The sequence below is a fragment of the Magnolia sinica genome, chromosome 1, assembly GCF_029962835.1.
Source record: "Magnolia sinica isolate HGM2019 chromosome 1, MsV1, whole genome shotgun sequence".
Lineage (NCBI taxonomy): Eukaryota > Viridiplantae > Streptophyta > Magnoliopsida > Magnoliales > Magnoliaceae > Magnolia > Magnolia sinica.
The window spans coordinates 45,943,695-46,087,873 of record NC_080573.1 but is presented as its reverse complement, the minus strand read 5'-3'; the positions used below and the strand labels follow the sequence as shown (position 1 = coordinate 46,087,873).

Sequence of the window (144,179 nt, the reverse complement as noted above, 5' to 3'; positions counted from 1 at the left end):
AACGATCAGATTTTTCTTCTAAAGTTTGTAGCTGAAAGATCTATTCTCAGATGCATTTTTTCAATTGTTTTGCAGTGCAGGTTTGATATTGCGCCATATCATATTGTCATGAGTTTCTACAGCAGATTTTTGTTGAGTTTGATCTTGTTCCACTAGTAAGTGCTTCCCTCGCAAAGGTTCATGTTGCTCACATGCATGATGGCAAAAAAGTTGTGGTAAAGGTAATTTTTTGGCGTTCTTCCATTTGCATAGGCAACTAGAGCTTCAAACTCCAGATTGGAAATCTCTATGGCATAAATTTGGAACTTTTTATATTAAAGGTTACATTCTCTATGGTGTTTTATTGCTTTGTTTCTTTGTTTTTTTTTTCTTTATTTATTTATTTATTTTTGCATTAGGTGTGAAGACGAAAGTTGATAAAGTAATAGTACTTGTGGGGAAAAGAGAGGAGAAAATGACCATAGACCTATGCCCCGCTCAATTTCATGTTTGCCACGTTTAATTTCCAGTTTGCCTTGCTCAATTTTATTTTTGCCCGGCTCAATTTTCCGTTTGCCGTACTCAATTTTTAGTTTGCCCCGCTCAATTTTCAGTTTGCCCCGCTCAATTTCTAGTTTGCCCCGCTTAATTTCATGTTTGCCCCGCTCAATTTTCAGTTTGCCCCACTCAATTTCTAGGTTGCCCTGCTCAATTTCATGTTTGCCCCGCTCAATTTTCATGTTCGCCCCGCTCAAAGGAGATCAAAGTTACATGGGCCCCACAGTTATGTATTTATTATATCCACAACGTTCATCCATATTTCGAGATCATTTGGGGGCATTATTTTTTTTAAAAAAAGAATCATATCCAAAGATCAATTGGACCACACCACAAAGAGCAGCAGGAAAATTGATTTTCACCGTTAAAAATTTTGTAGGGCCCACCATAACATATATTTTCCATCCAATCTATTCATAAGGTCACAAAGACCTGGATGAAGAGGAAAAACAAATTTCATAATGATCCAAAACTTATTTGACCCCTAAAAGGGTTTCAATAGTAGACGTTCAATCCTCCACTGCCTTTTACAGTGTGGTCCACTTGATAGCTAGCTTTCTTTTTTTTTTTCGTTGTAATTCCCGGTTCATGATTGGTTGAATTCCCCGAGTAATGACCTTAAAATTCGATGTTTGGCTAGTTCAATCGCATTTCAAGTTCATTGAAATTCATGTTAGGCTAGTTCAATTGCATTTCAATTATGTGTTAGGCTAGTTCAATTGTATTTCAAATTCATTGAAATTCATGTTACCCTCGCTGAATTTTCATTTTTTTTTAATATATATAAAACCGCTGAATTTCATGTTTACCCCACTCATTTTCCAGTTTGCCCCGTTGAATTTCATGTTTGCCTTGCTGATTTTACCCTTCCCATTTTTCAGTTCATGTTTGCCTCACTCAATTTCCAGTTTACCCCGCTCAATTTTTAGTTTGGCCTGCTGAGTAACAAGCGTAATCGGATTGCGTACTGAGTTAGTCAGTACGCTCCCATCATAGTGAGTAAACTCAGTTGGGCCCACATTGAATGTATGTAGTATATCCACGTCGTCCATCTGTTTTTCCATCTAATTTAAAGGGTTGAGCCCCAAATTGAAGCATATCAAAAGATCAAGTGGATCATACCACGGGAAACAGTAGGCATAATGATTTCCACCGTTGAAACCATATTAGGCCCAACAGTGATGTTTATTTATTATCAAACATGTTCATAAAATGATTCAAACGTTAAGTCCCTATTAAATTCAAGAGTAACTAATCAAATAACAAGCCTTTCTTGTTGCATGATAATATGGAGGAATGTTACTGAAAATTCAAAATAAGATTTATGGTGTAATATGCATACTAGGGCATGTCACATCTCAACTTGATAGGTATCATTTTTGCATTGATTAGTGGATAATGTTAATACTTCTTAACTTGATTCGGAATTTTTTAAAATAAATTTGCAATGGAATTGGATAGAATGTGTTGTTTGGAATTGGATTGAGTCCACTATTTAAATCAGTCCTATATGCATGCGTAATTTCATTTTGAAATTACATTAATTCACGAGGGGTAGTGGGTTTTTACTTTACATCGTATCCTACACTATTGCTACTGAAATGATGTCTGGTTTGTTGCAATTTTGAAAATAAATCGAGGGCTTTTTCTCTTTCATAGCAAGTAATAGGTCTTAGGTGGCCATGATTGTTGGTTATGAAAAAGATGGACTTTTTCGGAATCTCAAGAATTGCATTGTGTGATCGCCATATACAATCAAAACCACATGCCTGTATCTGTATCTATATGTGCATATGCATATCTATATATTTCTATAAGTATGTATGTTTATATATGTGTATGAATTTACAAATGCATCATCATCACCATTATTATCTTAGTCTTCTCCTAAGAAATTGGGTTGGCTTTTAGGAAGTACATGGCAGAGGTTTCTACATGGAGCACTCTTTATAACCAACTTCAACCATGTGAACTACCAAAGCAACCAGAGCAACATTCATCACATTGGGCATTTATTGAAGCCAGGCAGATGGAAGTTCGAAACTGAACCAGACTTCAGATTACATGAGTTATATTATAAAATATATTATATTGTAATTCAAATATTGGTCTAATTGCATTCTCATCACTGCACCATCCTATTCTAGAATAGGACAAGAATCTTGTTGATACTTCCTCCTTTCATAATTTGAGCCTTCTTGTGTTGTAGGAAGATGTTGCCCATGAAGCTCAGATGGGCAAAACATTGCCTTTTAAGATTACATTCTCTATGGTGTCCTAATGCTTTGTTTCTTTCTTTTTTTTTTCTTTTTTTTTTGTTTTGTTTTGTTTTGTTTTGCTTTATTTATTTATTTTTGCATCAGGTGTGAAGAAGAAAGTTGATAAAGTAATAGTACTTGTGGCGAAAAGAGAGGAGAAAATGACTATAGACCTCTATGGCTACGGATTATAACCGTAGCGATAGATTGTTGATAATATCGAAGATGAATGCCAAATTGTCCAGTAACAAAACTCGAAAAATGGATGAATTTTCGATATCATCGACATATGTTCGATAGCATAAGTCATCGATAATATCGAGATATGACCAATATTATCGATAACTAATATTGAGTAATGACCATAGACCTATGGCTACGAATTATAACCGTAGCAATAAGTACTGTAGCGAACCGCAATAGGGAATTTTTTTTTTATATAGATTTTTACGGTCAGTGGGATCCTATAGCTACGGATTTTAATCGTAGCGATAACCGTAGCTTCGATATATCGAAAGTCTTTCGATATTATCGTAAAAATCCAAAACTGTCCAGCGAGTTTGCCTGGAAAATCCTGCAACTTTTGATACACTATGGCTATGGATTATAACCGTAGCCATAAACGTAGCAGACTGCGCAGCCGTCTATGTTTTGTTTTTTTTTTTGGCTGTGTTGTTTTTGTGGGTCCCATAATGAGGTCTGTGTTATATCTAAACCATCCATCTATTTGGCGAGCTCATATTATGGATTGAGACGAAAAATAAGATAGATCTAACTATCAAGTGGACCACACTGTAAAAGGCAGTTGGGAATTGAACGTCTACCATTGAAACCCTTTTAGGGGTTACAGAAGTTTTGGATCATTATGAAATTTGTTTTTCCTCTTCATCCAGGTCTTTGTGACCCTATGAATGAACTTAGACGGGGAGGATTTCTCACAAACATCACAGTGGGCCCCTTAAAGGTTTCTAATGGTTGACGCTCATTCAAAACTGTTTCCTATAATGTGGTACACTTGAGATTTGGATATACCTCATTTTTCGTCTCATATCATAAAATGATGTGGAAAAATATATGGACGGCATGGATGAAAAGCATACATCATGGAGGGCCCACAGACCACCGACCATCCACCATTGGCCGGTGGCAGGGGGGTAACCAATCCGTTTCCGCGAAAGGAGGGGTATTTTCGTCCTCAAATTCGTTGTCTGTACGAGCAGGTCTATGTTGCAAACCAAAGTTTGTATTGTTTCGTAAAACCAGCGGGATAAAAGGTGGGGTCCACAGTCTCAAATTTCTCAAAAAAGACAAAACTGTCATCATTCAATGAGTTTTAGCTGTTTTCGAGGTATAACATCTTTTAGTCTTCTTTTTTTCCCCTAAATTTTACTATTTATTTATTATTATTAATATGGCACTTAAATCAAGAAAAGGATAATTGGGTTTTTTTTTTTTTTTTAAATTAGTGAATTTTGTGACAGGTAAGATTTGGGTGGTATTCTGTTGATAGATTTTGATTGAATCTTTTGTATTTTTTGGTGGGTTTTGTTGGTTCTTTTTTTTTTTTTTTTTGCTATCTCGAATTATTTTTACAACCCTAGATTTTGGTTGAAATGTTATGATTTTTTGTCCTTTTTTTGGTGATTTTTTTTTTTTTTTGTTGTGAATTCTTTTCAGGTTTTGGTTTTGGTGAATTGAGTTGTGTTTTAATGTCAAAGATTATGTCTCTGTTCTGATTTTTGGTAAATCAGCTGTTTTTTTTTTTTTAATGGTTTTATTATTTGAAGATTTTGTTTGGGGTGAATTATTAATTTTGGGTGTTCGGTGAATTTGGGTTCTTTTTTCATGTCTTAAATCATGTCATTATTATGACATTGGAAGATCACATGGTAGGTTTTTTGTCATTTTCCATGATTCTATTATCTATTTTGTGTTTTCTTTTGTAAATCTCTTACATTGGGGGAATCTGTATTTTGGTTTCATTTTGTAATGTTTGGTGAATTGGTTGTTTTTTTTTTTTTTTTTCATATCTGAAATCATGCTATTGTTCCGATTTTGGTAGATCACACGGTGGGTTGTTGGTCATTTTGCATGATTTTATTATTGTTTCTTGTGTGTGTCTGTGTTTATGTTTTTTTTTTTGGTAAATCTCTTATTTTGCTTTATTTTGTAATGTTTGGTGAATTGGGTTCTTTTTCCATGTCTTAAATCATGTCATTGTTCTGATTTTGGTAGATCACACAGTGGGTTGTTAGTCATTTTCGTGATATTATTATTATTTTAATATATCTTATATAGGGGGGATTTTGATTTTGGTTTAATTTTCTAGTGTCTGTTGAATTGGTGTATTCTGATTTGGTATGCCTTTTTTTTTTTTGGATTTCTAATAGTCTGATGATTAATTAGTTTATATATTTATTATTTATTTTTCACTTTCACATAACGGCATGTTTTGATTAGATCTTTGATGTTGAGATGACTTTGCTTTGAAATTTCTGTAAAAAGTAAGTTTTCATGTTTCTAACCTTTGAATTCTCATGGTTTGGATAGATCTTGCTGATTGATACTTTTCTTTCTTTTTTTTCTTTTTTTTCATTTTTTTTTTTTCTTTGTGTGTGTGTGTGTTTTGTTTTACAAGGAAAAGAGAAATAGCTGTTTGGATTATGAGATGTTTTCGTGCTTGTGCAAGAGTTCTCATAGCTGGAAGGAATTTGCAATGGGGAGGTTATATTCAAATCATTCCCCCTGAACTTATATTTGCCTGCATTAAATCTTTGAAATTTTAGATTTAGCTTAGATCCAAAGTTGATTTTGATGGATTGCAGAATCTATGTTTTGATTCTGTTGCTTTCCAAAGTTGATTTTGATGGATTGCAGAATCTATGTTTTGAATCAGTTGCTTTCTTACTCAGATCTTTTTCCCATATTCCGAATTACGACTGGAAAATTTTCATCATGTTCTAACACGAGTCCTTTCCAAGAAACGTTGAATGTCTGTAACTGTCTCAGACCTAGGAATTGGTCCATTTTTTGAGAAAATATGAATGCAAATTTCTTGCCAGTTATGTTACAATATAGGACCTCTCTACAAGGCAAACACACCAATTCATGTGTGTGGGACATCTTATCTTTGCAACCATCTCGGCCTCATTGTCAAGATGGCCGGACACAAAAATCATTTGTCTGCTCATCGGACAGGTCATGCATGTTATTGTGGACCGTTAGTAAGTTTTTATGAAGTATCCATATCATGTGGGTGGGCCCACCTGATGAGAGGACCAACCTTATTTGTGCACCAGATCATCTGCATGGTGAGGTCCACATCATGCAATGTCCAAATGGCCCACACATGTACCAAACTGGAGTGTATACTGTGTTTCAAGGTGCACATGGGGGCTAGTGAACCTTTGGGTATTTAGTAATGTCTATAGTTTGTACTCATTGAATTGTAGAGTTACTGCACTTTGATGTAAGCAATTCATATGCTAGTGAAAGGCAGGAGGTGTCAAAAGTCCTTATGATGTGGATTTGTTGATAGGAATGATGTATCTTTCCTATACTTTTTGTGAAAGACATACATAAATGATAGGGTTTTGTAGTCAATTCGCCAAGGAGAGTATGCGATACCAACCTACTCTTTGGAAAAGGGCGCAAATGGCTATTGTGCTCCTCAAGTTGAGGAGACTGCTCTGTTCGGAAAATGCAAAAAGCCATTCTTCATCAAGCAGAATGGAAAACGTCCATCAAACCAGCTCAAAATTTTCAGTTGAGCTCATTTCTCCTAATAGAAGAAATGATACAAGGCCAATCTTGTTTTCTATATATGCAATGATGCATCTTCTAGTTTGCTGAATTTATACAACCCTATGATCTAGATCCCTGAATTTCATCAAACCTAGTCATATCACCAAACCTATACATGTATATTTTTTCTTTTAGTAAAATAGAGGATTTCATTAGAGAGTGGAAATTCCATTAGGAGAAAATTCTTAATGGGCATATTCAGTTTAACAACATCAACTTCAGTAGAAGTGGCAAAGGTATTCTGTAATGGTAATCATGGCTGTAATGGCCACCATCGTTACAGCTACAATACGGTATTTAAAAATTTATAAAAAAAAAAAAAAAAAAAAAAAACCCTGTATCGGGCCTGTAACAGGCTGTTATTTTTCCATAACGGCCTTTACAATCTCGTAGTGCATAATGGTTGCCACCGTTACCGTTGTGTAACAACTGTTACAACACATTATGGAAGTGGCAAAAAACTAATAGCACACTCATATCCTGAATGATTGGAGTAACAATTTCGAGCTGGTTGAATGGAAAAGCAATAGCCCGCTCTGTTACACTGAAGGAGGACGATGGCAGATCAAGAAGCAAAGAACAAAATCAAAACAACATGGTACACAAAACTGCATATTTGCATGGTTCATCATAATGTATGATTCTACCCATGGGAAAAAGACGAGCAATGAGTTTTCGCCATGCAGAAATATGAAAGTACAATTACCTATAGCAAGATTTTATAGCAACCTAAACTACTTCCATTCAAATGCTGAGATGAATGGGGGAAAAGTACGGTGGTACTGTTTACAAGTACAAAGGAGACAGGTATTTTGGTTTGGTCCTCCTACAGTTTTTTGCGACACTCAGACAGGGATGGTCCGATGTGTTCATTGCCAATGTGTTGCACTATAAGGCTCCCCCGAAAGTTGCGACCTTCGGATAGACTACCCCCAAAGCCAATCAATGGTGTTACCAATGTGTGCGAGATGTGTATGGCAGATACTGAGACTGCATATCACCTCTTTATCCAATGCTCGTTTGCTAGGCAAATGTGTAGCTTTTTCAGGATCTTTGACATATGCTGGGTGATGCCAGAATCAATCGGGGAGTTATTTTTGCTTTGGCATGGGTGGGACTAGGGAGAAATGTAAAAGCTTTGGTAGATTTTTTTATAGGCTATTTGAGGGGAAAGAAAAGTGAGGTGCTTCCACAATGAGTCCCTAAAGGTAGAGTAGGTTTTCTTAAAAGCTCATCTTCATGTTGTGGAATAGGCTTATTGGATCAAATCATTAGAAGATTGTAAATTTTCTTTCTTTGTCTGTAGCCTTTGTGTCATCTTGGCACTTCTTTAATAGAATCATTGTTACTCTTATAAGAAAAAAGGAGACATACAAAGCCGCACTATCTTGGGATTAAACTTATGAGCCATACTATGAAATTTTGTGAGAGAGTGACTGAATAAAGACCAAGGCACGAGGCGAATGTATCAAAAAATTAGTTTGGTTTCATGGTCTTTATTGATTTAGAGAAAGCATACAATGGGGTTCCTTGAGAGTTAATCTTGCGGATGTTGGGAAAGGAAGGAGTCCATGGTGGAGATTTTTAATATCATGGTGGAGATACAAGTGAGATCCCAAGTACTATAGGCTTACACTAGCGGTCGATATTGAGCCCATGGTCTGTTGCTTCTGGGCCCCTGCAATTAGGGCGTCATGGATAAGTTGGTTCCTTGATCAGGTAAACATAATACAAAGAGACTTTCATTCGTGTATGCTCAATGCAGAATGCGCCTTCTATGTACTTACAAACACAATGCTCTCTTGAATGTATTCCACTAGAATTGTGGCAGTGAGCCTACTTCCAAATGCATGCTCAATGTTCCGAAATGTAGTCTCGTAGATTGGATGCATCAATGATCATATTCACACAAGTTCTATTGTAAAATACATCGATTGATAAATCCGGCAATATACTGTACAAAATTCACTATTCACTTTCTTGAAATCTTGACTGAGAATTGCTTGAACTTGTTTGTATAGATCTCAAATGTTTGGTATGCACGATATTCTGTACCTTTGGTGCCCATGGTCAAGTGATGCAAACTGCGACACAGATTAGGGATGCCTAAAAACTCTTCCAGATGGAAAATCCCGACCCTTCAATTTGGTGGCCTACAAACAGATGTTCAGAGAAAAGAACACCTATTTTCCACATTCAATGTAGAAAAGGAGAAATGTTAAAAGGTTTAGAATCTAGTGCTCTGGGAGATTTCTATGGCACCCCTAATTCAAAATGGGCCCCTCAGATCAACGGTTTGGAACACTAAACCATGTGCCCCGCATGTATGGAAACCTGCACATCAGATGACCCTTTAGTTCTGCTTCTTCTCTTGGCTTTCTTTTTTCTTGCAAATATTTAACAAACATGCATTGTGAAATATAAATATGATTTTTTAAATTTTTTTTTTAATTTTTTTTTATACAAGTGAACATTGATGGTGACAGAATGCATTCAGAATTGCTTCACGAAAGAATATCAAGAAATTTCAAGTTGCAGAAATTTCACATTAGATACACCTTTTAACATTGGAAGGATGCCCGACGATGCTGCATTAATTTCTCAAAATGAAGCAGAAGCTACAGTGGCTGAGCTGCAACAGATGCAAATGACTGCCGAGACCAGTGGTCGTGATGAAGTGAAGGTCATGCGGTGTCTATTATGGGATATTTGATAGTTGCTGCGATGAGGAGTCGGATCACGATCAGTCTGCTAAGGTTAAAGACAGAAGACAAAAGCAAGCGGAAGGTCAATCTCACAGATGTCATGAGACAAAGAATAGATGAGGTAAAGAAGAAATTGGAGATTCAGAGCAAGAAGAATGTGGAACTTGAGTTGCAAAACAAACCGTCGGAGCTCAAAAATCTTAGTGCTGATAGCTTACCTCTGCAAAGTCTCCAAGAAAATCTTAGCTTAATAGATAAGACCTTGGAGAAGGTTCATGAGCGGATCTCAACACTACCTAAGGTTGCTATAGGTTCAGTTCCTCAAGCATATGACACCCTATGCAGCTCATTGCCATCTTCAGATCCACAAAATATACAGTTGGACTACCCTCAATATTTCAACCCTCAATCATGCTTCTTTTAGCTCTTAGACATTCATTCCCTTTTCCCAAGAGAATACCCTCATAATCCTTTGAACTCGATGACTTCTACCCAAAACAGCTACATCAGTGACATTTCTAGCTTCTCATCCCCTGCTAGTCTTCCCAATTATGAGAGTGGTCTTCCCAGTTATGAGGTGGTCTTCCCAATTATGATGCACTCTCATCGGTTGTCCCTTCATCTGTTGTCCCAACGATACACGTATATATGTATTTGTAGCTCGCAATCGAGATGTTTTATTATTTCTTGTTCAAAGGGATTATTTACGTTCAAGTTATGTAAGAAAGACTGGCAAAAGTGGGGTTTTTAATGAAATCAAGTATTCTTTTTATTTGTAGCTTGTGTACTGTTCTTAGAATATAAAGAAGACTATTGGCACGATGGGATGAATGCAAGGCTTTTTTTATATTACAACGAGAAGAACTCGTTATGGAATATTGATTGTTCTTTACTTTTATTTATGGGTACTTGCTCTTCTTATCTAGCAATTGATTATGTCTGCATTTAGATGCGCAGCGGAACTTGATGGTTTCAATCAAGAGGAAATAATCTAGCTGTGGAGTTTCTTATATCGTAATGAGCAAGTAGCCCTCAGATACTTAATGGAGTTTCTTGATAAATCAACAATGACATTCCAAAAGCAGTTTAATGAACTGATAACTGCACTTCAATTGGGCTAATAAATTGTAACAGCTTTTCAATTTGATGCAGGTTTTGGTTAGTCGAGGGGTTTGGGCACCCATGGTGCATGGCCTTCGGGCATTGGTTTAGGATGTGAGGGTGGCGGTTCCTTCGCTAGGGTGTCATCTCAGTTTCTGTTTATTTTTTGGAAAACTGGTTCCATCTCTTCTGCTATTTAAGGCTCTGCAAGGCAGGTATCTCATTTGAGTGGAGTCTCTGAGAGTGGTCCTCTGCTTCATGGTCTGTTTGGGCTTTGGGTGCTTCAGTGCATTCAGTGCAAGGATTGGTGGAGCAGATGGTATGGTGGGCTGATTGGTGCATTCAGTGAAGGTCATTTTTCCTGTAGTGCTATATGATGAGATTGTACTTTGAGTATGTGATATGGTAGTGTGTAATATGATGAGGTTACACTTGAGAATATGAAACAGTTGATAGACAATGTGATGAGATTACATTTAAGAATATGATAAGAGTATGACAGTATAATGATGTTACACTTGAGAATGTGATACAACTGATGGACTATATGATGAAGTTATTATAAGACCCGAGGCCCCAAAATCTGGTTTGTACACTGGATAGCCGTTAGCTGTAAGTCCATTGGCCCCGAGAATGTTTTGACTTGATCATAATGTCATTCTGTTATCGATCCACAAGCCGTATTTCAACCCGATGTCCGAATTTTAAGATACGGACTTAAAATTAAACAATCTGAGAAATGACAATTATGTCCTTATTTTATTTGGTGGAGCCCCACCATCGAGTTTTCAAAATCTGTTAGGTCCGAGAGCCTAACCGTTGTGGACGTAGTCAAGTTATGGAGTTACTGGTGAAAATGGTATGTCAATAGGACACCCGGATTGTAAGTTACACATAGATATGCACATATATATTTTGAGAAAATATACTCAAATGACCTCGATGTTTTTAAACTCCTTGGAATAAGTTAGTTCAAATTGCTTAAATAACATTGTTATATTGTTACCATAAGCCTACACTTCTCAAAAACATCACAAAACACCTCCCAAACATAAATATAAACATAAAAACACTCTTTCAATATCCTATTTCCAGCACTCTAGTTAAAAAGAAGAAGAAAAGGAAATAGAAGCTGAGGTTGAGAACCAATCCTCTAATAGTTACAAGTGAGTGCATAGATTAGGAGCACGCATATGTGTACGTTGGGGTTTTCTTGAAAACCCTATTGCTGAATTTTCTAATTTCAGGATAGGTTATTGCTGAATTTTCTGTTTTAGGGTTAGGTTATTGCTGGATTTTCATTTAGGGTTAGGTGATTGCTGGATTTTTTGAAGATTCTTGCTGGATTTTCTAATTTAGTTAGTGAGATTATTAATGAAAGGTTGGATAATAGAGATGATTTAGTTTTGTTTAAATTCATATGTATTGCCATCGATTTCTCTCTGTCCCTTACAAAGTTCGCCCGCTACTTATTTGACAAAATGTTTGAAAGAATTATCCTTCCTCCTTTTGATGTAGTTAATTCTTGAGAAAAAGCATACTTGTGGCATGGAGTCTTATAGCGAAATGAATCCCGAATTGGAGTTAAATTGGCTAAGTCATATGCATATCACATGCATGGTTCATAGGTGTTGTATCATTGTATGATTTAGAGTGAATGATTCATATCATGGTATGGTGATCATAGTGGGTTGTGTTGCGATAGACGATATCTCTATGATTAGTATGTGAACCGTCTAGATACATGATGCATTACATGAGACCCCGATGAGACACTTAAACTTCATAAGGAGACCACATGAGGAAGATCAACCTTTTCTTGTCTTGAAAAAAAATATATTGTGATTGTGTATGGACTCATGCATATGGTGATTATAAATGCGATGAAACATACTTTGTTCTGACTTGAGTTGGACACCACACCGAAAATGTGAAATTCAATAGGACATAAATAGAGGGTCCGTGGGTGAAAATCCCTAAACCCCGATTGGTACCATTGGGAGTAACCAATGCCTAGACCGAGTGGAAGAACAGAGCGCTGGAATGCCAAAATACCAAAGTAGGCAGCCACTCCCACCGATGCGTGTTGATTGGTTGAGAAGTTTGACCTGACCTGCTTATGGGCAAGCAAAGATAGGTTATGTGTGACGAGCTTGTAAATTGTCTGCTATCGTTTTGTCAGGCGACTTATGACTTCTCATTGTTAGGCAGATAGTGAGGTTCAACACAAGTGGGTTAGACTAGTTCCGCCCGTAAACTATGTAGTCCCACCTCTGTAGTTGACTACGGTGGAAAAGTCTATACAAGTGGGTAGCAATCATATGCGAGTCCTACCTTTGTTTCAGACTTTGGTGATCCAATTGGAAAATGTGGAAGGTTGTGGAAACGTTGAGAGAGTATGTACGTTACAAGTGGGTAGAAGTTCCACCTCTATATATAAAAATGATTTGGAACATAAAAAGTGGCATAATCCATTGTATCTTTATTTTATTATTATCGGTCCAATAGGCCTGTGTATTATATGAGCATGACTTGAAACATACATTTTCACTGCACACACGCACTCACTAGGCTTAATAGCTCATGTAAGACCCATATCCTAGTCCGTACTATTTCGTAGGCTTCCGCGGTCCCCTCGGTCGAATTCCGGCAATCCTCGACTCATATCCGACGTTTGCGCGCGATCCTAAGCCGAGTCTTGCATACCAAAGTCAGCTCGAACCGAAACCTGTACCTTGGCGACCGCGCCGTTACCGCGATTCCAACGCCGCAACTCGCGCACTGATCCGATACCCAAGCTAGAAGATGTGGGCCCACGTTCATTTAGAGGAAAACGCCGCATGTTGCAAGTTTCGAGGGAATTTCTACAACATGTCCCATCAATCAATCAATCAATCAATCAAGTCAAGTACACACCTACCACAAGTACAAGCAACCCATCCCTTCCCATTCCCAAAGTCAACTCTCTCTCTCTCTCTCTCTCTCCATCTCTCTTGGATGGATGATAGTGTGGTTGTGTGTGACCCACCATGAAGTGTATATTTCATCGACGCCATTCACCTTCATGGGACCCACCTGACAGATGTATTGGGTCTACACTGTCCAGTCCCTTAGTGGGCCTGGATGGAAGGAAAAACACAAATATCATGTTGATCCAAACAGGTGGGCCACGTCCATGTGGGACCCACCATGATGCTTGTGTGGTTTCCACACCGTCCAGCATCCAGGGACGCTGGACATGGTATTACAGTGAAGTGTGAACTAGACAGTGTGGTGTTTGACGGCAAAGTAAAAATATTAGCTTTGCTTCAAGCTTTTGGGTGGACCACTCATGTAGGCCCCACCATGATGTACAAATCAAATCCACGCCGTCCATTCCATTACTCAGCCCATTTTAGGTGTTGAGCTGAAAAACGAAGTTAATCCGATTTTTATGGTGGGCCATAGCATAAAAACAGGAATTTCTACCGTTCAAATCACCTTGATGTTTCTACCTACCAAAATATACTGCATATTGGGCTCGTTTGGTCCGTCATGAGCCATGAACCCAACCAGTGGGTTAGAACCTCCTGATGCAGACCCCACTTGGGCAGAACCATAAAAAAAATTTGGTTTTCAAAAAAAAAAAAACATGCAACAGCGCAGGACGTTGCTGCTCGCTGCGCCGTAGACAGAAGAGGCAGGGACCCTGGGTCCCAACCGTGGGCCCCACCGTGCTGTGTGTAAACATCAACACCGTGCATTAGTAGGCCCTCTTTGGGTAGTGGACCACCCCAAAAATCAGCTGTAGGTGGAGCTCAGATGGCCCACGTTACAGGAAACAATAGGGATTGGACGTCTGCCATTGAAACCCTTTTTGTGTTTTTCACAGAAGTTTTAGTTCATTATGAAATTTGTTTTTCCTTTGCATCCAGGTCTGCGTGACCTTATTAATAGATTGGACGGCAGATAAACATTATGGTGGGCCCCACGTGGGACCCAATGATATATGTGTTCTATCCACACCGTCCACATCACTAGACAGTGGGACCCACCATGATGCATGTGTTGCATTCAAGCCATCCAACCACTTTGAAAGCTCATTTTAAGGCTTGAGTTCAAAAATGAGACAGATCCAGTATCAAGTGGACCACACAGCAAAATCAGTGGGGATTGAGTGTCTACCATTGAAACCTTTGTTGTCACAGAAGTTTTGGATCATTAGGAAATTTGTTTTTCCTCTTAATTCAAGTCTGTGTGACCTTATGATCAAATTGGGAAGAAAATAAATGTTATGGTGGACCTCGAGAGTTTTAAATGGTGAAAATCGTTCTCACCACTGTTATTTGGAGTGCGGTCCGGCTGATCTTTTGATAAGATTCATATACATATAAGGCCATATGATTAGGCCCGTCTTGATGTATTTGTGGCCATCCGTTGTGGCCCACCTTGATATTTATATATAAGGCCCATGTGATTAGGCCCATCTTGATATATTTGTGGCCCATTGTTGAGGCTCACATGATGCGGCCCATTTGATGTACCTGAGGCCCATGGGTCAAGGCCCAACGGGATGTACATAAGGCCCATTGCAATATGTGATTCCACCATGGTTATGTAATGATGTTCATGGCAGGTCGTGCCTTGGGAGTAATGATGGTTTGACGTCCACATTGTAAGAATAATGTTGGTTAAATGTCCGCATTATAGGGCCATTATTAGGCCCATACTTGTAGTGTAGGCCGTCTAAGCCCATCTTCATTATGAATGGAGTTCACCACAATATAACATGTTTAGTATAATCCATGATTCATGCTCATACGCATCATATGTATGCTTGATATGAGGAGTGACTGATCATAACATATGCCTTCGGGCAGATTGTTTATGGCTCCCTGATAAGCAGAGTTGCCCTACATGAGCACGCGGTATGCGCAAGATTGCTGCATGACTGGTAGTGTGATTCATGCACTTCGTATTTGTATGACATGATTACTGCACGCCCTAGCGACATTAGGGCTGTGGCCTCCACAGGCACATCGTGGATGGCAGGATCAGACACCGAAAATATTGTTTCTAGCATCGGAGGCCCATAGATTTCCCTGAGTGAAAATTCTTAAACCCGATGGTACCAGAGGATGACTCCAACGTCGAGACCGAGTGGATATATGAGCGCACGAGGGCCAAATACCAGGAGGCCGCATCTCCCATTGTGTCGTGGTCGGTTGAAAATGGGTGTGGCCTTACTCGCCCGAGGGTAGGGGGCATTATTAGGCTGAGTTTGACCAGCTCATGAATGGATCCGCTATCGATGTGCCGGATAGATATTGGCAAACTATTGGTCAGGCGAATAGTGAGATTTCTTACGCTCACTTGGATTGCGCGCCTGAGAAAGGGGCAGTGCCATTTGAAGTGTACTAAACCCCGGTGATTATCCAGAATGAGAGCTGTACTAATATTTTATGAGTTGTATGAGGATTTGGATGAGGTTTGACATGCTTGAGTTGCATCTCACATCGCATGGCCTTGTTATGGCCGATAGCATTCATATCTTGCACCGCATAGCCTTAGTACGGCTGATTGCATTCATGTACCCATCAGCATGATTCCACATTACTCTAGCATTGCATTCTAAGTACGTTCATACTATGCACAAACTTACACCACCCTCTAAGCTTTCTATAAGCTTATACACGATTGATGCGTGCAGGTAACGCCAGGACGCAGCCATAGTCTCGCCGCAGTTGGAGTGTGCAGTCAAGCTTCTAGAGTTTTTGTTATTTTCATTATCCTGTATTTCCCTTTCATTTACATTGTACTCAAAGTTTTTTATCATAATAGATTTTGTGATGGTGTTCTTGTGGTTATTGTTCGTGGGATATGCTTTTGGTTATGCTCATTACGAATCAAATCATGTTTGAAATCCTCCTTGTAGGATCCCAGGATCGGAACCTGGTAAATGGGTGCCGGGAGTCGAGAATAGGGTTCTACGGAAGCTGTTGGCGCCGGATTCTGCAATCGGGAATTTTGTGAGCCCGGTTTCAGAGTTTGGGGCGTGACAGCTCAAGCTTTCCTTTCTATTTTTTTACAGGTGAGAGTAGGGAGCTGCAAGAGTAGAGGATACAAACTCTAGTTGTCCCTTTTATTTTGTACATATCAGTGTATATATTTTTTTGTAATACCCTAAATATGTACATCAGGTATAGTAAATATAACATGGTTTATGTTTTGGTTTTGCCTTGATGTGCTCAGTTATACACAGTAACATATGTTGAATATGATGAAATTCTGAGAAATAATACGTGTTTGTCATCTTTACTTTCAAAAATCCTCCTTGTGGAGCCCTGCTTATGGGACTTAGTATGTGATAGTTGGAAGTCCCAAAATCGGAGTTCTATGGAGGCTGTCAACCAAAATTTGGGGTATAATAATCATGGATTACCAACACTAGATTTAGGGTCGTGATAGAAAATTGTATCAGAGCATGATCTGGGAAATATCTGCATAAATCATATAATGTATTTACTATATGTTGTCGTGTTAGAGTTGTTAGGTTCATGTTTTGCGAAGTAGAGGAGTTGTATGGTTATTTACTATTGTGTATATTATATAGGTTTACTTGTTCTTTTTAGACTAATTCGGTATTTTATTTATAGGATGCCGCCTAGAAAGAATCTTATTCAGACTCCTCCAGTGCAATCCAAGTCTAAGTCAAAATCTACTTCAAAATCTGTTCCAGATCCAGTTATACCTGTTCCTGCAACACAACTTCAACAACTGTTGCAGACTATGTTAACTATAATGGCTAATTAAAAGCAGTGATCTAGTCATACTCCTGAGACATCAGCGCAAGAGCGGGCCAGTGCTCTTTTTATAGAGTTTAGATGTCTAGATCCACCTTGTTTTTTTGGCAAGCCAAATCCTATGGCAGTCGAGTTATGGAAGTCAGAAATAGAGAAACTTTTTCAAGTTATGGGTTGTACTTCCAAGCAATGTGTTACCTTAGCGACTTATCAATTGCAATGAGAGACAGAACAATGATGGAAGTCAGTTGTTCGTTCAATAGATCTAAAATTTGTGTAGACATGGGAAGTATTTAAAGACCAGTTCGATCGTAAGTTTTTCCCGTAGCTATTCGTTGTCAGAAAGCACTCGAATTTGATTCTTTGGTTCAGGGTGAGATGTCTGTTGCTGACTATAAGGCTCATTTTATAAAATTATCTCGTTTTGCTCCACATTTATTAGCCAATGATGATTTGAAAGCGAGGAAATTTGAGGATGGTTTGCATCTTAGTTTACGATCTTGAGTTAGAGGGTTTGAGTTGTTGACTCTTGAGGGAGTAGTAGCGAAGGCACAGATTTGTTAGTCTGATTGGAACTAACAACAAAGTATGTATCCATCTACTTCTAATCAGCAAAGGAAGAGGAGATTTATTTCAGAGGGTGGTAGTAGTTTTCAGCCTTTTTCATCCTCAAAGAGGCCTACAGTTTGATATGATACTATAGCCAAACATGATGTAAGACCCCCAGTATCACCATCTGTTCCTCAACGATAGTTTTTAGCCAGACCTGATGTCAGATCCCCAGTATCACCGTCTGTTCCTTAGCGAAAGTTTTTCAGAGCCTGTTATAATTGTGGTGGTGTAGTTCACTGTAAAAAGGATTGTCCCAATCCGCAGAAACAGCAGCCATATCAACCACCTAGACATCAACAGCCCCAGCAGCAAAGGCCACCATATAGGACACAGTGTAGGCCCCAACAACAACAGTCTCAACAGCAATTACAGCAGTAGCAAGGTAGACAACCCTTACCCCTTCAGACACAACCTCGTGTTTATGCAATCCAGAAGAGAGATTCTGTAACGTCTCGGAAAAATCCGTACAAAGACATGAGTACCACCTCAGGCAGAAATCACTAAGGACCGAATCATTTATGGATTAGACAAAAATTAACTAAGTGCTAAACTAAATCATCTGTGGAATTAGCTTGGACTGCTTTCTATACAAACTGCAAGACTCAAAACTAATAGAATCGCTAACTCAACATTACATGAAAACCTATGATCAATCTCAAAACCCAGTTGCTCTGGGGAGCATCTTGAAACTCCATATCGGACCTAGACCGTGCGTTGAAAGTCTGATTAATGCGAAACTATACAGTTATGACTGCCTTACTGGGCTTGACAACCATTTCGGAAATCAAGTCCAAATGGTATCTAGAAATGCACAACTTGAGCCCGGAGCGAAGTGTGTGAGAAACGAGAATATCTTTAGAAAACAGACTTAAACTTAAGTGAATTGGGCCGCTCGCTTGCAGGCCAAATTTAAGGTTTCAGACTGTCAGATTCTGACCCAACTACACCATCGGATCAGGAAAATTTCCCTACGCATGTCAATGTACTTGTGGCCCTGATTGAGTAACGATAACCGTTGAACTAAAATTGGTCCTCCATGGTCGATCTGTAAATTCGATCGGACCGAAAACTTAACCTGACATAAATCCATTGTCAGGAAACTTTCTTTGGACCGTACTCAGGAAATGGATGTCACACCACGAACTCGAAAACCGGGCTCACAAAATTCCCGATCGCCGAATCCGGCACCGACAGCCTCCGTAGAACCCCATTCTCGGCTCTCGGCACCCATTTACCAGGTTCCGATCCTGGGATGCTACAAGGAGGATTTTTAATATCAATTTAATTCATAATGAGCATAACCATAAGCATAACCTACGAACAATAACCATAAGAACACCATCACAAAATCCACTATGATAAAAAACTTTTAAGTACAATACGTATGAAAGGGAAATACAATATAGTGAAAGTAACAAAACTCCAGAAGCTCCGCTGCACGCTCCAACTGTGGAGAGACTATGGCTGCGACTGTGTCCTGGTGTCACCTACACGCATCGATCGTGCATAAGCTTATAGAAAGCTTAGAGGGTGGTGTAAGTGTGTGCGCAATATAAGCGTGCTCAGAATGTAAGGTCAGATTAATGCAGAATCATGCTGATGAGTACATGAATGCAATCAGCCGTACCAAGCCTATGCGGTGCAGGATATGAATGTTATCGGCCATGACCTGACCATGCGATGCGAGATGCAACTCAAGCAGGCAATCCTCATACAACTCGTCAAGTTCTCATTCTGGATAATCACTCGGGTTTAGTACACTCCAAGTGGCACTGCCGCTCTCCTAACCGCACAGTCCAAGTGAGCGTAAGAAACCTCACTATCCGCCTGACCAATAGTCTGTCAATACCTATTCGGCATGTCGATAGCGGACCCATTCACGAGCTGGTCAAACTCAGCCTAGTATTGCCCCCTACCCTCAGGCGAGTAAGGCCACACCCCTTTTCAACTGACCACGACATAGTGGGAGATGCGGCCTCCTGCTATTCGGCCCTCGTACGCTCATATATCCACTAGCTCTCGATGTTAAAGTCATCCTCTGGTACCATCGGGTTTAGGAATTTTCACCCAGGGACATCTATGGTGCCACGATGCTTAGAAACAATATTTTCGGTATCCAATCCAACCACCCACGATGTGTCTGTGGAAGCTATGGCCCTGATGTCGCTATGGCATACAATAATCACAATCACACAAATGCAAGTCCATGAATCATACTTTCAGACATGCAACAATCCTGCCCGTACCGAGCGCTCATGTAGGGCAACTCTGCCTATCAGAGAGTCCATAAACAATCTACTCGAAGGCATGTGCAATGATCAGTTAATCCTCACATCAGGCATACATATGATGCGTATGATCATGAATCATGGATCTATACTAAGCATGTTATGTGGTGAGGGGCTCTAATCAAAACGAAGATGGGCCTAAACGGCCTACACATTACAGGTATGGGCTTATCAAAGGGCCCTAGGGAGAGTGACAATGCGGACATTTAACCAACATCATCCTTGCAATGTGGACATCAAACCATCATTGCTCCCAAAGCATAGCCCGCTATAAGGGTCGACACATATACCATGGTGGAATCACACTACAATGGGCCTTATGTACGTCCTATTGGGCCTCGACCCATGGGCCTCTAATACATCAAATGGCCTCATAACATGGGCCTTATATATATCTTAGTGGATGAGCCATAACTACATTAAGATGGGCTTAATCATATGGGCCTCATATACGGGCCATATGTACATTGCAATGGGCCATAACCCATGGGCCTTGCACACATCACAATGGGCCTTATACCAATCAAAGTGGGCCTCAATGAATGGCCCATAAATACTCCAAGATGGGCCTCATCGCATGGTCTTAAAATAATTTTCAAATTATTGGACCGGTTGGATGCAACACATGTATCATGGTGGGGCCCACACTAATGGAGGGTGTGGTTTACAATACATACATAAGTGGGTCCCATGTGGGGCCTACCATAATGTTTATTTTCCATCCAACCCATTGATAAGGTCACTCAGACCTGGGGCCCATAGTAATGTTTATTTGCCCCACAACTTGGGCCCACTGTAATGTTTACTTGCCTCCAATCTGTTTAAAGGGTCACGTGGACCAGGGGGCCCACTGTAATATTTATTTGCATCCAACCTGTTGATAGGGTCACGTGGACCAGGGGGCCCACTGTAATATTTATTTTCCATCCAACCCTTTGATAAGGTCACACGTGACCTGGGCCCACCGTGATATTTATCTGACATCCAACATATTTAAAAGGTTACGTGGACCTGGGAAAACCGGGGCCCACTGGAATGTTTATTGGCCACCCAAACTGTTCATAGGGTCACGATCAGGGGCCCACCGTAATGTGCTTCGCAAATCCAACCCACCCATTATGTGTGTCCCACTTGCTGAGGGTTCAAACCAAGTTTCAACTGCATTCAAATTTCAGGTAGGCCCCACCAAGTGATTTTATATGATTTAGGCATGTCATCACATGATTTTAGATGGTATGGCCCACCTGAGTTCTATATACGACTGATTTTTAGGATATCTCATAATTTAAAGGGGACTCAGCAAATGCACGGAGTTGATGTTCGAAACGCATCACGGTGGGGCTCACAACTGGGGCCGTGAGGCCCAGCCCGTCCGTCCGCCAGGCGCAGGCAGCGCCTGCGTGCGCTCTGACAGCAGCAGCGCTGCTGCTGCTTATTTTTTTTAAAACCAGTTTTCCTGTGGTTTTTAGTAGGTGGGGCCCGCATCAACAAGATCCACTCCAGCCATTGGTCCCTGTGGCTCGATACAAACCTATCGAGTCCAATATTGGATGGTTTTTGATGTACAGGAGCGTCAGGGAGTGTATCAATGGTAGGAACACTGTTTCCTATACCATGGCCCGCTAGGAAACCAGATTAAGTTCATTTTTTGGCTCAACGCCTAAAATGATATGAGGAAGAGGATGGACGGCTTGGATTAAGTACCTGCATCAAGGTGGGGCCTACATGTGCGGCCCACCTCAGAAGTAAATATTTTATTTTATTTTTTGTTAGTACACAGCCACGTCAGTATACACACTCCATGTTAGCCACGCCGGCATGGATAAACACATGCATTGTGGTGGGTCCCACATGGACGTGGCCCACCAACTATATATATATGTATATTTATATATTAGCATAATATAAATATAATATATTGTATGTATATATATATATATATATATATATATATATTTTGCAGGTGGGACTTCCCACTGGACAGTGGATTTTGCCTAAAATGTGGTGGGCCACACCATTGATGAATGGAGTGGATTTAACATGATTTGAGAGAGAGAGAGAGATACGGTGATAGAGAGGAGGGACCCCACCACTATGGGCCCTCCATTGATACATCACATACATTGAAATGGGTCCCACCAACAAGTGGGCCCTCAAATCATGAAATCAACGGTAGGAACTCAAAGATCACCCACCTCTAGGCCTCCTTTTTGCTCCCTTAGCCTTCTATGCTCCTTGCCTTCACTTTTGATGGTGGTTGATGGAATTTTGATGGTGTGGATGAGAGATGAGAGGGTGGGCCACACTTGTGGTTTGAGAGAGAGGGAGGTTAGACGTGGGATGGTGCTTCGGAGAGATTTTTGAGAAATGAGGGAGAGAGAGAAGTGATAAGATGATAAGGATGGGTGATGTGGTGGTTGTAAGAAAAAGGCGATGGGAGGTATGGTTGTGGTTCAAAATAGGGTAAAAGAGGGATGGTGAGGGGAGAGAGAGAGTTGACTTTTGAAAAGGGAGGGATGGGGCTTGTACTTAAGGTATGGTTGTACTTGACATTAATTGATTGATTGATGGGACATGACGTAAAGATTCTCTCGAAATTCGTAATGTGCGGCGTTTCTTGGAAACAAACGCTGGCCTATATCTCTTGGCCTGGGTATCGGTTCGGTGCGCGAGTCATGGCGTTGGAACCGCGGCGATGGTGCGATCGCTAAGATACAAGTTTCGGGTCGAGCCGTTTCGGTATGTAGGACTCGGCTTAGGATTGCTCGCAATTGTCAGATACGGTGTGAAGGTTGTCGAAATTCGACCGGAAGGACCGCGGAAGCCAACGGAACGGTACGGATTAGGACACGGGTCTTACAATGGACCTCCAGATTAGCTCCGTTGGCCCGAAACAACCACCCTTTGGCTATATCCTAAGTATACCATGGCCTTGGGGCCATTGGCATCAGTTTTGAGCCTATATAAGGGCCTTAACCCACCACTCTCTCATTCCATACGAATTCCCTAAACCCTAGGAGAGAGAAGAGAGAAAATAGAAGGAAAGAGTGAGGAGAAGTGAGAGAAAGTGAGGGATAGTTGCCAGGATTCGATCCCACCACTCCATGTGCCGAATCATCCCTTCTATATTGCTACACCGGCGATTCTGATTCCGTTTTTAGGTAAGAAATCTAAACCCTAATCTGTTTTAGGTATCTAAGTAGATGAATCGACGAAATAACTAACCTATTTCGTGATTCAGGTAGTCGTTGTGTCGTAGACGAAGGCATAATGTTCGAACTGAGTTCGATATGAGTTTATCAACGGAATGTGCGGACTATAAATGTTTAGGTTATGGTTTTCAAGGCTTTCAATGTCAATTAATGATTTATGATTGACTTGAATGCTATCACATGTGCTTAGATACGGATGTTTTTCGTGTATTACACATATATATATAAACTATGTTGATTTAATGCATTCCATGTGTTTGTTGAAATGTTTGAATGAATATAGAATTAGGATTTGTGCTTGCCAAGATTTTCGATGGAGAATACATGATTGTTGTACGTGTGGCGAATCCTTTGTGAAAGATTTGCTACAATACCTGTTATAACTACTTTATTACATGTATGTTGATACGTGTAGTCTAAGTGTTTGATAAAATGTCTGAATGGGAAAATGCTTGTTGAAATATATTTAATTAGGGTGTTGAGATATGATTCTCAATCTTCTTATCTATAGTTACAATTTCCTTCATATAACCCATCTTACTACTACATGCCTTATGGATAAAATACTTATGCATGACAACATGTGCATTATGTGTTTGTTAAAATGCTCAAATGAGATTTATATTTGAATTGGTTGTCAGATGCGGTTTGACTATCACATATGAATGCCTATGGTGTTTGAATATGATTGGGATTACTGCGTAGTCCAGGCAATTGGTAATGATTCCCAAATCACTGGCCGAGGTCGTTCCGCCACACAAGACATGTTCGATGAATCCGAGTCGTACGCTGTTTGTCGACAGTGGTTAAGCCACACGGAGTGCTTATGTGCTTCATGTCGATTAAGTCAACGTGCGCTCGTACCAGTCGAGCTTGTCAAGTAACCTGATTGACCTAATGTATATTTACCGTGTATGGATGCTACTGCTTGAATCTAAGGTACCACTTACCAGTGCAAAGCCTGTTTAACCTTGGTACCACGATCTGCTGAGACTCATGAACCGGGCATGGTGGTATGGGACACCGTGGTCGAGCTGTCGGCCTACGCTGGGGTGACGAGCCTCCCCGTAGTGACCAGTGAGTAAACCGAACTCGTGAGCCGAATACGGTGGTATGGGACACTGTATTCGAGTTGTCGGCTTACGATCAGGTGATGAGCCTCTCATAGTGACCTCAAGTATACACTAGGACTATGCTAAGGTGACGAGCCTTTTTGTAGTGACTTCGAGTATAAACTAGGCCTACGCTGAGGTGACGAGCCTCTCTGTAGCGACCTAGAACTGCCTATTGTATGTGATTAACTAGGATTGACGACCCTAAATGGATCATTGTTTGGGTCAATGATATAAAGGGAGGTACCTTAGCTTCCTAAATCTGCTATCTGAATAGGTCTAATTAAGAACCTGACTAATCACGTACATACACCGCATTGCATGTGCCTTTGGAGTTGGAGTTGAATACAGGGGGAGTGTTGCATGCGCGACCATGAGATGTTGTCGCATAGGGAGTATAGGCAAGGGCATACATCATTAATAAATATCATCCTTGCATTAACCAGAGTATTTAGGAATGCTTATTGTATTGCTTTATCATTACTGCTTGACTGAATTGATAACATGTTAACCTTTGCCTTATAGCTCCACTGAGTTGATCACTCACTCCCACTCTGGGACGGTGTTTTAAAACACCAACCAGACTCTGTTGTAGTTTCAGGTGATGTCGAGGCTTACGAGGCGGAGCCTGACTTCTATGACGATGAGGAGGAGTTCTCCTACTTGCAACTCTTTGGCGGGTCTATGTAGACCTAGAGTTGCGTCATCGGGGCTATAGGGATATGGATTAGATGACATTACATTTCATCATTTTGTATATTTTGGAATTAAACATGTAATTATTTAACCTGGTATCATGTTCATACTCTGGGGACTTACAATCACTTATATGCTCTATATATTTATCACAGTCTTCCGCTTGCGTAATTTAACTGTCTCTGGAGTATGATATGCTAATTTGGTATAATCCCACTCATATTTAATGCACTAATACAAACAACATTTAATCATCATTATTTATATTGCAGAAGTGATATGTTGGAACTCGGGAGTTGAGCTTTTGCTCGACCCTCGATTTTCAGGGCGTTACAGATTCTCAGACTAAGGGAGGAATTATAGAAGGTATACTTGTAGTATCATTCCTTTTTATAGGTGTCATTTTTTATTCTGGCATATCACATTCATTTATAGCAGATAGTTTTTATCAGTCGTTGGAATTGCCGAGAACATCGATGACCAAGGGATTAGAGCTCTTGACTCCTTTAGGGAAAAGAATGGTGTTGAGTTGTATATGTCAGGATTGTCCTGTTTATATAGCAGAGTATGCCCTTCCAATCGATTGTTATGTTTTGGAGTTGTTAGAGTATGATGTGATTTTGAGAATGAACTGGTTATCCAAGTACCATGCAGTGTTGGACTATACAGCTAAGACAGTCACCTTTTCTATACCTGACCAACTTCGATTTCAGTTTGTGGCTGATTCTAAAGATAAGTTTATAGAGACTTTGATGTCTTGTATTTATAACGACTCCAAAGGTGTATATATTGAACAGTTGCTGGTAGTACGTGATTTTTCAGATGTTTTTCAGGAAATTCCAGGTTTGTCACCCGTTAGACGTACAGAATTTCGAATAGATCTTATCCTTAGCACTGCCCCTATATCCAGAGCCCCTTATCGAATGACACCGTTAAAGTTGCACGAGTTACAAAGATAGATAGATGAATTACGTCGTTTGGAGTTTATTCGCTCGAAGAATTCACCTTGGGGAGCGCCTGTGCTTTTTGTAAAGAAGAAGGATGATTCTTTACGGTTGTGTGTCGATTATAGAGGACTTAATAAGGTTACGATTAGAAACAAGTATCCGCTCCCAAGAATAGATGATTTATTTGATTAGTTAAGTGGTGCACAGTATTTCTCGAAGATAGATTTACAGTCTGGGTATCATCAGATTCGGGTTCGGGAGGAAGATATCCCGAAGACATCTTTTGTAACTCGTTATAGACAATTTGAATTTCAAGTCATATCATTTGGTCTGACTAATGCACCTGCAGTATTTATGCAGTTGATGAATGAGGTATTCCGTCCTTATTTGGACCAGTTTATTGTTGTTTTTATTGATGATATTTTAATATATTTAAAGACAAGGGAAGATCATGAGTGTCACTTAAAGATGACGTTGCAAACCCTTCGTGCTCACCAGTTATATGCTAAACTGGAAAAATGTGAGTTTTGGTAGGAAGAAGTGAAATTTTTGGGGTACACGGTTTCGAAGAATGGAGTTTCAGTTGATCCAGCTAAGGTTGAAACAGTTTTACAATAGAAACGGCTGAAGAATGCATTTGAGATTCGAAGTTTCTTAGGTCTAGCAGGGTATTACAAACGTTTTGTTAAAGGATTTTCTCGTATAGCTGCTCCACTGACTCGAAAGGATGCAATGTTTGTTTGGAGTGGAGCCTGTGAGTGGGCATTCACAGAACTAAAAACTCGTCTTATGACGGCACCGATTCTCACTCTTCCATCTGGGAGTGAGGGATTCGTTGTTTATACAGATGCCTCGCTTATAGGTTTGGGGTGTGTCCTAATGCAACAAGGCAAGGTAGTAGCATATGCATCTCGTCAACTTAGGCCTCATGAGCAGAATTATCCTACACACGACATAGAGTTAGCAGCGATAGTTTTTGCCCTCAAAGTATGGAGGCATTACTTGTATGGGGTTAAATTCGAACTCTTTTCGGATCATAAGAGCCTGAAATACTTCTTTTTCCAAGCCGAGTTGAATATGAGGCAGAGACGTTGGATGGAATTGATGAAAGACTATGATTTTGATCTTCAGTACCATCCAGGAAAAGCTAATGTGGTGGCGGATGCTTTAAGTCGTCAGCCACAGGCCCAAGTGGCACAATTGATGATGCGAGAGTGCAAAATGGTAGAAGATATAACTGAATTTGATTTTAAGATGATTCTATAGTCCTCACTTGTACAATTAGCAAACTTGGCGATTCAACCCTCTTTGATATCCCAAGTAATAGAAGCCCAACAGTTTGATCAATGGGCGTTGTTTTGTAATAAAGATGTGATAATAAGGAAAAGTCAACCGGAGTGGCAGATAGGTTTGGATGGTAAACTTCAGTTTCAGGGCAGATTATATGTTCCAGATATCTCGGAATTGAAGAAGGCCCTTATGGATGAGGAACATCGCACTCAGTTTACTATCCACTCAGGATCTACGAAAATGTATAAGGACATGAAAATGCAATTTTGGTGGACTGGAATGAAATGTGAAGTTACTAGGCATGTGTCAGAGTGTGACGTTTGTAAACGAGTAAAGGTAGAGCACCAAAAGCCTGCAGGGGAATTGCAACCATTGGAGATACCAGTATGGAAGTGGGAACATGTAACTATGGATTTCATTGTGGGTTTACCAAAAACCTTACATCGACATGATGCTATATGGGTTATTGTAGATCGTTTGATAAAGATAGCCCACTTTCTTCCTATTTGTATTTCTTAGTCTAAAGATCGACTCGCAACGTTGTTTATAAACAAAATTGTTAGATTACATGGTGTGCCTATTTCGATTGTATCTAACTGAGATCTGAGGTTTACATCAAAGTTTTGGAAGAGTTTTCAAAAAGCAATGGGGACGACTTTAAGATTTAGCATAGCATATCATCCACAAACAGATGGGCAGTCCAAAAGAGTTAACCAGATTCTCAAGGACATGCTCAAATCATGTACCTTAGATTTCTCTGGTAGTTGGGACGACCACTTGCCGTTAGTAGAATTTGTGTATAATAATAGTTTTCAAGCTACTATTGGCATGGCACCTTATGAGGCATTATATGGTAGACCTTGTAGATCCCTAAGTTGTTGGACTGAAATTGGTGAGCGATGTCTTTTAGGTCCTGATGTTTTCCGACAGACGTCTAAAAAGATTGATCTTATTCGACAACGTATGCTTACAGCTCAAAGTCGGCAGAAGAATTTTGCAGATCGCCGGTGTAGACCCTTAGAGTTTGTCGAGGGAGATCGTGTATATCTCTGAGTTTCACCAGTGAAAAGTGTAGTATGATTTGGTGTTAAGAGAAAGTTAGCCCCAAGGTTTATAAGGTTCTTTAATATTGTTGAACGAGTTGGTACTGTAGCTTATCGTCTCACTTTGCCACCCCAAGTATCTGGAGTTCATAACGTTTTTCATGTCTCAATGCTCAGTAAATGTGATCCGAGGATAATAGCACCTGTTATTGACTGGCAATCCGTAGCAGTTCGGGAAGATGCATCCTATATCGAGCAGCCAATTTGTATCGTGGATAGAAAAGAACAAGTTCATCGTATTAAAGTCATTCTAGTTAAAGTCCAATGGGGCTATCATTCTGTAGAAGAAGCGATCTGGGAACGGGAAGAAGAGATATGCCACGCCCCAAACCCAGAAATCAGATTCACAGGAATCCCGATCACCAAATCTGGTGCCGACAGCCTCCGTAGTACCCCATTCCCGGCTCCTAACGTCCAGACGCCAGATTCCGATCCTGGGATCCTACGATGAGGATTTTTTTTTTCTTTTAAACGAACAATTAACTCGTAATAAGCATAATCACAAGATTACCCAATTCACAAAGGCAACATCATCATCACATATCCACTAATATAATCATTGAGTACAATGCTAAAAGGAAATACATAAATCGAAAATCAAGCTCCAGAAAATCACTGCACGCTCCAAGCTCAACACTGCTGCAACCTAATATCACCTGCACGCATCTATCGTGCATAAGCTTATAAAAAGCTTAGAGGGTGGTGTAAGTGTGTGCACAAGGTAAGTGCCAAGTATTCATTACAATGCCATCATCATACAAACCGAAAATACTGGTAATCCGTAAATCGTACAATATCAGAATAAGGAGAAATACTGACAAGAGCAGGAATTATTAGAGTAAACAGAAATACTAACAAGATCATAAATCATACAATAACAGAATAAGCGGAAATACTGAATAGTCCACGAGTCAAACAATATCAATGTACACAATACAAGTCAGCTATATAAATGAGTCAAATATCAGATGCCGATGATACAACGCAATCTACAATTCCTGATGAGTTCATGTATAGCGTCAGCCGTACCTAGACCATATAAATGCAGAAACACAGTAATCCAAAATACCATAAGCTGCGGATGTAATGCAATATGCGGTGCGAATGGAATGACCATGCTGAAGTGTGAAGTCAGGATGATAATACGTAGTATCGCAGGCTACGGGGTCCACCACAGGGGACTTCTATCCAAACTAGTCCCATACCTAAATTTGGATAGTCAGACTTAATGTGGTAAACTCCTGATCTTAGGTTAGTTGCGCGCCCCAACCGAAATCCTGGCCATTGTGAAGGCACACGTAACAAATAGTTGCGCACCACCAACCCGAGTGGATAGTGAATGAATGAATGCATGAATAAGTATGCAACTCCTGCTCACTAAATCCACATATCAGTACAGTTCATCTCTGGGATCATCACCGGGGTCTATTACACTCCAAACTAGATTGCCGCCCCATTGCGCATAATAAGGTAGTGGAAAAGACTTCACTATCCGCCTGCCAATATCTGGCCCAGCTCGTCGATAGCGGACCCATTCCTCGAGCTGGTCAGACTCAGCCTAGCATTGCTCCCTCCTCTGGGGCAGGTAAGGCCGCACCACCTTCCAACCGACCACGACACAGTGGGAGACGCGGCCTAATGGTATACGGCCCTCATGCGCTCATGCATCCACTCGGTCTAGACGTTGGAGCAACCTCTGGAACCAAGAGGGTTTAGGGACTTTCACCTAGGGATATCTATAGCACCCCATGTAGAACAGATTTTCGATGTCCCATCTGGCCATCCATGAAATACCTGTGGAGGCTACAACCCTGATGTCGCTAGGGCATACGGTGGTCATGTCACATAAATGCGAGATGCATGAGTCACACAGTCCAATCATGCATCAATCCTGCGCATACCGTGTGCTCAGGTGAGACAATCTCTGCCTATCAGGGAGTCATAACAACTTGCCCAATGACATATGCAATGGTCAATCACATCTCATAACAAACATGCAGATGATGCATATGGGCATGTATCATGATGCTATGCTGTCACATACTCATAATCAATATCAATTACTGACATCGACAATCAACCTCGATAATGTGGACATTTAACCAACATTGCCCCCAAGGAATGGCCCATATAGAGTCTAACGTATAGTGGACTCATGGCCTTACACAAGGGCCAAATATACAACATCATAGGTCTCACTCAAGAGCTTAATACACATCATAATGGGCCTTTCACATGAGCTTAACATACATCATAATGGGCTCCATCGCCTAGCCCTCAAATGCATCACAATGGGCCTCAACCCATAGGCCTCACATACATTACATGAGCCTCAAATACATCAGGTCGAGGCCGAATGCTCATCAGAATGGGCCTCAATAGTAGGAATCGGTGATCGAAATCAGCCTCAATGATTGACCTCGATAATCGGCCATAACAATCGAAATCGATCAATAATCGGCATCGATGATCGGAATCGGCAATCGGCCATAACAATCGGAATTGATCGATAATCAGAATCGGCAAATCGGTCACGAGAATCAGATTGATCGATAATCAGAGTTGGCAAATCGGTCACGAGAATAGGATCGATCGATAATCAGAGTCGGCAAATCAGTCACGAGAATCGGATCGATCAATAATCAGAGTCGGCAAATCGGTCACGAGAATCGGATCGATCAATAATCAGAGTCGGCAAATCGGTCACGAGAATCGGATCGATCGATAATCAGAGTCGGCAAATCGGTCACGAGAATCGGATCGATCGATAATCAGAGTCGGCAAATCGATCACGAGAATCAGATCAATCAATAATCAGAGTCGGCAAATCGGTCACGATAATCGGATCGATCAATAATCAGAGTCGGCAAATCGGTCACGATAATCAGATCGATCAATAATCAGAGTCGGCAAATCGGTCACGAGAATCGGATCGATCGATAATCAGAGTCGGCAAATCGGTCACGAGAATCGGATCGATCGATAATCAGAGTCGGCAAATCGGTCACAAGAATCGGATCGATCGATAATCAGAGTCGGCAAATCGGTCACGAGAATCGAATCGATCGATAATCAGAGTCGGCAAATCGGTCACGAGAATCGGATCGATCGATAATCAGAGTCGGCAAATCGGTCACGACAATCGGATCGATCGAAAATCAAAGTCGGCAAATTGGTCACGGCAATCGGCCTCAACAATCGGAGTCGGCCTATACAATCGACCTCGATAATCGGAATCGGCTTCGATACTTGGCCTCGATGAGAATGGGCCGAACAAGGCCTAAAGGAAAGTCACAATGTGGACGTTAAACCATCATTGCCCAATGATAACAATGTGGCCATTTAACCAACATTGCTCCCAAGGAGTGGCCCACATGGAGCTTAACATATAGTGGACCCATGGCCTCACACAATGGTCCAATATACACCACCATGGGCCTCTCAATGGCTTAACACACATCATGATGGGCCTCACATATGAACCGCACATACATCACTCTGGGCCTCACTCATGGGCCTCATATATACAACAGGTGGGCCCTGAACATGTGTCGAAAATACATCTCAATGGGCCTTACCAAATGGGCCGGAAATACATTACAATGGGCCTCATCATATGGGCTGAAAATATATCACAATGGGCCATAAATACATCAAGTCGGGCCTTATTCAAGGGCCAAAATATATGGTCTTCAAACACACAGCAGGTGGGCCCTGCACATGGGCCATAAATACATCACATTCGGCCCACACAAAGGCCTCACATACGTCCCATTGGGCCCACTCATGGTACTTGTTTACATTACTTTGGGCCTCAACCCATGGGCCTCATGCATTACATTGGGCCTCAATCCATGGGCCTCATACATCAAGTGGGCTGCATCAATGGGCCCATATACATCAAATGGGCAGCATCATGTGGGCCGCAATTGCAATCAAGGCGGGCCTTAATGGATGGGCCACCAATACATCAAGGTGGGCCTTATGGATAGGCCACAAATACATCCGGGTGGGCCTCATCACATGGGCCGTACCAAAATCATTGCAATAGTTGTAGGTGTAACATATGTATCACTGCACACATGGTCCACGAATGATGATCAGCACTGTCCAAACATTGTCCAGGTAAACCAGTACCGTCCAACATTATCCATGTAAGTCGGTGCCATCCAAACATTGTTTAGCACCATCCAATGCAATCTGGACGGTGTGGAATAAATACATCACGATGGATCCACGGTCCAGATGGACGGCGTGGATTATAAAACATCGATGGATCCACGGTCCAGATGGACGGCGTGGATTATAAAACATACACACGATGGGTATCCACGGAACTTGCTAACATCATAAGCAGCAGGTGGGTCCCACGGTTGCTGACGTGAGGGCAGCAGCCAGTCCAACAGATGGACAGTTAGGCTTTAACACATACATCAATGGCCCACACAACTCACTGCATCAGTGGGTGGGATCATGTAACACATACATCATAGAGGGGATTCACATCCCACCCACGTGGAAGGCCACACGTGTGGCTGTCCTCAGGCCAGCCCTGGACGGATGGGCAGACACATACATCACTTGGGTCCACTGTCCCTATCTGGGTAGTGGACCGCATGGATGAACACATGCATCAAGATAGGGCCCACCGTCCAGATCTGGTGGGCCACGTCAAAATGGATGGGCGAAGGGACATGGGACACAGGTATTAATGGTGGTGGGGTCCACGTCCTCAGCAGACGGACGGTTGGGATTTAACCCACACCTCGTAATGGACCACATATTGGAGGCGTTAATACAGCAGCTATTGCTGCTGTAACGTTAACGTACACCAGCCAATCTGCTTCCAACAGTGGGTCCCACATATATCAGGGCCCACCGAGCCATGGTTCACAAATCCAGCCCATCCATTTAGTGTGTCCCACTTGGTTAAGGGGTCAGACCGAGTTTCAGAAGCATCCAAATTTCAGATGGGCTCAGCAAGTGCTTTTATATGGCTTAGCAGGTCTTCACAGGATTGTAGATGATGTGGGCCACTTGAGTTCTGTTTACGGCTGATTTTTGAAGACACCACATAAATAAAAGGGACCCATCAAATGGACGGTGTGGATGATCCACATGCATCACGGTGGGGGCCTGAGGTGGGGCCAACTCTCCCTACCCATACGTACAAACAGCAGGACGCGGCTGCTGCCAGCGTCCTCTGGACGCTGCAGCAAGCAGCGTCAACTTCTCACTCTTTTTTTTATATCATTTTCTTAGGGGTTTTCCATAGATGGGGCCCTTATCAGGAGAATCTACTCCATTTGTTGGATTCCTAGACTCGGGACAAGTCTAACAAGCCCCATATCGTATATGTTTCGGTGCATAGAAACATCATAGCGAGCCCGAATAATTAATATCACTCAAAACCACTAGTTTCCACAATATAGCCTGCCAGAGATTCGGATTAACTCCATTTTTTGGCTCAACAGCTAAAATGAGCGGAAAAATTGAATGGACGGTGTGGATCAGATTCAAACATTAAGGTGGAGTCTACTTAATCAAACCTTCAGAGCTTGCTAACCTTGATGCATTGCTGTATCGTGGAGAAGCCAATCCGCTGCCTACCTCATATTGGATAAGATGATGTTTGTGTTTCCTTTCGTCCAGGGACACTGGGTATCCAGTGGATGGACGGTGCCTAGATGGGGCACACCATCAGGGTGGGTCCCGCGGTTAGATGGCATGGATATACCACACATACACACATTAGGTGGGCCACCAAAAAAATCGAGGAGAGGGAGAGAGAGAGAAGATGAGTGGGCTACACATACAAAGCATACATCAAGATGGGTCCCACCATGTTGGCCCTCGAATAAAAAAAATCAAGTCATAAAATCACCCATCTTTGATTTTCATGGACTCCTTCTGCCAACACGATCTAAAGTTCTAAGGGGACAACTTCGACGGTTGGGATGATGGTCCAAGGGTTGGATTGAGTGGTATGAAGGTGGGCCACACTTGGCTCCTCTCATGGAAGCCATGGACGTGAGTTGCTCCCATGGAGCTTGGGAGAAATGAGAGAGAGATGATGAGAGAGAAGTGATGGTGAGTGATGTAAGTAGGTACTTTCTTTTAAGAAAATGTTGACTTTTTGGGGAGGGTGGTTGTACTTGGGGATGGGTGTAAGTGATGGTGAGTGATGAGAGTGTACTTGACATTTGTTGTGATGGATTCTCTTGGGATTTGCAACACGCGGCGTTTTTCTCGAACTGAACGCGGGTCCACATCCCCTTGCCAAGGTACCGGATCGGTATGCAAGACGCGGCGTTGGAACCGCGGAGACGGTGCGGTCGTAATGGTACAAGTTTCGGTTCAAACCGACTTCAACATGTAAGTCCCGGTTAAAGATCGCGCGCAAACGTCGGATACGGGTTGAGGGTTGCCGGAATTTAACCGAAAGGACCGCGGAAGCCAACGGAACGGTACGGACTAGGACACGGATCTTACAGATACGCAATCGTTACCCTCATCTATTTGATTCCTAGGTACTTATAAGTATGATATGATTATTGTTGTTATAACCGGATATGTTTTGAAATTTCGAGGACGAAAATTTTTTTTTATAAAAGGGAAAAGTTGTAAGACCCGAGGCCCCGAAATATGGTTCGTACACTAGATAGCCTTTGGCTTTAAGTCCATTGGCCCCAAGAATGTTTTGACTTAATCATAATGTTGTTCTGTTATCCATCCGCAAGCCGTATTTCAACCTGATATCCGAATTTTATGATACGGACTTAAAATTAAACAATCTGTGAAATGACAATTATGTCCTTATTTTATCTAACGGAGCCGCACCATTGAGTTTTCAAAATCCTTTAGGTCCGAGAGCCTATCCATTGTGGATGTAGTCAAGTTACGGAGTTACTGGCGAAAATGGCATGTCAATAGGACACCCGGATTGTAAGTTATGCATAGATATACACATGTATATTTTGAGAAAATATACTCAAATAATCTCGATGTTTTTAAACTCCTTAGAATACGTTAGTTCAAATTACTTAAATAATATTGTTATATTGTTACCATAAGCCTACACTTCTCAAAAACATCACAAAACACCTCCCAAACACAAATATAAACATAAAAACATAAAAACACTCTTTCAATATCCCATTTCCAGCACTCTAGTTGAGAAGAAGAAGAAGAAGAAAAGGAAATAGAAACTGAGGTTAGAACCAATCCTCTGATAGTTACAGGTGAGTGCATAGATCAGGAGCATGCATATATGTACATTGGGGTTTCCTTGAAAACCCTATTGCTAAATTTTCTAATTTCGGGATAGGTTATTGCTAGATTTTCTGTTTTAGGGTTAGATTATTGCTGGATTTTCTGTTTAAGGGTTAGGTTATTACCGAATTTTCATTTAGGGTTAGGTGATTCCTAGATTTTCTGTTTTAGAGTTAGGTTAATGCTGAATTTTTCTGTTTTAGGGTTAGGTTATTGCTGGATTTTCATTTAGGGTTAGCTGATTGCTGGATTTTCTGTTTTTGGGTTAGATTATTGCTGGATTTTCTGTTTTTGGGTTAGCTTATTGCTGGATTTTCATTTAGGGTTAGGTGATTGCTGGATTTTCTGCTTAAAGGTTAGGTTATTGCTAGATTTTCTGATTTAGGGTTAAGTGATTACTGAATTTACTAATCGAGGGTTAGGTTATTGCCGGATTATCTGAAGGTTATTACCGGATTTTCTGATTTAGTTAGCAAGATTATTAATGGAAGGTTGGATAATAGAGATGATTTAGTTTTGTTTAAATTCATATGTATTGCCATCGATTTCTCTTTATCCCTTACAAAGTCCACCTGCTACCTGTTTGACAAAATGTTTAAAAGAATTATCCTTCCTCCTTTTGATGTAGTTAATTCTTGAGAAAAAACATGCTTGTGGCATGAAGTCTTATAGCGAAATGAATCCCAAATTGGAGTTAGATTGGCTAAGTCATGTGCATATCATATGCATGGTTCATAGGTGTTGTATCATTGTTGATTTAGAGTGAATGATTCATATCATGGTATGGTGATTATAGTAGGTTGTGTTGCGACAGACGATGTGTCTATGATTAGTATGTGAATCGTCTAGATACATGATGCATTACATGAGACCCCGATGAGACACTTAAACTTCGTAAGGAGACCACATGAGAAAGATCATCCTTTGCTTGTCTTGAAATACATACATATATATATATTGTGATTGTGTATGGACTCATGCATATAGTGATTGTAAATGTGATGAAACATACTTTCTTATGACTTGAGTTAGACACCACACCGAAAATGTGAAATTCAACAGGACATGATTAGAGGGTCCGTGGGTGAAAGTCTCTAAACCTCGATTGGTACCATTGGGAGCAAACAATACCTAAACCGGGTGGAAAAACAGAGCGCTGGAATGCCGAAATACCAAAGTAGGCAGCGACTCCCACCGACGCGTGTCAATTGGTTGAGAGGTTTAACCTGACCTGCTTATGGGCAAGCAAAGATAGGTTGTGTGTGACAAGCTCGTAAATTGTCCACTATCGTTTTGCTAAGCGACTTATGACTTCTCGCTGTTACGCAGATAGTGAGATTCAACACAAATGGGTTAGACTAGTTCGGCCCGGGAACTATGTAGTCACACCTTTGTTGTTGACTGCAGTGGAAAAGTCTATACAAGTGGGTAGCAATCAGATGCGAGTCTCACCTCTGTTTCGGACTTTAGTGATCCAATTAGAAAATGTGGAAAGTTGTAGAAACATTGAAAGAGTATGTACGTCACAAGTGGGTAGAAGTCCCACCTTTGTATATAAAAATGATTTGAAACATAAAAAGTGGCATAATGCATTGTATCTTTATTTTATTGTTATCGGTCTAGTAGGCCTGTGTATTAATGAGCATGACTTGAAACATACATTTTCACTACACACACGCACTCAATGGGCTTAATAGCTCAAGCTTTCCATTTTATGTTTTTTTTTACAGGTGAGAGTAGGGAGCTGCATGAGTAGAGGCTACTGACTCTAATTGTCCTTTTTGTTTTGTATATATCAATGTATATATTTTTTTTGTAATACCCTGAATATGTACATCAGGTATAGTAAATATGACATGGTTTATGTTTTGGTTTTGCCTTAATGTGCTCAGTTGTACACAGTAACATATGTTGATTATGATGAAATTCTAAGAAATGATATATGTTTGTCGTCTTTACTTTCACAAATCCTCTTTGTGGAGCCCCGCTTATGGGACTTAGTATGTGATAGTTGGAAGTCCCAAAATCGGAGTTCTACGAAGGCTATCAACCAAAATTTGGTGTATAGTAATCATGGATTACCAACAATAGATTTAGGGTCGTGACAGTTACACTTGAGGATATGATATGGTTGGGTGATAGTGTGATGTGGTTACACTTGAGAATATGATCTGATTGATGGATTATGTGATGCGGTTGTACTTAAGGATATGATATGGTTGTATGATAATGTGAGTATATCCACTTAAAAATGTAATATGGTTTATGAATTATGTGATGAGGTTGCATTTGAGGATATGATATAGTTGTGTAATAGTGTGATGAGGTATATCCACTCAAGAATGTGATACGGTTGATGAACTATGTGATGATATTGCATTTGAAAATATGATTGGTTGTATAATAGTGTGAAGTAGTTCCACTTGAGAATGTGATATGGTTGATGGACTACATGATAAGGTTGCACTTGAGGATGTGATATGGTAGTGTGATAGTACGATGAGGTTACACTTGAGAATGTGAAATATTTAATGGACTATGTGATGATGTTGCACTTGAGGATGTGATATGATTGTGTGACAGTGTGATATAGTTGTTCCACTTGAGAAGGTGATACGATTGATGGACTATGTGATAAGGTTGCACTTGAGGATGTGATATGCTTATGTGATACTATGATGTGGTTTCGGTTGAGAATGTAACAGATTTGTTTATTTTGGCAAAGATTATAATTTTATTTTATATATTCAATTTCCAATATCCATTCATTTAAATCTCTCAAAAGAAATAATTGAAAAGAAAAAAAAACCTTAAGTCTTAAAAAAAAAAGTAGCAGCTACCTAAATAGATTCAAGTGACAAATTTTAATTAAATGTAGGGTCATATCACTTGGTGAATAAAATGCCATATTTGGATGTTCAATTGAATTATAACAATACAATGTAATAAAGTAAATAACAAAAGTGGCACAATTGAATTATAACACCATGTTGGGATATTGACCTGAACATCTGACCAACGTTGAACTGAGACTCGACCGGGTTTTAAATGAATGAAGATTGAAATCTAGAAATAGAAAAATGAACTATAATTTTCGCCAAAATAAATAACCATATCACATTTCTAAGTGAAATTACTTCACACTCACACAACCATATCATATACTCAAGTGCAACCTCATCATATAGTCTATCAACCGTATCATATTCTCAAGTGGATCCACTACACTATACTGTCCCACAACCATATCACATCTTCAAGTGCAATCTCATCACACAGTCCATAAAGTGTTTCACATTCTCATGCGAAACCACTCACACTATCACACAACCATATCATATGCATCCTCAAGTATAACGTCATCATATAGTCCATCAACTGTATCATATTTTCAAGTGGAATCACATGACACTATCATCTCAATCATGTCATGCGCTCAAATGCAACCTAATCACATAGTCTATCAACCATATTATATCCTCAAGTGTAACCACATCACATTATCATACAACCATATCATATCCTCATGTGCAAACTCATCACGTTGTCCATCAATCATATCAAATTCTCAAGTGGATATATACCTCATCACACTATCACACTACCATACCACATCCTTAAGTACAACTCCATCACATTGTCCATCAACTGTATCATATTCTCAAATGGACACATCACACTCACACAACCACATGTCAACTACATATCATATCCTCAAGTGTAACCTTATCACATAGTCTATCAATTGTATCATATTTTCAAGTGTAACATGATCACACTGTCACACAACCTTAGATTATCCAACGTCATGACATAGTCCATCAACCGTATCACATTCCCAAGTGGAGATCATTTATCACACTCTCACACAATCATATCATATTCTCAAGCGCAAATAATTCATCAACTGTATCACATTCTTCAATCTAGAACCACTTCACACTGTCACACAATCATATCATATCCAAATATGCAACCTAATCATATGGTTTATCAACTATATCATATTCTTAAATGTAACCACATCATATTATTACACAACCATATCATATCTTCAAGTTGAACCACATCACACTGTCACATGACCATATCATATCCTCAAGCGCAACCTCATCATGTAGTCTTTCAACTATATCATATTCTCAAGTGGAACCACTTCACACTATCACACAACCACATCATATCCTTAAGGGTAACCTCATCACTTAGTCCATTAACTGTATCACATTGTCAAGTGTAACTCCATCATATTGGGACAATATTATATTAACACCTCAAGTATAATCTTATCACATAGTCCATCAACTGTATCACTTCCACAGATGCATGTACCTATTCTGATATAGATTCTACTCTCTTACATTTTGTTTGTCATTTCTTTCATTTATATTTGAAAAATTTTCAACCCTATAAAAAAAACACAAAATTATTTATCTTACCTGCATTGGAACGCCTTCTAATAATCCAAGTCATCAATCTCAACTAGTTATTAGTTACAAACTTTTACCGGCGGTTGTGTTGGACGCCCTTATAGGTAAGATTTACCAGCACTTTTATAAGCGCCAGTAACGGCTTGTGGAATAGCTGGTAAAGGCTTGTGTAACCGTCAGTAATGGCATGTGGAAGTGCCGGTAAAAGGTCTGTACATGTGGAGGCCAATGTTTATTATATTTGATTGAAACCTACATTTTCTTTTTTTACATATTTAAAATTTAGAAGATAATATTATATAAATTTCATTGTCAACTTTGTTGCCACACTCAAATCAACATTTTCGAGTGTGGCAACTTGAAGATGACATGGTTGAGACGAGTGTGATGTGATTCCACTTGAGAATATGATACAGTTGATGGACTATATGATGAGGTTACACTTGAGAATGCATATGATATGGTTGTGTGATAGTGTGATGTGGTTCGGCTTGAGAATGTGAAACACTTTATGGACTGTGTGATGAAGTTGCACTTGAGGATTTGATATGGTTGTGTAACGGTATGGTGTGGTGGATCCACTTGAGAATATGATACGATTGATAGACCATATGATGAGGTTACACTTGAGGATATGATATGGTTGTGTGAGTGTGAAGTGATTTAATTTAGAAATATAATATGGTTGTTTATTTTGGCGAAGATTATAGTTTATTTTTCTATTTCCAGTTTTCAATCTTCATTCATTTAAAACCCTCAAAAGAAATAACATAAATTTTTTTAGCAAAAAGTAAAAAAATAAAAATAAAAAATCTTAGATGATAAAACAAAAGTAATAGTTACCTAGATAGATTTAAGTTATAAATTTTAGTTAAATAAGAAGTCATGTCAGTTGGTAAATAAAAGGTCATGTTTGGATGTTGAATTGAATTATTTAGGATATTGTACATCCCAAAACAGCACCAGCCCCGACCTGTCGAATACTAATTAAGGCAGGAAGTATCAAACCCAACAATCAAGATGACTAAAATTGCAATTCAACACCTAAGCTTGGAGATGTGATATTCGTTATACAAGTATATTGTGTTTGTAAATCATCAAAAGTAAGCACCGACTCAATTGAAGAGCCTCAAGAGCCTCCAACAATCTTCAAACTTGTTACTTGCATGATTTCAACTTCCTTGATCGTTATCACATCTCAAAAATGAAATTTCATTATATAAACGGTATTCCATTACATCTATAAGTGGAATTTCAATATGTAATTTCATCATTTTTCAAAATTACTGTACATGAATTCTTGAAGACCCACAAAAAGAAACATACCTCACCTATTGCATGATGCATTTAAACAACACAAAATATACATTAATTCAAGTGGGCCCCACAAAAATGGAGTTCACCTTCCTCGCATATCGTATAATACACCTATAACTGCACAAAATGTACATGAACTAGGACAAGCCCTACAAAAAAAAAAGACCCCACCTGTCGTATAAGGCATGTATATAATACAAAATGTACATTTGTTTTATATATATATATATATATATATATATATATATATATATATATATATATATATATATATATATATATATATATATATATAATCATTAGAGAAAAGGGATGGTTAAAAGAAGAAAGGGAAATGAACAATGATCCTTGGCATAACTGAATTACCCTCCCGCAGCATATAATGAAGGAGTTGTTATTGCTCGAACTTCTTATCTGCATAAACCCATCCATAACTGAATTGTCCTCCTGTAGCATATAATTCAAAATGAAGTTCACCCTCATGAAAATCCCGTTCATAACAACACACCATTCCTAATTCAAAGCAATGCCTGAAAAAATGAATGAAAGCAATATATAATTACACATGTAATCCACATTTTGTATATTTGGGTTATATATTTGGAGATGTATATATTTACATTGTACATGAGAATGCGAAGAGGTTTGAAGACAAAGATGATATGGTTTTATTGATAGTGTGATTAGGTTACACTTGATCATATGATATGCATTTATGTAAATGTGATGCATTTACATTTAGGAGTGTAATGAAAATGAATGTGTGTGTGAGTTGGTTACACTTAAGAATGTGATGTGGTTGTAGTATATATCTAAGTTAGAATATGTGATGGGATTACCATTGAGAGTGCGATGTGGTTGATTGGGAGTATAACTTGGTTCCACTTTACGATGCGAATGGATTTTTAGTTAGAGTAGTCCCATTACACTTGACAATATCATATTGGTGATGAAGTGTGTGTTGAGGTTAAACTTGAGGATATGATATAGATAGTGGAGTGTGATTGGCTTACACTAGACAATCTGTTGTGCATTATAAGGAAGTGTAATATGATTACACATAAGGATGTGATAAGGATGGAGTATGTGATTATACTTAGGGCCTGAGATATTTTAGGAAAAATTTGAAAATGGTTTAAGAAAATATTAGATAAGATGAACCTTACCATATTCTATTTCGATAAAGGTCGTTGATCCTCTGTTCCAAATTTTGAATTACTGCTTCTTACCATGAACTGTTGGAATGCATCATATGTAACAGGATACTACACAGTCAACATTCCATAAATTTCGAGTTAATTTCATTAAAATATAATCAAATCAAAGTTTAAATTGAATAATAATTACTTTTTTAATTACTAAAATATCTAAGTTTACAAAATACATATGCATACTACACAATCTTCTAATATATCTTTCTTCCAAAGGTCAAATTGTTTTTTGAATCAATTAACTGTGGGGGAATTTTTACCCCCAACAATGTTGCATTCTATAATAGATACATAAACACGTCGTTCAAAAAACCACTTGATGCAAAATTAATTTGTGGTGTAGCCCAGGCTGCTCTAATGTTGTGCCTCTTATCCATTATCTTAAAGGATAGAGCCATTGTTTTGGTTTCTTAAAATTTTTAAAAATAAAAATAAAAATGATGTTAATGATAAAAAAAATATTGAAAAAAAAAAAGAAGAAAAACTCAAAAGCTTCTTTCAAGATATTCAAAATAACTTTGTATCATCATCACCTTCAAATTTTATTTTCTGCAATTGATGTATTGAAACAGTCACTTTGCAAAGCATGCTGCATCATACCATGACACGTGTATCTCCAACTAACAATACAAACTCTCATGATAAAAGGTCAAGAACTACAACTAACAATATATGGGGTTCAGGTACATCACAAACAAAAAAAGTCTTTACACAAACGGATAAAAGACTCACCTGGAATCATTTCTGAGGATTTCGTTAAGACCTGAACACATACATAACAACATAATGTTACCTTGAATTGTCAGAGGAAATTACCATTTACTTTCAAAATTACAAGTGTTGACAACATCAACTTTCTGCAACAAAATCAATGAACTAGAGCAGAACTGCATAAACTATTCCAATACGCAGATGCTATTCTTCTACAGAAAATCAATCAACACATGTTGCTACATGTTTAATCGATATAAAACGTTAACTTACAAACATGGGCTGCATTTGGATGTTCAATGAAACAGAAATGCAATGATTCAATTCAATAAAGTTGAAATGACGCCCACTTTCTACGCTGAATTGAATTGCTATAATTCAGTTCTAATTGGCACCAAAATGTACCCCATTGGTAATCAAATGAACCAAACACTATCTGAAATGAGTTCAGGCTCCTGTTTGCTGAGGAAAGGATATCTTATATTAATTCAAATCCCGCTAAAATGGTGCCAGACAAATAAACATACTTAGGCAACAGAAGTTTAGCATTCTGACTAATCAGACACTCCCATAGTGATCCTCTCACAACGAGGGCAAAGATGACTTAAGGAAAATCAAAGGCAATTAAGAACCTTTGGACCTAATATATCAATGCAATGAAATGGATGGCTGACCTCGGGGTGCAGCAGGGTTGTCAAACAAGTCGTAAAAACTCAAACAATGAGCTGTTGGATGGGCTGCCAAAAACGCGATGAACAAAATGCTCCCCAAAGTCCAAACTATCAGTACAGAAAATCAGCCTTTTAATACTTATGTAGTCATCGGCAGGTGCCCATGAAAGTATGGTTCAAAAGAAATCTATCTACAATTTTTGGACGAGAAAACACAGAGAGCTTGACGAGCAATGGGGAAAAAGGGGGGTCATGCTCATTTCATAGCTTTCTAGAGAATTTCATCACATCACAAGGCAGAAGCAGCCCTTATTTCCAACACAAGAAGATAGCGACTTATACCCTATCCTTGCAACTTTGGATTTCCCATCCCCTACTTCAAAACCTTCATTTACGTTGATTCAACCTATTTCTGTAACTGACAGTACCAAATGGTTGCCTAAGCATACCTCTGTAATCAGTCCATGCACTAGCTAGAGTTTCATCAACAAACATTAGTATTCTGCACTTATTTTGTAGTACCCTTCATCGATATCAATTTAGAATTTAAAAAACTTGAGAATTGCAATAAAGTGTTTATGCTTATTGCAATCAGGTAGCTTCCATGCAATCCCAGAGAGAATTCTATTCATCATCTAAGCGTTATCTCAATTTACTTGGGGTCCCAGAGAGATTTGCATTCCATTAGAATATTTCCAGAAGTGAAATTTTGAATTGGGTCACCCAAAAAGGAACCATTAACCAGGGGAAAAAAGAAAAAGATAAAGAAACCCATGTCTTCAAACCTCAAGCTTGACCTTCAACTACTGGTTTGAATCTAATAAGCATCTTTCAGGAGCATCACTATAATCAGTAAAAGCATCTTCCAGAACCATCACTATAATCAATAAAGCAACCATATCAAAACTGAATCAAGGAACAGTGGATCATGCCTGTGTTGGGTAACTAATGTACTTCAATGCTTCAATTCCCATTGCCGGACCAATCGTGTTTGTGATGCTGGCACTCCAATAACTCCACCATGGAGCACCACGGGTACTTCTGGACCATAGCTTTATCACTGTTCAACAATCCAAAGATAATTTTAAGTGTACAGTGTAGCTATTAAGGAAATACTCTACCCCAAAACTTTTTTTTTTTTAGAGGCACAAAAAATTGTTTCTTTAGTAGGAAACAGAAACACTGACTAAAAAACATCAAAAAATAAAAATAAATAAATAAATAAATAAACCCAAGCAACTTACTTATCAATGACCAAAGAAAACAAATGACATTTTGTACAAGGTTAAAAAATGACAGGTGTTCGAACCGCTTCCCATCTGGGCCAAATCGCTTGGTGGACCTGAAATCAAGATGAGGCTATGTTAGATCTTATTTCAACTAAGAAAAGATGACAAAAACCTGTCCCGCATATTTCAATAATCTAAGAAAAGTGTAATCCAGTTAAGATCAGACAGTTGGAACTACTCGAGGAGAGCATCATTTCACTGAAGCTGTTTCTGTGGAATTCAATTACTTTGACATTACAGAATTTGAGATTCAAGAACAGCATTTCACACAGAAGTAGTTTTGTGCAATCAGATGCACCAATGCGAAAACATTACCAAAAAAATGCAGTAAAATATACAAGCTGCACCTTACTCAGATGCAGTGGGTATGTAGGGCCCATCGTCGCTAAAGAACAGCACAAAATTACTCCCAAACCGAATAATCCAAACCATCTAGTTGATAGCGATTCAATGGGCAGTTAAAAATGGAATGATTGACTGTCCAAATTCCACGAGCAAAATCAGTGTGAATTTCGAGCTACAGTCAGTCGGAAATAGGGCAGATGATTTGGATAGCTCGGATCGGGCGCCACAACTTAAGAAATGGCAGTGAACTATCAAATACGCAATCGCCTTTCCCTCAAAATGATTTTGTGAAAATGCAAGTACAAAATACATTAACTTTATGCCCTTGATATTTCAAGAACGAAAAAGAAAATGAAAATCTCCCATCCAAATGCTCATTCGAGATCCGGGACTAAAGAAAATTCCCCATTTTCTCCATTCGTTCGAGCGCGATAAACAATTCACGAACAGAAGCGAGAAATCAAAGAATCGGGGAGAGAGAGAGAGAGAGAGAGAGAGAGAGAGAGAGATCTGAGTACTGACAGAGTTTCTTGAAGAATGCCGTGCGAGATATACGCCGACCAGATCCCAGCGACGTAAAAGGCCAACACCAGAACTCGGCCGATTCCGGTGGCGTTGCCTTCCATTGCGGCGAGAAGGCCGGAAAAATGAAATCCGGCGAGGTTTCCCGGCGAGGAAAAGAGGAGCGGAAGAAGTCATCCGATTCGGCGGAAGTAAGAATATGAGTCCGTCTTCCGAAGAAATCTATAAAGGGAGAGTCTGTTATAGCCGACGGAGGCTTTTTCTTTTCTTCTGTTATTTTTCCTTTTCTTTTCTATTTTCTTTTCTTCTTTTGTTTTTTTTCTTCTTTTTTTTTTATTTTGTTAAAAATTTCAGAACTTTTTTGCTTTATTTATTTTTTAAAACAACAGATGACGTGGACCAATGAGAAAGCCACAAGCAGAGGATCCCTGTTAAGCTATAACAGAGGATCCGGACTCAGTCTGAGTCTTTTTGCAATATTGTTTTTGTTTTGTCGAGAAAATGCCAACTCCCTATTTCCTGCGTTTGAGCATTTTCACCTGTTTGGGTATTTGTCTTGCCTTGGAGTGGAGATAGTCTATGTCAACTTGTACTCAATGCAAAATCATGCGTTTTTTGGCGAAACAAAACAAATTGCCTTTCATCTTCAAATTTAATGGTAGAAATCCGGTCTAATAATGAATTTGGACTGTCCATTTTGCTTATCTCACTTATATTACCTGTGCCTATGTCTTGAATTGCTTTGATCTGATCATTACAATGAAAATTGATGATATTGATTGTAGGAAATAGGAATGGGTTTAATCATCAATGACCGTCCATCTTGCACGTTCCATCTTTTATTGCATGTGTTTCTTGAGAATCGCATTGATTAAATCGTTCTAACCATCGTATTATTGACTGCTTGGAAAACTGAATGGCTCATACATACATTCGAATCACACAAATGAGTGCATGCGTCTGATCCATCACGTTCTCTCACAGTATCAAATAGCTACTACTCTCTTTTCCTCCTCCCGCAGCTCTTTCTAATTTTTCCTGCTTTCCCTCCTCCATCATCTCTCCTTGTCAACAGAAGGAGAAGAGGAAGCTGAACCTTCGGATCATCGACGGCTGCTGTGGCCATTCTCGTAGGTGAGTTAACCATCGATGTGGCCTCCTTTCCTTTGCAAACGAACCGCCAAGGATTCAATCCCAGACTCCATTTCCGCTATCTTGATTGTTGTTGTTTTCTTCATATCCGTTCGTTCTGATTTTCTGTTCCCGGAGTGATTCCTGAAATGCTACTTGCATTCTCAATGAGATCGAACTCTCTAGGTCGTGCCTCTGCTCTGGAGTCCACCAATAAATCAGCGTGGCCTAGAATTAGCCACTGATAGCCGGTTGGCGGGAATCTCGGCGCAGTTCCGAGATGGGATCCGGAGAGATCCCGTTTTGTATCTGCGTTGGGATTCCCGCCAGCTGCTCGCTGGAGTGAGTGGGATGTTGGGGGTAAGACTAATGGCTCTCTCTCTCTCTCTCTCTCTCTCAGTGAAATATCCCACTGTAAATCTGCATCGGGATTCCTACGGATTGGGGTGTGTTGTGTTCATTATGTACCCATGGGTAATACCCAATCTGCTCCCAATCGACCAGCATCAGTGGCGACGGCATTAACATATCTGGTTTCAAACAGTTCTAATTTCCATTTGCTTCAGGATCTCCACTCATCCCGGGTGATAGGAAATTGAGGGTACGCTGCGGTGTTAGCATATCTTGTTTCAAACAGTCCCAATTTCCACTTGCATCGGCATTCCTGCCCATCATTAGACGGGGGGAAATTGAGGGTATGCTGCAGTCTTAACATCTGTTTTTTTTAAATTTTTTTTTTTTTTAAGAGTCCCAATTTCCATTTGCATTGGGATTCCCATAAGTCAGGTGGTGGGAAACTGAATGCACGGTGCATTGTTAACATATCTCGTTTGAAACTATCTGAATTTCCATTTGCGTTGGGATTCCTGCGTGTCCTCACGGTGGCGGGAAATTGAGGCTACGCTGTTGTGTTTTCATATTTGGCTTTAAATATTCCCCAGTTACATTTACATCAGGATTCCTGCCTGTTATCAGGTGGCAGGAAATTGAGGGTCCACTGCAGTGTTAAGATATCTGGTTTTAAACAGTCCCAACTTCACCATTTGCATTGGAATTCCTGCCTGTTCTTAGGTGGTGGAATGGAAATTAGGGGTACTGGTGCTTGTGTTACACTGTTCCCTTTTACCCTAACGTTGATACTGGTAAATTTTAATAATGCCCCACTTGTCTCGAGTGACGATGGAGATACCGAAGGAACCGGGAGAGACGATGGTGATATCGAAGAAACCAGAGACTGAATATCCGGCGATACGAATTACTCTCATCAATAATCGAGCGACGGTAAATGGCAACAGATCAGAAAAAAGAAAAACGGGAAGTTGAAAGAGTTTTACAGAAAAGGGAGAGACATCGCAAGTTTCTCAACCCTATTTGTGAAAGGATTTCCAGAAGGTGGTTACCCATTAATTTCTAAAGAGTTTTCGGTCGAGCGGGTACAGTGATGGATGTATTTTGACTAAGGGATAGTGTAAGTGCTATGGTTGAAAGCCCTTTTATGTTGTCAAATTTGTGGTGCCAAAAGCACTGCTTGTACTTTGTGAAATTACATAAATGCAAATGTTCGAGACACAATATGGATGAAGCATGTATGGATAAAGCGAGTCTCAGTGTATAGATGTTGACTGCATTAGTGAAGCACAATGCTCAACTCAAGATATGTCAAGCCATGACATTGTCTCACAAGATCGACTTCGAAAGACAAGACATGTTTACAAGTCAAGACTCGAGAATGTTCAACTGAATTTACAAGTTACAAGTCAAGATTCAAGATTGCGTAATTGAAGCTTTTAAGGAAAAGCTACATCAAGATTTCAAGCTTCACTTTCTTTAAAGGTTACATATCTTAAGGGTTCAATATCCTTACTTCACTATTAAGGTATGTTTGACCTTAGGTTAACCTTTAGAGTAGGTCATTTCGAATATATAATGCAAATGTTTTATATTTGGGAATCTGGTCTGCTCTAAGACTAGTCCTGGATCTTTCTCGACTAGTCCTAGGACTGCTTCGACCTGTCTAAGATTTTTCTGGACCAGTCGTAAGTTTGTTGCAAAAATTTGAAATTTTTTGTTAAGCTTCGACCAGTCCTGGGGTCTGTTCACCAGTCATATGAACAGTATCGACTGTTCCTTCAACCAGTTGTGAACCTATGACTCAAACTATAGCGATGTATTTTGCTTGGCTTCGACTAGTCGTGATCAACCTAAGACTAGTCGAAGGTGTCCTTCGACCAGTCGTGAAACTGTCTTATCTTATCCCACTCAAATTTTCAAATATCCGTTGGTTCTAAGACCAGTCGTAGCAATCTCTGGACCAGTCGAAGATGCGATTTGCTCACCTATAAATAGAGCACGAATCTTTGAATATTGAGGACATCTAAGTAATTGTAATTCGGCCTTCTGAGAGATAAGTCTGTGCTCCATTTTAAGCTAAGTATGCATATTTAATATTTTCTTTCTTTAGCTTTTTAAATTGATTTTATTTCTTGTATTCCAATCTGATCTGAAAAGAGGAAGTGTTATTTTTCTTTTTCTGGAATCAAAATCAATTAAAGCTAGCCCATTCTGATTTAATTTAAAATCTTTTAGAACCTAGAACCATTATAAAGTGAGTATTGGACATTGAACTTTAACATTCGAACCTCTACTCCGACTTGGTTCTTCTGGGCTGTTACAAAGGAAAAATTCAGGTATTTTACATTATTGTAATTTACATTCTGTTTTTGGTTTCTTTTAAAATTAAGCCAGAAACATCTCGTTGTGTTTGTTTATTTGAGGAGAGCCAGAAAACTCAGAAAGTGTGGGTTTTTAGATTGTGTAAGCCCAAGTTAAAAAGACACAACTGTAAAGGTTTTAGGTGAACCTGTGAAACCTATTTTGATAGTGAACGCTAATATCCCCTGTGTGAGGATATTAGGAGTGGAGTAGCATTCTGTGTGGCTATTGTTTAACAGTTGGTGAACACACAAGCGAACCACTATAACTCCTTGTGTATTGTAGTTTGAATGTTTGCTTAATTTCCTATCTTTTATCATTCAAGTTGTGGAATGTATGTGTGAATGTGAATGTTGTAATATTTACATTTCAAGCACAGTGGGGAATGTTGTAATAATTTAGATTTAAATTCTTGCAAATTTTCAATTCTTTGCTATTTATTTATTCCTCTTTAGTTTGAGTTTTTGATACAAAGAACGTTCTAGAAATAAGGTTGTCCTGCCATAACCCTTGGTTTTTATGGTGTAAGGTTGTCCTTAGAACTACATTTGTTTCAATCTCTCAATACTTGATTATTGAGGCTGCTTTTTATTTTAAGCATTATGAATTGATTTATTTTATTTGGTTATCATTTTTCTGCTGTTATAGTCTAAATTTGACATAGTCCTATTCACCCCCCCTCTAGGACATATAGCTCATTTTTAATTCTTTATTCTTGGATTCATTTCCTGAGCTGACGATATAAGATACATATATAAGATGTCAAATTTTGATAGCCTTTTAGTCACTAGGCCTCCACCATTTGATGGCTCCAATTATGTTTATTGGAAAGCTAGGATGAGGATTTTCCTCAAATCAATAGATGAGAGTGTGTGGCAAGCCACAGTGACTGAATGGAACCCACCTACCACTGAAGTGACTAGGATCGATGGTTCAAAATCAATGAGAGTAACACCGTATTTCTCATGGAATACTCTTCAGAAAAATGAGAGTAGTGCCAATGCAAAAGCATTAAATGCAATCACTTGCGCTCTATAACCAGATGAGTTCAAAGGAATTATATCCTGTGATACTACAAAGCAAGCTTGGGATATTTTAGAAATGACACACAAGGATACTTCAATTGTCAAGAAATCTAAAGTCCAACTCCTCACAACCAAATTTGAAGAAATTCATATGGAGGAAAATGAAATGTTTATGGACTTTTATACAAAATTAAATGACATTGTAAACTCTATATGGGGTTTTGGCGATAAAATCCCAGAAAGTAAAGTGTGTGCAAAAATATTATGCTCACTTCCTGAACGGTTCAACTCTAAGATAACCGCAATCCAGAAACTTCGTGATACGGACAATATGAGGGTAAAAGAACTAGTTGGGTCTTTACAAACCTATGAATTAAATTTTAAAGCTCTTAAAGGCAAATCTATCGCTCTTAAATCTTCTAATGTATTACTCAAGAAAATTCTAAAGATGATATGGCGCTTTTAGCAAAAAAGTTTTACAAGATCTTCAAAAGTAAAAGGAGAGTTGATTTTCAAAAATCAAATGATAAGAAACGACTTAAATCTAAATCAAAAATTGAAAATCTTTGAAAGATAGTCAATGTTACAACTGCCAAGAATATGGGCATTTAGCAAACAAATGTCCTAAAAAGGAAAAACCCAAAAAGAAGGGAATGTTGGCTACTTGGGATGAATCGTCTGATTCTGAAGCCTCTTCTGAATCAGAAGATTCTGAAACCGAGTCGGGCAATGAAGTTAAAGCTCTTATGACTCTAGCCAAGTTCACTTTTTCAGATCATGATGATTCAACTAGTGAAGAAAATCTGAATAGTAAACATGAAAATGAAGAAGATCTTCAAGATGCTTACAATGCCCTATACAAGGAGAGTTGTAAAATTGTCGTAAAACTAAAACTTCAAAAAGAAAAGTTTTTAAAACGTAAAGAAAATTTTGAGTCTCTTGTTTTAGAAAAATCCCATATTTTAGACTGTTTTGAAAAGACTAAATGCGATTTAGAATTCAAAACCTCCCTGATTAATAATCTGAAATCTGAAAATGAGAAACTTAAAATAAAGTATCTTCTCTTCTGAGTTTGAAGGATACATGGAGGTATGCTCAATGTGATCCAAAGTTAGAAAAACTTCTATCCGGATCTAGAAAATATGGTGACAGATCCGGGTTGGGCTATGATAAGAATATACCTTCTAAACAGAAGAATACTCCTCCCAAGTTTGTAAGAGGAGAAACTTCAAACTCAAAAGGGAAAAGTACTAATCAAAGTTTTTCTAAAAATGTTAAATCTTTTCAAAAATCTAAAAGCAATTATGTCAACTATAAAAATCAGAACCGAAATCCTTTAGCTGAAAAGATAGTTGATTTGCTTAAGGAGCTCTTAAAATCTAACTCAGTGGGTCATTACAAATACAAGAAGACCAATTATACTTCTAAACCATAAACAGTTATGAAATGGGTTCTTAAGGTTACTTGCTTGGTTGTCCACACCGCTTTTAAAGCTACAAGTCATTCGAAGTGGTAACTTGATAGTGGATGCTCCAGGCATATGACAGGCGACAAGGCTTTATTCACCGATCTTAAAGATATGACTGATGGATCAGTCACATTTGGTGATGGTAACAACTGCAAGATTATTGGTCAAGGTACGGTTCAACTCTATAACCTCCCCTTATTTAAAAATGTTTTATATGTTGAGGGACTAAAACACAACCTGTTAAGCATATCTCAAATATGTGATAACAATCATAGTGTGAAATTTTCTAATAAAGGTTGTGAAATTTTAAACAAAAAGGGTTCTGTAATATTAACTGGTCGCGGGACTTCTGAAAAATGCTATATTGTAAGCGATGGTAGCTCATCTAAACAATTGTGTTACATGGTCCATACTGATGAGAATGAATTATGGCATAAACGCCTTGGACATGTACACTACCGTAATTTATACAGATTGAGCAAGAGAGAACTAATAAGAGGTCTACCAAAATTACAAAAAGTAGACAAAATATGTGGTGAATGCCAGTATGGCAAGCAAACAAGGAGCTCTCACAAAAAGGTGAACTCCAATGCCACATCAAGACCACTCGAGCTTCTCCATATGGACCTTATAGGACCTACCAGGACGGAGAGTCGAGGAGGCAAAAAATACATACTGGTAATCGTGGATGATTTTACCAGATTAACTTGGGTAGCCTTCTTAAGGGATAAATTAGAAACTCTTGATGAAGTAAAAAAGATTCTCAAACGGATCCAAACTGAAAAAGGCTCTCAAGTCTGTAAGATCCGTAGTGATCATGGATCTGAGTTCGAGAATAGCAGTTTTGAGAAACTCTGTAACGATCAGGGAATATTGCATGAATTCTCTGTGCCCAAAACACCACAACAAAATTTAATTGTGGAAAGGAAAAATAGAGTGCTTCAAGAAATGGGAAACGTAATGTTGAATAGTATGAAGCTCCCTAGAAATCTTTGGGCTGAAGCCATAAATACTGCATGCTATATTATCAACCGAGTGTATACATATAAGTCTGATAATAAAAGTGCTTATGAACTTTGGTTTGATAAGAAGCCTACTGTCAAATACTTTCAAGTTTTTGGCAGCAAGTGCTATATTTTACGTGACCGTGAAAGTCTGGAAAAGTTTGATACAAAGAGTGATGAAGGGATCTTCTTAGGATACTCTTTAAACAGTCAGGCATATCGTGTTCTGAACAACAGGACTGGTGTGATCCAAGAGTCTATCAGTGTAGTCATTAATGATCACTTGAATACACCTGCCCCAAGTTCAGATAATGATGAAGTTCTTTTGATTGACAAACCAGATACTTCATCAAATCAAGTTAATTCTGAACTAAGGACTATCAAAGATCATCCAACTAATCAGATACTTGGAAACCCTCTCACTGGTGTGTGCACTCATAGACAATTAGAAGACATATGTAACTACGTGTGTTTTACATCCCAGATTGAACCGATAAATGTAAAAGAAATGCTTTCTGATGAAAACTGGATAGTAGCTATGCAAGAAGAACTTAATCAATTTGTTCGAAATGATGTCCGGTATCTTGTTCCTAGACCAAAAGATAAACATATTATTGGATCAAAGTGGATTTTCAAAAATAAGTCTGACGAACTTGGTAATATTATTTGAAACAAGGCAAGACTGGTTGTTCAAGGGTACACTCAAATAGAAGGCACTGATTACGATGAAACTTTTGCCCCGGTTGCTCCCCTTGAATCAATCAGACTTTTCATATCCATTGCATGCTTTAAAAATTTTAAAATTTATCAAATGGATGTAAAGAGTGCCTTCTTGAATGGCAATTTACATGAAAAAGTATATGTTGAACAACCTGCAGGGTTTGAAGACCCTAAGCTTACTAATCATGTATACCGTCTTAAAAAGGCTTTATATGGTCTAAAACAAGCTCCCAGGGCATGGTACGAAAAATTGACCAAGTTTTTACTAAGTCATAATTTTCAAATGAGGAGTGTCGATAAGACGCTCTTTGTTAAGAAACATAACGATAATATCTTAATGGTTTAAATATATGTTGATGATATTATTTATGGATCAACATATACTAACATGACTATTGAGTTTGCAGATTTAATGAAATCTAAATTTGAAATGAGCATGGTTGGGGAATTAAATTATTTCCTAGGGTTGCAAGTAAAACAACAATCTGATGGTATTTTTATTTCTCAAACCAAGTATGCCTTGAACCTGATTAAAAGGTTCGGATTTGAGAATGGTAAGAATTTTAATACTCCTATGAATACAACTTTGAAACTCTCAAAAGATTCTGCAGGTAAAAATGTGGATCCGAAATTATATCAGAGTATGATTGGTAGTTTACTGTATTTAACTGCTAATAGACCTGATATCGCTCTAAGTGTTGGTATTTGCACTAGATATCAGTCTGATCCTAAAGAATCGCACTTGATTGCTGTCAAGCAAATTATGAGATATGTCGCTAGTACTGTTAATCTCGGTCTCTGGTATCCACTCGAGACTAGTGTTCAACTAGCTGGGTACTCGGATGCTGACTGGGCTGATAATCTTGATGATAGAAAATCAACCAATGGTGGTTGCTTTTATATCGGAAATTGTTTAGTTTCTTGGTTTAGCAAGAAACAAAGTTCTATATCACTTTCAACTGCTGAAGCTGAATATATCGCGGCTGGTAATGCATGTACACAGCTTGTTTGGATGAAACGTATGCTAAGTGATTATGGAATTAAACAGGATTCTATGTTATTATATTGTGATAATTCCAGTGCTATAAATATTTCGAAAACTTCAATTCAGCATTCTCGTACCAAGTACATTGACATTAGATTTCATTATATTCGTGAATTAGTAGAAGAAAAGGTTATATCTTTGGAATATATCCCTACCGAGAATCAATGTACTGACATTTTCACTAAACCGCTCGACAAAAGTAGGTTTAACAGCGAATGGAGATGGCGAGCGAGCGATGTGCGGCTTCGGGATCGGGGATTGGGCGACAAATGGCTTCGTGATAGGTGATCGAGCGACACGTGGTATCGGAAACAACGAACAGATATCACATGCTGTGGAAGTTAGCCTGCAAGAGAAACGTGGGAAGGACCCTAGTGATCGATACATGTGCGAGGAACCCTCGTGTACGGCTGAGATTCAGCCACGTCACCATAAGCAGGATGTTTTTTCAAGGGAGCTCACTCGCCAACAGCAATCCCAAGATAATGGGACGCGTGGTAGCCCAGGAGTAACAGAAGGCGACAATGCATCCCTTCGAACGAACGATATGCATCCTCGATTGCATAGAGATATTGAGAGAGTCTAATCGGCAGTTGTAGACCTATCAGAAAGGGACGCGTGTTAGGGTAGGACGTGAGTTTCATGGCTCGGGTTTGGATTGAGAAAATCGAGCTTCGTGGGAGGTTCGGGACCACTTAGACGAGTCGGATGAAGCCTTACGGGTTGTAGAGATAGCTTCGGTCCACCCAACCACTTCACCTTTTAATTTTAATCTCCCTTCAAGCACTGAGCCTTCATCCAAATGTAGCCTTTGGCCAATTAACAGGGGAGCGATATCTGAGATAGAGGAGGACGCAGAGGGTGCAGGAGACCGGTCTTCCCCGTCTCCAGCACGGATGATTTGGTTGATCCCTCCCCCATTTCTATTAGCCATAGACCTTGTTCTTAACTTCGGGGATGCTTGTATGGACAGGTCTCGGATTCCGAAGGAGGGGAGTGCATTCATCAGATTTTGACAATCTTTCTTCGAATGTAGATTATTAGGAATCACATTCCGATCCTCTATCTTCCCCCCTATCTTCTAAAAGTGCGATCTCCGAGCGGGCCCTAATCACCTTATTTCATGAAGAAGGTGGAGAAGATATAATTGAAGTAGAGCCATTGCAGACGTAGATGGGAAGAGATGCAGAAGAGACTGACGATATTCAGCTGACGAAGATCGTAACAGATATACAGAGGGCAAAGCTAATCGACACAATACAAAAGAAGAAATGGATTAGAGATGCAATCGGCCACGTAGGAAGATCTTTAGGATTATCGTTTGGAGACTGCTTAGAAGATTGTATAGATCTCTTCAGATGTGTAGAGAATCTGTCAGGTAACAGGTCTCCTAGTAGCCATCCTTCCAAATCAAACAGCAATAGGGAGCTTCAAAGTCTGTCATCAACTATCACCTTACCCACTGGTTAGTAGGCGGGAAAAAGAAAGGCAGTTAAACGAGGCAACTCAGTTTCTCTATAAAGATTCTCTCTTGGAACGTGAGGGGTGTAGGTTCTAAGCAGAAAAGGAGCCTTCTCAAAGATACCTGTGGGAGAAATAGTCCAGATATAATCAGTTTTCAAGAAACTAAGGTCCAACAGTTCTCTGATAATTTGATGGGATCATTATGGAAGGCGAAAGACACTAAGTGGGTAGTGCTAGATGTGAAGGGCAGTGTTGGAGGTATTCTCGTGGTATGGAAATCTTCTCTATGGTCTCTCGAGAACAGCTAGATAGGAGAATTCTCAGTCTCTATCATTATGAAAGAATTAGCGTCTGATTTTCGATGCCTCTTTACTGCAGTGTATGGTCCCAATATGGAAGCCAACAGAGCTGAATTTTGGAATGAGCTGAATAACTCAAGACTCAAATTCAAGGGCCCTTGGTGTGTAGGTGGAGATTTCAACATAACAAGATATGCCGAAGACAAATCCGGATCAGCAAGGTCTCCTCAGCAATGTGTTGTTTCTTCTCTTGGATAGAAGATCAGGAATTGGTGGACCTTCCTATGTTAGGGTCTCGATTCACTTGGTCTAATGGAAGGGCAAACCCGATTCTATCTAGGCTAGACAAATTTCTTGTCTCCCCTAAATGGATTGAGGCATTCCCTTTAGTTTTCTAGTTCGCTCTTCCTAAAACTACATCCGATCACTGCATGCTGCTTCTTCAAGCGGTTCAACAGAATTGAGGACCGAAACCGTTTAGATTTGAATCATTTTGGCTGAAAATTAAAGGTCTTCCACATCTGATAAAAGATTGGTGGAAGAGTTTCGTGGTGGAAGGATATGCAGGATACAGGCTGAGTTGTAAATTGCATTTGTTGAAAGATAAGCTAAAGCAGTGGAAAGATACCAATCTGCGTTTAAGGGAGAAGGAAACGGAAGCGATTCTGATTGAGATTCAGGCGATAGATGTGAAAGTGGAAGAAGGTTTTCTGTCAACGGATCAAGTATCCAGGAGGATCCAACTCATCCAAGATCTCTCAGCAAGGGTGGCAGAAGATGAAACTTTTTGGAAGTAAGAGAAGGCGATAAAAACTCAAAAAATTTTCATAGCATAGCTAGCGTGCAAGCCAAATGTAACGAAATTAACAACATGATTATCAATGGATCCACATTGAAGATAAAGTCCATATAGAGACAGAAGCAATATCTTTCTTCGACAACTTACTTAAGGGAGAAGACTAGAGTAGGCCTGGTTTGGATTTTCTTCATTTTGATAGGTTGGCGGATGAGGAAGCATCATATCTCGAGGCTCCTTTCTCGGTGGAAGATGAAGTTGGCGGTAAATGCTTTGGGTGGCGATAAGGCCCCTGGGCCTGATGGGTTTTCGATCAGTTTTTTCCAGACTTTCTGGGAGGTCATCCTGGGAGATGTTATGGATTTCTTTGATGAATTTCATGCTAGAGGTCATCTGTCGAAAGGACTGGGGGCTTCTTTTATAGCGTTAATTCCAAAGATCTCGGGGGCAGCATCTTTTAAAGATTATAGGGCGATTAGCTTAATTGGAGGGTCGTACAAGATCCTAGCAAAGGTTTTGGCATCACGTTTAAAGAATGTGATAGGGAAGATCATATCTGCTAATCAAAGCGCATTTATCTCGGGTAGACAAATCACTGATTGTGTGTTGATAGCGTATGAATGCCTTCATTCCTCGGTCAGATCTGGTTCAAAGGATATTCTATGCAATCTCGACATCGAAAAGGCATATGATCATGTGGACTGGAGATTCCTTTAGTATATGCTATCGCGCTTGGGTTTTGGTGAAAAATGGAAAGGATGGATTGGAGAGTATATCAGTTCCACTCATTTCTCAGTTCTTCTAAATGGATCTCTAAAGGGTTTCTTCAAAAGCTCTAGGGGACTTCGTTAAGGAGATCCCTTGTCTCCTTTTTCTCTTCCTTATTGTTGGGGAGGCTCTATCTAGAATGTTGTTTAAAGGTCAAGAAGAAGGTTTATTAGAAAGTTTCAGGATAAAGGGCCTCGACTTTCTGATGTCGCATATTCAGTTTGCGGATGATACGCTGCTCTCCAATGTTGCTAGTCAGCAGAAGGTGAGTAACCTGCGTAATACGATCCGCTGTTACGAGGCTGTCTCTAGGTTGAGAGTTAACATGTCAAAGTCCAAGATGTATGGGGTGAATTTAGAGAATGAAGATATCAGGATCTATGCCAATATATTTGATTGTTCTATTGGTCGTTTCCCAACTTCTTTTCTTGGCCTTCCTTTGTGTATTGGCAAGCCTCCGTTATCTTTATGGGATAAGGTCATAGACAGATTCGACAAGTACCTAGCTAGATGGAAATGCAGATACCTATCGCTTGGGGGAAGGTTAACTCTCATAAAGGCGGCCCTTTTGAATCTCCCATTATATTTCATGTCTCTGTTTAAGTGTCCGTCATCAGTGCTGGCTATTCTAGAGAAGTTAAGACGCAACTTCTTATGGCATGGAAAGGAAGAGAAAAAGAAATTTCACTTGGTCGAATGGAAGAAAGCGTGCAAGCATATTCAAGGAGGGATAGGGATTAGGGATCGAAGACTATGAATTGAGCTATGTTAGGGAAGTGGATTTGGAGATTAGGGTATGAAAGCGGGAGTCTTTGGAGTAAGTTGATCAAAGGTAAGTATGGTACTTCTAAGGGAGGGTGGTTGACAAAAGATTCTTCTTTCTATAGAGCTTCGGCTCTTTGGAGGGATGTTCAATCCATGAAAGGGGAGGTTCTCAAAGGCATTGGTTTTGTTATTGGTAGAGGAGATAAAATCCATTTTTGGGAAGATGTATGGGTGGGTGGTAGAGTTTTGAAAGAAGAATTTTCGTATATCTTTCGCATAGTTCAAAACCCAAATTCTTCGGTAGCCAGCTATTACACTCTTAGTGATGGAGAGGTGCTTTGGGATTTGAAATGCAGAAGGTATCTCCATGATTGGGAGATAGCAGAGTACATGGCCCTCCTTGATCGCATTTCTAGTACCAAGTTGGATCTCCTCAGCTCAGATTCGTTGGTTTGGAAGATAGATAAATCTAGCACTTTCTCAGTCAAGTCCTTCCATTCTTTGGGCAATGTCCCTCTCCCCATAGAAGAAGTCATGACTGATCATATTTGGAGCAACTTGGCTCCCCCAAAGATTGTTTCTTTTGTTTGGCTAGTTGGTTTAAGTAAGGTTCTTATGGTCGACAATTTGAGAAAAAGAAGGATGAATTTAGTAAACATGTGCTCTTGCTTTATGGCGGATGAAGAGACGGTAGATCACCTATTTGTTCACTGTACCTTCATCTACCCAATTTGGTCAGAAGTGTTGAGGATCTTTAATATCAAGTGGGCTTTCCTAGATTTAGCAGGCCGCCTCCTAAAGGCCTGGCACGGTGCCAGATGAGGTAAGCAAAAGACAAAATTGTGGAGAGTAGCCCTCCTCGCTGTTTGGTGGTCTGTTTGGGAAGAAAGGAATGGGAGAGTGTTCAGGGACATCTCCAATTCGGTGGAAGTTCTAGTGCGTAAGATAAAACGTTTGATTATAGAATGGGGCTCTAATGTAGATAGCCTTAAGGTTGTAATTTTATCTTTATTGGAGTTTAGGTGGTCCGCTTTCTCAGCGGCCCCTCTCCTTCTGTTTTCTTCTTTTTCTTCTTAATACAATGCAGTGATCTTTCAAAAAAATAATAATAATAATTCCCCACTTGGAGATTTTGACTGCTAATGTGGAATTTGGTAGAAGCAGCTTCCTATGCTTGTGATTTCTGCTGTGGGATTCGCGACTCTCTTCTTGGTTCACATGGCAATGTGGCTTGCATGTGATATGAGGTATTTAAATATAGTTCATTCCTTAGTTGGAGCTCGCAGTGAGAAGAGCCTTGCCAAAAAACTAGGCCAGTTTATTCATCAGATAAACTGTGAAGTGCATCCCTTTTGATGAGTGGACTGCTTATGTTTTAGCCAAGGCGTGCTCAAAGTGGTCTGGATTGCACAAGTGTGTTGATTTAGCATGTGTGCTGAGAAGATGTTGCCTACTCATGACATACAAATGAGGGGGAAGTGAAAGCAGATACAATTCAAAATGTCTTCTCCTATCTGATTTGCTTCATCACACAATAAGAATATCATCTCTCTTATTTCTGTTTCTTTCAGTGTACTGCTACACTTGCATGATCAAATCATAAAACTTGCATGAAGCACGAAAAGTTGAGAGTTTGGGAGCGTAGAAATACTTATGTGGAAATACACATCCCCACATAAATCAAATAGTTCGCTCATTCGTGAGTTTGTGGAAATGTCCCATCTCCATCAAAATTCATTTCTTTCCATTACCATTTTCAGGAAAAATCCTTGTTTAAAGTCCAGAATTTTCGTGAGAGGTATCATGAAAGATATCTTATCACTTGAGAGGTATTTCTGAAAATATTGCAAACATATTTAATAGATATAATGTTAGAAAAGTGAATAATGATGTCAATTTTTACTAGGAAATAGAAAAAGCTCTCTAACATCCCATTTCCATTTCCATTTCTAGTCAAGGTGTTCCATATCCGCTACGATATAACCATAAAGGCCAATACGAATAGGTAACGGGCATGACCATTATGCGATGCAAGGGTGAAACGAGGCGATTGGGTTTTTTTTGGACCGTATCGACCGTTACGGGGGCCGTAACTGCCATTACAGGGCACAGTGACCGTTACCCCTATAATAGTCGAAAAATGACCACCTTTTTTTTTTCAATTTAAATCTATTTTTCTCCTCATTTTTTTCACTTTTTTCATTCCAAAAACTTTTAAAGATATTCTACAATAAATTTTGACCACTCTTACTATAGTTTTTAGGATTAAAACCAACGTAGATTGAAGTGATTTGGGTGAATAGAAGCTCCGAGGGCTACTTTTTTTAAAAATTGAAAAAGTGGTATTTATGCATTTTTTCGATTTCTTGTTCTAATGCTTGATTGTGATGTGTAAATATTAGAGACACATAACCATGTTCATAAATTTTCCTGACAACTAGACACAACACTCTCACCAAAGATTGGATCATTACGCAACCATAAACATATTCAAAATAAAAATGAATACATATTTGGAATATTTACATTATTTTGAATTTTTTAAATATATATATATATATTTTTTAAAGAATATTTCGGACAAAAAACTTTCAACTGTTATGGCGGTTGTAATGGTCATTACACCCCATATCAACCATTATGGCCGATACCTGTATCAGTAATGGTGGTGACCGTTGCGACCACCATTATCGAAATGGAATACCTTGTTTCTAGTAGTTGTTAAAAAAGGTGTTCCAAGGGAACAAAAAATTTCCACAATAAGCCCTTTCAAAAGATAAAAATTTCCACACTTCAACTTTTCAGCTCTCTTCAACTGATTGTTAGAGGCTTAGAGTATATGCTCAATGCATGGCATTTTCTAGGATACCATACTTCTGATTTGCACTTCTATTTGCTAGAATCAGCTTCCTAAGAGAACTACCACCAACTTCAACTCAAGAGCATCGGAGCGTTGAGCTTTCTATCTTAATGACTATAGATTGAGCCCAATTGCTTTCAACACAATCCTCCAAAGAAATACTTGGGAAATCTTTTGTAAAATTTTGCTTGAGAGGTTACCATATCTAAGGAAGATACTTCCAAAGTTGATATGTATTTGATTTGAGTTTGTCCTCTTGTAAGTGTTGAGCTGAAAGTTATCTTGAAGGCGAGATTTGACCGAGTGAAGGTGTGGTCTTATTCTTTTCTAAACTTTGCATGGATTAGTTGGAGAAAACAACTGTTTCTTCAACCTCTTTGATGCAGGATGGGATGATCTAACCTAATATGATGCATTGAAACTAGATAGTGGATTAACTAAAGCAATCAAAAGACAAAATAAAGCTAAACTACCACAAGTTAAAGAAACTCAGATTTGTAACATGTTAAGATTCAAAACACCTGACAGTCCTGCAATGTGATTCTTATGAAGTATCAAGTAATTAGGATCATGTAGAAGATATGACTCCCACTTAGCATTAGTATTAAATCTGAACATACATGGAATCACTCGAGTTCTATGGGTTTTGCATAGGGTTGTTTCAAGGGTTAGGGAATGTAGGGAATAAGTTTAGAGTATTTAGCAAACTAGGAATTTAGGGCTTTAATATAGGGATTTAGGATTTTGGGGACAGGGATTTGAGGGTTTAGGGTTAATAAGTTGGGAAAAATTGGGGAAATTAGGTTTAGGGTTATAGGATTTTAGGGGAATTCGGATTAAGGTTCAGATTTGGGGATTAGGGTTTGGTTGTGGGTGAGGGTTCGATTCCCCTCCTTGGCTTTACCCGATACACGTGGTTATGGGTGATTGCATGTATCCGCAAGGATTAGTCTCACTTCAAAAATGAGGTGGGGACACCCTGTGTCTTCAAAAAAAAAAAAGATTAGGGTTTGGAAAGATTGGGGATTTTAGGAATCTTAGGGTTAGGGTTTGGGATTTATATTTAGGGTTTGGTAAACGAGATCAAAGTGAAGAGGGAAGTCAAAGATTCGAAGCAAGGGGGCCACAGATTGGGGCTGTCTGTACAGACATTGTTCACGCGATACTGTTCCCATGGTACTATTCATGGTTGGAGCTTGGGTTTAGTTGGGTGTATGTTAGGTCTAGGTTGGTTTAGAATCATAAAAAATAAGAAGAAATAGAAGAAGATGATGAAGAAAGAAAGATGAGAAGAGAAGTACCTTGTGAAAGAGAAAATAAGAGGATAACTAGGGGAATCACTCTCCAAATGGCTTCACACCATCAATCCAATCGTAGGATGAATTGCTAAATCACATAGTAAAGGAGAGGAAACTCTTTTCATTCACGGTTTATAATCATCAAACCCTAAAGGGGGTCCGAACCTTTTATTGTATTAGAAAGAGACTTTTACAAAAAACCTCTCTTAGGAAAGAATTTTTTAAAAAAATCCATATCTTAAGTAAAACATAGAATAGTCCAAAAATAATAAAATAAATGACAAAAAGTACTCAAAACAAATAATTCTAAACTATCCCAAACTATTCATGGCCAATGAGGTGGTCCTTGATCAAGATGGGCCATAACCAAGAGTGGTCCAAAGGTCTATCGTGCGCGATCCAACGGGCCGATCGATGTGCCCATGCAATCCAACGGTCCAAACGCTCCAAACAAGCAACCCAGGCACATCTACCTAGTGTGGGGTCTTCAATGATGGCTACGAATGCGACTTGGGTCTCGTGGGCCCACGTGATGATCGTCTAGCCATAATTGCTCGAATATCCTCATCACTTTTTTCTTTGAATTTTGTCATCTTGTGCTATCTATAAACTGATATCTTATTCTTCCATTGTTCAATTGATTCTAACTCGATCCAAGAAAGTATCCATGCAGTGATTTTTCATGCTTCCTCCAATATTTACTAGAAAATGCTATCTATTGTGAACATTATTTTGAAAAATGTACCCTTTTCAATTACGTTGAATATAAGATGTCTGCACTTGGCCCCACCTCCCAAGACTGTAGCAAGGCAAATTGGAATGGACATGATACTTTCTTAGTTAAAGGATTGATAGAGCAAACTAATATTGGGAAACACAATGCCTCGGTGTGGAATAAGGAAGCATGGAAGTCCATTAGAGACGCATTCAATCTTAGATTCGGGTTAGAATTTGATCATATCAAAAATTAAAAATTGCTACCACCTGCTCAAAAGGCTATATCACATTCTATAAACACTTGTTCAGCAAAGTGGGTTTGGTTGGGATGATCATTTCCATGCTCTTACTGTTAACACGGAAGTGTGGAATCAGTATCTCTTTGTAAGTTCATCAACTAGGATTTATTTTGATGGTTAGTTTGTGCATGATTTTCACTAATAAGAATCTATTTTCTTTTTATCATAGGCGCATACTAAAGCGAAGTTTTTTAGAAAGGCAAACTTCCCTATTTACAATCAGCTAGACATATTAATACAGGGTACTTGTTTTCTTTTCATTCTGTTGATATGTTAAAAGCTTTAGGGATTTTTTATATGATTTTTTTTTTTTTAATTTATAAGTTTTGGATTCAATATCAAAGCATGCATCCTTTTCATATTTGGTTTTCATTCAAATGTGAGAATACGAAGGATCTATATATTTGAATATCAGTATTGTATTGGCTGATATGGTCGTATCGTATTTGTATTGTCATGAGACGATACGTTATAGGGGGTTGTATTGGTATCAATACAGGTTGACGCAAGCTGATACACCCATGAAAGCCCACTTTTGAATGCTTTTTTAAAAAAAATTAAATTAAATTAAATTAATTTTTTTTTAATTTTAATTTTTAAATTTTTTTTTTTTTTTTAACTTTCACTCGTCTCCTTTGTTTTTCATTGAGACCAAAGAGGAAGCTTAAAAGCTCATTTTAAGCTAGATCTAGGCCTATTTTGGGATTAAAAAAATGATTTGAATGTGATTCGATAATGTGAAGTGAAGTGGACCATTATGGGAAAAATCAGAAAGAAGGGTAAGCTTTCACTTTCTTTTTGATATTTTCATCTTCTCTTTGTTGTATTTCAATGTGATGGATCTTAATTCACCAAATTAAGCTTGATTTGTGTTCAATTAGGGCGCATTTAGTTAACCTTCAACAAGTAAAACCAACGACAACATTCTCATCAAGGAATGGTTTGATACACCATCATATGTATGTCCATAATAAAAAGAAAAGGATAGAATTTTCAATATCTTATTTTTCTCTTTTATTTTTCCTGGTTTTTCCCTTACTTCTTTGGCTTTTTTTTTTCCGACCGATTCAGGCCGATATGGTCCAATAGTGTCCGATATCGATACGCGACGCCCATATCATATCGTTTTTTAGCTGGGGCTGATACACTCCCCGATATCGATATTCAAAACCATGAAACAATCTTTTTTATTTTTATTTTTTCTGTTCATTAATTTTCTGATAATTTTGAGATTGCGATGGAGATGAGAATCCTAACATCTTTCCTATCTAGAAGTGTGAATATCTCAATCTTTTTTAAGATTTTGTTAGTATACTTTTCTTGTAGTTATTCATCTATAATGAGGTAAAATGGCAAGATCCCATGGTATTGCAGTTTTCTTTTCTTTTGATATATGATATCAAATTCCGTGTCAAATATATGCAATTGTGAATTCATTGCATTCAGTGAATTAGAAGATTTTCAGAAATGTTCTGTTCTGTTATCATTTCTGCAAGTTTGATTGAAATTCTGAGTTTTCTGTTTCCTTGTATTCAATTCAATGCTTCATTGTGAATTGTCAAATATATGCAATTGTGAATTCATTGCATTCGGTGAATCGTAAGATTTTCAGAAAGGTTCTGCTCTGTTATCATTTCTGCAAGTTTGATTGAAATTATGAGTTTTCTGTTTCCTTGTATTCAATTCAATGCTTCATTTTGAATTGTGTTTGGAATTTTCTTTCCTTGGTCTACTGTGTGATTTTCAATTATTCCTACTATTATTTGTTTTCTACTATATACATCAATAAGATACATTCAAATCTTCACTTCTATGAGAAGAAATCAATTTTCTGGTACATGGATTTTAAAGGATTTTAGATGTGGAATGTTGCTACAGCTGGTGTTCTTTGCATTGTGGAAGTGGCACAAACATCACAACTGCAAGGAATGGAAATGAGCCTAAGAAAATAAGAAGGAAAATAATTCTATTGATCCTTTGGATCTTTGCTTCCAAAAGATGACTAGGAACATCAATTTCAAGAAGAAGAAGCAGAAGAAGAAGAAAAAGAAGAAGATGATGATGACTGGATGCCAAATCAGATCTGTTGGAGAAGAGAACCAAGTATTACTGATCTGTTGAAATGGGAAGATATTGGTTTGCAGACATCACTTTTTATCTAAATCAACCAAAACAAATCATATTCAGAGATCTGTGCATCTTTGCGTCTATATTTCAATTTGAATCCTCATATTTAGTTGATAACAGTATGGTCTAGTGACTGTTTTCCTTCCGAGATTAAACTGTAGCATGTGAATGCAGCATATTGTGTGTTAATTTGCACTCTACTTGAAGTTTTGATGCTTGGACCATTAGATTAAGTGGATTGGCAGACCCATGGCCCACCATTCTAACATGTTCTGAATTTGGGCTGTTTGTTGCAAAATTTGAGGTTAAATGTCAGTGATCATATTTGCCATTTGTGGATGATAGGGGGGCTGATGTGGAAGATATGATTGGAGATTTTGGGGTATTTAATAGATTTTCTTTTGTTATTTTAAGCCAAATCTTTGTTGGTGTGATTTTTGTTATTGTAAATAAATTATAGATTGATTTAAAATCAATGTAATAGTTTGTGTATTTTCATTGAAGATTCATAGGGATCGTCTTTAGGGTCTATAAAGGGGGAGGTGCTATAGGAGGTAGGCATTCCACATTTTTTTACATTTATGAGTTTTTGTGTAAGTCTTTGTAAGGAGAATTTTAATTTTCATTGAAGTTGCTTACTCCTCTCTACTCAAACATTCTTGGGGGCATACTCTTGTCCATTCTTGCGATCCAAGTATTGAAATCTCATTGACTCAATAACTGTGTTTGTACTATTTTGGAATCAAAGCAGGTGCTTGTTGGGGGGATTTTGACTCCACATCATTCCCTAATGGTTTCGAAGGGGTGACACAGGAAGAATTCGTATAAGTTATCCAATTGATCCATGTACTTATAGACTGTGTTTTAAATAGCAAATAGGGTGTAGTGTAGAATTCACCCCTCTGAAGTACAAGGTGTAAGCTACAAAGCATGTAGCATTAGCTACATGCTACTTCTAAATTTTTAATCAAGGTTGCGCTTAGTTGCACCAATTTCATGATATTTTGGACCAAATTAGACTGATTAATAATAAAATTTAACAATATTTCATGATATTTGGTGCAACTAAACTTAACCTAAAATAATATAGGGTAATGATTGAGTGTAAATGTAAAGAAAGCAATGAAACTGATTTAATGCTGTCACTTATATTATTTTTACTAAAAGCAGTGAAAAATTAACTAATTTTATTGAAAAAAAAAAATGTAACAAATCATTGAAAGCATCAATTGATTTTAATGTTGTAGTTAAAAAATTTGTAATGTGAGCTACATAACGTGTGGTGTAGTTATGTAGCATGTTGCACATGAAAATTATCGTGTAGCGTAGGCTACACATGACTTAAGCTATTTTCATGAGCTATGTGGCGTTAAGGCTAAGCTACGCTACATAACGTAAGCTACATGCTACACAACGTAGCTATTTAAAACATTGCTTACAGAGTGAGTAGATTAACTCATGCTATGGTAGCTAATCTCACTAATCAAGTGGGAGAGCTCCAGTGTAGAGGGATCTAGATACCGAAGTTGGAGCACGTGGGCACGTAGGGGAAGATTCCTACCAAGGTCCTAGCCAACAACAGTCAGCCCCAACTTGTGATGGTACTTGTTGATGCAAAAATCTGGTCCACCCTCACTGAGCTGTTGACCTTCCAACTACCTGCACAATTAGAAGATGGCAATGGAGACCCTGGTTTGAGCAGGGGACCCTCTGATGCCAAAGTCAAGCTAGGAATCTGGATCTGCTAGTGTAGAGGGGTTTTGGGTGAAAGATTTTGCGTACCTATTCTTGTGGATGAGTGCCTTATTCATAGTGTCCATGAGACGTGAGGGCCCGTCATCTTCAACGCGATCTCAGCCATTAGGCAAGCCATGCGCGAGTGGTGATGTCGTCGGTTACCCTATGATCGTGGGTAGGGTAGTCATTCCTGTTGTGCGTTACCGGAGTGGAATTAGCTTCGCTGGTTGGCCGAGGATCATCTGGGCCAAGCTTACCTGGTCAGCCGAGAATCATTCGGGCCGAGCTTATCTAGTTGGTCGAGAGTCATCCGGGCAGAGCCCGACCAAATTGAGCTTCAGTAATCTGCTAAGGACGACCCGATTCGAGCCGAGACTAGTATGGACTTTAGCTTGGGTGTGATTCTTTGTTTGGTCCGCTCGGTTCTGACAACCTTATAATTCTGATGAGCAACTTAGTGATGCAGGACAATTAACCACTTGCTCTAAAAGCTTGAACTGTTAGGTATGGTGAATTAATCCCTTTATCTCATAGCCTAGGCCCCACATATCATGGGTTAGGACCTCGGCCGAACCCCCCTCGTGGGCCCCAAATCACATGGGTACCGCCTCACATGGGCCGCCCACCCCAAGTGTATCCCCACATCACACAAGCTACCCCACTCGAGCTCGGTGTGAAATGCGCATTAATCACTCCCGATGAGGAGTCTCGAACACGAGACCTCCCCCTATGGGCCTCGCCTACCCCGAGTGTGTCCCTGCCTCCCACAGGTGACCCTACTCGAGCCCGGTGTGAAAATGCCCTTGCATTACTTGGCCTATGACAGGTGATTCCGAGCAGGAGCTCAGAGTAACTTACCATTTAGAACTATTATTTTGGGGTCAGATACTGGCTTTATGTTACTTCCTCTAGCCGTGATATTGCTGTGCTGGCCTAAAAGAGGTTAGACTACATTTCCCATAACAATACCAATGTAGAACTCTTTGATTGTTGCAATGTGAAAGAGAGTCTGAAATTAAGGTGAATTTAATTCCTACATTCCATAGTCGTTTGCATGCTGGTGACTTAATCAATTGGTTGAGCAATGTGGAAAAGGCCTCAATATAAAGAAATTGCAGACAATCTAAAGGTTAGGTTAGGTATGAAGTCCTTTGGTCACACGTTAGCATGTTGGAATGATTTCTAAGCCGAAAAAATCTGTTAGGATAAGGAAAAAGTAAATTCTTAGGAAAAGATGAGAAAAAAAGTTAAAAGAAAGATCCTAGCAACGACTTATGCCTATGTCCTTTATCAAAGATGCCACAATCTACGTCAAGGAAAGAAAGAAATAAATGAATATACTAAGGAGTTCCATACATTAACATTATGATTGTGTTTCTTGAGTATGAAGACCAAAAGATTTCAAGATATCTTAATAGTCTTAATTAGGACATTAGAAATAAATTGTTTGTCTACAAGGTATTTAATAACGGTAATGGTGGCCACAGCGGCCACCTTCATTACAATTACAATATGGGTCATTTCTGGTGTTACAAACTTTACAAAAAAAAAAAAAAAAACAGAAAAGAAGAGAAAAGAAAGATAAAAAGAAAAGAAAAAGAAAAAACTGTATTAGCCCCATAATGGATCATTAACGGCCTTTATGGGCCATTTTTTCCGTAATGGCCGTTACGGCCCCGTGATGCATAACAGTTCCCGCTGTCACATAATGACCATAATAACTATTACATAAACTATTTTTTAATACCTTGTTTTTTAAAAGATGTATTTAAAATGTCTGATTTATGTGTACTTGCAATGAGATAATTAATTGGGAACTTGGGAGACGATTTGGTGCCTCACAGGAACTTTCATTAACAATGGAAAACATGCTAACTTCTCACGTAGGGCAACCACTAAGCCTTCCATATGTTTAGGGATGATGGGCTAACATCCAACATTGAAGCCAAACACAAACCTGGTGGGAGCTGGTTATGGACAAGGGGTTAGTGCACCCAAGGCGGGGTAAAACAACACTCATTTCTAATGCTTTAAGTGTGAGCAACTAGGATGTATTTCTTTTCATTGTCCTGAACATCAATCCACAATGAAAGTAAATTTTGTTGAGGAAGGAGAATTGTTTATGACACTTTTGATTGAAAGAAGGCCAAGGATGGCACAAAAATATAAAGAACATGCATGTATATGAGGATGGGGCACATAGTGGGGAGAATGTAACAGATGTGTATGGTGATAGGGGTGAGTAGATGGTTATCCACTAGAGTGCTATTTATGCCTCGGGTGATTGATGAGGGATAATGGCTGTGACACAATACTTCTTGACCACTTGCACTTCTGGTGGGAAGATATGCACGATTTTGGTAGATGGGGAAGTAGTGAGAACATTTTCTCACATCACAAGATATGGGGGATAAATTAAAATTGAAAGAGCATAAGCATTTACATCCATGTCAAATTTGTTGGTTTGAAAACAAGGGTGAAGTCTCCGTTAACTCCCAAGTGCTTACTTTCCTTTTCTATTGAATCTAGGTGCAAAGATGATGTGTGGTATGATGTGGCCCCATGGATGCCTACCACATTTTGTTAGAGAAACTGTGGTTGTGAGATCGAGATATGGTGCATATAACTCGGGTTAACACTTATTCTTTTGTCAATGATGGCGTTAATATCACATTGCACCCAATAAAATAATTCCTAACACTCAAATCTGATAAAGAAAAGGGTCAACAATTTCCTAGTGTAAAGAAGTATGAAAAAGAAAGGACAGAGACTCAATCATTTGTCTTAGTGTTAAAGAAGAAAATGGTTGGATGTTCCACCTCTCATGTGAAAGCACCCTCGTGAACATCAAAACTTGGGTGCCTAAGGATCTCGCAGTTGGGCTTCCTCCCATGAACAATATTCAACATATTATTGACTTGGCACTAGGTTTGAACTTGCCGAATCTTGTGCATTACCAAAGCAGACAAGCCAAAAGTCGAACTCCTACCAATTGAATAGTCTAGCATAAAGAAGTTCAAAAGAAAGAAAGAAAAAAGAAGCAAAAGAAAAATATCAAAGAGAGTAGAGTCAAGTACTAAGAAGCTACAAATGAATATTATTGCAAGAAGATATATAAAGAAAGTGACTTAGTCATGGTTTATCTCCACAAAGAAAGATCTCCAAGGTGAACTTACACTAAGCTCAACTGTAAGAAGATTGGTCCATGCCAAATCAAGAGGATGTTAGGTGGAGTGTTTAAGTATCGAAGATATCGGCCGATATATCCCACGATATATCTTGTATCCCACCGCTGCGATACGAAACACACTAGTGGGATATATCCCACATGTTCAATTTAGTGAGCATTTTCGATTTTCGAACTTTTTTTTTTTCTAGAAATTATGTTAAATCAGTGTCAAATTGTTACAAATCTACGATTTTTCATGCAAATAGTTTCGATTTCAAGATTTGGGAGATGGGCTGAGTTGCAAAAAATTGAAAAAAAAAATCAAAATTTCCTAATTTCTCGCAAATCGGTTGCAATATTTTTTTCCAAACATAAAATCAAACATGTATGTAACCTGATCTAGTGATTCTTCTTTTGCTTTTGAATGTATTGCTTGTGTTTCCACACGTCTTCTTACATTTATAAATTGTATAAATAGACTTTGAATATACTTGCATCTATTTAGATAGACAACTCTTAGATTAGGACCTCATACAAAGAAAACCTTTTATGTCAACTTGTTTTTTGTTATGTTTTGATTTATAAGTGTGTATTGATGTCTTTTTTAACAATCACTGAAGTTTCATTGAAAAATTCAACCAATTTCTCAATGTTTCCCCATGTTTTCAACAACAATGATACATTATGCAATACAACCGATATATCCCATGCGATAACCGATACGTATCCGTATCCCAAGGGTGCGATACGTAACGCGATATTGATATTTCGAACACTGGTTGGGTGACAACACCCAAGAGATCAAATTTTCAGACATCTTGCCGACTTTCAATATGGTGGATTTGTTCGAGTACTATGTTGAGCTGTTCGACGTACAAGATGAAGTCATTATTGATATGGATAAATGTCTCCTAAAGAGAAAGAAGCAACAAGTATTGCCCATGAAGGCCACTAACACTCGACAGGGCCAACATAGCTATACTCGGTGAAATGGAAGAGCAAGACTGATTTTGTATGCACATCGATTATGGGTGATGAATTAAAAAGATTGGATTGAACCTCCACTATTTGTATGAAATGTCCAACTCGCCGGATTCAAGTTCTTTCCAATTCTGAGGCCCACCTTAGGGCCTAACATCTGTTGATTTTGGATTGTTTGTTGAAAATTTGGGGCCTAAATGCTAGAGACCGCATTTGCCATTTGTGGAAGATATGACTAAAGATTTTGGGTGTATTTAATGGATTTTTTTTTTTGGTTATCTTAAATAAATTATAGATTGATTTGAAATCAATCTAATAGTTGGGGGATTTCATTAAAGATTCAGAAGGATTGTCTTTAGGGTCTAACCTATAAAAGGGGAAGTGGTGTAGGAGAGGTAGGCATTCTATATTTTCCATGTTTATGAGCTTTTGTTCTTCTTTGCAAGGAGAAGTTTAATTTCCAAAAACTTTCTTATTCTTCTCTTCTCTGACATTCTTAGGGATGTATTCTTGTTCAGTCTTGCGAGTCGGGTATCAAAATCTCATTGATTCGATAACCCAACCTCCTCTTTTTTCTTTTTTTTTAAAAAATAAAAATAAAAATTATTTTATGGAAAAATATGAAATAGCTCATTGACGTTAACATCAACTCAGTTGTATACCTTTCCATTGTGATTTACAATGGGATTTGTGCTCAACGATCTATGGATATGGCTTGAAGGATATACACTTGATATTAATGTGTGATATGGTCATATGGGTGTCACACCTTATGTTCTTGACTCTCTGGGTATGGGCATCTATTTCAACAAAAGACCGATTGTGGTGGATCATTAAAATTCAAAATTCAAGATGTGTTGGTGAGGAATGGTTTCTACTGATGAGTATAATCATTCATCAGGTTAAAACATTCCCTTAGCAATATCATGTGTTGAATTTCTTGCTCAATTGGTGTGCTTCACTACGAAGCCAAAATAATTGATAATTTAGAGCTCAAAATCCCAACAAAATCTAGGTTTCAATTTTCAAGTGTTGGGAAAGGGAGATCCTTACTCTTGTCCAGCTATTCAAGTATCTGACTTGGGCACCCCAGTTTTTTGTTTCGAAGTATCAAAGTCATTGATCACTCCCATTTCCAAGTATTAACAATTCTAGTTGTCCCACCAGAATATATTGATTGCTAATGTGGAAGTGGCTATAGGCTGCTTCCTATAGTTTCAATGCTCCAAATTTCCTTGGTACTCTTGCAGAAAGCTTCTCCGTATGATTGTACTTCAAGTTCATGGTAATCCATGGACATGCACCTACTTGTGAGTCTCGTGACCTAGAAACAAGTTGAAGTAAACACGAAGGGCCCATTTGGATACCACCAAATAAATTACTTTTTCTACTTAACAGTAGTAGACAAGTAACTTATTTGAGATAACTAAGTTTGGTTTATGATCAATTATAAGTTTTTTTTTAAAAAAAAAAATTTGAAGTTACTTCACTTAAGTTTAATAAGTAGAAATCAAGATAAGCTACTCAAGGCATAAGAAGCTTAAGTAACTTATGATCCAAACGCCCCCTAAACATCTGGAAAGCTATGTATTTGTCACATTTGTTTTTTTTTTTATACGACTCATAGGGAATAAACTTTGAAACTTTATTAATCTCAAACTGACAAATCCTGAACTCACACTTTCACTTGGATAAAAAAGGGAAGACTATCCATTTTTATTTTATTTTTTTTATTTAAAATTCGTATAAGTATTCTTAAGTGACTTAACACCTATTGCATGAACCACTCCATTACACCTTGCATTGTTGACTTCTAAGTTCTAACATGCATATTCTGCCTGCTAGTCGAGGTTAAATCAATACATGCTTGTGATGTTATGAGAACATGAATAACAATATGGTCATTTTGTGTATTGAAGCTCTTTCTTTCTCAAAGAATAGTTTTCTAGTCTTTTAGGATTATGGGTTTCTATCCTCGTGAGTGTTCTTGATGCATCTTTTTGGCAATTGGTTTCTATCATTTCTTGTTGAACCAAAGGAAGATAATTATTACATTGATGTGTATCTAATTTTAACGTTCCTAGCTGCAGGTGTTGAGCCAAAAGTTACTATCTCACTGGAAAGCTTTGATCAAGTGCAGGTGTGGTTTTGTTAATTCTTTAACTCTGCTTGAAAGCAACTGATCTTATCTCTCTTCATGAATTCAAACAACGGAATCTTTTTGTTTCCTTCATGTTTTCCTTTAATCTACGAACTTTGCCATTTTGCATTCAGAATGCTTCTGATTTTGAACTTCCAGATTTGTTACAGATGCATCAGGCAATGTGATACCTGGAGTCTGTGGTGTTCATAATCGATGGCAGGTTAGGTTCTCATTGATAAACATTATATTGTAAAGTGGCATTCATGAACAAATGCACAATGATTGGCATTCTAAATTGATCAACTCGAACAAATTTCTGCGCTGATCCATAAAGATGGGAAACAAATTACGTAGTACCAGTTTTGAGCTCCTGGTAAATTCCAATCAGTTTGAAGGATCCCAAATAAATTCAGGTTCTAGAGTACCATAGCATTTTACCCACCACAAATTGAAATCACTTGTTTTGAAATATCTTATCCATTACTCAGTTTGCAGCATGCACGAGATGGGCAGTTTGTAACTGTTTCAATCTGATATGTTCAGTTAGTCTACAATTCAATACTGGCAGAATTTGCTGGCCATTGATTGGTGAGGAGACAGTTCCAACTGAACTGACAGTTCTGCATTTTGACACTTCACAGAGGGAGGGAGAGGGTTAAGGATTTCTTCAAACATGTTCAAGTCGCCACTGTTTGTCTTACTACTTTTCACCATGCCATTTGATTCATCAGCTGGTTAAGGATCTCTTCAAACAAGTTCAAGTCACTACCGTTTGTCTTACTACTTTTCACCGTGCCATTTGATTCATCAGTTGGTTAAGGTTCTCTTAAAGTTCAAGTGGCCACTGTTTTTTCTTACTACTTTTCACCATGCCATTTGATTCATCAGCTTGTTTTGAAAGGTTTTTGGGGGTCCATTTGGTATGGATCTGTTCAAATAAGCTTTGTTTTGTCTTACTTAATGGCTTGTTACTGCTTTTCACCATGCCATTTGGTTCATCACAGTTTTTAGTGTTTTCAGAATGCCCTGGGAAAGGAATTATGGTATTTGGCGCTATCATCCACATTTGTATAATCAAATGCTTATAAAAAACAACAGCACTAACACAGAGGAGTCTGTTTTTTTGCTGCTCTTCTATGGTGATTTGATGGATTCATGGATTTAAATTTGCTTGCATTTGATTCGATGATTAAGGATGCAGGGGCCTATAGTGGTCCTTTTGGTGGTCTTGAATTTTGAAGTTTATCACCTTTCAAAAAAATAAAATAAAGAAAGAAAGAAAGAAAAGAAAAGAAGAAGTAAAGTTTATAATATTATTTTGTGGGGTTTTTGGGGTTTTGTGGGCCTGATCTATGGCATCCCTAATGAAATGTTAAATAGAAGTGATTGACGAGGGAGAGAGATGTTAACAAAAACAAATGCAACAACTGAACATTACTGCAATAGCTACATCATTCAGAAGAAGATTTGAATGCAAACATTACTGCAATAGCTACATCATTAAGAAGAAGATTTGAATGCAAACATTACTGCAATAGCTACATCATTCAGAAGAAGATTTGAATGCAAACATAACTGCAATAGCTACTTCAGATTATGTTTTGTATTTTAAAGTTACCACTAACAAATAGCACAAACAAACTCTTCCATGTCCATCCTGCAAATCACTTTGGATTATTGCAAAGGCTGGTTCAATTGCAACCTTTGTGAAGCATAAACCAGCTAGTTATCGCAGTTTCAACAATCTTCATGCTGTAAGAAATGAGTTTCCTTTATCTTTGAATTTTGCTGTCTCTTTCCATAAATAGATTATTGTTAATAAACCATATGCATATGATCTTAACAAAATCCAATAACTAGCCACACTGAATTTTTTGTGCTTCTTCCATCCAATAGAGTATGCTATCCCTTCACATTGATGATTCTATTTATATTATTTTGAGAAATAGGGCATTCTCATTTAGGGGCTGTTTGGATCTTAAGTTGCTTAAGATAAGCTACTCATACCACAAGTAGCTTATCTTAGTTTCTACTTATTAAGAAGATAAGTATGTTTGGTAAACATACTTATCAGCCTCTCCTCTCTTTCATCTCTCTTGATGCCTCTCTTCAGCAACTCGTGAAAAGTAGAAAAGCTAAAAAATTAACGAAAGTGATCAAGTACTTTTAAGTAAAAAAGTTACTTATTAACTAATCATAAAACAAACTTATCTGAAATAAGTCACTTATCTACTGCTGTAAGTAGAAAAGTAACTTATTTGGTGGTATCCAAACGGCCTTTAATATAAGCTTTTGCACTTTGTCCCATCTCCCATAACTGTAGCAAAGTAGATTGGAATGAGCCTTCTTAATTGGAATATTGATAGAAAAACTAATATTGGGAAAAGGATCAGATACAGGGTGGACTAAAGAAGCTTGGAACTCTACAAGATATGCATTCAATCTTGGTTTTGTGGTTCAAAATGATTTGCAACAATTAAAGAGTCATTATAAACTGCTTAGCATGATCTCACTATACAAACTCCAGGACAGATGATTGTTGCATCAACTTTTAATGCAACCCAAGTTTACTAGTTGGTATGGTCCACTTGAGCATTGGATTTGCTTCATTTTTGGGCTCATACCTTAAAAATGAAGGCATGTTATGGTATAACCTCAAAAATTAGGGAAATCCAAGGCTCTAATGGACCACGCCAAAGATGACTCTTGCATTTAATGCAACCTAAGCTTACTATTTGGTGCGGTCCATTCGAGCATTGGATCTGAGAAAAGTGATTAATGGCATAGATAAACAGTTGCATCATGGTGGGCCCTTGTGGGCCCCCACACAGATTTGGCCTGTTCTTGTTACATCCAGGTCCTGCCCCACCTCACGCACGCATTAAATACTTAGGGGGCATTTGGCGTGGGGTATTAGATGGGATAGAATTGCATTAGGCCCCATGCGATTCTATCCCGCATCTGGAGAGGATGGGAAAGGTTGGGATTAGGTGGGATGGAATTACATTTAGTCCCGTGCTGGATTATAGTGTATTTTGAAATCCATTACACATGTGGGCCCCACATTGATGCATGCATTTATCCATGCCATCCATCCATATACACTGTTAACATGTGACATTCTGGATATATATGTGTACAAGTGAACACCATCCATTGTGAACTTGATCCATTGATTACAATTCCATGGTCCACCAAACATGAATTTTCTTAATCCCATGTTTTCCCTTTGCAAAATTTTTATACCAAACATGGGATTGGATGGCTACAATACCATTGTATTTCCATACATGCAATCATTGTGTAATAATGATGTTAATCCCATCCAATACAATTCAATACCATTCAATTCCATGGACTGCAATTCAATCAGCTCAATGAGGATTTCCGAAATCTATGAGATTTCCTCCTAAAAGCTTTTAGGTTGAAGTTCTTACGTTGGGAAAGGAGGTGGGGCCCACCTTGATATTTGCGAGGAATCCATCCGTTTTAAAAGATCATTTTAGGGCATGCGACAAAAAACGAGGTAAATTTAAAACTCAAGTGGGCCACACAAGAGAAAACAGTGGGGATTGAGTGACCACCATTGAAACATTCATATGGCCACAAAAGTTTTGTATCATGCTAAGGTTTTCTATGTTGTCACTTGTCAGTTCATCCCGGCGGGAATGACCTTATAAACGATTTGGATGACATTTAAACATCAAGGTGGAGCTCACGAAGGTTTCAACAGTAGGAAATTCTTTCCCCATTGTTTCCTCTCGTATGGCCCACTTGAGTTTTGGATCCGCTTGAATTTTGGTAGCATGTCCTAAAATGATCTCACAAAACAGATGAACGGGGTGGATTCCTCACAAACATCAAGATGGGCCCCGCCTTACTTCCCAGTGTAGTTTTCAAACATGGTTTTTGAGATTGTTGGTTGTTTTCCATGTACAACCAAACATTACATGAATCAAAACATGTATTTAAGTCATACATCCTATATGATCTAAACACCAAAGTGAATAGGCTCACTTCAATGGCATTAAGAGACAATCCACCTAAGAGTGCTTTTATTGGAAAAAAAGCAATTCCATCCCACTCAATACCATCTAATTCGTTGCACAAAACACCCCCTAAAATGGTCTAGAAAAATGGATGAATGGCATAGATAAAACCCATACATCATTGTGGGCCCCAAAAAGCCGGATTATTGTCCCAGTCAGGGCAAGATGCAATCCGGTACCCGCTGAAAACGCCAATTGGACTAACCATAGTAAATGCCATTTGTCAAATGATTATTTAATACGTTTACTTCAATCCATACCGTCTAAATTGTGGACACCATATGATGCATGTATGGCAGCCTAAAAATCACATGGTCGAATGATCTTAATTATCTGATATTTCTACCCTTTTGATTAGATTTTTTAATTAATAAATTCTTAGCATAAGTATTTTAATTATTAAAAAAAACAAAGTAAATAATAATTTACATAGTTCATCATTAATTTATGACATTGCAATTTGTGTAATCCAAACACCATATAGCGTAAACACAAAGGTCCACAATAATAGTAACAAAGTCACTACCAAACGCTATAAATAAGCATTATCATTATAAAATACCGGCATCAAGATTACTTCATACACAATGCTATAGTGCACACAAAACGAAGGCTAGGACACGTGGCACACTCAACAAGTACAACAATGCTATAGGGAATGGGCAAAACATACACGCACTGTGGTGACCACCATGTTGTGTGTGACATCCTCTCTGTCCATTGGCTGCGAAATATAATTTTCATCATCATCACTATCCTGATTGCAACCAATCAGTCAGAGACACCACCTCAGAATCTACATGTTTTCTCTTCTTCCCTTTGTTTTGGCTTTTGTTATCCAAATGCAATGGATGAATAACCTCTGAATATGTCTCCCTGTATTTGTCAACCCTGTGATGCACATCAACATAGTCACATCCACTGTATTCGATAGCTGCAATGGCATGTTCGCAAGGGTACCCACACTTTTTCCATGCAAGGCATGAGCATGTTCGCCGTTCAAGATCCACCTTCTTTGGATGTGCATTTGCTTTGTTCGCATAACGAACCTCAAACTCTGCTGCACCACCTGACACACAATAATATTTTGACTTCTCTCCATCAGAAATAGCTTCTTCAACTCTAGGAACGAATGTTGTGTTCCAGTTTGAACTTTCATTAAACCTTTTATCAAATATCTCTATCATATAATCGTGCAACTTTACCAACACTCCAGTGATAGACACCTCTCTCGATGCTTCTTTATATTTATCATGAATTTCATGCATGCAAGCATCCAATTGAGAACGACCCCCTGCATAAACTGCATTCTTAAAAAGTTGATCCAAATCCTGATCCTGACAGTTGGACTTCTCCCACACTTCTCCAATCAGCTCCATCTGAGAGTATCCATGAGATGCATATGGAAAGATACCACTATCAACTTCAAGAATCCCTTCCCGTCTATCTGATTTAAATGTTAGTTTAGGTATGCATTCCAGGACTTGAGCCAACTCAACACAGAACCATGTCCAACTCCCTAGGTTCTTTGATTCAACAAATGCATATGAGACTGGGAACACATCATCTTTTGCATCAATGGCCATGGCAAAGAGCCACACACCTTGGCATTTTCCTTCCATCTTCTTACAATCAAGCATCACAAGTGGTCGGCATGCTTGCTTGAAACCATAAATGGCAGCCTTATATGCAACAAAAAGTCTCAAGGAGTTGTCCGATGACCTACTAAGCTTTGCTGTGCTTCCTGGATTTGTTCTCTGTATTTCTTTACAAATCTCTTCACAAATCTCCATGACAGATGTAATGAAGTTCATGTCTTTTACTGCCAATTCTTTACCCCTCCAAGCTTTATCATAACTCACCTCGATCCCATATTCTCGACTAATCTCATCGACAATATCTTTGGGTGTACAACACAATTTTTTCTGGAGTCGGTCCTTCACCACATCAGCAATCCATTTCCTACTGGCTTGTTTATGCGTCCTTGTATTTGACTTTGTTGACTCGTTCACAACGTTACAAGTATGGTCTCCCTTCAAGGATTTTATCTTAAATGTAGGCTTGTCAGGATCCTGCTTACATGCATGTATGCGCCATGAGCAATTGTCTTCAATGCATTTCGCCTGATAACGGCCACCGCCCGACCTGGTGCGCTTGTATTCAAAATTTGAACGTATGGCGTACTCCCTTAAAGCCTTGTGAAAAGCATTTGTATCTTCAAATTCTTGGCCTTCTTTTAAAACTAACATAATTTTCGGCATGTCATTAACACAACTACCAACCACCTTGTCATGGAATTCTTGATTATCCATCAACAAGCAGTCCACTTTACGTAAATCATTTGATGCGCTTGGAACATCATTGTTATTGACATTAGTATTATGTGAGGAGGTTGCAAGTGTTCCATTACTTCCATTCAAATCCCGCAATGATGCTTGATCATTTTCATCGTCGGCATTCTGCATCAGAAAACTTAAGAAACAGAGAGAGTTAGAAACGAGAGAGAGAGAGAGAGAGAGAGAGAGAGAGAGAGAATCAATGAACTGCATAATTGCAAACACAAACAAATTGGTATTTCAGGTACCTGGGATTCACAGTGGGGATTGAAAGGTTTTGGCCACGAAAAATGAAGAGCTGAATAGGCTCGCTGCTTTGAGGAAATGCTTCCATCATATTGGATACGTCATCATCATTCTCAATCGACACAAGTGAATCCAAATCTAGACCAGGATATTTGTACTCGATGCTGCTAATGTCGGTAAACTTGCAAATCCCATGCACTTTAGATTCAAGATTGATATAATCAATCCCTCGATCGACATAAACAATGCGGTTTGTGCCTCCCTTGTAATAAACCTTATTTGATTCCCAAATGAAGTCGCCCCCGAATTTACAGAGCACCGGCATCTTGTTCGTAGACATCATTTGGATGTGTTGTAATGAACTGAAAATTTATAACAAGAGAAATGTTGTTATGCTTAAGAAGCTGAAGAACAATAACTTTCACATGCACATTTAGAAAAGAAAAGAGCCAAATTCTTGTCTACTTAATTGTTTACTTTTGACCTAAACTCAATTCTATAGTAATTATATCACAATTTCCCTTTGTATTTACTTGAACAAGCGAGGAGCATGATCTTGTTTTTGAGGAAAAGGATCTCATGGGCCTCATGGTGGATGAAACAAGCCTTAAAATTTGCCCAGATTAGAGAATCCTACCAATCCAACGTTTAGCTGTTTTCCTATTGAGTTGCGTGCTTTTTGCTATTCTTTCTTCCTTACCGTCTACTCACAGGCCACACATTGAAGAGTTAGAATTGGGATAGAATTGTCCCATGGTGAAAATATTTGAGGCATGGTCCAATCAGAGCTGGCCAAAATCACAAGTCTTAATCAATCACGAACCATGTTCCCGGCTTGTGCAATCAAAAAGCTCCAAGTTACCACACATCTTCTTGTCCCAAAACTCTCAAAATGCAAGTATCATATGATTTTCGATCAAGCAAAACATGCAGGTTTTGACCCACCTTTCACTAATATGGGGGGCCATCAAGGAGAAAGTTCTACTAGGACAATCACTTTTATTAAATGATTTTAATTGTTCAAGCTAGTAAACTCCAGATGCATAACTTTGCCAATGGTGCACACCAAGAAAAGTTTAACCAATCTCATGAAGAAGATGATTCAATGGGTGTGTGATAGGGTCCAATGGGGACCCATTTCAGGCTCAGGTACCATCTTTTGATGACACAGACCTGAATTTGATGAGGTTATCAAGTACCTATCACGTCTAAGGACCTTGGCTTAACCATCAGGACCACCAATCAAGGGGTCATGATCATCCAATTGAGACTTTAAAGCAACATCCATCCATGAGGCATTGTACAAATTGAACAAGCAAGGATACAATGTTACATGTCTTTAGAGAAAGGATATACAAGATAACAAACCACATGATTTAGATATAGAACGAGAGAAATCAGATCTCAGATGTCAATCAGAATGGCTTAGATCTAGTTCCAATTTTACAGAGACCCGTCAATACAGACAAAAACAGAGAAGGATTAAAAAACAGAAATTAAATGGGGAGAGGGGCCTTTGAAGGTCATAGCTGGGATGGCTTAAGATGATCCGTTATTGTTATTTGTTATTTTTATACTGCATTTCTATCATATAATTTGGCCCATGTCAGTATAAAAGAAGAACTCATCTGAAAATAAAGTAGGGGTAACCTGAAACAGTGGAAAGAAAGAAAGAAGGGAAAGAGGAGAAGAAACGTTCGTACCTTTGCCTGTGCAGATCGATTCCTTTGGGACGGTCCAAAGACGGTATTTAAGAGATAAAAATCTTGCGATTCAAAATCTTTATAACCTTAGCTCGAAAGATGAGATATTTGTTATGAGTTATCAGCCCAAGAATGGTGCAAACGCCGAAAGTCTCCGCGTAGATAAATAGTCAAGCAGGAGACGCGGTTTAGCTGGTGACCCGCACACCCGCCAGCTAGCCGGTGTCAAAGCACTGTGGGTCCCACCGTGATATATTTGTTTTTATCTACGCTGTCCATCCATTTTTCCAGCTCATTTTAGGGCATGGTCCCAAAAATGAGGCAGATCCAAAACTTAAGTGGACCACACCACAGGAAACGGTGGGGAGAATGATGTCTATCGTTGAAATCTTCCTTGCGCTTACTATGATATTTATTTGTGATCCAACCTGTTCGTAAGGTTACACGAACCTAGATGAAATGAAAACACAAATACGAGTTTGATCCAATACTTTTGTGGCCTCCAGGAAGCTTTCAACGGTAAACATTCAAATCCCAAGTTTTCCTGTGGTGTGGTCCACTTGAGATAATGACATAAATTGAGCTGAAAAAATAGATGGACGGCATGGATAGAACACATAAATAATGGTGGACCCACATAGCTTTGACACCAGCTAGCCGGCTGGTGATGGTGTCACAGAGATGCGAGAAAGGAGTACGCGGATTCCGTGGATCCTTACTTTGGGCCCGTCGGTGATGTATGTATGTGTCTTATATCAACTCTGTCCATCCGTTTCGGGAGCTCATTTGAGGGCATCAGCCCAAAAATTCAGCAGAACAAAATATCAGGCGGACCACACCCAGGAAACAGTGGTGATTGAAGCTTGACCATTAAAAAATTCTTGGGGTCAATGGAATGTTTATTTGCCATCCAATCTGTTGATAAGTTAGTATAAAACTGGATGAATGGACCACAGAAATATCAGCTCGACACAAAACTTTAAAAAAATAAATAAATAAATAAAATCTCAAACGAGTTTTTAATGGTGAATCACCACTATTTCATGTGGTGTGGTCCACCTGTGATTTGGATCCGTTGCATTTTTGGGTTATGGAAAAACAGATGGACAAAGTGGATATATGAAACATACATTACATGGGCCCACATAAACGGATCCACCGAAGTCACTTCTCACAAATAAGAGATTTTTCCCACAGTATACCCTACTTTTATCCTCATCTTTTTAGCTGTGCGTCGCAAATTTTACTTTCCCAAACTATTACCCATATGTACGGATGCTTTTTTACTGGACAAAAAAGCCCTGTGCATTGGAACCCAATTTTTAAAACCTTCTCTCCTTCAAGTGACAAAACTCTAGCAGTAGAAATCCCATTATCTAATTTCTAGGATGTGGCCTACCAGAGTTTTGGAATGAGCTAATTTTTGAGTTCTAGGATGAACACAAGGCCACACACTTGATTGACGAAGAGGATCTCATGTACGTTATCCCCACATGCTGTTCCTGTTACAAAAAAATATTGATTTTAATAAAAAATAATTTAATAATAAAATAATATATAATATAAAAAGTTGTTTTGAAAAAACATTTTTCTGCGGGTTTTTAGGAATAGTCTCACATGGAAAAGAGAAGAGAAAAACCTATGGTTTATATGAAGGATGTGGAGTATTATAATATTTACCTACCTAGTCCGTGGACGCTCACGCTCGGGCTCGGGCACGGGCACGGGCTCGGGCTCGGGCATGGGCTCGAACTCGGTCTCGGTCTCGGTATCAGTCTCTGTCACGGGCAAGGGCTCGGTGCGAGGGCGTGGGCATGTGAGGCAGTGTGGCTGTAGAGGCGCTAGTGGCGCACTTTGCACTTCTCACGTCTGCGACACGCGGTGCGACTAAGTGGCTATGGCGGGTGGCTGGTTAGCAGAGAGATTAAAGGACTGAGAGAGAAATCTCTCAGTATAAATAGAGGGACTGAAAAGAGTTGTTGTAGCAAAACTCTAACAGCTGAGCCATTAGTGCAGGGTCCAGCTGTAACTGCTGCATGGCTAGCCCAACAGCTAGAAAACGGCTAGTTGTTGTCTCACAACAATCAGCATGCAGCAGTTTAATGGTCCATGCACAATAGTCAGAAAACGGCCATAAAACGGCTAGTTTTCCAACAGCCAGAAATGGTTTAATGGAATTTAAGTCTCTTGACCATAACCCCCTAACCACCATAGCCTATAAAAGGAGGACCTGGATGGGTTTTCAAACCATCTCAACTCACTCCAGCAAACCCATACGAACTGAGATAGCCAGCCTCTCTCCACTCATATATTCTAGTGTTTCCAGTAACATAGCAAGGCTTAAACCTTAGCATGAAGAACAGACCAGCGGTGTGGTCTAGAACGGTTCAACTGAACCAGTGGCTGAAGATTTGAACTAACCTGTGTAGAAGTCAAAACTCTTTTTCTCTTCTTTTCTTCTTCTTTTGGAATTTTTTCCTTTATACTGTAATACTGCTAAAAAGTGTGTAATTGAGTTCCATTTGGTGGGCCTTCGTGTTTGCTTAACGCAGACCTATACCAGGCTCGTCGTATCCTAGAAGCTATTTGCCTGTAACCTACCAGCATACTCAATTCACTTGAGTAGGGGCAAATAACGCTTTAAGGACAGTGTTTCAGACGTGCTTCAGCCTGTCCTAATTTCTGATTATTTTGCACTTTTCGGTTTCCACATTATACAGAAATACATTAATCTGTATAAATCCAACAATCTTAAAGCGTTATTTTTCTGATAGAAGCCAACAGTGTTTTATCCATGAAGTTGATGAATCAGGACTTGATACGTCTTGATCGATTCGATGGAACCAATTTCACAAGATGGCATGACAAGCTGAAATTTCTCCTGACGGCGCTAAAGATCTATTACATATTAGATCCAAATTTGCAAGCACTACCTGAAGCATCTGACAACGACACACCAGAACAAGTCTGCCCGCACCAAAAGAGCCGAAGACGAACTCTTGTGTCGAGGACACATTCTGAACGCTCTCCCCGACCGCCTGTACGATCTGTACCAACAGACGTCATCAGTAAAAGAGATATGGACTGCTTTGGAATTCAAATATAAGGCTGAAGAAGAAGGTACCAACAAGTTTCTCATCGCTAGGTATTTTGACTTCAGCATGGTAGATAATAAACCGATACTGCCTCAAATCCAAGAACTGCAGCTAATAGTAAACAAAATCAAAGCGATAAAAATCGATCTTCCTGAATCATTCCAAGTCGGGGCTATAATCGCCAAATTGCCACTGATGTAGAAAGACTATAGAAAGAAGTTGCTGCATAAAACCGAGGACTACACACTGGAACAAATCCAGAAACACCTCAGGATTGAGGAAGAATCCCGTAACCGCGATAGAAAAAATGATAACGGGAATACCTCATCCAAGGTACATGCTGTAGAAAACACTAATAACAAATATCCCGAGAAGGACGATTCCCTGAAACCTAATAAAGAGAAATTCAAGAAGAACACCCAAAAGAAGAACGAAAAGTTCAAGGGCTCATACCATGTCTGTAGAAAAAGCGGGCACTATTGTCGAGTATGCCGCTATCGCAAATTTAAAAAAGGGGTAAGTGCAGTAGAAGAAGACGATATCGTGGCTATGATCACTGAGGTGAATACCATCTAAGGCAAAGTTCCAGGTTGGTGGTATGATACTGCCGCTACTGTACATGTGTGCTAGACAAATCAGCCTTCAAAACCTATGAGGAATTGACCGATGGTCAAGAAGTCCAAACGGGTAATGAAGTCCGATCGAAGGTCGTCGGCAAAGGGACTGTCGAACTGATATTCACCTCTAGAAAGAAAATGATTCTAACTAATGTACTGCACATCCCAGACATGAGGTGAAACTTAGTTTCTGGGGATCTTCTGGGAAAACCAGGCATACGAATGGTGTATGAGTCAGGTAAATTGATTCTGTCCAAAAATGAGAATTTTGTCGGAAAGGGATATGCTTGTAACGGAATGGTTAAGTTTTCTCTGAATGAAAGTAGCACTTCTATGTATATGGTTGAATCTGCTGGACTGTGGCATGATAAACTAGCCCATATAGGGTATAGTACCTTGAAGTTCATGGCTAAGAATAGTTTAATCTTATACACAGATAATGAAAGCGAAAAATGTGAAGTGTGCATAAGATCCAAAATGGCAAAGAAACTTTTTCCAAGTGTTAAAAGATCGTCTTAAATATTGGATCTTGTGCACAGTGATATCTGTGAGTTAAACGGCATTCTTACTCGTGGAGGTAAATGGTACGTCATAACCTTTATAGATGATTGCTCTAGGTATGTGTATGTGTACCTATTAAAGAGCAAAGATGAAGCATTAAACATGTTTAAAATATATAAAGCAGAAGTAAAGAATCAATCGAATAAGAAAATAAAAATTCTCTGTAGCGATAGAGGAGGAGAATACTTCTTCAATGAATTCGATAACTTCTGTGAAGAACATGGACTGATACATCAATGTACAGTACCATACACACCTCAACAAAATGGAATAGCTAAAAGGAAGAATAGATCATTAGTAGAAATGGTCAACTCAATGCTAATAAGAGCAAAGTTGCCACTAAGTCTATGGGGAGAGGCACTGCTTGCAGCATGCCATATAATAAACAGAATTCCGTCTAAAAAATATAAAATATCTCCATATGAAACATGAAGAAGTAGAAAACCTAACCTAGGATATCTAAAAGTGTGGGGGTGTCTTGCATATTGCAGAACCCTTGATCCAAAAAGAACTAAGTTAGGACCAAGAGCTATTAAGTGCGCCTTCGTAGGGTATACACAAAATAGTAAAACTTATAGACTTCTAGACATAGAGTCTAATACAATAATAAAATCAAGAGATGTTGAGTTCTTTGAAAACTCACTATCCTTGTAGTCAAAGGATAATGAAATCCAAACTCCTAATAGAGAATCAGATAGGTCAGCTCCACAGATGGTGGAAGTTCCTATTGAGCCTCGTAGAAGTCAAAGGACAAGAATAGAGAAGAGTCTAGGAGATGACTATATAGACTCACAACGTGTCATTTTTCATCTTGTAGAAGGAAATAGAGAAAATATTATAAGAAAAATACCTATAGTAATGACTATAGAAGATGATCCTAAAACATATAAAGAGGCCATATCCTCTACAGACTCAGCTTTCTGGAAAAAAGCTATAAATGATGAAATGGAATCTATACTATCAAATCAAACATGGGAACTAATTAACTTACCTCCAGGTTCTAGATCCATAGGTTGTAAGTGGGTATTTAGGAAGAAATATCATACTGATGGGACTATCCAAACCTTTAAAGCTCGACTAGTAGCTAAGGGTTTTAGACAAAAAGAGGAGATAGATTACTTTGACACATACTCTCCTATAGTTAGGATAACATCCATTAGGATATTATTTATGCTAGCTTCCATACATCATCTTCACATCCACCAAATGGATGTAAAGACTGCATTCCTGAATGGTGACCTCAACGAGGAGGTATATATGGAACAACCTGAAGGATTCATTCTACCAGGAAATGAAAACAAAGTATGTAGATTAGTCAAATCATTGTATAGATTAAAACAAGCACCAAAACAGTGACATGATAAGTTTTATTCTAAAATACTTTCTCATGGTTTCATACATAATGTAGCCGACAAATGCATATATTCTAAAGTAGATAGTCACTACATTGTGATAGTGATCTTTTATTAGAAATTTCTTTCTGTGTAAAGCCTATATCGGTTGTGTCACTACATTGTGATAGTGAAGCCATATTAGCTAGAGCCTATAGTGACACTTATAATGGTAAGTCTAGACATATTAGTCTTCGACATGATTATGTCAGACAATTGATTCGAGATGGAATCATTGTTATTTCTTATGTGAAATCAAGCAATAACCTGGCAGATCCTTTCACTAAACCTCTACCGAGTGAGATAGTAAAGGCTACATCTAGAGAGATGGGGTTGAAACTCTTCAACTAAAGTTCCACCAGTGATGGTAACGCAACCTAAAGTCAGAAAATCTCTAATTTTGGGTTTAATGGGTAAGAACAAGTCACTGATATGTGGAAAGTTTTCAGCACTAAAATTATAAAACTTCATCTATAATAGATAAGTGCTGAGCGTTACGATAGAGAGTTGAGTCTTAGAACTCTTAATGAAATCCAGTCTATAAAGACAAGTATCTTATTGTAACGGAGACACTGGAAGGATTTCACCTATATAAACGTAGAGATGGTGCCGTCTCTCATGAGAGTTAGGAGTGCTCTCTCGGGATCGTTCATGAATTAGGATAAGCACATGGCTATTAATTGTGCTGAGCAAAATTGTGGGAACTCTAACAAACACATAGCGAATATGTGTGTAGTATTTCCAATTCTGTATCTAGGAATAACTGGTTCAAAGCTGCGGCTACCAGTCATTTCGACAGAGTTTTGAAATACTTACACTAAGGAAAGATTAAAATCGAAAGATATCTTTCTTTATGTATATAAGCTGATTATTCTGGCAATATTGTTTAACCAAGAAAATAATTTTATAAAATCAAGTGGGGGATTGTTGCAAAAAATATTGATTTTAATAAAAAATATTTTAATAATAAAATAATATATAATATAAAAAATTATTTTGAAAAAATACTTTTCTGCGGGTTTTTGGGAATAGTCCCACATGGAAAAGAGAAGAGAAAAACATATGGTTTATATGAAGGATGTGGAGTATTATAATATTTACCTACCTAGTCTGTGGACTATGGATACGCACTGGAACACCCACGCGCGCGCTCGCGCTTGGGCTCGGGCACGGGCACGGGCTTGGTCTCGGTCTCGGACTCGGACTCGGTTGTGGTCTCAGTCTCGGTCTCGGTCACGGGCTCGGTGCGAGGGCGTGGGCATGTGAGGCAATGTGGCTGTAGAGGCGCTAGTGGCGCACACGGGTACGGGCACGGGCACGGGCTCGGTCTTGGTCTCGGTCTCGGACTCGGACTCGGTCTCGGTCATGGGCACTGGCACGGGCACGGGCTCGGTGCGAGGGCGTGGGCATGTGAGGCAGTGTGACTGTAGAGGCGCTAGTGACGCACTTTGCACTTCGCAAGTCCGCATCGTGTCGCAGAGGGTCGCTCATTCGCGACCTTGAGCGAACCGGAGCGAGACGTGTGCGAGTCGCGGTGCGACTAAGTGGCTATAGCGAGTGGCTGGTTAGCAGAGAGACTAAAGGACTAAGAGAGAAATCTCTCAGTATAAATAGAGGGACTAAAAAGAACTGTTGCAGCAGAAACTGTAACAGCTGATCCATTAGTGTAGGGTCCAGCTGTAACTGCTGCATGACTAGCCCAACAGCTAGAAAACGGTTAGCTATTGTCTCACAACAGTCAGCATGCAGCAGTTTAATGGTCCATGCACAACAGTCAGAAAACGGCCATAAAACGGCTAGTTTTCCAACAGCCAGAAATGGCTTAATGGAATTTAAGTCTCTTGACCATAACCCCCTAGCCACCATAGCCTATAAAAGGAGAACCTGGATGGGTTTTCAAACCATCTCAACTCACTCTAGCAAACTTATACGAACTGAGACAGCCAGCCCCTCTCCATTTATATATTCTAGTATTTCCAGCAATATAGCAAGGCTTAAACCTTAGCTTGAAGAACAGACTAGCGGTGTGGTCTAGAACAGTTCAACTGAACCAGTGGCTGAAGATTTGAACTGACCTGTGCAGAAGTCAAAACTCTTTTTCTCTTCTTTTCTTCTTCTTTTGGGATTTTTTCCTTTATACTGTAATAGTGCTAGAAAGTGTGTAATTGAGTTCCATTTGGTGGGCGTTTGTGTTTGTTGAATGCAGACCCATACCAGGCTCATCGTATCCTAGAAGCTATTTGCCTGTAACCTACCAGCATACTCAATTCACTTGAGTATGGGCAAATAACGCTTTAAGGACAGCGTTTCAGACGTGCTTCAGTCTGTCCTGATTTCTGATTATTTTGCACTTTTCGATTTCCACATTATACAGAAATACATTAATCTGTATAAATCCAACAGTTCCTTTGGTAACAGGCTCGCTCCTGCCATACGGTGAGGCTAATACGGTTCTTTTGAAAGACTACCCTCCTTGCAGCCATGAACTTCTTGTTTGAAATTACAAGAAATTTTGCAAACGAAAGCCTACTTGCAGCAAGACATGTCATTCACTTGTTGGCAGCATTAGACCCTCTTGCTTTTTTCTTTTTTTTTTGGCAATTCTTGTTGTTGAGGATGTGAGACCAAGAAATTTACTACAGATTGCACCTTTTTAGGGTGTTGTGATGACCATTGACTGAACACACGCATCCATGTCTGGCTACCATCTTCAGAGTGGGCCACTGAGGAGGGTGCGTAGCATAAAATCATATTTTGATCAAACAATCCTAACCATCCAATAAAGTAGACCAATACTTCATCGATGGTCAGGGGTTTAAATTCATCCACAACCTAAATGGTTTGGATGATGCTTCAGGCTCTACCCCATTTATGGTTCATGAAACTACAATTTGTATGGCCTCGATTGCGTGCAATGGATGAGGAGGTGATCCAGTGGTACTGGGTAGAAGTGGGGCATACGTGGTGTATGTATCACCTCCAAACCGTGATATATCTCCTTAGGTTACCGCCCAGGCTTGAAAATCAGCTTGATCCAAAACTCTGATGGACCACAGAACACGGAACAAGGTGGAAGGTCACTCTAACCCTGCGTTCTCATCAGGCCCACCTGAGCTACAGAGCAACCTGATTTTTGTCGTGACATTTCATCTAGGGCAGATGAAGGGTCTGGATGGTCTAAATGCCATATACACACACAAAATCAGGGATAGCCTTCTCCTCTAAACTTGTCCTTGTGTTGCGGCCCAATTGAGTTTCCTTTTTAGGCTGATTTGTGAACCCTGAGGGATAATCGAGGGAATAGGTCTGATGGACAGATTGGGTGTTGTGAATAAATTGACGTGGTCATCCATCTAAATGACTGGAACCAGAACATGATGCAGAGCCATCATTAGCGCGGACGCGGTTTAGATACTCATAGAATGAATAGCGAGACTCGCTTATGAAGTGAAGTCACCAAGTTCCGTGACCCCACTGCGATGTACGTGTTGTATCCACAACGTCCATCCATTTATAGATATCATTTTAAGGCATGACCCAAAGAATGAGGCAGATCCAAAGCTTTAGCGGACCCCACCACAGAAAACAGTCGGAAGATCGATGCCTACCATTGAAACCTTCCTAAGGCCCACCATAATGTTTTTCTGAAATCCAACCTGTTTAAAAGTTAACAAATACATTAAGCTTGTTTGATTTTTGAAGTAAATAGTAATTCCTTGGTAAATAAGTAATAATTACTTATCAGGAATTACCCCATCATTACTGCGCCTATGTTTACGGCTTAACTTTTTGGTGTTAAAATCAAGGATAGCTGCCAAATGAATATAGGGCCTACTGTGATGTACAAGATGTATCAACACCGTTCATCTTATACGTCAGCCTGATTTAGGCCATGAACCCAAAAATGAGGCAGATCCAAAGCTCCAGTGGACCACACCACAGGAAACAGTGGAAATTGAATGCTTGTTGTATAAAAATTTATAAGGCCCGTAGAAGTTTTGGCTGAAGCTGATATTTGTGTTTACCCCTTATCAATGTTTTTATGACCTCATGAACAGGTTAGACGACAAATAAACATTAATAGGGCCCAATAAACAAAATAACTGTTAATGGCAGACGTTTAAGGCCTTTGTTTCCTGTGATATGGGCCACTTGAGCATTGAATTTGTCTCAATTTTGGACTTAGGCCCTAAAATCTCCTGATAAAAAAGATGGACGGTGTGGATATGTCATGAACGTCACAGTGGGGTCCACAAATGCAAGTCAACTTTTTCGGACCAATTTTCGAGAAGAAAATGCATTTGAAATTTCAAACAGGGAAAAGGTAATAATGACCTTTTTCAAGGGTATTTCCCTATTCCGTCAAAATCAAACAGGCCCTAGAGAAGGGAAAACACAAATACCAGCTTCATTGAAAACTTTAGTGGCCTTTAAAAGTTTTTAACGGTGGTGTCACTCTCCCCACTGTTTTCTATGGTGGGGTCCACTGGAGCTTTATATTCGACTCATTCTTTGGATTTTACCCTAAAATGATCTCTCCAGGTGGACGGACAGTGTGGATAAAAAACATACATCATAGTGGGGCCCACAGAACTTGGTGACGTCACTTCAGTTGCAATAGCCCATCCACGTCCGGTTGTACCTCTCACCTTTTCTAGTTCTTCTTACAAATAAAGATAATTTTCGTGGTGGGTCTCATAGTGGATGAATTCTCTTTCATTCTTGTAAACGAGAAATAGATGTCAATGATGCAACAGAAAAGGAAGTTTCAGAGAAGCTTTGGAAAAGTGGATAGACACAAACTAAAAAATAAAATAAAATAGTTAGGTGTGTCCGGATAAATAAATGGACTCTCCGCTTTTTGCAATTCCCTTTTTATTTGTTATCCAAATGACCGACTTATCATTTCCCATGTCTTTTTTTTTTTTTTTTAAATAAAAAATCTTTCTGGGCATTTGTCTTGTCTTGAGGTCCGGCGACATCCTCTTCAGACCAATTGTTTTTACAAAACTAGGTATTCATTTAGTAAAGCCATGGTAAAACAAAATGTGACCCTTATGTCAAGGGCAACATCCTCTTTTGCTTTCCTTTTCAGTCTCCGCATTTGACGGACTGTAACACCTCGAAAAAATCCATACAAAGCCCCAAGTATCACCTCAGGCAAAAATTAGTAAGGATCGAATTATGCAGAAATTAGATGAAAATTAATTAAGTACTAAACTAAATGATCAGTGAAATTAGCTTGGACCACTATTTATACGAACTGCAAACCCAAAACCATTAAAATCGCTAACTCAACATTACCCAAAAACTTAGGAGAAATCCCAAAACCCAATTGCTCTTAGGAGCACATTGAAACTCCGTATCGGACCTAGACCGCGCGTCGAAAGTCCGATTACCACGAAACTATAATGTTATGACCGCCTTACTGGGCTTGACAAGCATTGTGGGAATCGAGCCCAAATAGTATCCAGAAACGCATAACTTGAGCCCAGAGCAAAGTGCGTGAGAAACGAGAATATCTTTAGGAAATGAACTCAACTTAAGTGAATTGGACTATTCGCTTGCGGGTCGAATTGAAGACTTCAGACTGTCAGATTCTAACCAAACTTTACCCTTGGATTAGGAAAATTTCCCTACACGTGTCAGTATACTTGTGGCCCTGATCGAGTGACAATGACCGTTGAACTGATGCAAGTCCTCCACGGTTGATCCACAAATCCGATCGGACCAAAACCTTAACCTGGCTTAGATCCATGATCAGGGAACTTAATCCACGACACAGGTGAGTAATGGGCCTCCAGATGAGTCCCGTTTGCCCGAAACAGACACTCTTTCGCTATAACCTAAGTATATCATGGCCTTGGGGCCATTGACATCAGTTTTGAGCCTATATAAGGCCCTTAAATTACCCCTCTCTCATTCCATACGAATTCTCTAACCTTAGGAGAAAGAGGAGAGAAAAGAAGAGGAAAGAGTGAGGAGAAGAGAGAGAGAGAGAGAGAGAGAGAGAGAGAGATCGTTGTTGGGATTTACTCCCACCACTCCACGTACTGAATCACCTCCCCACCATCGCTATACCATTAATTTTAGATACGATTTGGGTAAGAAATCTTAACCCTAATATCGTTTTAGGATTCCAAATAGAGGAATCAACGTAATAGCTAACATATTTCATGATTTAGGTAGTCGTTGTGCTGTAGATGGGGACGTAGTGTAGGAACCGAGTTCGTAACGGGCGAACCAACAAAACGTGCGGACTATAAACGTTTAGGTTATCGTTTTCAAGGCTTTCAATGTCAGCAATGATTTATGTCTTACTTGATTGCTGCAATATGAGCTTAGTTGCGATATATTCGATACACTATACATGTGTGTGAACTATGTGAATATATAATGCCTTCCATGTGTTTGTTGAAATGTTTAAATGAAAGTGAAATTCTGATTTATGCGTGCCATGACTATTAACCTAGAATGCATATTTGTTGTACGTATGACAACTCCTTTGCGAAAGGATTTGCCATAATATATGTTATAACTGATCTAGTTTGTGTATGAAGTATTATGTAGTCTAAGTGTTTGATAAAATGTCTGAATGAGTAATTGTTTGGTAAATCGCTTTTATTAAGGGTGTTGAGATGAGATTCTCAACTACCATATCCATATTGGTAGTTTCCTTTATATAACGTAAATTGTTGTTATATGATTTATAGATGAAATGCATATGTATGTCAACATGCTCAAGGTGTTTGATAAAATGCTCAAATGAGAATTATGTTTGCATTGTTCGTTAAATGCTGTTATGAGTAATATATGTGATCTCCTATGGCATTTGAGGATGTTTGGGACTACCACCTAGTCCAGGCAATCGGTAATGGATCCTAATTAAGTGGACGAACTAGTTTCGCCACATTAGATACGTTCGATGAATCTGAGCCATACGCTGATTGTCGACAGTGGTTAGGCCACACGGAGTGCTTACGCGCTTTATGTCGATTAATTCAACGTGCGCTCATACCAATTGCACTTGTCAAATAACTCGATTAGCCTATTGTGTGTTTACCATGTATGGACGCTACTGTTTGAATCTAAGGTACCACTTACCAATGTAAAGCCCGTTTCAACCATGGTACCAAGATCTGCTAAGACTCATGAGCCAGGCATGGTGGTATGGGATACCGTTGTCGAGCTGTCAGCCAACGTTGGGTTAACGAGCCTCCCCGTAGTGACCAGTGAGTAACCCAAACTCATGAGCCGAATATGGAGGTATGGGATACTGTATTCGAGTTGTCGGCCTACGATGAGGTGACGAGCCTTCCCATAGTGACCTCGAGTATAAACTAGGCCTACGCTGAGGTGACGAGCCTCTCCGTAGTGACCTTGAGTGTAAACTCGTGAACTTACCTATCCACTGCTTTCATCAGTGGTGATGCCATACAACTTACCTATCGTATGTGATTAACTAGGATTGATGACCCTAGATGGATCATTGTTTGGGTAAGTGATATAAAGGGAGGTACCTTAGCTTCCCGAATCTGCTGTATGAATCAGCCTAAGAAATTACTTGGCTAACACGACTATGCACCGCATTGCATGTGCTTTGGCGAGGAAGCGCATGTTTAGGGAATTTGCCATGCGCGATCGTGAGATGATGTCGCTGAGGGAGTGCAGGTGAGGGCATGCATCATTACGTATATCATTCCTGCATTAACAAGAGTAATTAGAACATGATTGTTGTACTGCTTTATCATTATGTTTCACTGAATTGATAACATGTTAACCTTTGCCTTATAGTACCACTGAGTTGATCACTCACTCCCACTCTGGGATGGTATTTTAAAACACCAACCAGACTCTGTTTTAAATGTAGATTATGGCAAAGCTTATGTGACGGAGCCAGACTTCTTCGACGAGGAGGAGTTCTCCTATGTACAACTCTCAGGCGAGTCTATGTAGACCTAGAGTTGTGTCGCCGGGATTTCGAAACTATAGATTAGTTGAACCTTTACACTTGATATTTTGTAAATTTTGGAACCATATATATATATATATATATATTTATCCTGGTAACATACTCATACTCTGGGGATTGATAAACATTTACAGACTTTACATATTTATATTAGTCTTTCGCTTGCTCAATTTAAGTAACTCTTGAGTATAATATGCTGATTTTGTGTAATCTCACTCATGTTTAATACACTAATATAGACAACATTAATCATCATTATCTATGTTGCATAAGTGATGCATTGGAACTCGGGAGTTGAGCTTTGCTCGATCCCCGATTTTTGGGGTGTTACAAGTTGGTATCAGAGCATGATTTAGATTAAACTGGACCTGGGTTATAGTAACACAATACACACTGACGTACATTGACTTAGGTGGGGGCGATAAAACATAGAAATGATCATATGATCCCAAGTTTCACCGACGGGCGAAACTAACCCTTGAAATGTGACCCGTATGCATCTGTGATCATGTGAAATGATCCCAATTCCTTTCTCGACCGTCAATCGACAGGTTTGGACGATGATTCGATGAATACCACCCTCAAATGCGGAAAGCTTGAATACACACTCGTTGGGACCTGAAACCACTTCAAACGGACGAGGGGGCCCAAACCACGAAAATTGGTGAGAATCAGGGGGCCTCCCACACATTTCTGGCACCTCGACAGGGGGGGCCACCGCCCCCAGGGCGGAGCCACCGCCTGCTGTCCAGTGGACCGGGGTGCCACCGCGGCGCGCCGTGCTTATGTCTAGCGGGCCGCGGCGGGCCCGCGGGTTCGGTGGCTTGCCACCCTAACCCACTCATGTTGGGCCCTGTACACATGTGGGACCACCCTATTTGGGTCCCCTCGTGCTCCCTTTGTTCATTTCACCGCTCCTCTAGCTTTTAAAACTCTCCAAACCTCTACAAATCCTCATTTTTCCTCTCAAATCTTCATTCTGTACTCCATCTTCTTCTTCTTCTTCAATACACATACACCCACCACCATTTCCCTCAAAACCCATCTCCTACCACCTCCTATTTCCCTTATTTCCTCTCTTTTGAGCACACAAATCCACCTTTGTGTCTCATAAACCCCAAAACCCACCAACCCATCTCCTCCTTCAAACTTTCTTCACTTCCATGGCCCTTTTTGAGCTAGTGGCTACCATCTTTTCGCTCTCCATACTCCTTTCCCTCATGGGAAAGAGAAGAGTGTCCACAGATGAAGCCGGGCCTAGCCGCCCAACCCGATCGAGGAAGAAAGCGGGTGCCGAAGTAAGCATAAGCGTCGAGCGAGAGCGAATGACGAAGCGGGATCTCGATCCCCAGATTCCACTTGAAAGAGCTCTACCGGCGGACATCGGATATGGTAAGTTTCGTGGCCGTAAAGTTGTGTTTGAAGTGCATGTGGACGGAAGGCTATTTGGGTTATATCCGGTAATGGACCTCCTGTTGGAATCCGGGTGGGGTCCCATATTTGAAGGCAAGTCTCATGCGTGTGAAACCACCATACGAGCCTTCTATGCCCACATACAGGATCTACTACTGGAGCCTCTACAGTTTACTATTCCCATAGGAAGGCGGGAAGCAATAGTCAATGTAGATGTGATGGCCCGGATTATGAAAATTGCACGTGGTGAAGTGCATGCTAATGAATCTTGTCTCAAGAGTATGCGAGAAAGAGATCACCACACGCGGTTTCTTTGCGATCGACTGGTTCACTGGAAGTGAGGCAATTGCCTCTCATCGACCAAATTGACAAACGATTTTCGCCTGCTCCACAACATATTCACATATAATGTGTATCTTAGGTGGGGCAACCGTACCGAATGCACTCATTTAATGGTGGACTTCCTGTATAGAGCTAGGCAGGGAGATAAGCTGTATCTGCCTAGGTTCGCCCTACTACAGATAATCCAGACCGTATGCTCTGTTAGGAGAGATGTTTCACTCTCATTCGGCCGACTTATATGCAAGGTTACTCGAGAGTTCGGCTATTGACTTAACATGGATGAGCTTGCGCCAATCCACTTCATTAATGACACTACGGTTAACAATATGGGAATTGGCCCTCGACAACGTCAAGCCCGACTCGATGAGTATGGGGGCGAGACAGAGAGTGAAGAGGAAGAAAGTAATGAAATAGATGAAGAAAGTAATGAAGAAGAGGAAGAAAATGAAATAGAAGAAGGAAGTGAGGAAGAAGAGGAGGAAGCCCAAGACTCTGATGGGGGACCTCCTACTGCTACACCTGAGCACCGCCATGATCGGGCCGCCCTGGAAGCCCGCCTGGCTCAGATTAAAGAGAACTAGGCCGTCCTGAGACAAGAGGTCAAGGAGACCCAGGCTGAACTGAAGCAAAAGCTTGAAGAGAATCAGGCTTATGTGAAATAGAAATTTAAGAAGATATCTCGCACCTTAAAGGCTCTCATGTGTTGTATGTAGGACAAGGGTGCGCCTCCGCCTTCACCAAAGACGGACGACTAGTCATATGTTGTAGTTGTCTTTGGGGTTGTTTTATTCCTTGCTTTCTATGTGATAGCCCTTGTTGGCTTAGTTGGATATTAGTAGTTAGTTCTAAAGATTTTGTTAGGTTAGCTCACATGCATCTTCTATCATGATCCATGTAAGACTGCATCTCATGTATTGTGACAATTTTGGTTAAATGCATGAAGCTTCTTTTGATTTGGAATGTGTAGAATGCTTTGAAAAATTTGAATGTTGTCATTTAAAATCTTACACGGGTTGCACCCTATGTTGTATATAGGGAATGCCACCGAAGAGCACTCGGAGCACTGCACGTCTCGCACTTGGCGGATCGTTTGACGGGGCACCTCCGCTAAGCGATAGCCACATGGACCCTAGTTTGGGCCCTGATAGTGACACCATGCTAGATTCTCAGTCCGCCACTGGCCCCACAAATGGGCCAACACCTAGTGCACCACCGGTTCCAGAACAGAACCGTGCTTCTACCTCGACTCCACGCATGCATTAGGCAGCTCCTCCTCTTGATAGGTTGGAGCAGATGATGCTCCTAATGCAGCAACAATAGCAAGTTTGGACCACAATTGCGGGGGCCCTTGCCCAAAACATATGGTCCCGCCTGCATCACCTGTGCATCTGCTGAAAATATGAATGCCAGCAGTTTATTTGAGCACTTTTAGCGTTTCCGACTTCCTACCTTCACGGGCACTCACAGGCCCGAGGAAGCCGAATACTGGCTTGACCGCATTTCCAAGATGTTGAAGCCGCTGCACTGCACTGAGCCGGAGCAAGTTGAGCTGGTCACGTATATGTTCGAGAAGGAGACTAGTTTATTGTGGGATAGCATCCTATGAACAGTTCCTGAAGGACACATGTGAACATGGGATGCGTTTGAGACTCGCTTCCATGGGAAGTATTTCCCCCTCACTTATCATAAAAAGGAGGGTGAGTTCCTTCGCCTCTGATAGGGAGGAATGACCGTGTCAAAATATGAGAACAGGTTTACGGAGCTGGCCAGATACACTCCTTTGATCCTAGCAGACGAGCCGATGAGGATGCGACAATTTTCTGAGGGTCTGCGGCCTGAAATCCGCACGAAGATGTGTTACGCTAGCATTCTCAATTATGCTGAGCTAGTAAACATGTTCCTGCGAGCTGAGCAAGATAGGGACGGATTGTCCTGTACGCATGTGCCTATGGGCCCGAGGGCTCGACCGGACTTGCCAAATCGACCGTTCCTCGACAAGAGGCCACGTGCTGATTCGCCTCCTAGGCTTGTTGCTCCACCGACCCAGCCGATGCAATCAAATTTGTGGTGCACCTACTGTAAGAGGATGGGCCACATAGATACTTATTGCTTTACCAAGATGAGGGATAACGGCTTTACGCAGCCTCAGAAGATTAACCATCATTTGCCATAAGCAATTTCAGCTCCACCTCAACAATCAGCACCGCCAGCACAGCCTTTTTATGGACTGAATGTACCTCATAGTAGGCCACCTTAACAACCTATAGCAGCGCAACCAAATCCTCCTCAACAAGTGCGTGTGCATGCGCTTGCAGCTGAAGCATCTGAGTCAGTAGCTACAGTGCCTTTAGCCTTTGAAGTCACCGCCCACATCCAAGGTATACCAGTTTTTCTGTTGGTGAACACCGGGTCCACTATTTTGATGATATCATACTTTACGGTCAAGCATTTAGGGTTGAATACTACCCATATGGTTGGGGTGAGAGTCATTGCGGCAGAAGGAACCTTCATAGATGCCATTAAGCTTTGTAAGGGTTACTTGATAGACTTAGAAAACAGGGTGGTGTCCGTTGACCTGATCGTCACCGCAATATACCATTACGACATCATCCTCGGCATGGATTGACTTACTAAAATGAAGGTCGAGATCGACTATGAAACCTAATTGGTGACGGCACACGGGCTCGAAAACATGACCTTCACTTTCCCCGTTCAGGTTAGTTGCCCCTTCCGGGTTCTTTGTTATGCTTCTCTATTAAAAAATCATAATGGTCTGATACTTGGAAACACGGCTATGGTCCAAGACTTCTGGGAAGTGTTTAAGATGATCCCTAGATTACCTCCTTGGCGTGAGATCGACTTTACTATCGACCATGTGCCTGGTGCGACACCCATTTCCTTACCCACGTATCGCATGCCCCATGTGAAATGGAGGAATTAAGGAGATAGATTGATGATTTGTTGGATTCAGATTTCATACGACTGAGTGTATCTCCTTGCGGAGCACCTGTGTTGTTTGTGAAGAAGAAGAATGGATAACTGCGATTGTGTATTGATTATCGCAGGTTGAACCAAGTGATAGTCAAGAACAAGTATCCCTTGCCCAGGATAGATGATCTGTTTGCCCAGTCGAAAGGGGCACAATATTTCTTGAAGATCGACTTACAGTCCAGGTACCATCAGTTGAGCATCAGGGATGAAGACGTGCAGAAGACGACATTTAGAACTAGTTTTGGCCACTATGAATTCCTTGTAATGTCGTTTGGACTCACAAATGCACCGGCAGTGTTCATGGACCTCATGAACCGGGTGTTTTGGCCATACTTGTACCGGTTCGTCATTATATTTATAGATGACATTTTGATATACTCTAAGAGCCAAAAGGATCACGAAGAGCACCTATGAGCAGTCTTCGACACTCTCAGGAAGAATCAGTTATTTGCTCAATACATGAAATATAACTTTTGGAAGGAAGAAGTCAAGTTCCTGGGACATGTTGTGTCCAAGGAAGGTATCGCTGTGGACCTTGCCAAGGTGGCCGCAGTTCAGGACTGGGAGCAGCCCGGTTCGGTTACAGAAGTGAGGAGTTTTCTGGGACTTGCTGGATACTATCGCCGATTCATTAGAGATTTCTCCAAGATAGCCAAACCGTTGTTTCAGCTTACGCGAAAGGATCTTAAGTTTGCTTGGAATGAGAAGGCAGGAGCAGCCTTTCAGGAACTAAAGGACAACTTAACGTTCACACCCGTGCTACTATTGCTAGAGCAAGGGGTCAGATATACGATATACACCGACGCATCTCGTGTTGGTTTGGGTTGTGTTCTTATGCAGAAGGACAGAGTGATCGCCTATGCCTCGCGACAGTTGAGGAAGTACGAAAAAACTACCCTACACACGACCTGGAATTGGCAGCAGTTATCTTCGCATTAAAGCTCTAGAGACATTACCTCTACGGAGAGGAGTTCTAGTTCTTTTGCGACCACAAGAGCCTCAAGTACATATTCACGTAGAGGGATCTGAATATGAGGCAGCAGCGATGGATGGAAACCTTGAAAGACTTCAAGTTTGAGGTCTCCTACCATCCCGACAAGGCCAACCTTGTGACAGATGCAATGAGTCGCAAGAAGACGATAACATTTGTAGCTCCACTGATGATATAGGAATATAATATGGTCGAGTTTGTGCGAGACTTCGAATAAAAGATTACAGTAGAGGAACCGTTTGAGAGCGTCGCACACATCCATGTGCAGCTACTTATTGATGACTAAATCATTGTGGCTTAGAAAGAAGACGAACTGTTAGTGAAGATGAGAGAGCAAGCAACTGACGATGAAGACTCTAAATGGAGAGTTGGTTCGGAAGGGGGTTAATGTTATCGTGGCCGCCTATGCGTCTCGAATCTTCATGACTTGAGAAAGGAAGTTCTCAAAGTTGCTCACAATTCGAAGATGGCGATGCATCCTAGTAGTACAAAGATGTATCGAGATATGAAACGTTCGTACTGGTGGGACAACATAAAGGCCCACATTGTAAATTTTGTATCCTGTTGTCTCACGTTCTAGTAGGTCAAGACTGAGCATCGCCGACATCCTGGATTGCTTCAGCCCATGCCCATAGCTGAATGGAAGTGGGATTTCATATCTATGAATTTCATTACCGGGTTACCGAAGACAAGGAAGGGACATGACTCCATTTGGGTGATTGTGGACCGATTGATGAAATCAGCTCATTTCCTCCCAATTAGAGTTTCAAACTCCACAGATGATTTAGCCAAGCTATACATCAAGGAGATTGTATGGCTATATGGAGTGCCTATGGAGATTGTGTCGGATTGAGACACGCGATTCACGTCTATCTTCTGGACTCGAATTTAAGAAGCAATGGGGGTAAAACTAAAGTTCATTACCACGTTCCACCCACAGACTAATGGGCAGACGGAATGGGTAAATCAGGTATTAGAAGATATGTTGCGGGCATGTGTGCTCGATTTCAAGGATAGTTGGGATGATTATCTTCCCTATGCTGAGTTCGCTTATAACAACAGTTTCCAAGTGAGCATTGGCATGGCTCCCTACGAAGCATTGTATGGGCGTCCGTGTCAAGCACTGCATTATTGGGCAGAAGTTGGTGAGAAGAGTCTAATTGGCCCATATTTAGTATAGGCGACCTCAGAGAAGATCGACATTATCAGGCGTCGACTCTTGCAGCACAGAGCAGACAGAAGAGCTACACCGATACCAGATGACGTCAATTAGAATTCGAGGTTGGGGAACATGTGTTTCTTAAGGTTTTCCCCATGAATGGAGTCCTTCGATTTGACAAGAAAGAAAAGCTTACGCCATGGTTCATAGGCCCATTCCAGATTTTGGATCAAGTGGGTGTGGTAACATACCGTCTCGCCTTGCCCACACCTCTCACCGACGTGCACAACGTATTTCACGTATCAATGCTAAAGAAATATGTTCCTAATCCTACTCACAACATCAAGTGGGAGCAGGTGCAGCTAAGTGAAGATGCTACATACGTACTTCGACCAACACGTATCCTGGATAGGAAGGAACAGGTGTTGCGCAGCAAAGTTATCCCTCTCGTGAAGGTATTATGGACTCACCATACTGAGGAAGAGGCGACCTGGGAAACGGAAGCCGAAGTCCGTAAGAAGTACCCTCAGATTCTCGAGGAGTACGAAAATGTACTAATTTCGAGGATAAAATTTTTATTTAAGGGGGGTAAATTGTAATGCCTTAGAAAAATTCGTACAAAGCCCTGAGTATCACCTCAGGCAGAAATTACTAAGGATCGAATTCTGTAGAAATTAGATGAAAATTAATTAAGTGTTTGATAAAATGTCTGAATGAGTAATTAGGATTTACTCCCACAACTCTACGTACTGAATCACCTCCCTACCATCGCTACATTGTCGATATCAAATACGATTTGGGTAAGAAATCCTAACCCAAATCTCGTTTTAGGAATCCAAATAGAGGAATCAACGTAATAACTAACCTATTTCGTGATCTAGGTAGCCATTGTACTGTAGACGAGGATGTAGTGTACGAACTAAGTTCGTAACGGGCGAACCGACGAAAGGTGCGGACTATAAACGTTTAGGTTATGGTTTTTAAGGCTTTCAATGTCAGCAATGATTTATGTCTCACTTGATTGCTACAATATGAGCTTAGTTACGATATATTCGATACACTATATATGTGTGTGAACTATGTGAATATATAATGCCTTCCATGTGTTTGTTGAAATGTTTGAATGAAAGTGAAATTCTGATTTATCCTTGCCATGACTATTAACCTAGAATAAATGTTTGTTGTACATATGACAACTCTTTTGCGAAAGGATTTGCCATAATATATGTTATAACTGATCTAGTTTGTGTATGAAGTATTATGTAGTCTAAGTGTTTGATAAAATGTCTGAATGAGTAATTGTTTGGTAAATCGCTTTTATTAAGGGTGTTGAGATGGGATTCTCAACTACCGTATCCATATTGGTAATTTCCTTTATATAACTGAATTGATAACATGTTAACCTTTGCTTTATAGTACCACTGAGTTGATCACTCACTCTCACTCTAGGACGGTGTTTTAAAACACCAACTAGACTCTGTTTTACATGTAGATTATGGCGAGGCTTATGCGATGGAGCCGGACTTCTTCGACGAGGAGGAGGAGTTCTGCTATGTGCAACTCTCTGGCGGGTCTATGTAGACCTAGGGTTGCGTCGCCAGGATTTCGGGACTATGGATTAGTTGAACCTTTATACTTGATATTTTGTAAATTTTGGAACCATATATGTATTTATTTAGCCTGGTAACATACTCATACTCTGGAGATTGATAAACACTTACATACTTTACATATTCATCTCAGTCTTCCGCTTGCTCAATTTAAATAACTCTGGAGTATGATATGTTGATTTGGTATAATCTCACTCATGTTTAATGCACTAATATGGACAATATTTAATCATCATTATCTATATTGTATAAGTGATGCGTTGGAACTCGGGAGTTGAGCTTTGCTCGACCCTCGATTTTTGAGGCGTTACACCGACTCTCTCTACCGTGTTGATAATAGGCCAAAGAGGACAGGGCATTGAGTGTTATCATGTTGATCAGACCATCTTAAACTTTTTATAGGAAGAAAGCTATCAAATAGATGATTAGGGCTCCTAAATCAAAGAGGGAAAATAAAATGGTTATGATCATTAACTAACTAATGTGCTCTTTTAAGTTCTGCATGAGCCTACAATTTGCATTGTCTGGATTTCCATGCACTATATGGTAAAGCTACTCATCACCATGGGTGTATAGGATTATGTACCAGTCAAGATCATCCATCTAGTGACCCGTTCATGGTTAAAAAACAAGACCAAATTGGATGATTAGTTATACAACCATTTCCCTTCAAACTTAGACAAATAGCAAAAATAGTTTGATTCAGCCATCATAACCATTCACTCAATTGCTTTGAAAATGGAGAGACCATCATAAATGAACTCTCCGCATTTTATTGCATGTTTCATATAGGAAAAAGGTTCTAATAATCAATTTATACCTTATACTATGTGGGCTCCACTTTTTATTGCATGTGTCTTCGTCTAGAATTGTCTTCATCCAACCATCTTAACCAGATGATTATTACAAATAAAATTGGGAATCCAAATTGATTGTAGGAATGAGTCTAATCATTCTTTTAATGGAACATGTTACTCAAGATTTGCTTTTCTCGTTCCATCCTAATTAATCAATTTATAGAAAAATGGATGGTTCATACTATTAGTAGGAAAATGAATTTAATTACTTGTCTAAAAAGTCTATAATGTGAATAAATTGATTTAAATCATTGCTATGAGTATCTTCTCCTAATTAGAAGGGTAATGAAATACCATTTATTATTATCCAAATTTGAAACCAATAGCTAACAACTTAATTGAATTTGAAACAACTTTTTTGTAGTTCTCATAACCCTACAAGTCAAATGGGTTTTCTAGTTCTAAAGATGAACCCTTCAACTTGGTTGAATGTGAGTAACCGGTTTGGTTCACCATACATTCTTCCTTTATTAAAAAAGAAAGAAAAAGAAAAATACACAAAGAGAGAGAGAGAGAGAGAGAGAGAGAGAGAGAGGGAGTTGTACCTTGTTTCAATGCTGAGGTCTTGGTAATGATTCCCTAGTGGGGGCGGCTAACACTGAAGTATGTACTGATAGTGAGGTATGCACTAACAAGCTAATGAATAAATAAATAACCTCAGAGAGAGAGAGAGAGGGAGTTGGCCTGCTTTGTGCTTAAAAGACCTAAAATGTTGAGTGTTGAGGGCTAACATAATGTAACACTATCAATCTCACACACAGTGCCATAATTGCATGTGGCCACATCTTTACGGGTGGGGTTACACATGAATGCGGCAACCATGTTTCAATGTTCAACATGGAACAATCTAAACCCTTTAATAGGTGGCCTATAAATATATATTTAATGAGAACTTCAACAGAAAATTTTGCAAGCTTACATGGATTGGACTTCTCAATAAAGGCATTAGGTGCACCCAAGGTACACCTAAGTGACTCCACTGTTGGGGGCCTTGCACAAAACCTTAGGATCTAGCCTCCCAGAACAAACCAGATTTATGGGATAATAAAGCAATGAAATAAATCAAAGCACAAACCACACCACACAAGAGATTTTTACGTGGAAAACCCTCAAAGAGGTAAAAACCACGAGACCTCGTCTAGATCAACAATCCATTATGAAGTAGAACGTTACAACCTTCTTCACTTACGCAGGAGTGGATAAACAATAAGAGAATAAAAGGAAAAACGGAGAGCTCTAACCGATTACGAGGACGTAGAAGCGCTACGATATCAAGTGCACAGTAGATTACCTCTACGAGCAGAACCTCCCTTCAACAAGCTTCCTCTCTCTCATTCTCTCCATCTCTCACACCTTTGATAGCCCTAAACCCTTTAGCAAACCCTTGTAAAGCTTTAGGAAACCCTCTTGTATTACCTAGAACTACCCTAGGTATCCATATTTATAAATTTGAAAATCCCTTTCCGCACCTATGTGAAAACCGCCTCAAATTTACACAGTCCGCACAAAATCCGGAACGAATTTGCGTAAGCTCGACTGGTCGAGCAGAGTCCTCGACCGGTCGAGCACCTCCCTCGACTAGTCGAGCACCACGAAAGAAAATAACCTAAACTCGCTTGAGTTTGAGTCGAGCCAGTCCTCAACTAGTCGACCACCACCTTCGACTGTTCGAGTGAGGCTCTCGACCGGTTGAGCCTAGGGAGAAAAATCTCATCAAATCTCTCCCTTTTCGACTCAGGAGGGATTCACCTTCTTCAAGCCAGCCAGGTTTCTACAAACCTCAAACTTGCCCTTGAGTAAAGCCTTGGTCATCATGTTTGACCTATTATCGTCCATGTGGACCTTCTCAAGCTGTAACACCTTCTGTTCTAAGGTATCCTTGATCCAGCGATACCGAATCTCTATGTGTTTCGACTTGGAACGCTGACTTGGATTCTTGCTCAAGTGTATAGCACGTTGACTATCGCAATAAACCACGTGCTGCTCCTGCTTTAAGCTAAGTTCCTGTAGGAACCTCTTCATCCAAAGCATCTCTTTACATGCCTCTGTGACTACAATGTACTCGGCCTCTGTTGTCGACAATGTTACGACCTTCTGTAGTTTACTCTACTAGGAAACTGCTCTCCCTACAAACGTGAACATGAACCCCAATGTAGACTTCCTGGAGTTTGTCGCCTGCCATATCTGCATCTGTGTAGCTCTCTAACATAGGTTTTCCGTCACTATAGTATAAGCTCAACCTGGATGAGCCTCTTAAATACCGCAATATCCACTTCACCGCTGCCCAATGCTCATTGCCAGGATTGACAAGATATCGACTGACTACACTAACCGCCTATGCTATGTCTGGGCGTGTGCACACCATAACATACATCAAACTTCCTACAGCTAACGCGTAGTGTATCTTCTGCATTTCTTCCACCTCTGCCTTCGTCTTGGGATACTGTCTGTCGCTCAATCTGAAGTGACCATCCAGTGGAGTACTAACCGGTTTTGCTGCATTCATATTGAACCGCTCTAGGACTTTCTCAATATACCGCTCTTTTGATAGCTAAAGCTTTCTGCTACTTCTGTCACGGGTTATCTCCATTCATAAGATCTGTTTAGCCGGGCCCAAGTCTTTCATTGCAAACGACTTGTCCAACTCCTGTTTCAGCTGTCGATCTTCTTGATATCTTTTCCTATGATGAGCATGTCATTAACGTATAATAGTAGAACTAAGAAATCACCATCTGAGAACTTGTGCGTGAACACACAGTGGTCCGACTCCGTTCTGTCATACCCACGCTTTAACATAAACGAGTCGAACTTCTTGTACCATTGCCGTGGAGCTTGCTTCAGCCCATACAAGCTCTTTCTCAGCATACACACCATATGCTTTTTGCCATTGACTTCGGACCCCTCTGTTTGGTGCATGTAGATCTCTTCTTCCAGGTCACCATGGAGGAAGACAGTTTTAACATCTAACTACTCTAATGATGAAATTGTGTTTATTTGTCTAATTATGTGTTTTTATAAATGATGTATGACTTAGTATTGTCTACTTTACGACGTGGATTGTAGCCATGGCTGAGACCTTTTACCTACAAATTACTTTGATTCAACCTAATTATTGCGATGTGTAAGTAGCTAGTCTTGTAGGTGACTCTGTGTCCTTAACTACCCTCCTCTTGTGTATAGGAGGATGAGATTGAGTGTCACTACTTTAGTGTACCATGAAAAAATGTCCTTGATTAGCCAGACTCAGTTACGTTAGGAAAGCAGCTAGATTGATTTTAAATTATACATCTGCGTGTGGAAGATCCCGTGATAGCTACACCAAGTTTCTAGAACTATAAATACTCACTTGAAGACTTATCCACTGACAGTATCGAGTTTTTTATTAGACTTTTGCAAACGACATTCTTTCTTAAAAGTGCGCGCGCGCGCATGTATATATATATATATATATATATAAGTATTTCTTTAAATTGATTTTAGTCGAAGTTTGTAAAAAATAGGGTTTTCAGAATAACTCGATAAGTTTGATAAGTGCGTATGTTGGCCGAGTACTCCAGATCGAGAGTTAACTCCATTAGGTGTGGTGATGCGGAATATGATAGGCATTGCAAAGTTTGGGTTATTGAGTACTAGTTAGGTGGTCACTTAGTACTTAAATACCTGTGAGAAGATTACGGTGATCCAGCTGGTCCCACGCCTCTGATTCTTTTGATCACGATGTTTGGTTTTGATTGTTATTAAGCGAGTTAAATGGACTTTTTTTTGTATCTATCCCATAATGTGATTGAGTGGGAGATGTTGGATATAGGCTAGTGGGGCCCACTAGTGGGCAATCACTAATGGGTGGGTCCCATGAGTTTAAAATCAAATTAATATTTGTTTTTCCCTTCATCCAAGTCTTTATGAGCTAATGAGGTAGGACATCAAATAAACATTATAGTGCATACTGTGAAGTTTTTAATCATGAACACCTAAGATTGAGATTTGCCTCTGTTTTCTCGTTTTGGGATCAAGCTCTAAAATGATATGAAAAAAAATGATGAATAACATGGATAAAAAACAGGCAACATGGTAGGGCCTATAATACACCAACTGGTAATGATCTAGCTATTAGCTAACGTCGCTAGTCAAACTGGAGTGGATCCATCAAGGCATGTGGGATCCTAAATTTTGAAGCCCATTGTGATGTATTTTTCTCACATCTACATCGTTCATCCGTGTTGAAAGCTCGTTTTAGGACATCATCCAAAACATAAGAAGATATAAATCTTGAGTGGACCATAGCTCATTTTAGGACATCATCCAACACATAAGAAGATAGACCATGGTATAGGAAATAGTAGTAATTGACCATTGAAAACTTCTCCTTTACACAAGAGTTTTTGAATCAAGATGATATTTGTTTGGTATCTTCTCCCAAGGCTTTGTTACCTTATCAACGTAACTCTTTAAGGCTCACTATGATTTATGTATTGTATCTTCTCCGTTCATCCATTTAACCATATAGTTTTAAGTCTTGATCCTAAAAATGAAGAATATATAAAGATCAAATGGACCACACCATAGGCAACAATATGAATCAAACTTCTACCGTTAAAAAATTATTGGGGGCCACGTAAGTTTTGGATCAAGCTTATATTTGATTTTTCCCTTCATCCATGTTTGTATGATCTCATGATCAGGTTGGATGACAAATAAACATCACTGTGGGGCCTAACAAGGATTCAACCGTGGACTGTTTCGAGTGATATGATCCACTTGAGCTTTGGATTTGCTTCAATTTTGGTCTCAGTAATCGCTTAAATGAGCTGGAAAAACGGATGGACGGCTTGGATAAACCATATACATTCAGGGTGGGCCCAAATGAGTTTACTCAGTACGATGCGAGCGTACGCGATCCGATTTCATTATCAACGGCAAATAAATATTTCAGTGGACCCGTGATGTTTTTAATGGTAGGAAATTAGTTAAGATGGTTTCTTGTGGTGTGGCGCACTTAAAAATTTTATCAGCTTTATTTAATGGCTTATACCTAAAATGAGCTTTCAATACGGATGGACGGTGTGGATGTAAGGAAAGTACATCACTGTGGGCCCCGCAGTTAGGGATCCGAAACCGCCCCTGCCTAAATAGCGCCCGTTCCCCACTCACGCCAAAGGAAAAAAACAATGAAGGAGAGGAATAAAAAGGAAAAAACAGAAAAGAAAAAAGAAAAACAAAGGAGGTCAGGGCTTACCTTGCTAGAGCAGAGAGAGGGAAGGAGACGCTGAGAGAGAGAGAGAGAGAGAGGGAAGGAGACGCTGATAGAGAGAGAGGGAAGGAGACGCTGAGAGAGGGAGAAGGAGACGCTGAGAGAGAGAGGGAAGGAGACGCTGAGAGAGGGAGAAGGAGACGGTGGGTCAGAGCAGGTAGGTGCACTTTCAATGCAGCTGCGTTTCCACCTCCATCTCCAAAATTCGAAATTTCCTGTAACAAAGTAACCTATAACTTGAAAAACTCCTAATTCCTCTGTTACATTTATTGCAATATTACCTGATAGAAAGTTACAGGTTGAGACTTTGTTACCTGTAACATTTCTCCCCCAAACACAAACTGTAAGAAAGTCACCTGTAACTTTCTTACATTTTACAGAAGTTACAGGCATCCAAACGGCCCCTAATATAATTGTGATTCTGAGGAGGTACTGATAATTTCGGTATTTCCATTTTATCGAAATAATATTACAATGCTCTTTAGGTGTTTGTTCCATGCACTAAGAGGAATATGTTCAGTGGGGGGCCGTGGTTCAGTGCTTTGGATGGACCACGCCCCAAAAGTCTTCCATATTCCATATTGGAAGATTTTAGCCACCGGTTTCAGAGGGTCCTTTTTCAGTTGAAGGTGGACCTTTGCAGCATTTTATGTTCTTAATTGACTATTTTTAGTCTACAAATCGAAAGTATGGATTGTCCTGTCTAGGGGATTTTTTGGGGCTTTGTCCATTGTGAGCTGAACAGACCAATGGTCTGGATCAAGTGTAACATGGGCCCTGCTTGTACAGACTGAAAAACAATTATGATATGCTTATCCATGGTCGATGATCATATAATTCTGCATGCACTTGTAATTGCTGATTTATAGCGTATAGTTTTGCTCCGTAGATGGCGGTGGTTCAATAGATGGTTGTGGATTATCTGTTGCTGATCCTTTTGTTTGTAAAACTTCGGTGACATTAAGTAACTCCATATCTATTCAGGTAGTATTTTTTCAGCACATATTGACAGTTAGGATGGGGATGAATTGGGTTCAGATCGTGTTTGGGTCATCCCAAGCATGACCTGTTTACTAAATGGGCCAAGAATTCTGGTCTGAATCCAACCCACAACCCATTACCCTGGGGCCCAACCTGAACCACCTAAAGTTCATTGGGCCCAAACCTGACCCAAACCATTTAATTGTAATCGGGTCGAGCTCGACTGACCCAGCACGAGAACAGTCAGATTTAAGGATGGAATATGGGGCTGAAGGTATGCCTAACCCTGCATAAGTAATGGTACATACAAACATGCATACATATTGCTTCAATGTACGTATCTATACTCATCGTCTGTCAATTTGTTTCGGGTTTTGGGCCAGATCCCCCTTTAAGAGGATATATGGGCAGGATGGGTTGGGAAGGGTTCAAGTTGGGCCGGACCCATTTACTTAAATGGCCCTGTTTTCTAACCATTGCTTGAACCACTACCCATTAACTTGGCACAAACCCACCTCAAAACTAGGCTGGACAAGTTGACCTGCAGGCTGATGTGACCCATTGCCACCCCTCTCAACAGTACACTGCATAGTGCATCAAGCCAGATCATGCAAACCAGGGTTCTAATGGGGAAGGGGATGGGGATGGCCCAAAAATACATTGATCAGATGATCATAACCATTCAAATTTGCCTGTTGGAGAATGCTTTCCTCTTTTCAGCTACCATTCCTTGGCCAATGGTCGGATGGTTAGGATCTATGATACTTGAATCCTTCAAAAACTGGAGTGCCTGTATTAGATATGCACCAATAAGGTCAAGGATAAGGGATCTCCCTCCCTTATGACTTTTAACTCTGGCTCTATTATTGTTTAACTCTAGATGTACTAATTATTTAGAATTCTCCTGAATACCACCGATCGGGACATACCTAAATTACAACATTATTAGGCGAATTTTTTAGGGGCATTATTAGGGAAACTTTTTAACATGATCGTACTTGTGACTTGTAACGAGTACTTCAGCACATGTATCTAAGAATTTTGATTTAGAGGACCCTCTTTACCTGATCCTTACTTGATACGTGTACCCATAACGGGATTACACGGTATGATCATGGTGTACTTTTTTCTCCTTAATTCATAGTGAGGTCTGATTTGGCTTGACAACTTGACATACTTCTATGCTGAGAGGCTTGTGGATATCTACGTGAACATATGATCTACCTTACATTGCCAGACTATGGTAGAACTCCTCCTGGTGAAATGTGTTTCTGTTCTCTATTTAAATGATGGTTACATAGATCACAGGTCGCCTCGGCACATGGTATGGGAACAGTTATGCATTGCACTACCTCCAATACATGGTACGCTAGGGGTAGGATTATGTGCTTCATTCGAATGCATACACTGTGTATGCAGTATAGTTTTATATATGAACTCATATTGCAGCTTATATATGAAATGGTGCATGTTACTATTATAGACCTCACACACTTAGTGTTATATTATAACTAAATAAATAAACGTATATGTCTCTACATTGTAATAGAGATTTCATTAACTTAATAAATAGTAGGAGTAAAGATCCATAATTTTGGAATTTGCATTAACTTAATAAATAGGAGTAAAGATCCATAATTTTGGATCGCCAGAAATAGCAACCTGGATCGCAAATGGCCCACAATCTGGAATTTTCTATCTGGAAAGGAAAAAGTGGGCAGTTTCATGTTTTAGGTAACATTGATTTAGTGCTCTTCAGCTTACACATGCAAACTGAAATACCTTTGGGGTTTTGGTGATGAGCAAATTATATATAGCTTTTAGGAAGCTCGCTTACAATCTTTGTATGTTTTCATGCACAAGTTGCGTGGTACGTATACCTTTGACTCATGTTGTGTACTTGTACACAAATGCATGGCTTTGCACATGCTAGTAAATTTTTCACAAAAGAAGCCACTATTTATGCCTACCCCAACTAATTAAGGCACCCAACTCCACCCTACATAATATGATTGTCCAAGCTTGTGTTATTGTCCTGCCATAAGCAGAAAAGAAAGGGTGTTTTTACCAATCAGGATGGATACCTTGATATCAAGTGCTGTCAAATAAGGTGTTGCTAGTGGGAAGTGTTGGCAAATTTATTGAAAATAAGGATGTAATTGCACTTGTAGTTGTCTTCCAGTCATGTGCATTTGGTTTGTTTCTTTATCCAGAGTAGTAGTTTTGTATTGCCCTGGTTAAAGATTGCAGGCAAATGAGTATTCTTTTGTTGTTTCGCAGTTTAAAAGCATCCTTTTTCTTGTTGCAGGGGCTTACATTTTTTCTATTGGTTGTAAGAGATAGTAGTGATGGATGCACCAGCTTTAGATATGGATGCTCAGGTGCAGGGGAACGTACTGGAAACTGGAAATGCAGGATCTGGGTGGGCAGAAGACGGGGGTGTGGAAGTGGGAATGATTAGGCACCAGGTTGATGAAGTGACCACTAAGGTTGACGAGGTTAGATTAGAAAGCTCTTATTTCCTGTGACTCCATTGTTGAATTCTCTGTCCTTTTCATATATTGAGTTAGCGAAGTCCTTTGCATTGTAATTTCTCAATCACACAATTTGCTTTTTATGAGGTATTCAATGTTGTTCATTGCATAAATTTGTTTGAGAAACGATTTAGAAAAGAAATCGGTTGCAATAGACTTCCAACGCAATAGAATCTCAGTAAAGGTTCATGGAAATGCTACATCTATGAATATGAGACAACTCAAGGGATATCCATGAATGCTTTAAGCATGACACTTTTATGGCATATATCATAAGGGACTTAGCAGTTCATTCTTCCTCCATGTTAAACCTTCAACTCATCAGTTTTTCATAGTCTCGCATGATAAAGATATTTATCCGCATCACTTTGCTGTTCTCCTCAAAATCTTGGATAGAAAGCATTCTAAAAGGTCCCACAAGTTGCTCTCTTTTCTTACTGATATAGGTATCCGATCAGCTACTTCAATAGTATGAGATAACTGCTGGGACCCCATGAATATAATGAACTCACTAATGGATGAAATGAAACAATAAATCAACATCTTAAATGTTCAAGCATGCTATCCAATTGCTCTCTGATTGTGCTAGCTTGCCTACCACCTTCCAAATTTTGAGTTGATAAACAATGTTGGGCCATGTAGTATATGTATCAACCCCATTTGTTACTGGTAATTAAGCTTATGCAGATATGCTTAGTCTATTCACATTTGTAAACCTTTTTGTAGGATTTGTCGGTTTTCTTATACCTGGAACATTTTTACAGTGTTTATTAACCAAATTAAAATGAAATTCTTATCCACTTGATACAACTAATCAAAGAGAAATTTTGATAAAAGCAATTAAGGAACAGATTCGGATTGTGTGGTCTCTCTCTCTCTATACATAAAATTTTATTCAGTAGGTCTCAGAGGCCAATTGTTAGGATTCACCATCATCGTTGTCGTCTAACCCTTATGCCAATCAATTGGGGCCGGCTACATGAATCTTGTTCAGCCATTCCACTCTACCAAGGGCTAGATCTTCAGTTAGACCATAGGTCATCAAGACTTTTCTTACTACTTCCAACCATGTCCTTTCATGCCTTCCCCTTGCCCTTTTAAAGCTCACTCACTCCTAAACGCCACGATTCTTGATCTCAGTTGCACATGACCAAACCTTCTAAGTCTACTTACCCTATTGGTGCTACTTCTAGGTTCCCCGAATGCATTCATATCTAATTCAATCCTTCCTTGTCTTGCCACTCGTCCATCTCAATATCCTCATTTCAGCTATACTCATCCTATGAACATGTTGTTCCGTAACTACCTAACATTCTGTCCCATATAGCATGGCCAGTCTTATACCTATCCTATAAAATTTCCTTTCAGTTTGAGTGGCACATGACGATCTCATAAAACTCTAAAGGCACATCTAAATTTCTTCCAGCCAGTTTGAATTCTATGGGAAACAACCTTCTCAATCTTTCCACTCTCAAGAATTATTGACCTGAGGTAACAAAAGTGGTCATTTTGGGAAACTTCTTGGTCAGCAGCCTTAACTGTTCCTCGTTTTCACTCCTATTGTTTGTAAAATTGCACTCCATATACTCTGTTGCAGTCTCACTAATTCTAAATCCTTTAGATTCTAAAGCACCCCTCCATAAATCTAGCTTTGTGTTTACGTACTCCCTTGTCTTGTCAAACGGCCAATTGCTAGAATTATAGTTTTAAATTTATAAGTAGTTCTGTTTTCTTTTTTAGTTTGTCAGTGTCTAATGACTATTCTGCATGTATATACTATTCATAGATGTATGCATTTTACTGCTCACTGGTAAATGTCTCCATGGATGCCATTTCAGGATCATCTGTGACCATAGTGTGACATTTATAAAAAAATTCTGGTGTCCTTTTAACTTTATCAGGATTTGTGGACAATCAACTTCAACGATGTCTGCCTGGAGAGGATTGAGAATTCTCTTTGCAGCACAAGCATGGAAGATTTGGAACTTTCATCAGGTGGCCCTGCCATGAATATATCTGCCCCAAAATAGACAGGTCTTCTCATCAGATGTGCCACATTTGTTTGCTGACTGTGGACCACTGATCAAGTTATCCCAACTGTTGATTTTTATGTACATAAGTGATTCTCTTAACGAGACTGACTGATCTTTGGCCCAGGGCATGCATGCCTAGGACCTACCTAATCTCCTGGATCACAGACTCGTGTGTCCTTTTCGCACACAGAATGCAAAGAGGATTATGAATCCTCTTCATATAACATTCTTAGTAGTTCTCTTTTGAAATATCCAATGAATCAACTATCTCTATTAAATTGTTTAATTACATTTGCAGCTCGAGCAAAGAGTGATTGAGGTTGCTCAGTTTTACTCATCCTCAAGTAAAAAGCAGCTCGGTAGTTTTAAAGGTAGCTCGATTGTGAAAGATCGGGAAAAGGAGAAGCAGATCACAAGCAGTAAGAAGCATCTTGATCCAACTCGTAGAGAAGCTGCCAGTACAAAGAGAATGCAAGAGCTCATGCGTCAATTTTCCACAATATTGCGCCAGGTAACTTGGAACCTTTTTCCCTGCAAACAATCTTTGTCTAGTTTGACTTCAATATTATAAAGCTTAAAATATGTCTTTTGCTCTTGCTTGCTTCCTTCTAGGACATTTTTCCTGTGCTAATTTAAATGAAAGAGGAGCTTATCGTGTTGCATATGTGTTGGGGAGTCCCATGATACATGCCGAGACATCTCTAGTAGCACATGGTACTAGTGTTCAGTGATCAGGCCCATTGATTTTGTGGTACACCTTGTGAATGGGCCATGTGCTGAAAATGAAGGGGATTCACCATGGTTTCCATCCAGCCTATGCCCAGAACAACGGACAGTTGGCTCAAAAAATCAAAACAGAGCAAGGGTCCACATTTAACAGGCAGAATTTGCAACAAATGTAGAACTCACAACTAATGGTTGATCTGAGTTGTCCAGACATTGCGACTTTTGGCCTATAGCCCATCTACATGCTTCCTTTACTGCATAGAACTTATAGGATGCATGCATCTCAAAAGCATACCTTGCAAGTGAAAACATTGATTAGTTTTTTAACTTCTCCATTTTCGTTTCAGGCTGTGTTCCTATTAAAATAAATTTGTATTTTAGTGAGGTGTATTGATACAAATCGCTAATGCCTAGCAACACCCCACAGCTAACATTTCCATGTTTCCTTGATAATGCGATACAAGTCAACAAGTTCTTTTGTATTCGTGGATTTTAAGGAATTATTTGTTCACATGTACGAGTCATTTGTCTCTTGTAGGGTCCTACTAGTGGTAGACTGGTAGTTAATTGACACTTCCAAGGTGGTTTTCCAATCTTCCAATTTGTTTCTATTGCAAGATTTAGATTTTGCTGTCTTTTTTTCTTTTTTTCTTTTTGCTCTTCCAGATTGTTGAAGCCTAATTGGTACCTACATAAATCCTTTGGCCTTTTTCTTTCTACTAATGAAACTCAAAGTGGCTTCATAAGATTTTCTACTAAATGAGTATGGAAGGGGGTTTCCATTATGGACTCTTAGGCAGCAGGGTTGACAATGATGCAAATGTGGTAGGAATGCACACGTGTGTGTCAATCTCCCCCTGAGACTCATTAATGCCATTTTCGATAGAAGGTAATATTTCATGAGATGATTGCTTTCTTTTCATGCCGATTATATAACAACTGTTATCCTTGTGTTGGTTCTTTAATCCCATCTTGTGATAAAGGAGTCTCATTAGATGTCTGCTTTCCCATTTCAAATCCCATTTATCAATAACTAAATCCCTATTGGTAATTGTCAATCTTTGAATGCATATGAATATTTGACAAATGGTCTGTCTTTTGAATGCATATGTATATTTTACATGGATGTATATTAAGAATGAAGTACCAAGAAAAGTCAGGTTTTACTTGGACCTTTTTCTTTTTACTGGGAATTTTCATTACTCAAAAGGTCATGCCATTTCTTGTTGTATGTGCTACACTTTGTTTTTTGCTTTGTCAAACTAGAGTCCATTTAAACTGTAACTATTTCCCATGCAACCCTGTCATTTCAATGTATGAAGGTCAGGGATTACTTTGATGCTCCTAACTTAAGAGGCTGATTTGTTAATTAACAAAAAGTATTAGAGGTTGATTTCCCTTATGAAGCATGCCCTTTATTTTCCAGATCACACAACACAAGTGGGCTTGGCCCTTCATGCAGCCTGTAGATGTTGAGGGCCTTGGTTTACATGACTACTATGAGGTAATGCTTCTTGTTACTTACAGCCTTCTATGCATGCTTCATTTTCTAAGAAATGTTCCTTTACATTCCTAATTGTAACATCCAGGCATGTCGTATGTCACTTTGAACATGCTATGGTGCCTATGTAACTTGAACATCTGCTTGAGCCTTAGTTTCAGTCATGGACCTGATGTGTTGGACATGAGGACCCTGGAAAACCCAACATGTGCTGACAAATAGATAATGAGAAATAAAAATGTATGATGATAGAAGTTTTCTTCATACATACTTAACATATAGAAAACTGTAGCTATATAACTAGAGATACGCTAGGAATTTTGTAGGAGTATACAAGTACTCCTGAAAAATACAAAATGAAAATGTAAATTAGGTTGTTTCCTAATAGAATTGTTTATTTGCGTCAGACACAGACACACATGCGCGTGTGCATACTTGAGACAGGTATTGAACATAACAACTTTTAAGGAAATTTTATACATTCAAAAACAAAAAGGGAAAAAAATGGAAAAAAAGAAAAAAAGAAAACAAAAAAAGAAAAGAAAGAAATGGGGTGCCTTTATTACATAGTATGATGGTTGATATTAGCCTTGTCGCTTAGCCTCTTCCCAAGTTCTTCAACATGTCATTCTGTTTTTCCTTTATTTATTTATTTTTAGAATTTATGCCACTCCTGAATTCAGCCGGAAAGTTCACTTTATATTAGCTGGCCTCCAAGCCATTCAAAATTCGAATGTACCCTTATTAGTGTGAATTTCAACATAAATTCAAAAGCCGTTAAAGCACTCTTTTGACTTTGATAAGGAAGGTCATTTTGTGAAAGTCAAGATTCTACAAAATAAAAGAAAGGATCTATCAAGAATGAGGCTGGTTTTCCTTGGTGTAAAATTGATATTTTTGATTTCCCTTCTTGTTAGGGATTTTGTATTCATAAGCAATCCAAAAGCAGAATATGCATGCTGATCATAGACTTTCAGTTCCTGATTAAATTATTTGAGACTCATTACAGCTTTAACATGGCCATGATTCTAAACCATGTTGTTAGTTTAGTTACCACTAATTATCTTAGTAAAATTTCTATTGTCTTATGTATTTTGGAGTTCACCTACAGCTCAATTATGAAGCAACTTCAATTCAGACATTTTGAAAAAACTGTCACTTTGGCTTTTAATGGGAGGAACTTTAGGGTTCTTATTCCTTGGAAATATGAATAATGCTCCAATGCACCAGTTTGTGCCCTGTACATGCAGGGTCCATGGTTTGGTGATCCCAACTGTTTATGTCAAGGAACTGGCAGTGGATGGCTTACCTAAAACTCTCCCAGATTCAAGCTATTCAAAATCGGTTACGTAACAGCCGTAACGGCCGTTACGTAACACTAACGGTCATAACCGTTACGCATTACGGAGTCAAAACGGCCGTTATAGAAAAACAGGACGTAATGAATCCGTAACGGCCTTGTAACAGTTTTTTCAAAAAATAAAAAAACGGCCGTAACGGCCATTACGGTCCATATCATAACGGTAACGGTGGTGGCCGTTACGGCCTCCGTTACCATTTTTGAACACCTTGCCAGATTAGACAATTCCAACCCTTGGATCAGTGGCCCAGAAATAAACAGTCAAGGCAAGACAGTAAAGAATCCACAATAACAATCACGGAGCAGATGGATAGAATCATTTAATCTGGAAGTCTCATATGTCATTCTCCATCTATGTGGGGGCACATCAAATCAACAGTCTGGATCAAATGGACACATCAGGGCACTTAATTTGCTCTTATGCATAATTATTCGGGGTCTTTTCTTTTCTTCTTCGTCTTCTTCTTGGTTTTTTTTTTTGGAAGGATGACAACTTTATTAAAAGTGCCAAAAAATACAGAGAAAAAAGTAACAACTAAAAACAAGCAGATACAATACAGATATTACAAAGACATCACCCCATCCCACTCAACAACATTAGCAAGCGCTTTGAGGAAAACACCCCTTGCAATGCCACTCAAATTTCAGAAATGCATATTGTTTCTTTCAGCCCACGGAACCCATAGACCAGCCAAGAGAAATAGTCTCCACCTCCTCCTAGTACCTGCTACCAACCCACCATCATGACATTGGACAAAAAAGTTGGCAATCGATTCTGCCATCACCCAACTGACTCCAAAGTGACCTAGCACACTGATCCACAACTCCCTTGAAAATTGGCAGTGCATAAATAAGTGATCCACTGATTCTTCATCTCTCCAACATAAGTATCAAGCATTCACAATAGGAAAACCCCTTTTCCGCAAATTATTGACAATAGGAATTAGAAGAGCCATCTGCCGCCTGGATTTTCCTCTCCTCCAGGCCATCATCATGCCAGGCCAAGAGCCCTTCAATGGAGCCCAGAATTTTATTTTTCTTTTCATGGATCATATGTGACAATTTTAATTTTCTTCACCATTTTCTCTTCATGAATTTTTCTTCACCGTTTTCTCTTCATGAATTTTAATTTTCTTTCCATGAATTTTTTCTTTTCATGGATGATATGTGACAATTTTATTTTTATTCACCATTTTCTCTTCTTGTAATGTCGCTTCAGAGTGGTCCATTGATTTGTTTGCAGTGGGTATTACCCCAAAGCTGCATTTTCATTGTATGTTCTAAACCGTAATGTGCTTTAGGTTATTCAAAAGCCCATGGATTTTAGTACAATTCGGAACCAGATGGAAGCTAAGGATGGGACTGGATATAAGAACGCGCGGGAAATATGTGCTGATGTGAGACTGGTTTTCAAGAATGCGATGACATACAATGACGATAGAAGTGATGTTCATGTAATGGCCAAAACATTGTTGGATAAATTCGAAGAGAAGTGGCTACAACTGTTGCCTAAAGTTATTGAAGAGGTATAACTCGTAATCTCATTATCAGTGGTGGGTTCGCTTAAGCTTTATTAGGAATGCTGCTTGCAAGCACCATCAGCCTATGTGGAGGACTAGCAACCTACATATCCCAACATGGATGCACACATGTGCCTGATTCGGGCCTTCCATCGGGAAGTACCCACCGTGAATTTGACATAGCCCAAAAAAGGCCTCCACTCATCAGTTTGAATGTGGATCATGGGTTATCCTCTTTCAGCATGCACTTTTTTGGACAATTTTGGCCCTGCAGAAGAGTGGACTGGCCTGATTTTGGGGTATTAGGACACATTGCCAGTGGGGTCTACCTAGTGAACAACCTGGATCTTGCACACATGCAATGTTTGTGTGGGCCACTCTTGGCTTCTGCATAGGGGCTACAAAAAATAGTTTCCTCTATTAGGAGATACCTACAGCCAAAAGCTTGGAATTAGGTGCAGTACTCGTGCCTAATACTTCAATTTTAATTGTAAATATCTTGCTTGCATGTATACCCATGCCGTCTGTACCTGGGCAAATGTAGGGAGATGAAAATTTTATTTTCCAAATGCAAGAAGTTTACTGTGCGGTGTTCATTTCCGTTCTTGCAGGAAACAAGACGAAAAGAAGAGGAAGCGGAGGCAAATTTTGATATGCAGATTGCTCAAGAGGCTGCTAATGCAAAAATGGAAAGGGATATCAGCAATGAGGTACACTTTTTTTTTTCCAAAGCTGCGTACCAATCAAAGGGTACAAGAACTCGGACAAGGCATTGGTGTGCATTGTGCCATTTTAAATGGTGATGATGTGTCCACCATATGCATAGCATGCTTGCACGTCAATCCAGGACGTCAAAATTTTGGTGGGTTGTGGCTTGTGGGTGAAGCATTGCCTGAAAATCACAATGGCTGTACAATCTTGATTGTCCAATTGCGGCCAGCTAATGAATGGTCAACAACAAGGCCAATTGCAACAGACCTGACTATGGTTGCCCAATCAGTTTGATTTTCAGGATACGCTTTACTCACAGGACCACCTGTGATTTGAATGGGTTTTGGTCGGAGGACATGTATGCCGTGTATGTAGTGGATGAATTATGTCCATTTAACATGGTTTGGTAAATGCACACGAGAGTTTCTCCAAAATGGGGATATAAGATCAGCTTGGAAGATGATTCTAGAAAGTTTCCTGCAAGCTGTAGTTTATATACACCCTTGAATAGGTTCCAACATGAAGTGAAGTATATCTTCCTTTTTAATAACTTTGCATATCCTCAAATATGGTAAATTTGTTCTTACCATTGTCACATTCTGTATTAACAAAAGAAATTAACCATGATTGTGGAAATATGAAGTGGATATGCCTTCACAAACTTATTATGGTCTCTTTTCAGCTTTATGAGCTCGATTTGCATTTGGAGGAACTTAGAGAAATGGTGGTCCAGAAGTGCAGGTTTGTTCTATATACACGTACTAGTACGGAATGTTGATGAACGTTGCCATCCTCCACCTGCTGATAACACAATGTGCTCAAGTTTTCAGTTTGTACAAGTTAGGCCTATTATTCAGTGGCCCAGATCATTGGCCTGATGTGGCCCACCATGGATGTACCTTGTCCCAAAGTTCTCCTAGAATGAAAGATCCTAGCCACCAATCATGGACCTTTTGTTCAGTTGAATGACTGTTGCTTTATTTTTCTTCTTAGCCATCTATTTGCAGGAGAGGAACTGGATAGTTAGGATTATCCTATTGAGGATAGTTTTGGGGAAGCTCCATCCACATTGAGGCCCAATGATCCCATGACCTAGATCACTGTAACATGGGCTCCCACGTGTGCAATTGAAACCTGAAGATACTGCATCTGCTTTTTTTTATTTTTTATTTTTTCTTTTTATTTGAACAATTATAAAAGTTATTGAAAAGAAGCCGAAGCCTAAAGAATTACACAAAAAAGCAAAAAAGAAAGAAATGATACTGCACTTGTTTAACTAAAGGATTATATAATCCTCTGGAATGCGTGGATATTTCCTGATTTTGCCCTGCTACTTCTGCTTTGTTTTTCCTTTTTGATATTATCAAGCGTGCTGGGAATGGTCACTATACTATGATTCTGTTGATAGTTTTGGGTAGAAACATCACCATTTGTAATTATGAGCACTAACTGTTGGAAGATTTTTCTAGGAAAATGACTATAGAAGAGAAGAGAAAGCTTGGATCAGGCCTGAGCCGATTATCTCCTGAAGATCTCAACAAACCACTGGAAATCATTGCTCAAAAGAATCCAAGTTTCCAGGCGACAGCAGAAGAGGTGGACATCGACATGGATGCTCAGGTCATCACTCCATCATGTGAACATTGTCAAACTCTTTCTTCAAAAAGTCCGAATGAACTCAGATATATGTCTTCTTGATTTCTGAGTTCGGATCACCTGTCAAGCATCCGGACTCTAGACTCGGTATTAAAGCACCTTTGGAATCATGGGTGGATGGAAAGTTTATTGGCAGATTGATGTTTCACTGAAACGAACGGAATGGTTGTTACCGGGTGGAAAGCTACTAAGTCTTCCAGTTGGGTTTGGCTTCCTTGCCATCCCAAATCCTCATTAGTTAAAATGAAGTTGCTCCAGCAGTATATAATGTTCAATAAATAAAAAAGTGGCCGTACTCCAACAACATATATAACCAAATATCGATTTGGGGATCCTTCCAAACACGCCCCAAAAACCCCACCCCAAAGCTATTTTTAAAGGAAGCGGGTGGCCTTTGTCTTCAAATTGGGAATTGCCATAACAATTTGATGCCTGCCATTAACTCTCAAGTGTTACAAAACTCGGGTCACATGTTTTTTCTCATGATGCAGAGTGAATCAACACTGTGGAGGCTCAAGTTCTTTGTGAAGGGTGCATTGGAAGCAAAGAGTTCTGCAAGCAAGAACCAGGACAACAAGCGCAAGCAGGAAATATGTGATGCCATTGCCAAGAATGCAAAGAAACGGAGTAAAAAGCTCTCGACTTGATATATTCACTTGCATGTCAACCTGTTTATTTATTTATTTTTTTTCAATTGTGTATATGATTCTAGTCGTCTGTAGTCGAAAGCAGGAAAAAAAAAGGTTTCAAATTTGTCCTTTTTGACTATGGGTTGTGTTTGGATGTTTAATTGGAAGCTGCTACTCTCAAAGTATAGAAAATCAAATCCAAGAGTATGCCAATATCCTCTGTTTCCCTCCCTACAGATGAACATGGCAGAATCAGATAAAGCGAAATCGGATTGCGTACTGAGTTACTAGTAGGCTCTTATTGTACTGAGTAAACTCAGTTGGGCCCACCTTGAATGTATGTGATCTATCCACACCGTCCATTAGTTTTTCCATCTAATTTAAGGGGTTGAGCCCAAAATTGAAGCGTATCCAAAGATCAAGTGGACTATACCACAGGAAACAGCAGAGATAATTATTTCCACCGTTGAAACCTTTCTAGGCCCTACAGTGATGTTTATTTGTCATCTAACCCGTTCATAAAATCATATAGACATGGATGAAGGGAAAACACAAATATAAGCTTGATCCAAAACTTCTATGGCCCCTAAGAAATTTTCAACAGTAGACGTTCAATTCAACTGTTTCCTGTGTTGTGATCCATTTGAACATTGTATATGTTTAATTTTTGGCCTCAAGCCCTAAAAATATCTGGTAAAATGGATGGACGGAGCGGATAAAATACATAAATCATGGTGGACCACATGGTTTACTCAGTACGCTTTGGGTAGTGACTAAAGGCACTACGCAATCCGCTTCCACAGAAAACAACCTTTTGCCCCTTTGCTTGAATAACTGCATTTTCCAAGAAATATGTGGACCACCATGTCCTTGATATCGTTATCACATGTCATTCTCCTCTGCAACCCCCTATCGATTTCATTATCCTACCAAAATAAAAACTATTGATTTAGCTGTCCCACTTCTTTTTATTTTTTTTTGTTAGCTTGTTAGTACAAGTATTTCTTTAAATTGATTTTAGTCGAAGTTTGTAAAAAATAGGGTTTTCAGAATAACTCGATAAGTTTGATAAGTGCGTATGTTGGCCGAGTACTCCAGATCGAGAGTTAACTCCATTAGGTGTGGTGATGCGGAATATGATAGGCATTGCAAAGTTTGGGTTATTGAGTACTAGTTAGGTGGTCACTTAGTACTTAAATACCTGTGAGAAGATTACGGTGATCCAGCTGGTCCCACGCCTCTGATTCTTTTGATCACGATGTTTGGTTTTGATTGTTATTAAGCGAGTTAAATGGACTTTTTTTTGTATCTATCCCATAATGTGATTGAGTGGGAGATGTTGGATATAGGCTAGTGGGGCCCACTAGTGGGCAATCACTAATGGGTGGGTCCCATGAGTTTAAAATCAAATTAATATTTGTTTTTCCCTTCATCCAAGTCTTTATGAGCTAATGAGGTAGGACATCAAATAAACATTATAGTGCATACTGTGAAGTTTTTAATCATGAACACCTAAGATTGAGATTTGCCTCTGTTTTCTCGTTTTGGGATCAAGCTCTAAAATGATATGAAAAAAAATGATGAATAACATGGATAAAAAACAGGCAACATGGTAGGGCCTATAATACACCAACTGGTAATGATCTAGCTATTAGCTAACGTCGCTAGTCAAACTGGAGTGGATCCATCAAGGCATGTGGGATCCTAAATTTTGAAGCCCATTGTGATGTATTTTTCTCACATCTACATCGTTCATCCGTGTTGAAAGCTCGTTTTAGGACATCATCCAAAACATAAGAAGATATAAATCTTGAGTGGACCATAGCTCATTTTAGGACATCATCCAACACATAAGAAGATAGACCATGGTATAGGAAATAGTAGTAATTGACCATTGAAAACTTCTCCTTTACACAAGAGTTTTTGAATCAAGATGATATTTGTTTGGTATCTTCTCCCAAGGCTTTGTTACCTTATCAACGTAACTCTTTAAGGCTCACTATGATTTATGTATTGTATCTTCTCCGTTCATCCATTTAACCATATAGTTTTAAGTCTTGATCCTAAAAATGAAGAATATGTAAAGATCAAATGGACCACACCATAGGCAACAATATGAATCAAACTTCTACCGTTAAAAAATTATTGGGGGCCACGTAAGTTTTGGATCAAGCTTATATTTGATTTTTCCCTTCATCCATGTTTGTATGATCTCATGATCAGGTTGGATGACAAATAAACATCACTGTGGGGCCTAACAAGGATTCAACCGTGGACTGTTTCGAGTGATATGATCCACTTGAGCTTTGGATTTGCTTCAATTTTGGTCTCAGTAATCGCTTAAATGAGCTGGAAAAACGGATGGACGGCTTGGATAAACCATATACATTCAGGGTGGGCCCAAATGAGTTTACTCAGTACGATGCGAGCGTACGCGATCCGATTTCATTATCAACGGCAAATAAATATTTCAGTGGACCCGTGATGTTTTTAATGGTAGGAAATTAGTTAAGATGGTTTCTTGTGGTGTGGCGCACTTAAAAATTTTATCAGCTTTATTTAATGGCTTATACCTAAAATGAGCTTTCAATACGGATGGACGGTGTGGATGTAAGGAAAGTACATCACTGTGGGCCCCGCAGTTAGGGATCCGAAACCGCCCCTGCCTAAATAGCGCCCGTTCCCCACTCACGCCAAAGGAAAAAAACAATGAAGGAGAGGAATAAAAAGGAAAAAACAGAAAAGAAAAAAGAAAAACAAAGGAGGTCAGGGCTTACCTTGCTAGAGCAGAGAGAGGGAAGGAGACGCTGAGAGAGAGAGAGAGAGAGAGGGAAGGAGACGCTGATAGAGAGAGAGGGAAGGAGACGCTGAGAGAGGGAGAAGGAGACGCTGAGAGAGAGAGGGAAGGAGACGCTGAGAGAGGGAGAAGGAGACGGTGGGTCAGAGCAGGTAGGTGCACTTTCAATGCAGCTGCGTTTCCACCTCCATCTCCAAAATTCGAAATTTCCTGTAACAAAGTAACCTATAACTTGAAAAACTCCTAATTCCTCTGTTACATTTATTGCAATATTACCTGATAGAAAGTTACAGGTTGAGACTTTGTTACCTGTAACATTTCTCCCCCAAACACAAACTGTAAGAAAGTCACCTGTAACTTTCTTACATTTTACAGAAGTTACAGGCATCCAAACGGCCCCTAATATAATTGTGATTCTGAGGAGGTACTGATAATTTCGGTATTTCCATTTTATCGAAATAATATTACAATGCTCTTTAGGTGTTTGTTCCATGCACTAAGAGGAATATGTTCAGTGGGGGGCCGTGGTTCAGTGCTTTGGATGGACCACGCCCCAAAAGTCTTCCATATTCCATATTGGAAGATTTTAGCCACCGGTTTCAGAGGGTCCTTTTTCAGTTGAAGGTGGACCTTTGCAGCATTTTATGTTCTTAATTGACTATTTTTAGTCTACAAATCGAAAGTATGGATTGTCCTGTCTAGGGGATTTTTTGGGGCTTTGTCCATTGTGAGCTGAACAGACCAATGGTCTGGATCAAGTGTAACATGGGCCCTGCTTGTACAGACTGAAAAACAATTATGATATGCTTATCCATGGTCGATGATCATATAATTCTGCATGCACTTGTAATTGCTGATTTATAGCGTATAGTTTTGCTCCGTAGATGGCGGTGGTTCAATAGATGGTTGTGGATTATCTGTTGCTGATCCTTTTGTTTGTAAAACTTCGGTGACATTAAGTAACTCCATATCTATTCAGGTAGTATTTTTTCAGCACATATTGACAGTTAGGATGGGGATGAATTGGGTTCAGATCGTGTTTGGGTCATCCCAAGCATGACCTGTTTACTAAATGGGCCAAGAATTCTGGTCTGAATCCAACCCACAACCCATTACCCTGGGGCCCAACCTGAACCACCTAAAGTTCATTGGGCCCAAACCTGACCCAAACCATTTAATTGTAATCGGGTCGAGCTCGACTGACCCAGCACGAGAACAGTCAGATTTAAGGATGGAATATGGGGCTGAAGGTATGCCTAACCCTGCATAAGTAATGGTACATACAAACATGCATACATATTGCTTCAATGTACTTATCTATACTCATCGTCTGTCAATTTGTTTCGGGTTTTGGGCCAGATCCCCCTTTAAGAGGATATATGGGCAGGATGGGTTGGGAAGGGTTCAAGTTGGGCCGGACCCATTTACTTAAATGGCCCTGTTTTCTAACCATTGCTTGAACCACTACCCATTAACTTGGCACAAACCCACCTCAAAACTAGGCTGGACAAGTTGACCTGCAGGCTGATGTGACCCATTGCCACCCCTCTCAACAGTACACTGCATAGTGCATCAAGCCAGATCATGCAAACCAGGGTCCTAATGGGGAAGGGGATGGGGATGGCCCAAAAATACATTGATCAGATGATCATAACCATTCAAATTTGCCTGTTGGAGAATGCTTTCCTCTTTTCAGCTACCATTCCTTGGCCAATGGTCGGATGGTTAGGATCTATGATACTTGAATCCTTCAAAAACTGGAGTGCCTGTATTAGATATGCACCAATAAGGTCAAGGATAAGGGATCTCCCTCCCTTATGACTTTTAACTCTGGCTCTATTATTGTTTAACTCTAGATGTACTAATTATTTAGAATTCTCCTGAATACCACCGATCGGGACATACCTAAATTACAACATTATTAGGCGAATTTTTTAGGGGCATTATTAGGGAAACTTTTTAACATGATCGTACTTGTGACTTGTAACGAGTACTTCAGCACATGTATCTAAGAATTTTGATTTAGAGGACCCTCTTTACCTGATCCTTACTTGATACGTGTACCCATAACGGGATTACACGGTATGATCATGGTGTACTTTTTTCTCCTTAATTCATAGTGAGGTCTGATTTGGCTTGACAACTTGACATACTTCTATGCTGAGAGGCTTGTGGATATCTACGTGAACATATGATCTACCTTACATTGCCAGACTATGGTAGAACTCCTCCTGGTGAAATGTGTTTCTGTTCTCTATTTAAATGATGGTTACATAGATCACAGGTCGCCTCGGCACATGGTATGGGAACAGTTATGCATTGCACTACCTCCAATACATGGTACGCTAGGGGTAGGATTATGTGCTTCATTCGAATGCATACACTGTGTATGCAGTATAGTTTTATATATGAACTCATATTGCAGCTTATATATGAAATGGTGCATGTTACTATTATAGACCTCACACACTTAGTGTTATATTATAACTAAATAAATAAACGTATATGTCTCTACATTGTAATAGAGATTTCATTAACTTAATAAATAGTAGGAGTAAAGATCCATAATTTTGGAATTTGCATTAACTTAATAAATAGGAGTAAAGATCCATAATTTTGGATCGCCAGAAATAGCAACCTGGATCGCAAATGGCCCACAATCTGGAATTTTCTATCTGGAAAGGAAAAAGTGGGCAGTTTCATGTTTTAGGTAACATTGATTTAGTGCTCTTCAGCTTACACATGCAAACTGAAATACCTTTGGGGTTTTGGTGATGAGCAAATTATATATAGCTTTTAGGAAGCTCGCTTACAATCTTTGTATGTTTTCATGCACAAGTTGCGTGGTACGTATACCTTTGACTCATGTTGTGTACTTGTACACAAATGCATGGCTTTGCACATGCTAGTAAATTTTTCACAAAAGAAGCCACTATTTATGCCTACCCCAACTAATTAAGGCACCCAACTCCACCCTACATAATATGATTGTCCAAGCTTGTGTTATTGTCCTGCCATAAGCAGAAAAGAAAGGGTGTTTTTACCAATCAGGATGGATACCTTGATATCAAGTGCTGTCAAATAAGGTGTTGCTAGTGGGAAGTGTTGGCAAATTTATTGAAAATAAGGATGTAATTGCACTTGTAGTTGTCTTCCAGTCATGTGCATTTGGTTTGTTTCTTTATCCAGAGTAGTAGTTTTGTATTGCCCTGGTTAAAGATTGCAGGCAAATGAGTATTCTTTTGTTGTTTCGCAGTTTAAAAGCATCCTTTTTCTTGTTGCAGGGGCTTACATTTTTTCTATTGGTTGTAAGAGATAGTAGTGATGGATGCACCAGCTTTAGATATGGATGCTCAGGTGCAGGGGAACGTACTGGAAACTGGAAATGCAGGATCTGGGTGGGCAGAAGACGGGGGTGTGGAAGTGGGAATGATTAGGCACCAGGTTGATGAAGTGACCACTAAGGTTGACGAGGTTAGATTAGAAAGCTCTTATTTCCTGTGACTCCATTGTTGAATTCTCTGTCCTTTTCATATATTGAGTTAGCGAAGTCCTTTGCATTGTAATTTCTCAATCACACAATTTGCTTTTTATGAGGTATTCAATGTTGTTCATTGCATAAATTTGTTTGAGAAACGATTTAGAAAAGAAATCGGTTGCAATAGACTTCCAACGCAATAGAATCTCAGTAAAGGTTCATGGAAATGCTACATCTATGAATATGAGACAACTCAAGGGATATCCATGAATGCTTTAAGCATGACACTTTTATGGCATATATCATAAGGGACTTAGCAGTTCATTCTTCCTCCATGTTAAACCTTCAACTCATCAGTTTTTCATAGTCTCGCATGATAAAGATATTTATCCGCATCACTTTGCTGTTCTCCTCAAAATCTTGGATAGAAAGCATTCTAAAAGGTCCCACAAGTTGCTCTCTTTTCTTACTGATATAGGTATCCGATCAGCTACTTCAATAGTATGAGATAACTGCTGGGACCCCATGAATATAATGAACTCACTAATGGATGAAATGAAACAATAAATCAACATCTTAAATGTTCAAGCATGCTATCCAATTGCTCTCTGATTGTGCTAGCTTGCCTACCACCTTCCAAATTTTGAGTTGATAAACAATGTTGGGCCATGTAGTATATGTATCAACCCCATTTGTTACTGGTAATTAAGCTTATGCAGATATGCTTAGTCTATTCACATTTGTAAACCTTTTTGTAGGATTTGTCGGTTTTCTTATACCTGGAACATTTTTACAGTGTTTATTAACCAAATTAAAATGAAATTCTTATCCACTTGATACAACTAATCAAAGAGAAATTTTGATAAAAGCAATTAAGGAACAGATTCGGATTGTGTGGTCTCTCTCTCTCTATACATAAAATTTTATTCAGTAGGTCTCAGAGGCCAATTGTTAGGATTCACCATCATCGTTGTCGTCTAACCCTTATGCCAATCAATTGGGGCCGGCTACATGAATCTTGTTCAGCCATTCCACTCTACCAAGGGCTAGATCTTCAGTTAGACCATAGGTCATCAAGACTTTTCTTACTACTTCCAACCATGTCCTTTCATGCCTTCCCCTTGCCCTTTTAAAGCTCACTCACTCCTAAACGCCACGATTCTTGATCTCAGTTGCACATGACCAAACCTTCTAAGTCTACTTACCCTATTGGTGCTACTTCTAGGTTCCCCGAATGCATTCATATCTAATTCAATCCTTCCTTGTCTTGCCACTCGTCCATCTCAATATCCTCATTTCAGCTATACTCATCCTATGAACATGTTGTTCCGTAACTACCTAACATTCTGTCCCATATAGCATGGCCAGTCTTATACCTATCCTATAAAATTTCCTTTCAGTTTGAGTGGCACATGACGATCTCATAAAACTCTAAAGGCACATCTAAATTTCTTCCAGCCAGTTTGAATTCTATGGGAAACAACCTTCTCAATCTTTCCACTCTCAAGAATTATTGACCTGAGGTAACAAAAGTGGTCATTTTGGGAAACTTCTTGGTCAGCAGCCTTAACTGTTCCTCGTTTTCACTCCTATTGTTTGTAAAATTGCACTCCATATACTCTGTTGCAGTCTCACTAATTCTAAATCCTTTAGATTCTAAAGCACCCCTCCATAAATCTAGCTTTGTGTTTACGTACTCCCTTGTCTTGTCAAACGGCCAATTGCTAGAATTATAGTTTTAAATTTATAAGTAGTTCTGTTTTCTTTTTTAGTTTGTCAGTGTCTAATGACTATTCTGCATGTATATACTATTCATAGATGTATGCATTTTACTGCTCACTGGTAAATGTCTCCATGGATGCCATTTCAGGATCATCTGTGACCATAGTGTGACATTTATAAAAAAATTCTGGTGTCCTTTTAACTTTATCAGGATTTGTGGACAATCAACTTCAACGATGTCTGCCTGGAGAGGATTGAGAATTCTCTTTGCAGCACAAGCATGGAAGATTTGGAACTTTCATCAGGTGGCCCTGCCATGAATATATCTGCCCCAAAATAGACAGGTCTTCTCATCAGATGTGCCACATTTGTTTGCTGACTGTGGACCACTGATCAAGTTATCCCAACTGTTGATTTTTATGTACATAAGTGATTCTCTTAACGAGACTGACTGATCTTTGGCCCAGGGCATGCATGCCTAGGACCTACCTAATCTCCTGGATCACAGACTCGTGTGTCCTTTTCGCACACAGAATGCAAAGAGGATTATGAATCCTCTTCATATAACATTCTTAGTAGTTCTCTTTTGAAATATCCAATGAATCAACTATCTCTATTAAATTGTTTAATTACATTTGCAGCTCGAGCAAAGAGTGATTGAGGTTGCTCAGTTTTACTCATCCTCAAGTAAAAAGCAGCTCGGTAGTTTTAAAGGTAGCTCGATTGTGAAAGATCGGGAAAAGGAGAAGCAGATCACAAGCAGTAAGAAGCATCTTGATCCAACTCGTAGCGAAGCTGCTAGTACAAAGAGAATGCAAGAGCTCATGCGTCTATTTTCCACAATATTGCGCCAGGTAACTTGGAACCTTTTTCCCTGCAAACAATCTTTGTCTACTTTGACTTCAATATTATAAAGCTTAAAATATGTCTTTCGCTCTTGCTTGCTTCCTTCTAGGACATTTTTCCTGTGCTAATTTAAATGAAAGAGGAGCTTATCGTGTTGCATATGTGTTGGGGAGTCCCATGATACATGCCGAGACATCTCTAGTAGCACATGGCACTAGCGTTCAGTGATCAGGCCCATTGATTTTGTGGTACACCTTGTGAATGGTACACCTTGTGAATGGGCCATATGCTGAAAATCAAGGGGATTGACCATGGTTTCCATCCAGCCTATGCCCAGAACAACGGACAGTTGGCTCAAAAAATCAAAACAGAGCAAGGGTCCACATTTAACAGGCAGAATTTGCAACAAATGTAGAACTCACAACTAATGGTTGATCTGAGTTGTCCAGACATTGCGACTTTTGGCCTATAGCCCATCTACATGCTTCCTTTACTGCATAGAACTTATAGGATGCATGCATCTCAAAAGCATACCTTGCAAGTGAAAACATTGATTAGTTTTTTAACTTCTCCATTTTCGTTTCAGGCTGTGTTCCTATTAAAGATAAATTTGTGTTTTAGTGAGGTGTATTGATACAAATCGCTAATGCCTAGCAACACCCCACAGCTAACATTTCCATGATTCCTTGATAATGCGATACAAGTCAACAAGTTCTTTTGTATTCGTGGATTTTAAGGAATTATTTGTTCACATGTACGAGTCATTTGTCTCTTGTAGGGTCCTACTAGTGGTAGACTGGTAGTTAATTGACACTTCCAAGGTGGTTTTCCAATCTTCCAATTTGTTTCTATTGCAAGATTTAGATTTTGCTGTCTTTTTTTCTTTTTTTCTTTTTGCTCTTCCAGATTGTTGAAGCCTAATTGGTACCTACATAAATCCTTTGGCCTTTTTCTTTCTACTAATGAAACTCAAAGTGGCTTCATAAGATTTTCTACTAAATGAGTATGGAAGGGGGTTTCCATTATGGACTCTTAGGCAGCAGGGTTGACAATGATGCAAATGTGGTAGGAATGCACACGTGTGTGTCAATCTCCCCCTGAGACTCATTAATGCCATTTTCGATAGAAGGTAATATTTCATGAGATGATTGCTTTCTTTTCATGCCGATTATATAACAACTGTTATCCTTGTGTTGGTTCTTTAATCCCATCTTGTGATAAAGGAGTCTCATTAGATGTCTGCTTTCCCATTTCAAATCCCATTTATCAATAACTAAATCCCTATTGGTAATTGTCAATCTTTGAATGCATATGAATATTTGACAAATGGTCTGTCTTTTGAATGCATATGTATATTTTACATGGATGTATATTAAGAATGAAGTACCAAGAAAAGTCAGGTTTTACTTGGACCTTTTTCTTTTTACTGGGAATTTTCATTACTCAAAAGGTCATGCCATTTCTTGTTGTATGTGCTACACTTTGTTTTTTGCTTTGTCAAACTAGAGTCCATTTAAACTGTAACTATTTCCCATGCAACCCTGTCATTTCAATGTATGAAGGTCAGGGATTACTTTGATGCTCCTAACTTAAGAGGCTGATTTGTTAATTAACAAAAAGTATTAGAGGTTGATTTCCCTTATGAAGCATGCCCTTTATTTTCCAGATCACACAACACAAGTGGGCTTGGCCCTTCATGCAGCCTGTAGATGTTGAGGGCCTTGGTTTACATGACTACTATGAGGTAATGCTTCTTGTTACTTACAGCCTTCTATGCATGCTTCATTTTCTAAGAAATGTTCCTTTACATTCCTAATTGTAACATCCAGGCATGTCGTATGTCACTTTGAACATGCTATGGTGCCTATGTAACTTGAACATCTGCTTGAGCCTTAGTTTCAGTCATGGACCTGATGTGTTGGACATGAGGACCCTGGAAAACCCAACATGTGCTGACAAATAGATAATGAGAAATAAAAATGTATGATGATAGAAGTTTTCTTCATACATACTTAACATATAGAAAACTGTAGCTATATAACTAGAGATACGCTAGGAATTTTGTAGGAGTATACAAGTACTCCTGAAAAATACAAAATGAAAATGTAAATTAGGTTGTTTCCTAATAGAATTGTTTATTTGCGTCAGACACAGACACACATGCGCGTGTGCATACTTGAGACAGGTATTGAACATAACAACTTTTAAGGAAATTTTATACATTCAAAAACAAAAAGGGAAAAAAATGGAAAAAAAGAAAAAAAGAAAACAAAAAAAGAAAAGAAAGAAATGGGGTGCCTTTATTACATAGTATGATGGTTGATATTAGCCTTGTCGCTTAGCCTCTTCCCAAGTTCTTCAACATGTCATTCTGTTTTTCCTTTATTTATTTATTTTTAGAATTTATGCCACTCCTGAATTCAGCCGGAAAGTTCACTTTATATTAGCTGGCCTCCAAGCCATTCAAAATTCGAATGTACCCTTATTAGTGTGAATTTCAACATAAATTCAAAAGCCGTTAAAGCACTCTTTTGACTTTGATAAGGAAGGTCATTTTGTGAAAGTCAAGATTCTACAAAATAAAAGAAAGGATCTATCAAGAATGAGGCTGGTTTTCCTTGGTGTAAAATTGATATTTTTGATTTCCCTTCTTGTTAGGGATTTTGTATTCATAAGCAATCCAAAAGCAGAATATGCATGCTGATCATAGACTTTCAGTTCCTGATTAAATTATTTGAGACTCATTACAGCTTTAACATGGCCATGATTCTAAACCATGTTGTTAGTTTAGTTACCACTAATTATCTTAGTAAAATTTCTATTGTCTTATGTATTTTGGAGTTCACCTACAGCTCAATTATGAAGCAACTTCAATTCAGACATTTTGAAAAAACTGTCACTTTGGCTTTTAATGGGAGGAACTTTAGGGTTCTTATTCCTTGGAAATATGAATAATGCTCCAATGCACCAGTTTGTGCCCTGTACATGCAGGGTCCATGGTTTGGTGATCCCAACTGTTTATGTCAAGGAACTGGCAGTGGATGGCTTACCTAAAACTCTCCCAGATTCAAGCTATTCAAAATCGGTTACGTAACAGCCGTAACGGCCGTTACGTAACACTAACGGTCATAACCGTTACGCATTACGGAGTCAAAACGGCCGTTATAGAAAAACAGGACGTAATGAATCCGTAACGGCCTTGTAACAGTTTTTTCAAAAAATAAAAAAACGGCCGTAACGGCCATTACGGTCCATATCATAACGGTAACGGTGGTGGCCGTTACGGCCTCCGTTACCATTTTTGAACACCTTGCCAGATTAGACAATTCCAACCCTTGGATCAGTGGCCCAGAAATAAACAGTCAAGGCAAGACAGTAAAGAATCCACAATAACAATCACGGAGCAGATGGATAGAATCATTTAATCTGGAAGTCTCATATGTCATTCTCCATCTATGTGGGGGCACATCAAATCAACAGTCTGGATCAAATGGACACATCAGGGCACTTAATTTGCTCTTATGCATAATTATTCGGGGTCTTTTCTTTTCTTCTTCGTCTTCTTCTTGGTTTTTTTTTTTGGAAGGATGACAACTTTATTAAAAGTGCCAAAAAATACAGAGAAAAAAGTAACAACTAAAAACAAGCAGATACAATACAGATATTACAAAGACATCACCCCATCCCACTCAACAACATTAGCAAGCGCTTTGAGGAAAACACCCCTTGCAATGCCACTCAAATTTCAGAAATGCATATTGTTTCTTTCAGCCCACGGAACCCATAGACCAGCCAAGAGAAATAGTCTCCACCTCCTCCTAGTACCTGCTACCAACCCACCATCATGACATTGGACAAAAAAGTTGGCAATCGATTCTGCCATCACCCAACTGACTCCAAAGTGACCTAGCACACTGATCCACAACTCCCTTGAAAATTGGCAGTGCATAAATAAGTGATCCACTGATTCTTCATCTCTCCAACATAAGTATCAAGCATTCACAATAGGAAAACCCCTTTTCCGCAAATTATTGACAATAGGAATTAGAAGAGCCATCTGCCGCCTGGATTTTCCTCTCCTCCAGGCCATCATCATGCCAGGCCAAGAGCCCTTCAATGGAGCCCAGAATTTTATTTTTCTTTTCATGGATCATATGTGACAATTTTAATTTTCTTCACCATTTTCTCTTCATGAATTTTTCTTCACCGTTTTCTCTTCATGAATTTTAATTTTCTTTCCATGAATTTTTTCTTTTCATGGATGATATGTGACAATTTTATTTTTATTCACCATTTTCTCTTCTTGTAATGTCGCTTCAGAGTGGTCCATTGATTTGTTTGCAGTGGGTATTACCCCAAAGCTGCATTTTCATTGTATGTTCTAAACCGTAATGTGCTTTAGGTTATTCAAAAGCCCATGGATTTTAGTACAATTCGGAACCAGATGGAAGCTAAGGATGGGACTGGATATAAGAACGCGCGGGAAATATGTGCTGATGTGAGACTGGTTTTCAAGAATGCGATGACATACAATGACGATAGAAGTGATGTTCATGTAATGGCCAAAACATTGTTGGATAAATTCGAAGAGAAGTGGCTACAACTGTTGCCTAAAGTTATTGAAGAGGTATAACTCGTAATCTCATTATCAGTGGTGGGTTCGCTTAAGCTTTATTAGGAATGCTGCTTGCAAGCACCATCAGCCTATGTGGAGGACTAGCAACCTACATATCCCAACATGGATGCACACATGTGCCTGATTCGGGCCTTCCATCGGGAAGTACCCACCGTGAATTTGACATAGCCCAAAAAAGGCCTCCACTCATCAGTTTGAATGTGGATCATGGGTTATCCTCTTTCAGCATGCACTTTTTTGGACAATTTTGGCCCTGCAGAAGAGTGGACTGGCCTGATTTTGGGGTATTAGGACACATTGCCAGTGGGGTCTACCTAGTGAACAACCTGGATCTTGCACACATGCAATGTTTGTGTGGGCCACTCTTGGCTTCTGCATAGGGGCTACAAAAAATAGTTTCCTCTATTAGGAGATACCTACAGCCAAAAGCTTGGAATTAGGTGCAGTACTCGTGCCTAATACTTCAATTTTAATTGTAAATATCTTGCTTGCATGTATACCCATGCCGTCTGTACCTGGGCAAATGTAGGGAGATGAAAATTTTATTTTCCAAATGCAAGAAGTTTACTGTGCGGTGTTCATTTCCGTTCTTGCAGGAAACAAGACGAAAAGAAGAGGAAGCGGAGGCAAATTTTGATATGCAGATTGCTCAAGAGGCTGCTAATGCAAAAATGGAAAGGGATATCAGCAATGAGGTACACTTTTTTTTTTCCAAAGCTGCGTACCAATCAAAGGGTACAAGAACTCGGACAAGGCATTGGTGTGCATTGTGCCATTTTAAATGGTGATGATGTGTCCACCATATGCATAGCATGCTTGCACGTCAATCCAGGACGTCAAAATTTTGGTGGGTTGTGGCTTGTGGGTGAAGCATTGCCTGAAAATCACAATGGCTGTACAATCTTGATTGTCCAATTGCGGCCAGCTAATGAATGGTCAACAACAAGGCCAATTGCAACAGACCTGACTATGGTTGCCCAATCAGTTTGATTTTCAGGATACGCTTTACTCACAGGACCACCTGTGATTTGAATGGGTTTTGGTCGGAGGACATGTATGCCGTGTATGTAGTGGATGAATTATGTCCATTTAACATGGTTTGGTAAATGCACACGAGAGTTTCTCCAAAATGGGGATATAAGATCAGCTTGGAAGATGATTCTAGAAAGTTTCCTGCAAGCTGTAGTTTATATACACCCTTGAATAGGTTCCAACATGAAGTGAAGTATATCTTCCTTTTTAATAACTTTGCATATCCTCAAATATGGTAAATTTGTTCTTACCATTGTCACATTCTGTATTAACAAAAGAAATTAACCATGATTGTGGAAATATGAAGTGGATATGCCTTCACAAACTTATTATGGTCTCTTTTCAGCTTTATGAGCTCGATTTGCATTTGGAGGAACTTAGAGAAATGGTGGTCCAGAAGTGCAGGTTTGTTCTATATACACGTACTAGTACGGAATGTTGATGAACGTTGCCATCCTCCACCTGCTGATAACACAATGTGCTCAAGTTTTCAGTTTGTACAAGTTAGGCCTATTATTCAGTGGCCCAGATCATTGGCCTGATGTGGCCCACCATGGATGTACCTTGTCCCAAAGTTCTCCTAGAATGAAAGATCCTAGCCACCAATCATGGACCTTTTGTTCAGTTGAATGACTGTTGCTTTATTTTTCTTCTTAGCCATCTATTTGCAGGAGAGGAACTGGATAGTTAGGATTATCCTATTGAGGATAGTTTTGGGGAAGCTCCATCCACATTGAGGCCCAATGATCCCATGACCTAGATCACTGTAACATGGGCCCCCACGTGTGCAATTGAAACCTGAAGATACTGCATCTGCTTTTTTTTATTTTTTATTTTTTCTTTTTATTTGAACAATTATAAAAGTTATTGAAAAGAAGCCGAAGCCTAAAGAATTACACAAAAAAGCAAAAAAGAAAGAAATGATACTGCACTTGTTTAACTAAAGGATTATATAATCCTCTGGAATGCGTGGATATTTCCTGATTTTGCCCTGCTACTTCTGCTTTGTTTTTCCTTTTTGATATTATCAAGCGTGCTGGGAATGGTCACTATACTATGATTCTGTTGATAGTTTTGGGTAGAAACATCACCATTTGTAATTATGAGCACTAACTGTTGGAAGATTTTTCTAGGAAAATGACTATAGAAGAGAAGAGAAAGCTTGGATCAGGCCTGAGCCGATTATCTCCTGAAGATCTCAACAAACCACTGGAAATCATTGCTCAAAAGAATCCAAGTTTCCAGGCGACAGCAGAAGAGGTGGACATCGACATGGATGCTCAGGTCATCACTCCATCATGTGAACATTGTCAAACTCTTTCTTCAAAAAGTCCGAATGAACTCAGATATATGTCTTCTTGATTTCTGAGTTCGGATCACCTGTCAAGCATCCGGACTCTAGACTCGGTATTAAAGCACCTTTGGAATCATGGGTGGATGGAAAGTTTATTGGCAGATTGATGTTTCACTGAAACGAACGGAATGGTTGTTACCGGGTGGAAAGCTACTAAGTCTTCCAGTTGGGTTTGGCTTCCTTGCCATCCCAAATCCTCATTAGTTAAAATGAAGTTGCTCCAGCAGTATATAATGTTCAATAAATAAAAAAGTGGCCGTACTCCAACAACATATATAACCAAATATCGATTTGGGGATCCTTCCAAACACGCCCCAAAAACCCCACCCCAAAGCTATTTTTAAAGGAAGCGGGTGGCCTTTGTCTTCAAATTGGGAATTGCCATAACAATTTGATGCCTGCCATTAACTCTCAAGTGTTACAAAACTCGGGTCACATGTTTTTTCTCATGATGCAGAGTGAATCAACACTGTGGAGGCTCAAGTTCTTTGTGAAGGGTGCATTGGAAGCAAAGAGTTCTGCAAGCAAGAACCAGGACAACAAGCGCAAGCAGGAAATATGTGATGCCATTGCCAAGAATGCAAAGAAACGGAGTAAAAAGCTCTCGACTTGATATATTCACTTGCATGTCAACCTGTTTATTTATTTATTTTTTTGAATGGTACGGTAATGTATATGATATATCCGTTCCGTCCATCTATTTTAATACAATATTTTAAAGCATGAGACAAAAAATGAAGTAGATACAACACTCAGGTGGCTTACACTGAAAGAAATAGTGGCTCCACAAAGTTTTTAACAGTAAGTATTCGATTCCCTTTGTCGTATGGTGTGGTCCGCTTGAGTTTTGAATATATCTCATTTTTTTAATTCATATTATAAATTCAAATGGCATAATGGATGAACGGCATGAATAAGCAAAATGCATCACAGTTGGACTCATATATATCTTATAATGTTTTTGGCTCCCGTGTCAAAAAAGTAAGTAGCAAAATCAGGTAAGTTGCAAATACACCGGAAAATAAGGATTACTCTTTTACCTAGTATTTACAATTGCACTCGAAAATCAAGTAGGCTCACGTTCGCAATTTTCTAACTACAGCGGCAAAACAAGGTAAGTATGTATAAACAGTAATGATGAATGGTTTCACCTGTTTGAAATATGTGACGGATTACCTCTCGAAAACCGTTCACAAAAACTACGTTACAACCGATTTCAACTTGTGGGCCCCATCATGATGTATGTGACTTATCCATACCATTTAACTTTTTTTAACAATACCTTTTAGTGTATGAGTCCAAAAATGAGGCAAATCCCACGGTTAAGTGGGCCACACCTTAAGAAATAGTGATCGTAAAGACATCAGCAGTTGAAAGCTAATTTCTCCCTAGGGCCCACATTGATGTTTATTTGTCATCCAACGTGTTCATAAGGTCACAAAGCCATGGATAAAGGGAAAACAAAATTATCAACTAGATCCAAAACTTCCAGGGCTCTCAAAAAGCTTTCAATGGTAAGAGCTTAATTCACATTATTTCCTACTGTGTGGTCGACATGAGGTTTAGATCTGCCTCATTTTTCGATTCACATGCTAAAATGATCTAGATAAAGGGATGAACGGTGTGGATAAGACACACATATCACGGTGGACCCCACAAAAACAATATCACCTCGATATGTGTGTCAATTCACATTACGTTTGATTTTTTTCTTGGATGACGTGAGAGTGCTAAAATTGAAGGCGGCCGTCAAAATCACCTCGATAATGCAGTTGGAAATTCAAACGTAAATCCTTAATACCCATTGACCCTGAATTACCCCTGCAAGTAAATCAAACAGGCCCTTACGCCACGTTCGCAATTTATAAGTAACATCTGAGTGACTGCGTATCGTCCTCATACTCCGCCAGAGTATAAAAAGTTCTGCTGATAAATAAAACACCATGACTAGCCTGCCTTTTAAACCGGTCAACATCACACTTTCTCAGGTAAGACTTTTCACTCAGCCATTTCCCATTCGATATCATGGCTTTTTTGTTCTCCTCCTCCTTTGGCTTTTCTCATTTGTATTGTTTGTGTATGATTTCAGTCTTCAATTTTGAATTTTGTTTACTTGGGTGTATTGGCTTTTTGTCTAATTTTGATGTTATACTGGAAATTCTTTATGGATTTCCATTGGAATTTAGCTTTTCTCGGTGTTGATATTTATTTATTTATTTTTAATTTGCTACAGATGGTATTTTCTATATCTTGAGGATTTTCATGTGTTTTTTTTTTTTTTTTTTGGACATATTGTTGGGTTTTTGCCATTTTTTTAACAAGTTCAAACATTGTGTGTGTATTGGGTTTATGCATGAATCTGATGATATAAATTCCTAATGCAAAATGATAGGGCCTGTGTGGGTGACACCTAAAAAATGAGGTTTTCTCATTTTAGTTGGCAGTAGTTATTATTAAAGATTTTGATAAGAATTAATAATAATTTTGACAACCATTATTTGTATAAACTATGATTTCTAAAGCTTAATCACTGTTACCTAAAATGTAATGAAATCATTTTTAAGTAGCAACCAAACAGGGCCATAGGCTTTAATATTATTGAGCTTTGTATGATATTGAATTCCAATTAAAATCATTTTTTGGGTGAAATGTAGTGACAAAAATTCTGAAGTAAGCTATATGCTACTCATCATACTCTTCGACTGTGAGAAATATAGCTGAGATTATGAAAATCTTGTGATGTTTTTCGCAGAAAATTAAGCAAATGATATTAATTTGTTAATACTGTAAGATTTTCATAATCTCAGTAAAGTTTATTTATTCGCAGTTTTATTTTTTATTTTTTTAAAAGAAATTATCATAATTTTTTTAAGTGATTTTTTTTTTTTTTTTCATTACGTACATATATTAAAATTTTAATATTATGCATTAATTTATATTAAGATTTTTAAATTTTTTAGCTACAGCCAGACTCCTGATAACGTCCTGAGAAAACCCTCAAAATCTGAGAATCCTTCCTGGACTGAGAAATTGACGAGAACGAGATTTGTGACTTTTGTTTACAAGAGCTATTTCACTATTGATGTTTGAAATAAGAATTCTAATGTCTGCTTAGCAAATGTTTTCACAAGTGGCTGCCCACCTGACATCAATCCCTTCTTCCTTGCTTGGCCTTGGGATTAGATGGAAGGTTGCCTCCAAGCATGGTTTTAAGAAATTGAAATGCATTATTAAATGATAAAATATTATATTTAATTGAATAATGCAATTATACAAGGCCGTGTTCCATGTTTGGTACCTAATCTTCTCATGTGGGGGCCATGGTTGGTTTATTCG

At 39.3% G+C, this 144,179-nt stretch overlaps 4 protein-coding genes and 2 long non-coding RNA genes across 8 annotated transcripts; 4 read left to right on the top strand and 2 right to left on the bottom strand.

Annotated features, from left to right (window-relative positions):
* Positions 1-44,985: 44,985 nt before the first annotated feature.
* LOC131246149 (UDP-galactose/UDP-glucose transporter 3-like) lies at positions 44,986-46,540 on the bottom strand. The gene is made up of 3 exons (XM_058246056.1): positions 46,216-46,540; positions 45,304-45,401; positions 44,986-45,119 (listed from the first exon to the last, which is right to left on the bottom strand). The coding sequence occupies exons 1-3, from the start codon at positions 46,317-46,319 to the stop codon at positions 44,986-44,988; spliced, it is 336 nt and encodes a 111-aa protein (XP_058102039.1). The 5' UTR covers positions 46,320-46,540.
* A 601-nt stretch (positions 46,541-47,141) lies between these two features.
* LOC131247926 (uncharacterized) lies at positions 47,142-75,874 on the top strand. Of its 2 annotated transcripts, none has more exons than XR_009172093.1 (3): positions 47,142-47,349; positions 61,173-61,241; positions 74,691-75,874. It is a non-coding gene; the product is annotated as an uncharacterized LOC131247926 (long non-coding RNA). The 2 variants fall into 2 exon arrangements; XR_009172092.1 differs by lacking the exons at positions 47,142-47,349; positions 61,173-61,241 and adding exons at positions 63,914-64,513; positions 64,756-64,828.
* A 3,670-nt stretch (positions 75,875-79,544) lies between these two features.
* LOC131246144 (uncharacterized) lies at positions 79,545-80,606 on the bottom strand. The gene has a single exon (XM_058246044.1). The coding sequence runs from the start codon at positions 80,604-80,606 to the stop codon at positions 79,545-79,547; it is 1,062 nt and encodes a 353-aa protein (XP_058102027.1).
* A 320-nt stretch (positions 80,607-80,926) lies between these two features.
* On the top strand, positions 80,927-81,579 carry LOC131247915 (uncharacterized). The gene is made up of 2 exons (XR_009172085.1): positions 80,927-81,175; positions 81,324-81,579. It is a non-coding gene; the product is annotated as an uncharacterized LOC131247915 (long non-coding RNA).
* A 29,672-nt stretch (positions 81,580-111,251) lies between these two features.
* On the top strand, positions 111,252-141,493 carry LOC131247893 (transcription factor GTE6-like). Its single transcript, XM_058247843.1, has 10 exons — positions 111,252-111,474; positions 127,766-127,927; positions 131,060-131,249; positions 133,617-133,829; positions 135,488-135,565; positions 138,224-138,448; positions 139,054-139,152; positions 139,836-139,894; positions 140,623-140,773; positions 141,301-141,493. Exons 3-10 carry the CDS (start codon positions 131,100-131,102, stop codon positions 141,454-141,456), a joined length of 1,131 nt encoding a protein of 376 aa, XP_058103826.1. The 5' UTR covers positions 111,252-111,474; positions 127,766-127,927; positions 131,060-131,099; the 3' UTR covers positions 141,457-141,493.
* On the top strand, positions 111,358-125,210 carry LOC131247885 (transcription factor GTE6-like). Of its 2 annotated transcripts, XM_058247821.1 has the most exons (9): positions 111,358-111,484; positions 114,617-114,806; positions 117,174-117,386; positions 119,028-119,105; positions 121,764-121,988; positions 122,594-122,692; positions 123,376-123,434; positions 124,163-124,313; positions 124,841-125,210. In XM_058247821.1, exons 2-9 carry the CDS (start codon positions 114,657-114,659, stop codon positions 124,994-124,996), a joined length of 1,131 nt encoding a protein of 376 aa, XP_058103804.1. In that variant the 5' UTR covers positions 111,358-111,484; positions 114,617-114,656; the 3' UTR covers positions 124,997-125,210. The 2 variants fall into 2 exon arrangements, with proteins under 2 accessions (XP_058103804.1, XP_058103812.1); XM_058247829.1 differs by lacking the exon at positions 121,764-121,988.
* Positions 141,494-144,179: the final 2,686 nt, after the last annotated feature.

What these genes read in the sequence shown, in the direction of transcription:
- LOC131246149 (XM_058246056.1), bottom strand. Translation starts at nt 46,319, where the DNA reads ATGGAAGGCAACGCCACCGGAATCGGCCGAGTTCTGGTGTTGGCCTTT. An exon ending in GGCATTCTTCAAGAAACTCT is followed by an intron (nt 45,402 to 46,215) that starts GTCAGTACTCAG and finishes TCTTGATTTCAG; the next exon opens with GTCCACCAAGCGATTTGGCC. An exon ending in TTTTCTTTGGTCATTGATAA is followed by an intron (nt 45,120 to 45,303) that starts GTAAGTTGCTTG and finishes ATTGTTGAACAG; the next exon opens with TGATAAAGCTATGGTCCAGA.
- LOC131246144 (XM_058246044.1), bottom strand. Translation starts at nt 80,606, where the DNA reads ATGAACTTCATTACATCTGTCATGGAGATTTGTGAAGAGATTTGTAAA.
- LOC131247885 (XM_058247821.1), top strand. Translation starts at nt 114,657, where the DNA reads ATGGATGCACCAGCTTTAGATATGGATGCTCAGGTGCAGGGGAACGTA. An exon ending in ATGGTGGTCCAGAAGTGCAG is followed by an intron (nt 123,435 to 124,162) that starts GTTTGTTCTATA and finishes AGATTTTTCTAG; the next exon opens with GAAAATGACTATAGAAGAGA. An exon ending in ACATCGACATGGATGCTCAG is followed by an intron (nt 124,314 to 124,840) that starts GTCATCACTCCA and finishes CTCATGATGCAG; the next exon opens with AGTGAATCAACACTGTGGAG.
- LOC131247893 (XM_058247843.1), top strand. Translation starts at nt 131,100, where the DNA reads ATGGATGCACCAGCTTTAGATATGGATGCTCAGGTGCAGGGGAACGTA. An exon ending in TGACCACTAAGGTTGACGAG is followed by an intron (nt 131,250 to 133,616) that starts GTTAGATTAGAA and finishes TTACATTTGCAG; the next exon opens with CTCGAGCAAAGAGTGATTGA. An exon ending in ACATCGACATGGATGCTCAG is followed by an intron (nt 140,774 to 141,300) that starts GTCATCACTCCA and finishes CTCATGATGCAG; the next exon opens with AGTGAATCAACACTGTGGAG.